A 134550-nucleotide genomic window follows, 5' to 3' on the forward strand; every position below is an offset into this window, starting at 1 on the left:
AGTTTTGAACAGTGGTATACTACTGTTGTCTTTATCTGGTACATAACAGAAAACCCTGGCCGTTTTTGGCACAACTTTTTTGAACTTTTGGTCCTCGATGCTGTTCAACTTTGTACTTGTTTCGGCTTTCAAACTTTTGTATCTGGGTGTCACTAGTAAGTCTTGTGTGGACAAAATGCACTTCTGGCGTATTAAAATTTTAAACTTGTTGCCTTTTGTTAGCTATTATTCGTGTATTTCTTTGTCAATTGTGTTCTCCTATTTATTTATATTGTAGTCCTGTAATGTTGTGTTGTCATTTTAATGTTATATTTCACATGGCCATAAAAGAGGGAGGTTTGGCATGCCACAAAACCAGGTTCAACCCACCATTTTTTCCTTTAAAAATGTCCTGTACCAAGTCAGGAATATGGCCATTGTTATATTATTATATAGTTCGTTTCTCTGTGTGTTACATTTTAACGTTGTGTTTCCGTTGTGTCGTTTGTTTTCTCTTATTTTGAGTGTGAATTCACATTACTATAAGACGTGTCACGGTACTTATCTATCCCAAATTCATGTATTTGGTTTTGATGTTATATTTGTTATTCTCATAGGATTTTGTCTAATGCTTAGTCCGTTTCTGTGTGTGTTACATTTTAATGTTGTGTCGTTGTTCTCCTCTTGTGTTTAATGCGTTTCCCTCTGTTTTAGTTTGTTACCCCGATTTTGTTTTTTGTCCATGGATTTATGAGTTTTGAACAGCGGTATACTATTGTTGCCTTTATTCATACTTAAGACATATTATACAATTATATTGCCAGGACAGGTGCACTTACACTTATAACATACAAAAACAAAACTACCCATGCAAACAAAATACAACAAACACAACTGAAAACAAAAGCTTGTTTAAATTGATCATATCTGAAGGGTTTTCATATATTTCTTACAGACTGTTATAATTAGTTTATAATGCCAAGTCGTTGTTGACAATAAAAGCCATGTCGTCCACTAGACAAGAGTTTTTGTATTTTCATAATCAGACTGATAGTGGATGCTTTACTGCTATATATGTGATGTCTTTTTCATTATCTAACCGTAACGCACCGTTTTCAAACTAGTATTCATTATTATCAATGGGTATCATCTTGTATTCTTGTATAAACGTTTTAAAAATGTGTTTTTCTGTGATTTTCATTGGCATTTATACACTTACAAATTAAGTGTTGAGAATATATATATTTGTTTCTAATTCCATAGTTTGAATCGAAGATAGGACTCTTGTTAAATATTAAAAAACATATTTTCATTTGATATTCTTACTTCTGTATCATGGTTAAGTTGTCAGTAGAAACAAAATATTATAAAAAAAAGGTTTCCAGGATAGATCGTATGTCATTTATAGATCTAAGTTTTCCAGGATAGAAGGTATGTCATTTATAGATCTATAAGGTTTCCAGGATAGATAGTATGTCATTTATAGATCTAAGGTTTCCAGGATAGATAGTATGTCATTTATGGATCTAAGGTTTCCAGGATAGATAGTATGTCATTTATAGATCTAAGGTTTCCAGGATAGATAGTATGTCATTTACAGGTTTCCAGGATAGATCGTATGTCATTTATAGATCTAAGGTTTCCAGGATAGATCATATGTCATTTATAGATCTAAGGTTTCCAGGATAGATCGTATGTCATTTATAGATCTAAGGTTTCCAGGATAGATCGTATGTCATTTATAGGTTTCAAGGATAGATCGTATGTCATTTATAGATCTAAGGTTTCCAGGATAGATCGTATGTCATTTATAGATCTAAGGTTTCCAGGATAGATCGTATGTCATTTATAGATCTAAGGTTTCCAGGATAGATCGTATGTCAATTATAGATCTAAGGTTTCCAGGATAGATCGTATGTCATTTATAGATCTATTTTATAAATTCTTAATCGGTTGTATCTCTGGATAACAATGCTGTCTGTACCTATACTGTCTTAATTCTCTCTCTAAATCGGTTGTCAAATTTGGTGAAACTAAGATTGCAACTACCTGACATAAAATTGACATTATCTGTTCTATTTAGACCTTTTTGGTTTTATGCTCTGAAATGTTTTGTGTATTTTGATTATGCCAACATATATATATAAAGACACGTGCTTACTTGATGAAGCTTATTCCTCGAATACGTGTTATATATTTCCCCTGTATGATATATTACTGGGTCACTGTTCCGATACTCGTCTATATTTTGTCTTTATAAAATAAAAATAAGAAGATGTGGTATGATTGCCAATGAGACCAAATGACATAGAAATTTATAAATACAGGTGTAGTACTAGTTATTCTATATCATCATTTATTAGAACTATATCTTACGATGCCTTATTCTAAAATAGATATACCATATATTGTTGACAGATTACCACAGATTAAAACATTCATTTATATCATAATTTCATTCTCTCTGCAGAACAATGGAATTCTTGAACCACAAATGGAAGCTCTGGTATAAATCTCTGGATGTGAATCATGATGGCAAAATCTCATTTGCAGATGTTGAGGAATCCCGCAGTAAATTTGCCGAACTACACAAACTTCTTGGCGACAAAGCAAGTGGGGTAAAGATTGACATGGAAGGATGGTGGATCAAATACATCTTGCAGTCTAAGGACGGAGAAATATCTTTGGAACAATTCTTGGAGCGATGTGGGTCAGAATACCAAGCAGATAAAGCAAAATACACTGCAAAGATGACCGAATGTTTCAATGTTCTGTTTGACGTCATTGACACAAATAAAGATAGATCGATTGAACTAAGTGAATATATTATTGCTTTCCAAGCATTTGGCCATGAAAATGAGAACTTGGTAAGAAAAAGCTTTGAATTGCTGAATCCCAAAGATGGACTGATACCTCTGAAAGACATAGTCAATTCCTGGATCCAGTTCACAACATCTGATGATCCACATAAGAAAGATGTCGTCAAGGAGTCATTTGAGGAAGGAGTGTAAGATTGTTGGGCGTATAATATGGTGACCCAATACCCAGGTTTTCCTACCTAGAACAACTTAAGTGACCATGTAGAGAAAGAATACGTTCGAGTTAGATGTAAGACCAAGGATGCCTATATGACAGAAGTACCGGTACTTTCTAAAGTTTGTTTCAGACAAAGATCGAAAAAAGAAAGAAAACGAAATTGTGACGTCACAGACATCAGGATTTTATCCCCTGTCATTGAGTTGTCCTTTGAAAATCCAATAAATCCATTGTCAATCACGGTCTTGTTTTGTACATATATATTTAATATGAGGCAGGAATTACCTGTGAATGGGGACGAAGTCTTTGTTTTTTTTAAAATCAACAATGTTAAAAAGAGAAACGGAAATACCGTAACGTTTCCGATTTTGGTTCTGTTGTTAGGGATTTTAGTTGTGACGTTATTCAAGTTATGACGTCACATGCAATGTAAACAAAGAAACGCTATCATCAGGTAACGTTTTTTCATTTCAAGGAATTATTAAAAATGAAATTGGTATTGCGTTCCATCCTATTTATAGTAGACTGATAAATATATATATTTTACTCAAAGATTCATAACAACGAGACCGGAAAAGGGAAGAACATTGTAGATTTCTGCGCAGGTCCGGGATTTCAAAAAGGCGACAAAAAAAGATTTGAACGATTTTCAGTTCATTAGTACAATGAAAAATTCGGGAAATTTTCCCGTATTTTTTTTTTATTGAATTTTCTACTGTTATTGGGGACTTCGTCCCCATATAAAAAAAAGCTTTTAGCCATATATTTCTTCAACTATTTCGGTTCTTATGTGTCATTGTTTTTTAAATATTCGACTTTGGGCGTTCATGGTGTAGGTTAATCCAGAAAAGCAGCGTTCCTAGTGTAGGTTAATCCAGAAAAGCAGCGTTCCTAGTGTAGGTTAATCCAGAAAAGCAGCGTTCCTAGTGTAGATTAATCCAGAAAAGCAGCGTTCCTAGTGTAGGTTAATCCAGAAAAGCAGCGTTCCTAGTGTAGGTTAATCCAGAAAAGCAGCGTTCCTAGTGTAGGTTAATCCAGAAAAGCAGCGTTCCTAGTGTAGATTAATCCAGAAAAGCAGCGTTCCTAGTGTAGGTTAATCCAGAAAAGCAGCGTTCCTAGTGTAGGTTAATCCAGAAAAGCAGCGTTCCTAGTGTAGATTAATCCAGAAAAGCAGCGTTCCTAGTGTAGGTTAATCCAGAAAAGCAGCGTTCCTAGTGTAGGTTAATCCAGAAAAGCACATGGAATTTATAACGTGTTGTTTTCATTATTTTCAGCACTTAGTTGATACCTCTGCCGGTGGTCTTTCAGTCCCCGAGGGTGTTATCAGCATGGTAAACAGAACTTTGTTACAGACATGATTTAAAAAAAAAACTTTCTAAAAAACTCCGTTCAAAAATTTCAAAGTTAGGATGAAAATAAGGTTTCAACTCTCTCAGGCAAATCTGGTCTTAGATAGATGACATATGTTTTAGATCCTTTTTGGTCATTTTCAACTGTTTCGGTCCTTATTTATTCTTGGCTTTCACATATTCTACTTTGAGCCTTCGTGGGGATAAATCCTTGTTTTCATCTGTAAACTTGAAACTGGTTTGTTTAACTTTGAAGTATGTGAATATAGTTAAATACTGAATACACACAATTTTTAAAATGTGATGTAGTAAGAGTAAAGAAAGACGGAGAGTTCAACCAATTCTTTGCGTGACACCTGGAGCCAATTTCACAAAACATCGTAAGTTTAATTCTTAAGTGTTATACTTAAGACTTTCCTAAGTACAGTCCTAAGACAATTTCACAAAACATGTCGTAAGTTTTAATCCTACACTTAGGACCGCTCTTACGATTAAATCTTAAGTATTATCTTACGACCACTCTTAAGATATAAATACCGTAGCAACGTACTTTCGTTTCATCGAAGCATGCGCAGCGGTAACTTCCTATGTAAACAAAAACATTGACATCTGCTCGCGACTGACTAGCAGACGAAAACACAAGACAAAAAATATGGAAGTAACAAAAAGAAAGCCTAACTGGTCAGAGAGTGAGCTGTTTGCACTCTCTGCCACAGTGAACACCAACATAGATATAATCAGAGGACAGTTCGGGCCTAGCCTGACTAGCCACGATAAAACCAGGACATGGACACAGGTTGCGGAAAGGTAAAACAGTTTAAACTGTAAGACTGGATTTGTTTTATTTAGATATTTTTTTTTTATAAAATTGTGAACTCAAAGTATTTAAATATTATAAAAAATACAAATATGAAAGTTCCAAACACAAAATATCCGTAAAGTGTTTGCCGATACCGTCATCGCATCCCAAAATACAATATTGTCTTCAATTATGACCCTCACTCAAACATGTCAAAAAGATGAATCATATTACAGACAACAGGCACTAAAGTTCTTTAAAAAGATAATAGAAATGTGGGCATTGGGAAGGAAATTCTGCTAATGTGTATTTACAATAATAATTTAAATATATTCACTCTCTTTGATTCTCATTGCCCACATTTATCCGTTACATAACTGATAGAACATCAAGAATTGGTATCTTCAACGTTCAAATACAGATACATCATCTACATCATACGACGATCCATCAGCACATTGATGACTATACGTCAGGTTTGAATGGTGACTGTGATCTTGTCACAGTGAAAGAGTTGCATTTTTCTGGATGAAATTGCATACCCCAAGTTTGTTCCCAATTGGCTAGGCAGTTTAGATCATTTTGTAGTATGGAACAATCTTGTTGATTTGTTATGTTTCTGTATAAGATACAATCACCTGCAAACAAGCGTTTTTTTTGTGCTACTGCTGCAAAAACACTATAGTATAATGAAGTAAAGTTCTGTATACAGACAATAGTAAGTTTCAATATATGTTACATTTAATTAAACAAACAGGAACCTCTAAATTAAAGGTCAATGTCTTGGGACAAGCACAAACATACAAAATGTGGCGGGTTTAAACATGTTAACAGGATCCCTAACCAGAGACAATAGTGTAACAGTACAATATAAGTACCAACTATAAAAGTCAGTTGAAAAAAGCTGAATTAATCAGATGGATACATATTTTTCTACAAATTGGCATGACCCAGTATTTATACATCCCAATGTATGATTAGAAAGTAATAAATTTTACACAGAATATACAAGGCATTAAACTTGGTAAAATTAGTTATGGTCGATTCAATTAGAAATTGTGTTTGAGTAATTTGGTAAGGTAGATTTAAAAAATGCATAGTTAGGTACAAAATGTAAGAACTACATGCTTCCTGTACCTGCCTGTTATTTAATAAAGTTTTGTTTACATGACTTGTTATTCAATTTAAAAGTTTGATTACATTTATTATTTGTATAATGTACAGTGTTAATGCAGTCAATGCCAGCAGTGTCATAAGAAGTGTTGCAGACTGCAAAAAAAAAAAATGGCAGGACGTAAAGAGTGTCACCAAGAAAAAGGAGGCTACCAGAGTAACTGAAACACGAGTTACTGGAGGGGGTCCACCTCCAGTTTGCTCTTTCAAACTTTCTGATTATTTGGATTCAATGTATTCAAAAACTATCGAGATGCATATTGGTAGAAGACGTATACGTCAAGGAGACATAAACCCGGCTAACGAACAAATAAGACATCATATCAACAAAGTGTCTTCAATAATATATTGGTTTCTATTCAAGATGTCAAGCTCAAAAACGCTGTAAAAAATCATCATAGACTATCAAATATCTGTCATTTAAACACAATATTCACCAACATAAAAAAAAACGAACGATATAACATAAGACAACCACTGTCCTCTACCGACTTGTTGATGTGAGGTGATCTTTTTAGTAAGGCACGTGCTCATATTTAGTTTTTTTTTTATTTATAAAAATAATGAAATTAAAAACACAAAAAAAAAATACAAAAAAAAAACAACATTGTATTGTTCGTCTGTTCAGTGAATTCTTCACAATGAAGTTACCTTGTAAATGCACTGATATTAGACTGAACACTAATGGAATCCAAAACCAATAGATTAAAAGTAGATTATGGATCAATATATGTGCGAAGACAGAAAATTTAGTGCAATGTTTTGAACAGAGGTAATTCAACTTTTGCTAGAATACCATCATAAAGTGACCCCATTTACAGTATCTTTCGTTTCATAAATTATAATAATTTAAAACTTTGTATCTAGAATTGAGTGGTTTGGCAATTTTTAGGCTTTTGTTAACTTGTAGATATCTTTTTAATATTACCTGAACAACACAGTCAAAAGAACGAACGTTGATGTAAGCAACACTATGTCACCGTTAGGTCTTTGGCACGACGATCAAACCCACTACAGTTTGATAAGATGTCAGTTATAACAGGCGCCAACATGGCAAAAAATTAATTAAAAAACATAAAAAATAAAAACACAACAAAATTTAAATTGATAAAAAAAAAAATGATTATGGCAAAACAAAAAATCCCAAACTAATATGACAAACAGCTCCCAACTACAACCATACAGATTACAGACTCCTGACTTTGGACGAGCATAGATAGAATGTTGCAGGATTTAACATATTTGTGAGCGTTCTACACTCCCCTTCTTAGATCAGTGGTGTAACAGCGCAACATAAGAACATACTATAAAATATTCAGAAATGGTTTGTCATATACGATTGACACGGAGCACAAAAACAACTACTAGTATGATAAAGACAACGGACACAAAGAACCGACCTAAGAGTACTCAAAGTTCCTGGAAGATAGGTATAGAACCACTAATTCGTACCTACTAGGAAAGACATATTAAGAAAGTTGTACTTATGTCACACAAAATACGCATCGCTGTAACTTTCAACGTATTTTAAACATATGGGTATGTTTAGTATGAAATTAGGGAAGCTTTTTAATAGACCTGGAATCATTGTTACAGCTTGGTGAATTTGTATTTAGCATATTAAAAAAGTTGAGTTCAATTGAAAAAGAATCTCAGATCATACTTCCTGACTCCCGGGGGACACGTGAGCTGCTATATGCAGTTAAAGGTGTGTGTGTTTAATTCATTAGCACAACTCATCGAAAGGTATTGTCAGTTTATTTTAGATCTATGAGTTTGAATGTCCCTCTGGTATCCTTCACCCCTTTTTTGTATGACATTCGCATCCAACTCCTTTATATTAACAACAACAGCGTGTGAGCAAAACAAACAGACATACCAAGTAAAATTGTCCAAAATTGGGGTTCTGTAGTCAACATAGTGTTATAATCTTAATTATAAATATAAAACAAATAACTATTTCAACAAAGAAAACCAAATGGCAGATAGACACTTTATAGAAAGTACAAATGCAAAAATGAAAATCAAGATTATAAATATTGACCATAGCACAATAACATAACAGCTGAATGTTTAAATACCGAGCCACGTCAAAGTATATTGCCCAAAAAAAACTAGAGGCTCTAAAGAGTCTGTGTCGCTCACCTTGGTCTATGTGAATATTAAACAAAGGACACAGATGGATTCAAGACAAAATTGTGGTTTGGTGATGGTGATGTGTTTGTAGATCTTACTTTACTGAACATTCTTGCTGCTTACATTATATCTCTATCTATAATGAACTTGGCCCAGTAGTTACAGTGGAAAATGTTAGTAAAATTTTACAAATTTTGTGAAAATTGTTAAAAATGACTATATAAAGGGCAATAACTCCTTAGGGGGTCAATTGACCATTTTAGTCATGTTGACTTCTTTGTAGGTCTTACTTTGCTGTACATTATTGCTGTTTACAGTTTATCTCTATCTATAATAATATTCAAGATAATAACCAAAAACAGCAAAATTTCCTTAAAATAACCAATTCAGGGGCAGCCACCCAACAAAAGGTTGTCCGATTGGTCTGTAAATTTCAGGGCAGATAGATCTTGACCTGATAAACAATTTTACCCCCTGTCAGATTTGCTCTAAATGCTTTGGTTTTTGAGTTATAAGCCAAAAACTGCATTTTACACCTATGTTCTATTTTTAGACGTGGCGGCCATCTTGGTTAGTTGGCCGGGTCACCGGACACATTTTTTAAACTAGATACCCAAATGATGATTGTGGCCAAGATTAGTTTAATTTGGCCCTCTAGTTTCAGAGGAGAAGATTTTTGTAAAAGTTAACGACGCAGGACGACGACGGACGCAAGACGACGACGAACGCCGGACGCAAAATGATGGGAAAAGCTCACTTGGCCCTTCGGGCCAGGTGAGATAAAAAATACTAAACAGTAAAGGTTGGAAATATAGAAAGACAAATGAAAAGAACACTATAACACAACAATGTGTAACTTGTGACCTTTTTAAGAATAAGCTTCGACTCAAATGATGAATGAGTTTTATTTAATCTTATCTGAATACTACTGTCTTTATAAACAACATTATCGTACATATCGTGCTGTGGAATCTTGTTTGTATGATATGTACGATAATGTTGTTTATAAAGACTAAACGTCAACCTTTACAACATAATTACACTCTTCACAATCTGTTACATCTGCTAAGTACTTAGGCGTCCCATTACAATCAAACCTAAAATGGGATAAACACATAGATGACAATATCTCGAAAGCCAACTAACACTCGGCTTCCTTCGAAGAAACCTGAAAACATAAAATTAAAACATTAAGAGCCAGGCATACCAATCACTTGTCCGTCCCAAACTCGAGTACTCTTGCTCGGTTTGTGACCCCGACACTTCAAAATCTATCTCGAAGATAGAGATGGTCCGAAGGAGAGCTGCTCGGTATGCCTGCAACAGGTTTCATAACACCTGTAGTGTATCAAACATGCTGAACACACTCAACTGGCCTCAATTAACACAACGCAGACTGCGTACACGCCTGGTTATGATGTACAAGATCACACATCATGTTGTTGCTATACCATCTAGCACAATTCCATCAGACTCAAGAACCAGAAAACATCATTCTAACACCTTCAGACACATTTATACATCCAAAGACTCGTACAGATTTTCACTTTCCCCATACACAATAACGCAATGGAATCTTTTACCAACTACAGTAGTAAATACACAGACGGCCGACTCTTTCAGAGAGCAGCTTACATATGCTGTTCTCTCCACTTTCATTTAACTTAAATATTAACTAGTCTTAGATAAATAGGCCACGTATGCACCAGTTAATGATCATCTTTATTCAGATGGAAAACTGGAAAACTTAAGGAGAAGAATTAATGTATATTTTCCGATAGAATATCGCTTTTGGTAAAGAATAGCCTTATATTTTGTTAGTTTATGTAAATGTCAATGTACACACTTCAGGGACGCTTAAGTGCAATAAAGTGAATCAAGTTACATAAAAGGAAAATAAAATATTACAAACTTGTGCGTACGATGCGCTTTTCTAGATTTCCAAAATTTAGCTTCATCAGGATGTATTTAAATGAATAAATACGCAAAAAACGTAAAGAGCTATTTGATTTGTCGCCCGTTAACCAGAAAATAAAATAAGAACACACACAATTTGTATTGTCTTATCACAAATTGGTGAGACTCATTTCCCAATAAGTAGTTTAATATGTTAAAAAATAAGGAAATATGCGAATGTCAGTTGTTTCTATGTGTCTCCATTTGATCAGTTAAGCCTTTTTCAACTGATTTTTATAGTTTGTTCTATATTGTACTGTTACACCACTATCCCAGGTAAGAGTAGGGTTGGGTCCCTAACATGTTTAACCCCGCCACATTTTGTACGTGCCTGTCCCATTGATAATTGCTGTGTCTTTCGGTCTCTTTTGGAGATTTGTCTCATTGGCAATCATACCACATTTTCTTTTTCATATGATTTTTTTTTCGAAATGAAACAGCGATAATCCGTCAAATATATCAATTTTCAGTAAGTGTTCTGATAAAGTAATCTTTCAGTCGCTGACATCTATTTAATATAATTTATATAAAATTCTCTGATAAATCATATGCAAATAAAGTGTAAAAAAAATCTTGGATTAATAACGTGCTATTGATATTCAATTCAATGTCGTTGACGTTTATGACTAACATCCAAGGCATAATTTATAAAAATAAACCATTATGCGGGATGCATAAGTACATGTAGATCTAGCCACGTTCGGTCAGAATTGGACGTGTACCGTGACGGTATCCAAATTGCACCTATATTGACAGTTATATTAACCAACGTTTATTTATGATCCAGACAGAAGTTTCCATTCTATGTTTATTATGTAGATATCCTTTTATCTATGTATTTTCACCAATTTAATTTTGAAACCACATTGACTCATAGAGAAAATGGGTTTGATCCGACCTCCAAACGATCCATAACTTTAAAATGAGGAACACCCAAATTGGATCCATGCTTAAAGTCATACCCTGAAAAAATCGAATTACAGACGATTTATTTCATTCATTCAAATATTTAGAACAATTTGACATTAATTCACGCTTTGCATTATTTTTTTAACAAATGGATGCTTGTAAAAAGTAAAATCACAAAAATACTGAACTCCGAGGAAAATTCAAAATGGAAAGTCCATACCGGCGTCACACATCAGCGTATAGCTCCGACGTGCGCCGGGCGTGTTAAAAAATCATGTACGCTGCCAATACACTAGTAATTTTGGATGCATTCAACCTGTCAATCATATCTGTAACGTGTGCACAACGAGTCTTTAACGAGTATTTGGCGTACGAGAAGCGTACCTAAGCGTTTATCGGGCGTTCAAGAAACGTATGTTGGCGTATGCGTGGCGTTGGTCTAACGTAAATGAAATGCACGCTACGAAGGAAAAAGGTTTCTTGAACGTATTTGAGACGCGTCCCGGTCGTATCTTGGACGTTCTATTATGGCGTGGTTGTTACAAACACACCCGCATACGTTTTCGTCAAAGTCGAACGACCTCGAAGCGTATGCAACGTGCCCTTAACGTGTCTCAAACTTATTTGTAGCGCGTTAAACGCGCTTGTAGCGTATTTATAACGTGCTTGTAGCATACAGGTATACGCTAGACACACGCTTGAGCTGGATGAAAATTTTTATGCTGCATGAAAATTTCCTCGATTTGTAGCGTTCACCAAACGTATACCTTTGTATTTCGACGTACTTCAAACTTATGCAACGCGCGTTAAACGATTGCTTGTAGCGTTCCTCTGGCGTCCAACTAACGTATACCGGCTTTGTCAATTTTCTCTGTACGTTTTGTGCACGCCGGTCTATACGCCAATGTGTGACGCCGGCATAACGCATACGTTTTAGTTAAAGTCGAACGATCTTGAAACGTATCCAACGTGCCCTAAACGTGTCTCAAACTTATCTGTAGCGTTTTCAACGCGCTTGTAGCGTATGTATTACGTCCGTGTAGCGTACAGGTATACGCCAGTCACACATTTTGTTAACTTTTACTCGAATTTTAGTAAACATGTGCTGTCTATCAAAAACACGCTTTAAATATTTAAAAAAAAACTTTGATTAATGACTTTCATTCTCTCTGCTTAAAGTTTAAATTGTTTGCAAATGTGAATTTAGTATATAAAAGTCATATTATGCAATCAAGCTGAAATCTTAGAAAATATGCACTTATTCGTCCTTGGCCTCTGATCTTGATTTGACGGAAATTGCACCGTTTTTTACGACCGGACAAAACAGATAGTACAGATGTGTAGCTTTCAAATGATATAAAATTTAGCCGTGTGTTAGGTGGGTGCATTAAAAATTTAATTTTATGGTTAAAGTCACTCGCCTATAATGTTGGCTTTAAAAAAAGCTTCATTTGAATTTTTATGGATAGTTGTCATACTAACAATCATACCAAATCTCCATATCGTTAGTAGATTTTTGCCTAAGACTTCAATGACAAACCAAGACATACCATGCAGGTAGCCCTTTCACTAAAAATCTTAAGTGTAAAATTTATCGTAAGTCTAAAATATTACTTAACAATTCAACTGAATAATGTTATCGTAAGATTAATTTTACACTTAAGATTTTTGTGAAAAGGGCTACAGATGTCCAAATGTCGAAGGCAAGGGTAACAGTCGCTTTTATAAACACTGATATGTCGAATGTTACAATGGACATTGCGAAAGACTTTACAGAAAACTTAACTTATTTGGAGTAAAACCTGAGGAGTATAGGGACGCTAAGGAAATTATGGAAACTATTGTGTCCCCATCAAAGAAAAATAAATCAGTTTAAATTGATAGTTTAGAGTGGTAGAGATCTAATAACAAGCATTACCATTTGTACATTGAATTTGAATCACTATACTATATTCAAAAATATATATGAATACAAAATGATGCGTTTAAAATTACATCTCATTTTCCTTCTACTGATTGGTTCGTGTGAAACTGCTTTAAATAAATGATTATCGTTATTAGTGATGGTCAACTCAATAGGTATGTAACATGAGTCAAGATTAAACTGGAACCTTGGTTTTCTGACCGATTGTTTCCAATTAATTTGTGTTTTCCCCACAATAAAACAAAGAAATAAACAAATCTAATACAGCATGCCAGGGACATGACTAGCAATAATCGACAAAATAATAACTCTAAACAACAATTCATATATGGAAATAGCTGATCTTGTACCCCTGTTATCATTTATTTGATTTAACAGTTCAAGGAATAATCAATTGGGAAGACGCTTTTGATATAACAGTTGCAAGGGCTCAAGAAAAGGCAATTGTTTGATTATTTGTGATGATTTATTTCATAGTCGTGTACATTGGATTTTCTGTGCTTTTATTCATAAATCATTTTATTAAAACTATGATAGTATATATACCTGACAATAAATTAAAGAAAAAAAAAGAAAAAAATTAAGAGGTACTTATTTCGTGACCTCTGTTTAACAAGATTCCAACTTATTACTTTTTTGTTGATGACTATATAATTACCTTTCGTATCTAGTGCCTATTTTACCACATGGTTTCATTTTATCATCTGATTCGATTATGTTCAAGAAACAGAACATTTTGTAGACAAATTTCTTGTGAAGTAAATAGTATAGTGGTCAGAAATGTCTTTCTGTTTCGGTACGTCTAAACACCACCTAGGCCGCCTTGGTGCACTAAGCTCCAGGAAGTGCACTAAGCCCATGATGGACCATTCAAATAAGCACCAAGGTCATTCAGTACGATACAGATTTGAATAAAGAGCATATATTTAAATTCTGGGGTAAATATATTCAGAAATAAAAGAGTTATTAACATTTTATATGGCACGCGCCGATTTTGTGTAATGTGTCCAGTTGTCACATTGTTGATTGAATCCAATGAAACTTGACGAATTTGTAAATACTGCACTAAGGATATGAAGCAAAGGTTAAATATGCACCAAGATCATAATTTAAGATAAATCATTATTTTAAATAAAATATGTTAAAAGTTGGTTCGATGATTTAAAGAGATTTAAAAGTTATTAACATTTTTAACGTGACACGCATTCTACTTGTGTAATGTCTGATCACCTTGTTAATTGATCCAATCAATTCTGATGGATTATCTTTTAACCAGTAAATTATATTCTTTGTTCTTAATTAGTAATGATAAAAGGGCTGTTTATCTTTTCTTTGATGCTTTGTTGGAAAAAAAATATTTGGAAAAAGTGTTTATTTGCGCTTTTGGAAATAAAAGATTTGCGGAAATAAAATAGTAAAAACAATAGAAATTGGCTCATTTCCTGTTTCAATATTTACACGAATAGACACAAATCATAATACAGACTTACTTCAAATATATAAGAGTTAAAATGTGGCGTCCTTGGGTTCAATGCAACCCATTTTCAACAAGTATGACAGACCGCTTGAAATTCTGCAAGAGGTAATTATTATTAAATTTATATTTCATATAAATAGATCGTTCGTGTATGATTGCAAATGAGACAAATATCCACCACTATCCAGAGATCATAGTGGAACGGCGAAGATAAAAGCAAATAAAGGTCGGGCAATACAAACCTTAAAAGATGAGAAAACGCATACCGTTTAGTCAACTTAATTTTTCAGATTTAGCCAAAAAGTTTAAATCAAAATTAAATAGTAGAAGAATTTTTTTTTATATGCTGTTATGTTTTTACAGAACTGAAATAATTTAGGTTATGTAGTTATATGGTTTTACAGAACGGAAATGTGTCGTACAAAACCAAGATATTAAATCTTTGATGTGTATCTATATAGACAAACCATGACTTATATTTGCTTGTGACTCTTTATTATATTTATTTATTTATTTATTGATAATGTCATCCATACTTACTTACTTACTTACTTACATATGTTTATAAACTATATATTTTATATCTGTTGATAGTTATAAAAATGAAATATTAATAAATGAATTTATGATAATAGTCGTTTATTGTGCACTTTCGAATTACAACGAACAAAATAACGTATTAAAAAATACACACACAAAAAAAGAAAGAAATACAAAGTTTTGTTTTAAATCCTACAAAAACAAAATACACGCAATAACACGACAAACAAAAAGGTGTAATTATATATAAGCCGTGTAATTGTTGTTTCTTTATTTCTTCATGGATCAGTGATTTTATTACCTGGTAAATTACTGGCACGTGCCGTCGGACAAAACCTTTGATGGTAGAAAAAATCAAATAACGGCTTAACTACAATTTTTAATGACTAAAAAAATCAGATACATTATCTTCATGAAAAACTACGTCCGATGGTATGTTTTTTTCATTCATAGCACCACCCCATCATGGGCTTAGTGCACTTCCTGGAGCTTAGTGCACCAAGGCGGCCTAGGTGGTGTTTAGACGCTCCCTTTCTGTTTCTCTATTCACTTCAAAACGTCTGTTACTCGATTTTAAAGTAAGTCATGTTGCATGATAATATCTGAAAAATTAAATTTTTTTATATTGCGCAACTATTACCAGAAATATTTTGTCGCGTTTTGTTTATAAATTTTATATATCCATTGCATATAGAATACTATAAGCTCTTTCTGTATATTTATACATTACGTAAATACGGCATGATCTTGATCAATCATTCGTTGCAGAAATACATCAGTTATCGAATAATCGCAGATATAAAGCTACCTCGTTGTATAATTAAGGTGTTTGTTGTAAACCAAATGTATCTTCGACACAAAGGAAAATATCATCAGAATATTTGGATAATTACTTTTGAGTATGTGTGAGAATACTGAAGACTATCAATTACATGAGCCAATTTACACAAACATCAAATTATGTCAATAAATGAAACCGATCGGAATTGTTACGCCACTTACTTCCAATATACTCTTGGGTCAAAAGTTTAGTAGACAATACATTTTGTAAGCATTAAAGAGCATGGAACTGTGGAGAGGGAAAGCAAAACATAACCGAACAATTCAGTCCCTCCTTGTAATCTGTCCGACCCCTTACCTGAGAAGATCAGTGTAACATAACGACTGCATTCTTTGAGCTTTATCAATATGTGCTTTAGTTACTGTCAACTTCTACACCACATCTGATAGTTGATCGTGACACCGAACCTATGGAATAGGGATATTACTACAAAACAAAATATTAACTTTAAACTAAATGGCGAAAAAGTAAGCAGACTTTTAAACTTTTGACAATAAAATTGGGAAAGGAAATAGGGAATGTGTCAAAGCGACAACAGCCCGACCATAGAGCAGACAACAAACCGAATACATACTTAACTATTATTTTCCATAGTCAAATCGAAGCAAAGTATAGTTTGATCAAGCATTTATGATTTAGGGTCTGATGATACCAGACAACATCACGACTAAAGGAAAAACAGCTTATCATCCTCCCCAAAAACAACCTCTATAAAAAAAAATTGAAAAAAGAGCAAAAAAAAACACATATTTTATAGAAACTTAAGATTAAAAAATATGAACCCTACAAAATAATTGTACATTCCGATGTTACATGTAGGTCGTGATGGCATTAACATATATTAAAAAGGATGGAAGTATTCTGCTCCACTGTCGGCACTCGTTGTGCAATCCGTTGTAACATGTAGGTAATTATCAGCGTTGTCATTAGGGAGGAAAGGATGATGGAATTATGTTAATTTCAAAGTAGTTGTTATTGTTGTTTTTCCTCTTTTACATCTTTTTTATCTAACATAAAAAATAATTTAGGATGTGCATTGATTGTACCGGTATAGTTTCGACCTTTCTATAATATTTTACAAGTTATATTTCTATTTTTACTTATCTATGTGATATTAACCTTCAGAGTAAACCAAAAAATCTGGATGATAGTCAATAAAAATATATTGAACTTGGATATTCGTGTAAAAAGTATATTTTTTTATACTGACTATTAGAGCATTTGCATTAATCAAGTATTTGCTGACGTATCCGTATCGACGTATCGTATAACACGTATATGAGGAAAGGATAAATTAAGTCAAGTTGGTCCCGATGAAAATATTGTATAATGCATTTTATTTTAATTGAGATCGTGGTAAAATCATTATTGTAAACAAATCTGGTCGATACGTATACGTCGATCCATGCACGTATCCTGATACGTGAATAATGCAAATGCTCTATTAGTATGATAATGTTTAAGATTAAACGTAAACTTGCACGCATTCCTGTCTGAAAATTTGCTTATTTCATTGAAAACCTGAAAACATTGCTTTCGGCTATTTTACGGTCCAAGATTGGGGAAATTCTCGTATTACCTTTATAAAACTCAATGGTACCGGAGACATGTAAACTATATACAATTCAGAATTTTTTGCAGAAATTTAAATCACCGAAATGGATTTAAATACTATAATCTGATTTATAAATTTATCGTTTTCTTAATATTGATACATCTGTTTACCAAATAAAACTAAAATATATTTAAATTTACAAAAAAAACCATCCGTATTAGATGATGGTCTCCGTGTACCTTCTCTGTGTATATATATTTAATGTGTAAATTTTGTGGATGTTTTGTAGAAAGTAAAGATAATTAATCACCAAGTTCATTTATAAGATTTTAGTTTAAAGCAACTATATGTAAACGATTTATTTGTTTAACAGTTTGGTATAGAAGACATACTGACAAAGCTAGATAATACAATTAATTATCTGATTACTAAAACAATTCTATATTATTATTCTTGTAATTTTTATAAATACATCAAATAATATAATTACAAACCTGATCTGGATTTATATCCAACTTTTAGAATTTTACATGTGACGTCACTTTTGTGGCGTTGATCCAGCCGTGTGATTGACAGTTCGTGGTTCTGGTGTGCAATCTTAGTTTGTTTTACGTGTTCGTTTTAATTCTGTAGTTAGCATGTCGAAATGTACTATTTTACTGTGCATGTTCATTTAATGCTACTGTTTCCCGTCATGTAATTTTGTCATTTTAGTGTTATTTTTAACATTCCCATAAAAGCGCGAGGTTTGGCTAGCCACAAATCAAAGTCCAACACACCATTTTTTTTCTTAAAATGTCCTGTACTAAGTCAGGAAATGGCAATGGTTATCAGTGTCTTATAGCTTGTTGTTGTTGTGTGTGTTGCATTTTCGTTTGTGTTTTGTTGAACTTCAGTGTTTCTGTTTTTTCGTTGTTTACCTCTTATAGTTGAAGTGTTTCCCTCGGTTTTAGATTGTAACACGGATTTGTTTTCTCTTAATCGATTTATGAATTTCGAACAGCGGTATACTACTGTTGCCTTTATTTATCCCTGATTTGACCAGTGACTTTACAAAATCACTAAAATTATTAAAAAAAGTCATTGATAAAAATGGAAAAAAAACTTCAGCAGTAACCCTCAACATAATCAATTTTATTTGCAAACAACCTCCCCTTTAAAAAAAAAAATGAGAAACAGACCAAAAACACCAAACAAACAAACAACAACAGTCTACAACATATTTAAGGAAAATAATTTTATTTTAGTTTACTCTATCTTTTTTGTACGATAGTAGAGGGGCATTATGTTTCTGGTCTGTGCGTTCGTCCGTCCGTTCATTCGTCCGTTTGTTCGTTTGTTCGTCTGTTCGTCCGTTCGACACTTCAGGTTAAAGTTTTTGGTCAAGGTAGTTTTTGATGAAGTTGAAGTATAATCAACTTTAAACTTAGTACACATGTTCCCCATGATATGAGCCTTCTAATGTTAATGCCAAATTAAAGTTTTGATCCCAATTTCACGGTTCACTGAACATGGAAAATGATAGTACGAGTGGGGCATCCGTGTACTATGGACACATTCTTGTTATTAATACTGTGAACAGTTTTTACTAAATAACTGGCATACATAACTGAGAAATGGCTCTGACACAGATGTCGTTAAATCAAGGACAAACCTACACAATAAAGTGACTTCAAATGACCGAAAGAAATTAAAATGTTATATATGGAACCGTCGAAATTATGAGGAAATTGTGAAACTTATTACATAATTACCACAGAAAGAAGACAAATCAAGCTCATATTACTACCTTCTTTGACAGTGAGTTAATGTTTATTGTCGTGAATCTATTATCAGAGAAGAATAACACTAGTTGTATCATATTTTAGAATCAAATTTAAAGGGAGTACATTAAAGTGATTGTCGTCATAAGAGGGAGTGAAAAAAACAACATGTAAAGATATAGAAATTGATTGGTTTAGGCCATATGATCCTCTGGCAAATTAAGAATAGATTTTCTGTTTTTGTCGGATCTCTATGACACATTCCCTGTTTTCGTTCTTAGTTTTATATCGGGACAAAACATTGACATACACAATGATATATAATGGTTTACTTTTACAAATTGTAACTTGAACTTGGACGGAGAGTTGTCTTATTGGCACTCACACCACATCTTCTTATGTCTATGTAATAATTAAATAAGACTAGAGTGTTGTATTATTAGTATTTAGACATTTATATCCACAAAATAATAGTTATAAAAATCCCCAATAGATTATCTGGGTAAGCAATACTTTGTACCTGTATTTCTGAAGATAAGTAACCAACCAGTCAAAAGTTGGTCACCTTGACCCTTTTGTTAAGTTTGAATGATTGATATGTCAACAGACAGTCGGCATGTCAATGGTTACTAATAGTGCACCCCTTCTGGCCGAATTGTTTTTTGTACTCGTATGAAGCAGAATTCATTCAGAACTTTCTAAAAGACAAAAAGAAAAAGCACCTAGCAAAATTCTTTAATTTTACTTTCAGATATAGTGATGATGTCCTATCACTGAATAACCCATATTTCAGTTAGTACGTTCAGCTCATAAATCCCAGTGAACTTGAAATTAAGGATATTGCTGATATTAGAAGGATTACTTGTGGGGTTCGTGTTGCTTATTCTTTAGTTTTCTATGTTGTGTCATGTGTACTATTGTTTGTCTGTTTGTCTGTTTTCATTTTTAGCCATGGCGTTGTCAGTTTATTTTCGATTTATGAGTTTGACTGTCCCTCTAGTATCTTTCGTCCCTCTTTTCACACCTTGATCTTATCATCGGTATTGATACAGACGGACGACTTCACATTTAAAATTTATGACAAACGGGATGATTTCAACGTCCCAATTATAATTTCCCATTTCTCACCAGTAACATACCCTCCCCTCGTATGGTGTTTACTTATCACAATTAATGCGCTATACTCGTGTATGATCACACTATACGGACTTCATAAACATGAGTATGTTCCTTACGCAGAAACTGCTCCAAGTTCTGAAGAAAGATAAAAAAGCACTCCGTAAATTTTTAATGGACAACATCACGAATTGGTTATCTTTACGATGTGTCTGTGTCTAAACTAACAATGACATTTTCACATCGTCTTAGATTGTGGTTTAACATCTATGTCTACCGAAGTACCGAACGTGACCTATTCTCGACTGTAACTGTTTTGCCGAGTGTGAATTTGCATTGCTATACGACGTGTCTCGGTATTAGTGCATCCAACGTTCATGTGTTTATCCATGATGTGTCTGTTTTGGTTTCGATTTGATATTGTGTCATGACTTATCGTTTGTGGTTTGAATTCTACATTTTCGGTACATTTCACATTATAAAACTGAGAATCGAAATGATAATATTTCAAAGAGACAACAACCCTAACAAAGAGCAGAAAACACAAGTCTTATTTTTCAGTGTAGTCGAGTTAATTTCCATTTTCTATTGATAAAGTATTGTATTAGTTCAAATGATGATGACGTCCTTACAAAATTTATTTAAAAAGCCTTTCAATACTGCCATAAATTAATCATGAGTATTGTTAAAATAATTGTATGATTTTCAAGATTATATATTCCTTAAAAAATACGTCACTGTTTGTGATGTCTGTGATGTGCTGTCGTTAAAGGAAGATGTTCGTTGTTATTCTGTGGTTTACAATTAACGACATTTATATTATTTATTTGTGCGTTTCTCTACGTTGAACGTTCTTGCGTTTATTTTGTGCTCTACACAGGCAAATTTCACTCACATCAATTTCACGTGAATTTAAATTCATGTGAATCTCACGTGAAATTCACATCAATTTCACCTCAAACGAGCTTATACGTGAAACTCATGTGAAATCAGTTTTTGTGAGTTTCACGTGAATCTCATGTGAAACTCATGTGAAAATCACGTAAAAAAATTTCGTGTGAAATTCACATGAATTTTCAAAAAAGAGTATTTCAAATAACTTTTAAATTTTCAAATTTAATTAAATTCATGAAAAATATCATTTTTTGTTGTTGTAAATTTCACGTGAAATTCATGTGAAAAATTTCACATCAAATTCATGTGAATCTCAATTCACGTGAAATTCACATGAACATTTTCACGTGAGTTTCATGTATAAGCTCGATTGAGGTGAATCTCACGTGAAATTTTTCATGTGAATTTCATGTGAGATTCATGTGAAATTCATGTGAGAAAATTTTGCCTGTGTATCACGTAGTATTGTCGCGATAATTTTTTTGTAACATTTCCGAATAAGTGGGAGATTTGGCTAGCCATACAACCAGATTCAATTCATCATTTTCCCCTTAATATATCCTGTACTAGTATTTGTTGTACTTCAGTGTTTCTGTTTTCCTCTCATATGTTTTTCCTCGGTTTTAGTTTGTAATCTGGATTTGTTTTCTCTCAATCAGTTTTTAACTTTTGAACAGCGGTATACTACTGTTGCCTTTATTTAGAGGTATGTCCAACATAGTGCAAATGATTAGTTTTTTTATTAGGTCATGGTGGTAGGGATAAATAGACAGTTTGCAAATGTTTCATCAGAATCTTAAGAACGTCATATTAAGGACTTTGCCAAGAAATGTCAACTCAAAAGTGTTAGTAAAGGCAATTGCCATTGAGCCTATAATCGGCAAATTGTTTATATTCCCGAGGACAGGTTGATTCATTTTTTAAAACACATTTCTATTATAAAGTTTTAAACTTGTAATAAGTTATTTTACAAGTTTAAAAAGTTAATTTTATTACTCCCAAAAGTTTAAAGTTCTCTAGCAATATTTTCAGTGATTTTACAATTTCAGAGATTTTACAATTATTTTCTCATAAAACGTTTTTTTTTATATTTAATATTTTAGAACTATTCAATGTTCAATCCGGACAAACAACTGATTTTGTACTTTGATATTAATAGATAGTTGTTTTATTGGCGAGTACAATTATCTCCATATTTTTTTCTTTTATCAATGTCAAGAAGAAATATACATTAACTAATCATACCTGGTTTTTTTCTTGCTAATTCAGTTTACTGATTGCTTTCACGGATTTGGCTATACTTTTTGGACCTTTTGGATTATAGCTCTTCATCTTTTATATAAGCTTTGGATTTCAAATATTTTGGCCACGAGCATCACTGAAGAGACATGTATTGTCGAAATGCTCATCTGGTGCAAGAAAATTGGTACCGTTAATTTTATTACTCCCAAGTTTCAACTGCTGTCCTAGGATAGAAGAATGTTGTGCGCTTGCATAAATATTTAACAACGCTACAATATTTCAATGATGTGCTTGTTCAAAATCAGGAAACTGTTGTCGATCGTTGCTATCTACTATAATTGTTTTTCGTTTATGTTTTTAGCATTCACAAGGTAATTATCTTCCCTTTGAATTTTATTAGTTTTTCCATACCGTAACCTTTTAAAGTTTACTGACGATATAAGTGTTGCTAATTGTTGAATGCCGTACGGTAATCTATAGTTATTTTCATTCTCGTCCTTTGGTAACTTGTGGATAGTATTCTAATTGGCAATTACACTACACCTTCATTTTAATAAACACATACATCAAATGATATTCACCTGTAGCTAGGTGAATCCATAACATAGTAATTCTTACTCTATCAAAACAAAACCGGATGTTTTACCGATACCCCGTACAAGCTAAAAATCAAGAGCAGCTGCATTGAAGAATTGAATGACTATATACAAAATTAATCACATACATTTCATAATTCTGTATGATGTTCGCATATATTACACTTATACACGGAAAAACTCTGTTTCACCTCTTGGTTGAATGTTTACCACCGGAAGATTAATTTCCATCTGTAAATCATTATGCATGTGTAAGAAGAGTTCGAACTTTGATTTAACATAATTGAAGTTGCCTTATACACCACATTTGTACAATTAACTTCAAATATCAATTGTTAAAGTTAAAAAATGTAATCGCAGCGACTTTTTGTTTCATCAAGAAAGATTTACAAAGGATAAATTAATCTGAGCTCGTGAACTATCATACTTTGAACTATCATTTATGTTTTTAGATAGAACTGACTGCTCGATACTTCATTGGGATAAGAATGATTGATCACTAACGATATCCAAGTGTTCTGCGCAAATTGGTATTATACTAAATAGTATATAGAGATTACGTTGTCAAAAGTACTTCATTTAATCTGTATCTAAATAATAACTGTCAAATGACTTTTACTTGGGACATTGTTTAATAATTGTTTTATTAAAAAAATACAAAGCTGGGAATGAAATAATACGACAATTGACATGCCAAATAATTAGATTACTGTGATATGGAACATCAGTGGATACTTTCTACGCCTGCATCTCATCGTGATGTTAATGTTAACTTAAGAAAGTGAACTGTAGTTTTCTGGGAGTATTATTGGAGTTAAAACTCAGAATTTTGTTCGGAATGGCAGCTAGAAATAGTCTGTCAAGTGAAAATCTATCATTTGATCAAATAATGCAGAAGGAAATTTTCATCAATTTTATACAATGCAATGAAACTGTTTTGCAGAAACCATATCCTATTGACGGTACGTATAGCAAGTGAAAAAGTTTTGTATCTTTAATTATTTTCTTATGTTGAGTAACAAAGCACACACGATTTTTTTTTCATTTGTTTATTATTTAGTACTTTTTTAGGGTTAAATATATACTAAACTTGAAATAACAGCTTTATTGGGTACATTTGAACCATATCATACCTAAAACGAAATCAGCTCAGTTATTTCATTTTTTTACAATCAAAATTGCATTTTCGCATAATATATTTTTTTTAGAAAAATATAAAAGATAAGGATATTTGGCATAATATCTAATGGAATAACTGTCCAACGATAAAAAAGAAAGTTATAATAAGTTCAGTTATTCTGTAATGCTAATTAATATCTTAAAATATTAAGACAGACTGAAAAATAAATATCATTTATCACATTGATTCTTTCTAATTAAGGACAAAGTTTCATATATCTCTGTTCTTAAGTCGAAATTTCCTTGGCAAATGAGTAATACGTTTGGGTTATATTTGCATTCTAACGATTTACAAATTATTATTATCAATTTAAAGAACATACAATTAAATTCAAAGACATAATGCAAAACGCTTGTTAAAAAGTTGCTTAAAGTGGAGACTAAAGTAATCTAATGGTCGTCTGGTAAGAATGAAAAAAATCATACACAATATCATGGAATAGTATGTAGCACTCATGCTAATAAAAAAGGCAAACCTTATGTCATATTCAATTAGATGTATATAAAGGTTCGATTTAGTTTAGTTAGAGGTTTAGCTAGCTTCAAAACCAGGTTTAATCCATCATTTTCTAAATAAAAAAATTCCTGTACCAAGTCAGGAATATGACAGTTGTTATCCATTCGTTTGATGAGTTTGAACTTTAAATTTTGCCATTTGATTAGGGACTTTCCGTTTTGAATTTTCCTCGGAGTTCAGTATTTTTGTGATTTTACTTTTTTCTTAGTTAAGCAGATATCGTTTTTATGTGTTTCATGTCTTATTAAGTTTAAAAAGAAAAATCTATATACAATAAGACGAGCACTCATGGACATGGCATCACGCATTTTTTGTGAACCGTGCACTGTACAGTGTATACGCTCTCTAACTCATTGTCTTGCGGGAGGGGATTAAACAATACAACATTGACCATTTTGTTGTGAGTATCTCTATTTTCCTGCAACAGTATGCAAAATCAGGTTTTGAATGTAACTTCGTGTTTTTTTGTGATTCCTACCATTTCATAGCTATTGAGGTAAGCCATTCAACTGGCGTTTACAGTTTGTTCTTATACTTTGTTGTTACACTACTGTCCCACTTTTGGGAAAGGTTAAGATAAAAAATAGAATACCGCCACATTTTTCATGCATATGTCCAAAGTCTCATTTGAAATTATATCACTTCTAACTTAATAATATTTTTTATTACAAAGGAGTAGGTTCAGTAAGACCCCTTTTTGGCCCCAAAATATAGCAGTTTTAGAACATTGTGAAAATGTAATCTTTAGGCTATATTTTGGAAAGTAAAATGCTTCTGCTACATAAATATGAGCTGTTTTTGACAATACAATGCACAAATATCGCGTTCTAGCATCATTAAGTCATGCTAAATTATTGAAATCTTAAAAATTTTAGCATTTTGGTTAAATTTTAGACAGTTTCCGTCTAAAATGAAAGTGGCCGCATTCGTGTTCATTCATAATATTGAAGTGCAAGTTGTATTTTATGATAATATAAAACATATATAAAGGTTAAGGATGAACACGGATGCGGCCACTTTCATTTTTGACAAAATCATCTGAAAAGTGACATTTTTTGGCATATTTGATAGATTCTTCATATTTATGCTTGAATCAGAGCGTTTTTAATGACCAAATCCGTTAAAATCTTTCACATAAACTAATCGAATCCATTGAAGTAGACACTTAAGTGTTTAAAAAGTGTCCAAAAACTTTCGTTAGATGAACCTGAAACTTGAGGCCAAAATCGGCCCTTACCGGACCTACTCCTTTATAATTTGGATTGTACAAATGTCCTCACAAAATACAGGATAGAGGATCCAACAATTCTAATTAAACAGATTTAGGTAGTCTTACATGATCAGGATATCATTTTTTTTATTATGTCGCTGATTCTTAAAGGGGCATGAGCTACGAGACATATAAAAAAAGTATATATTTGTATTGTTCAATTATTAATGAAAGTTATATAGTGAAATAACAATTCGTTTTAAGCTGCCGTTTGATTCAGTTTTGTCAAAATAACCTAAGAAACGTTGACGATGAATTATTCACTTGCAAGTGAATAATTCAAACTCACTGAATCCGTATTCATGTGAACATCAATTTAACCTCTAACCTAGAGATATAAAACACAGGAATTAAGCGTGTTCAGTTATTTAAAGGAAAAGAATGTCAACATTGAAAAAAACGTAAATCATTTGATTACTGATTCGATCCACATTTACTTTATTTTATACAGGTTAAAACGAAGATAAACATATATTTTTAATATGTAGTATGAAATTAAACAGTACACAAAAAATGAAACATATGATATGTTGTTAACATCGCTTATATGACCATCGGATGTCAACTCGATAGTTTATTAGACGGCGTCTAGACTTTAATATACACGTAAAGAAACTACATATTTTCGAGCCCATGCCCTGTAAATTGTTTATTTAAACCTTGTTAAAATTTGAATAAATGTTTTCCATTGTTATCAATTGGAGAATTTGGGTCAAATCGGTTAACTTAAATTAGATAGCTAGTGCCCCAAATAAATTATGTTTATACTTTAACTTAATATGATTTATCAAGCATGAGATACCGATTATAGATTGAAAATATTATTTTTCTTCAAAATGCAAAGGAGGATGAAACACAGATTAAATATTATTCCGTCTAATTGATTTATATATTATGACTCGCTGTCAGTTTTGCTCTTGCTAACAAATAATTTCATTCTCATGACTCATTATAATGCTTACTAAACAGTACATAAAAGTTGTATTTCTACTATCTATTAAACATCAATTACCGTCTTTTTAGGTATTTTGTCAACTTTGAAATATTGTCTGATTGGAATGTCAGGGGGGATTTTCGAAATATCAATCAAACAAATCCGTTCAATTATTCAGTGGAAGGGACTACTAGAAATTTGTAGACTAGATAACACAACCCATGTTTTTTATTGGTGTAATGCATTATTAAGATCCATAAGTAAAAGTCTGTCGTTAAGGGCTTTAGGTTAAAGTTTAAGTGGGTGTGAAGGTACGATGTATCCGCCTTTTCTTTCTTCATACATTCCACAAAAAGATTAATTAATTAACCTAATTTTTTATTGAAAAAAGAAGTAAACAAAAATTTGAAAAGTAATAATTAAAACTACGCATAGTAAAACGAAGCTTCTTTTTGTGTGTTCATATACTCACTTGTAACTTGTAATGGCTAATATAAAAGGTATTACACTTAACCAATATATTTCATTTTCGGTACTGTGATTTTTTAATGTTATTATATCAACATGAAGCCTTAGTATACAAACATAATGGAATCTGAAGCGAGACGATCATTTCTATTTTTTAAAAAAATCAAGACAAAACTGTCATCAAATCCCACCAGAGCGTAAATCGACTTTCTTTTGGCGATAAGATTAATGCCAATTTTTCGCCATCCCCCTTCATTGTCTTTAACTTGAACAGAGTCAATGTCTTGCAATATAACATAACACAATTGTTAATTCGGAATTCAACTAGCTATATACAGTTTATACAAACATCTATCAGAAAGGTTTGTCGATGACCTTTGTAACGTCCATTTGTCAAATTAATACAGTTCCGTTATACGTGTGATTTTTCTCCTAAAAAAAGCACCACGTAAAGTTGTATGCATGCTTTTACATAAAAAAGTGATGCGATGAGACAAAAAAAAATCACATGGACTGGGTAAGTCCCATATAATTAATAATGGTACAATTAATTATAATGTAATGTTTATATTGAACACACCTAAGCCAGTCTTACTGTATACGTTACATACTGATGAATTAATTTCAGTAAATAGCAATATTATAGTATGTTGCCAGGAGATTATTCTCAGAGGGAAGATACATTACTGCAGATTATACATGTTTTCGTTAAATGTATATGTATCGGCGATATATTGGGAAAATCAAATGGTTCAGACTTATATTATAATTATCAAATGTACCAGGCTTATAATTTGATATGCCAGACGCGGGTTTCGTCTACATAAGACTCGGATCAAAATAGTTAGAAAGCCAAACATGTACAAAGTTGATGAGCAATAAAATGTTGTTAATTCATATTATTTCTAATGAGTAATTTTATAAAATTTCACACTAACAAAGCAAAAAACTATGAGAAGACCCTAAACAAACCACATCTTTCATCAGTATGATTTGAAATGATTCTAATGAATTTATTCTGATTGTAATAAAACAATCTGGAACGTAATACAAATAAAAAACAGAACCACGCTTATGAATTTCGAAAATTTCAATATTTATAATAGAACTGCGTGTCTATGCATCCTAAATGAAACTAACACTGCAGTGGTTAACATATCACGATTTGAACTACATCTTTTTGTTACTCCCTTTTTGTGCTAACTGTTACTTATAAAAAATCTTTCGAAATTAATTCTCTCCTCCGCTGTGTTGTAGTATATGATAGTAAGATATTTTAGATTTTTAATACCCTCGGGGACGAAACGTCTACCAGCAGTGGCATCGACCCAGTGGTGTAAATAGTTATCAAAAGTACCAGGATTATAATTTTATACGCCAGACGCGCGTTTCGTCTACATAAGACTCATCAGTGACGCTCAGATCAAAATAGTTAAAAAGCCAAATAAATACAAAGTTGAAGAGCATTGAGGATCCAAAATTCCAAAACGTTATGCCAAATACGGCTAAGGTAATCTACTCCTGGGGTAAGAAAATCCTTAGTATTTCGAAAAATTCAAAGTTTTGTAAACAGAAAATTTATAAAAATGACCATATAATTGATATTCATGTCAACACCGAAGTGCTGACTACTGGGCTGGTGATACCCTCGGGGACGAAACGTCCACCAGCAGTGGCATCGACCCAGTGGTGTAAATAGTTATCAAAAGTACCAGGATTATAATTTTATACGCCAGACGCGCGTTTCGTCTACATAAGACTCATCAGTGACGCTCAGATCAAAATAGTTAAAAAGCCAAATAAATACAAAGTTGAAGAGCATTGAGGATCCAAAATTCCAAAACGTTATGCCAAATACGGCTAAGGTAATCTACTCCTGGGGTAAGAAAATCCTTAGTATTTCGAAAAATTCAAAGTTTTGTAAACAGAAAATTTATAAAAATGACCATATAATTGATATTCATGTCAACACCGAAGTGCTGACTACTGGGCTGGTGAAACCCTCGGGGACGAAACGTCCACCAGCAGTGGCATCGACCCAGTGGTGTAAATAGTTATCAAAAGTACCAGGATTATAATTTTATACGCCAGACGCGCGTTTTGTCTACATAAGACTCATCAGTGACGCTCAGATCAAAATAGTTAAAAAGCCAAATAAATACAAAGTTGAAGAGCATTGATGATCCAAAATTCCAAAACGTTGTGCCAAATACGGCTAAGGTAATCTACTCTTGGGGTAAGAAAATCCTTAGTATTTCGAAAAATTCAAAGTTTTGTAAACATAAAACCTTGTTTATAAATATTCAGTACCAACTTCACAAATAATACAGAATGGTCATGAAGTCTAGATTATGTGCAATAACGTTGTGTATCATCTTAATAACGTATTTTAGTATTCTTTTATTTATTTGTCTTTTATGAATATTACTTTAACTGTTTAGTCTGTTGTTGGTGATAACCATTTGACGTGGCTCTTTACTTATACATCCCTTCATTACATACTATTGTTCTTTGATTTTTTTAGTATTCTTGTCTCCCAATTTTGCTTATATTCTGTGTCTATATGTCTTTATGTGTTTTTTTGGGTGTTACATATGACGTGGCTCTGTACTTGTACATCCCGTCATCATGTTATTGTACCATGGTAAATTTTGTATTCTTGCCTTTCATTTTTGATAATGTGCTTTGTCCATATGCCTGTTTTTGCTTTTTTGTTACATATTGGTTTGTTTTTATAGTTATTTAGGTTATAAAACAATGTTGACTGCTTAACCCCCCTTTTTTTTAAACATTTTTATCTATTATTTCTGTTTGTATTGTTCAATATAATTGAATTTTATGCGACTGGCGTACAAGTCAGCGGGTTAACTAGCTATAAAACCAGATAGAAATCCTTAATATTTTCGTTAATTTATGATTATAACCATATCAAGTTGGTTGACCGTTATGGAATATCTGTTTCACAGGCGACGACGGTTATGTTTCAACTGTCTTAACCACAATCCCTTCCTTCTTTCTTCGAATGTGACCTTCCAAATAAAACATATCACCGGATTTGTTATACATGAACAACATTAGTGCCTGTTGTGGAGAAGGATATCCTTACTCTTACGAAGTACACGAGAGCACTCACGTTTTTTGTAGAGGTTTGTGTTTTTCAGTCTTTCTTTGTTGAGTTTTGTATACAACTGTTATTTATCAGTTTATGTTATTTATCAGTTTGTTTTCAACTTATGATTTTAACCTTGAACATTCAGACGTGCTTTTTTAATAGGCTCATCCTTTAAAAAAATAACTACGAATTAGGAAATTGTTGGATAGTGTATTGCTTTATGCTTGAGTGATTGAATACCGTTATATTGCCATCACTAGATGAGATGTGACAATAAACACAACACCGGACGCCTTCAAAGACATAACCCAAAGCAATAAGTCATGAAAATTTAATTATGTCTTTCGAAGTTTTCTTGAATTTCAATTAACTGAAAATGTATGTCGTGTAATAGTGATTTGTACGAAGCATATTATCCATACGAACCAAGATTTATATTTTAACACAAGCCTTATAACAAGTAATGTTTTTGTTGTCATCAATTCATTATCAAGGTTTCCACTACCAATACTTACTTGCTACAGAACATATAAACCTATATATTATAACATAAAGTATAATTGCCGAATAATTTTTGAATTAAATAAACCGGTCCAGTTTGAACGACAAAACGACTTGATTAAAGCAATTGATTACCAATTTATACAGCTGATGTCACAGTCGGCTATAACTGAAGTAGTTTGTATTGACAAATGTTGGTTTTTTTACCCATTAATGTGTTTATGTTCATGTCCATTTACATGATTACAGATTCATTTCCTTTTTTCATTTGCAGTAACTAGGGTATGAGTCTCCGTTTAAGAAAGTCTGAGTCTAACTTGTTAAAAATGGATGTTAACTATTATTGGCATTTCTTTTTGTAAAACATAAAGAAGTATCATTAATAAGAATATGCATGTGCTTTACATGGAAGAAGCACCCATCAATCATAATGAAAGAAAAATAAAACTCAATATTCCAATTCCGGTAATCACCCAGTTAGGTTATAAGATTTTATTTTGGGGCAACTTAAGAAATACCGACATAGCTACATAATACAATTCATTATCTTATTACTAACACAATTCTATATCAATAAAGTTGTAATTGTTATATTTTACATCAAATACCATAATTACAAACCTGAATTTGAACAATATCAAAATTTTATTGAAATTACTTTTGACGTCACTTTTGTAGCGTTATCATCGTGTGTCGTGTAACAATGCAGTGTTTTTTCTAGCTGTTTTATGTACCGTCCTAGGTTTTTTTTTTACATGTTCGTTTTTATTCTGTGCTCTTCAACTTTGTATTTTTTTGGCTTTCCTTACTATTTCGATCTGGGCATCGCTGGTGGGTCTTATGTAGGAGAAGCGAGCATATGATGTATTAAAATGTAGGACTGGTACCTTTGATAAAAATTAGTACAGCCCGTAACAGAGAAGTGATCGAATTGATGTTTCTTTACCGTCAAAATTAGCTACATTATCGACAAACTTAATTGAGTAGTGACCGAACTATTGATACTTTAACGTTGAAAAATTGACAATGCTGACAAACTTTCATGTGTCGATAATCAAGTTTACTGATAATATTGAAAATAATTCTAATAATATGAAACAAAATATGTCCATGCACCATTTCGATTGGGCGAAAAGTAGTAATTTCTTCAAAGTCAGAACAGAAAAAAAAGATTTATGGCAGGACGTCTTGATAGTATTATTTCCTTTACAATTTTACCCAAAACTAAAAGAAATATACTGGTAAACAATTAAAAAGGTGTTTGATAGAATTGAAGTGTTTTATTTTTTTATGGGGGAGACCAAACTTTACATTCGTATAATCAAAGCTATATTGTTAGAACGAAACATTTTTATTGCTTAAAAAACAGGTGTCAGGGGATCGCACTCCCATGTCTTTGATCTAGGAAGTTTTGGCTACAAACAAAAACATGTATTTCATTAAACAAGTGCAGTCCTCTCAATAATAGTATACAGTTTGGTATTTTCATGCACAGAAATTTTGAAGATATGAATACTTGTTAAATGTTTGGAATAATTCATTGCATTGTATATCGAGTACTATTAATTCATTTTAGACGCTGTATTTCTAAAGAAAAATGTACTCTATAGCAGACAAAGAAGTGTGAACATTTTGCATTTATACTTCCACGGCCAACCGTTCTTGTGTAAATGAAACAACTAATTAAATAGGAACCAAATTTTGATAGAATCTTGATCGTTTCCAGTGAGTTCTTGAAATTGTTTGGTCGCCACGCTGAAATAAAATTTTGCTAAAGTCCTTTTTTAAGCTACTTGCCAAATCTCGACATATCTGCTGAAATTACTCTTAATTAGTCTCCTTCAAACGTTGAATCCGGCGACTTCGATCTTCAACCAAGACGATTGCCATTAGGCAGCTTAGTTTAACATCTGACCTTCTTTTCTGAACATAGGCACTATCCAAGGCCAAATATGTTGTAAAAAAATTCTTACTTTTGAAATCCAGAATGTACACGTATGTTTTTCTTAAAACCTGAGTTAATTCCGATTTCGTATAATTATTACCAGAGACCCTTTATCAAGAAATAAAGCTGGGATTATCTTTTTGTTGGTAAAGAGGAATTTAAATGTCCCGGATTGTCAGGTCTCGAAATTTAGGACGTGAGAAAGCCCGCCGGAACTTTGGTTTTTAAATATTTTTTTCATGTAGAACGGTGTGAATTATTCAGCTTGAAGCAAGAAAACTCTTCGATCAAACGAAGAAGTCTCTGGTGTTAATTTACCAATTTTTGTCGAAATACACATACATTTCTGCTTAACCGCGTTAATTGAACAACTTAGTGCTAACACACATCTGCTAAGGCACGAAACATTTGATTTTCAGGAGAGGAAAAAAGGGGGGGGGAATAATTATATATCTCAGAATATTTTAATAAACGCTTCGCTGGTCAGATTTTTATGCCCCCGCATTTAGGCGACGGGACATTAAGATTCACCCTTGTCTGTACGTCCGGTATATAAAATTTGTGTCAAATATATATCGGCTTGTGTATGTCGGATTGGTTTGATATTTGGTGTGAAGCTTTATCAAGGTGAATTGTACCGTGTCTCTTCTTTTCAGGTTTGTCATTCGTCTACTTCCTGTTTGGCGGGGGCATCTGTGTCTCATATACACATTTTCTCTGTTTTCTATTACAGTTCATACAGGAAAATTTTGTTGACAATTTTTTTGTCATATGACAAAATATTGGGGCAGCAGATTTTTAAGTCAAATCAGGGTCAGAATATTAATTCTAAAAACTACCAGACCCCTTCCTCCATGAAAATTAAATGGTCCGTGGCAAAAATTCCCACATGTTCAACTTCAAAATTTGACCAGATTCTATTCTTAACTGTCGGATAATATACTAGGATAACATAGAAAATGTCCTGTATGGGACGATTCTGTACTCATACTTCACGCGTAGTTGAGTACAAGTATCCTCGTAGTGAACACACCCGACTACGCGTGCAGTAAAAAGTGTACTCTTACGTCGGATACCGGGCAGTTTCTTTGTTATATCTGTACTTTATCAAATACATGTACATGTTAATATTTACTTAATATTAAATAGGTAAAAATTATTGCTGAAAGCCTGTTCAGGGTTTCTTTCTTGTGTATGATTATATCATTTTTCACATGCCTGAACTCATTGACGATAATGTAAGGTGCTCTATTAGAAAAAAATGGATTTCTAGTTCGGGTTTGAAAAAGAAATTTCGCCTTTTCTTGAGCCTGTTTTGTACATTTAGTTTAACAGATATATATATGATCCAATGGAAATGTTCACATGGAACCTTCGGTAAATAGGAAAATGAAAAGATATGGGGTAATTTACAGAGAGACCACACTCCATCCATGAGAAAAACGGAGGGAATTTAAAAATCTAGAGGTCTCCACAAACCTTTCAACAAGGGTGGAATCTCACTCCTTCTGAAAAGCTCTAAATCGCCCCAACGGGTACATACGTTTGGTCATCAAGAGATTCTGGTTTCTCTTTTTGTGTGTCATAAACATTCAATTCGGATTTGAATTTAATTTACCGAAACATTTCCGTACATTAAATCTTAGGACGCTCAGAACATTTTAAGGTCGCAACAGATCGAAGTTCTATATTTTGAATGTTGATTTCTTTAAAAAATCACCATTTTTTTACAATAAAAAATCTCAAAATGGCCGTTAACAATGAAAAAGTTTGACCATGAAAAATCACATATCTAAGAAAAGCAGTCGTTTAATTGATTATAAGAAAGTTTCAGTATATCATGTCAAATTTCTTTAATTTGAGAGTTTTCCTTTAGTTACAAATGTAGCTCCATGTCTGATGGTGAAATAAAAATGAATGTCTCAGAAAGTGGTGAATTAGTTTCCATAAATGACAGATGAATCGGGCCAAGCTTAGTAACTTACAGTAAACAGACTACTGGAACATTGACGCACTCGTCGAACTGTTTAAATGATTTGTGTTTATGACCAAAAATTTATATACAACTTCATTTATAAATTAATCTGAATTTCATAGCGCGTCGTCACAATAATGAAAGTTATAAAAAAAAATAATCTATAACCAGCAGATCTATACTTCTATAAAGAAAGTATTCTTGTACAAAAGGGTATTTATTATAAAATGGTCCTAACTATAGAATAGATAGTTTACCACAGAAATCTTAAACGGAAGTTTCGACAATTTTAAACAGAAGAGATTTGAAAATAAATTTAACTTTAAATAAACACTGAAATAATTTTAATACCTCGAAGGTGTAAAGAATAAACCAACAATCTCAATCTTTAAAAGTGTCTTCATTGCACCAACCGACGAGTTCATGTTTACAGTAGAAACAGTGGATGTGACTCCAATACAGTCAGGAGTCTACTTCGTTAAAATTATCTCCCCATTACGCCAGTTCATTTTCACAATCGTAGAAATGGAAGCCATTGTATGGATGACGCGCTACCAATATTGCTCTTGGAAACCGATAAATTTATCCACATTGCACCATTACGATCCTTATATGTCAGTTGTATTTTAAAAGACAAATGTATCAACTAGCTAATTAGCATCAGTTAATAATCTTGTCTGCATTGATTCAACTTAAAACTATTGTCTGATCGGTTGTCAGGTGGAATTTTCGAAAATTCATAAACATTTAAAAAAATTCTAATTAAATATTTCGTGGAAGGGCAGACTAGATTTTTTTAGCGTATGAAGACTATAAACCCTAGTAATCACACACAAAAAATTAGAATTTTTCGAAGATATGCATTTTCATCATCCAACTTGAAAGACTGTCGTCAAGTACTTTCAGTAAAAAAATAGCTATTCGAACACACCTTTTCTGTTTTTGTGACTCATTTGATAGGTATTTCACTTGACCCATATATTTCATCTTTTAGTATTGTGATTTTTGTGTTATAAAGTCAACCTATAGCTTTAATATATAAAAATGAGAGAATCTGAAGCGAGACGATGTATGAAATATTCTTATTTTGTACGATATCAAGATAAAATACTAAACTCAAACACGCCCTAACATAAAAAGGTGCACTCGATTTTCTCTTTTCGATACAATTGTTACCCATTTTTTGGAATTTTTTCTTCAGTCACATAATGGAAGGGCAGACACGAAAATTACTGAACTAATAGATTGATATGTTTTCCGTCCGTGGTAATTTTTTCATAAAAATCGGAGGTTATGCATTTTCTTCATCCAACTTGAAAGATACCCATGTCGTCGACTTGATATCTAATTGTTCTGCTTAACTATGTACTAGATAAAATGAAAACTTATGCAAATGGTGTTTTTAAAATAAAACACCTCGTAATTGAGAAGAAAATTGCAATTTTGTTTGTTTCTATTAACTTTTTAAAATTTTGTCACTATAGTAAACAATACAGTAAACATTTATCGCCTTCTCTAACAAAGAGCTTCGATTCTTTTGTTCAATTTCAACCTGGTTTCCGACTGCAATAAATTCATTATCATTGTAGTCATGAATATTTATCGATTATATTAAATTGATAAAGATTTTATCGAGGTCAAGCAAACTGTTTCTACAGCTAAGATCGGTTACATGTAACATGATCTCGTCGATTCGCACGACGAAGCCATTGTTTATGACAGAACACACTTTCTAGATTATGTATTTTTGTTTCCGTCAGTTCGAAAGTATTTGATCATTTCAACTCCTTTGTATTCCATAATATGTGTCATGAACAAAGACATATGTTCGATTGAATAATGATTTCCTCGTAACAAATGATAGAAATTTCGGAGATCCCGTATTTGATCCTTTACCGTTAAAATGAAAATGCCAATGTAAAAACTTCGACTTAAACAATGAAAACTTACACGTTGGACATGAAATATTTTGTGATGAAGAAAATTAAATTATGTCACTTCTGAAATAAGTTTGTTGATAACGTAACTTATTCTGACGGTAAAGAAACGCGAATTCGATCACTACTCTGTTACGGGCTGTATGTCGAAATGTCCTGTTGTAATGTTTATTTTTGTATTTCTCTGTCCGTAATGTTCTTGCATTCATTTGTACTGTAGTCCTATTATATAATGTTATCATTTTAAGTGTTATATTTAGCAATGCCATCAAATAAACTCATCATAGATACCAGGATCAAATTTTGTATATACGCCAGACGCGCGTTTCGTCTACAAAAGACTCATCAGTGACGCTCGAATCCAAAAAAGTTAAAAAGGCCAAATAAAGTACGAAGTTGAAGAGCATTGAGAAATACAGCTAAGGTCATCTATGCCTGAGGTAGAAAAGCCTTAGTATTTCAAAAAATTAAAAAATTGTAAACAGTAAAAGCGGGAGGTTTGGAAAGCCGCAAAACCAGGTTCAACCAATCATTTTTTTTTTAATTTAAATGTCCTATATACCAAGTCAGGAAAATGGCAGTATTTATCTTATAGTTCGTTTCTGTGTTTGTTGCATTGTCGTTTTGGTTTTTTGTTGCACTTCAGTGTTTCTGTTGTTTCGTGTGTTTACCTCAGTTTTAGTTTGTATCCTAGATTTGTTTTCTCTCAATCGATTTATGACTTTCGAACAGCGGTATACTACTGTTAACCTTTATTTATGATTGACTCATGAATAGTTAATAAGTTAAGAAAAAAAGTTACTTTTGTATTGAACATCAATTTTAGAAGAACTAACACTGAGGCAACCGAAAAGACGATATAAATTACAACACTTCATTGTCATCAAGATAATTATCATATACAATTATAAAATCAGGTAAAAACAGTGTATTAGTCTTCAAAATGTATACGGTAACAGTGAAGGTTATCTCACCCTTTCAAATGGGGCCATGTTTTGGGATAAGAGAATTTTCATGTGCATTCTAACTTTTGGTTTATGTAATTTGTGGTGTCTGACGAGAACCATTATTATAACAACCCGTACAGCTGTGATGCCTTTACACCGACTATTACTAGTCGAAGTCTTATATTTTAGAACGCAACGGGTGTCGGTTACCAGTAAAAACTGTCCCCAGAGCACCTGAGTTTTAGTTGAAGTTCAAGTTGTTTATTTTTCTTTGTCTTTTGGTTTTTGATTGCCATTAATATCATACGAGTTTGTAAAAGTTGTTTTTATAAATGTCATATATAAAAACGTAAGTACATGTGATGCAGACATAAACAACAATGGAGCTATACATGAAAAACATATGAAATCTATGGAAAAGAAAAATATTCAAAAGCATAACTGAATTAAAAGTTAAGGTTCAAATTTTACCATTTGTATGCCAAAATACAATGTAGGTACTAGGCCTCTAGATACTGATGTCTGTAGTTGCCGAATAAGATCTTTAATTTCTCTCATTTTCAGGACAATTGTACTGCAATGCTACATTTGATGGATACACTTGTTGGAACCATACCAAAGCAGGGACAAAGACCTATGGAAACTGTCCAGTGTTTATGGTGGAGAAATTTGGCCAACAACCAGGTAATTTGAAACAACAGCAATTGGTATGGACTCGTTTTGTGGGAGATCCTGCCAAGTCTATATAATCAACCAGGAAGACAAAATTCGTGCAAAATGACAGATATATATAAAACACGAATGATATATGATAAACGAATTCAAATTTACCATAACTCATATAATACGTCGTGATTGGTCTTATAATAGTAGTTGTAAATCTCATATGACTGAAAAGTACTCATATGATGTTGCAATTCCCAAGCGTAAATCAAAGTGCAATTGTCAATGTATTATAAGTGTCTAGGTACACTGTTAGTTGACAAACAATTTGTTTTTTATTGTGAAATCCATAGGTATAACATAAGTGGGAAGTTTTTTTCGCATATGGTTTGATTTCTGTATCTGGTTCGCTAAAATGATTTTTTACATTCGGGTTTTATTTCACTGTAATGAATTATTTGCAATCTGTTTATTCGAATGATGTTTTAAGCGCTACGAAATTGTTTTAGTTTGACCTCAACATGCAGTTAGCAAACACAATTGATTTTAATACTGATTGAAACACATTTAACATGCCTATAAGAAGGGCAAAGTAAATATTAAATAAATCTTTTTTGAAAGATTACACCACACGGTAAACAATTATGCTATTCTAGTCTATCGTTGTAAAGTGCAAGTGTTATTAAACCAGATATAGCAATACTTAATTCGATTTTATGATGAATACACAAAAATCAAGTAATGAAATTTCACATTTATGTGAAGATTGGTTTCTCTAGTGATTAAAATGAAACCAAACCCATAGAATTCATATTGATTAGATACATTTGTTATTTTCTATGATTTCATGAAAACCGTTCTCAAAAGAGGACCAAACCAACATCATTAGACTGATTAAGTTTTCAATTTACTTATGACCATTTCTTCAAAAAGAAAATACAATCTTGTAAATATTTCACAAAAGTCAAAAAATATACTACTCAATGTAACAGTTGATATGTAACACCATCTCTAAACGAAATATATCTAAATGAGAATGCCGAAAAAATAGATTATATCAAGTTAAAAACACTATGATACTAGCAAATTTATTTTTATGTGAAAACAGAAAATTCCAAATCGATTTTTTTTATATTGAGTACAGAGTTCTACAAATATTTTAGGTATTTTAATGTCAGATGCGTATTTTTATACTAATCCCTGTACTCTTATTATTACGGACAAAAAGAAATGTGTAGTAGATGTATTTTTTCTTCTTTTGATTTTTCTTCATAGTATTAAATGTTTAACAAATAAACAAAAATATACAGTCATGTAAAAGTAATGGTCCATGATTCACAAGTCCATATGGTTCGAAATGTGTTTTTCTTCCTTAAATCGCGTATAAAATAAGATTTGGCCTCTACCCTTTCCTCTTTTTTTCACATTTGACCACTTCTCTCTCTCTTCATAACTTCCAGGGTCCGCTACTGATTAGGCATACGAATAGAAATTATTATTTGTATACCTCCCCCATCAGAACAAATTCAACTGGGCCACTATTTTATATACTATATTATTTCAATAGACATCGTATGAAAATCACAAATCATCACGTTAAGAAAAGAATGAGGTTTTGTTTTCAACTTGATGTATAACTACTGAAAAAATCGTAAAATATAGTGTTGAAAATAAGAAAATAATAAAACGCATATCGATTACATTTTTGAGGAAAAAAGTAATAATAAAGGCAATCAATGGTCTTTCAACTACTTTCTCATACTACATACACAATAAAAGGTTACGTGAATATAGAATACCGGTTACTCGGAATAGTAGGGAAACCAATTAGAGATATAACATGAAAATAAGGAGATGAGATATGATTGCAAATATATTGCTTGTATTATTGTTTTAAACACCGTCTTGTCCGAACGACTTTAAACAATTCTTTATCCTGCGTTTGCAGAGTGCCTATTACCTTTTTTTTTTATTTGGTTGCCACTTTCGAACCAAAGACCTACCGAGTCGTCAGACCCTTTAAACATGGTTAATGTTAAAAATGCTATCAATGTGAATGTGGCTGAAATATTTGACACTGGACATTAGAAAAACGACTTCATGTTACTTACAGTAGTCTATCGGGAGATTAAAATCTGTGTCCTTAATTCGCTAGCCATAATATCTTGGGAATATTCGAGTCATTATTATCATTAAGATGTCTGAGTTTAATCGCGTATGAATGTAAGAGTCGGAATATAATTAATTGTCTCCCAAGAGCATTTGTCATTGGTAATATTTTGTTTCCTATCTCATATCATATCAATATCAATTGTTTTAAATGAATTCCCAAATGCACAATCAAATACCGATTTGCAATAAAAAGGCAAATAAAATCCCAAATGGAAGTGAAAAATAAATAAAACTGTTGCATCTTATACAAGAAATGATGGATTAATAGTTTTGAAATAGCATGTACTGTCAAATGATTGCAGTATCTAATATCTAATCGGAACATAATAATTAAACTCTGTTCATTTATGTTAGATGTAATAATTTACTCCAAGTATCACTAATACCAGTAGAAATGTATGTCCTAAAATGAATACAAGTCAAGAACACTATAAAAATTTCTTGCGGCTGTAGCGATTTTCTGTATTTACCAGCAAATGTAACGCTCAACATATTTGTAACCGAATATTGAACGTCAAGAATGTATTAGATCCAAAATATATTTTTAGGATTTTTGAAAACAAAGAGTTTTTTATATTTTTTTCATACTTTTTGATATTTTCATTTTTGGTTTAAGTTTCATTAATATTAATTTGACATGATACACAATGCAATCTAACATAAATATGCTCCGTTCTGATCGTCATTAATAAGAGATAGTGAAACAAAAATATGACATAAAAATAGTTAACTATTTAGAATTGTCAAATCATTCATTAGGCGAAGGAGTTTATATTGAATCCCTTTGATAAGACTGACACACGATAACATTTTACTCTCTTTGATGAATAAGATTATTTCACACCAATTAAGATCTATGATACGCTACTATGCTTATGTTTGTACTGTTTTACAATTTTAAAGAAATTACACTTCAAAGGTTTGGTTTTCGAGAGTTTTCAGCAATCATTTAACATCGTTGTTTTATAACAAACAAAGAAAACATGATTACGTGTTTACAAAATATTTGTTATTAGCAAGGACCATAATTAGGTTAAAAGAAAGCCAACGTATCAACAATATTTTTGACTTTCTTCTTACGTTGTGTTGTTACATGAATCTTCTAGGATAAGAAACCGTTACGGTTGACAATCAACAAATTTGGGGCCTTGGTGGTCAAGTAGTCCAAGAGGTTTATTTACAGATATCGCTAGCCGGTCAACACTGAGAATTTGAGTTTGAATCATGGCAGGTACGTTCGGCTCCAATCTTATATGACTAGGATTGTCACTTTTCCTGTCAAATGTCGGTTGTTCTCTCCGGAGATCAGGACTCATCCATCAACAAAGGATGATATACGCATTGTTGGTAAAAAAAGTTGTAAACAAGTCTCAAGACAATGTTTTATTGCAAAATAAAAATTATGATTACCCCCTTAAAATTAAATACAACGAAAACAAACAAACAAACAAACAAAAATAAATAAATTAACAAAATTAATAATATCTTATCTTGCAATATGTCAATCCGATTTGTGCAGTTTATTTTAAAAAAATGCATACATGTTACATGTTTTCGGTTTAAAGGACAACCGTTCAAAGAATGTAATACTGATGGGACATGGTATCAACATCCTCATACACAAAGGTCATGGACAAACTACGCTCCATGCTCTGATACTATTAAAGTACAGGTAAGAATTATAGATATACAAGACGCACCAACATTTCAACAAACAAGAATGAATAATTTGAATAAAGCTCTCTTTTTATTTCCATCCTTACCAAAGTATAAAGTAAAAACTGTTAGCAAGCTACAATTTCGGTTTATTCTGTTAGTTACGAAGTATACTAAAGAACATACTATCGTTGTTTTTATGCTGAAGACTACAAGTATTTTGCTGATACCCTCATTACAACAGATAATCCGCATCTAACCCTTTATTGATTTTGTTTTAGATATATAACAGATAATTTCAATCTGCAATGATAAAATCGCATAACATGCTTTGACTATAATTATCAATCGTCTCTCTGTCTGTATTACTTTTTCTCAGCTCTTAATAAAATTGCATATCACAGATTTCTGACATCAAATATGTTGACCCGTACATATCATTGACGTCATAATAAATAAACTGTTGTTGATCTGTTAGACCCGACTTTGTATCTTCCGGTGTACTGGTGCAATCGTAACTACTCGGCCATTCTCGCTACGCAGTACAATAGTTATTTCTTCGTGCAACCAGAAAGGCCGAGTTGTTCCGATTGTGTACTGTTGGTGTCATACCACCAATTACTCCCTCAAATTTAGAACGTATGTGAAAGTAGGCCTACTCGGACAAAAAAAAGTGCATTTGATGTCATTGTTCACCAAAACTAACTAACAAATTTGCAGAAATGAAAGTTTTGTTGAAAGAGAAATATATTAAGACCATTTTGAGCCAAAATTTACCTGTCTATGAGATTGCATTAAAAATTGAGGATTAATGCGCTCCATAGTATACTAATTTAAGATTTCCAGAAAACCAGGGGTTATTTTTAGTGGTACCTCCTTTCGGAAGCTCTCTGCTTTCTTATATGATTTTGAATGTATGTTGAAAATTGGCATGCAGAAAGGTGACACCTGTACAATTCAGGATATACCTAGTTTCCATGAAGTTAAACTTAAGGTAAAATATTTAGAAAGCTGTGAAAATTGCAATATTTGGTTGAACAGATAGGGACTTTTAATTGGTGGTATGACACCTGGTGAACCAGTATCATTGAGATACGCAAATATCGTCTATTTGCCTGCATAATATTTGTAAATAATCAGCTGCTCGTTCACTCGACAAAATCCTCATACTATGACTCGCACCTGGTATTTTATAACATTAACATGCAGACAACCTGATAATCGGTACTAATAGATTTCAGAACTCTGATATGGATAAATAAAGGCAACAGTAGTCAGTGGCGGATCCATCCCGCTGACTGACCTAAGGGGGGGGGGGCACTCTTGTCATGCTTCAGTTATTTCCTATATAATCAACCAAATTTTTCCGACGAAAGGGGGGGGGGGGGCGGGCCCCCCAGGGCCCCCTGGATCCGTCTATGGTAGTATACCGATGTTCAAAACTCATAAATCGATAGAAAAAAACAAATCCGGGTCACAAACCAAAACCGAGGGAAACGCATTAAATATAAGAGCAGAAGAACGACACAACACTAAAATGTAACAAACACAGAAACGAACTAAGCATCAGACAAAATCCGATGAGAATAACAAATATAACATCAAAACTAAATACATGAATTTGGGATAGAAAAGTACCGTGACACGTCTTATAATAATGTGAATTCACAATCAAATATAAGAGGAAACAAACGACACAAAAGAAACAAAACGTTAAAATGTAACACACACAGAAACGAGCTATAATATAACAATGACCATATTCCTGACTTGGTACAGGACATTTTTTAAAGAAATAAATGGTGGGTTGAAACTGGTTTTGTGGCATGCCAAATCTCCCGCTTTAATGCCCATATTAAATATAACATTAAAATGACAACACAACATGACAGGACTACAATACAAATAAATAGGAGAACATATTTGACAAAAAACACGAATAATAGCTAACAAAAAGCACCAGGTTTAAAATTTAATACACCAAAAGTGCGTTTCGTCCACACAAGACCCACTAGTGACGCCAAGATTCAAAAGTTTGAGAGCCAAAACAAGTTGAACAGCATCGAGGACAAAAAGTTCAAAAAAGTTGTGCCAAAAACGGCCAGGGTTTTCTGTTTGGGACAAGAACATCCCTATTATTTAGAATAATTTATACTTTTGCAAACAGTAAATTTGATAAAATGACTATATAAAAGATATACATGATAAAAATGAAGTATTAACTAATTACAGAAAACAACCGTATACATTACATAAAACCGACAAAATCCAACACAAAAAATAGACACATCCAAATTAGTCAAGGCCTCAACGCAAGGTGACTTCACATTTGAAATTGTAAAAAAGGACACACAAAAAATGACGTCACATTTGAATTTGTAAAACAGCACACAAAAAAATGACGTCACATTTGAATGAATAAAACTATCTAATTAAATGTTTTAATGTGAATAGATATTCAACTGCTCTCTGAACTTTTAAACTGACGTTTTTTTCTAACCAAATTCCACTGCTCATGAACTTGCTGCTATATTTATTGACTAATCTTTAACTAAATATATATTATATTGTTAATAGATTTGCTGTCTTCTCTAGTTTTGTTAATGTGACAAATGTTTAACTAAATAGAAAGTTCATTGTTACCAGATTTTTTCATCGATGTCGGAAAACTTCCATAACTTTCTTGAGTCAATTGATTTATTTTTTTATTTTTTTTTTCTCTCAGAGAGCCAATAATGTGTTGTATGCTTACTTCAGTGGATATAGTCTCTCCATTGTAGTTTTGACTGTAGCCTTATTAATTTTGGCTTATTTCAGGTAAGTCACAAATACCACTGAATTTTTTTTTCTTACTAGTATAATGGATTATCAGGTGCCACATATGGAGCAAGATCTGCTTACTCTTCCGGAGCACATGAGATCACCCCAAGTTTTAGTTGGGTTCGTGTTGCCTAGTCTTTAGTTTTCTATGTTGTGTACTATAATTTTTTGTCTGTTTGTCCTTTTCCTTTTTTAGCCATGGAGTTGTCAGTTTATTTTCGATCTATGAATTTGACTGTCCCTCTGGTATCTTTCGCCTCTCTTTTACAGCTCGTTGTACCTTACAAAATATTTCAATCATCTCAAATCATCAAATTCATGTTTTTGCTCTCTCATGGATAGTTGAATCATGGACAATCGTACCACATCTTCTTATTATTTCTAAATTGAATTAAATAACAATTTGCATTTAAAGGGCAAAATAATGACCCCTACCACACCTACTCCTCCTTTTTAATATGATTAACTAGAATATTTTACGATCATATGTCAGATAAACCACCATATAATACATAAAATGTTTCGAAGCTCAGAAGGTTTATAAATCACTATTTACAATTTCGATCTCAAAATTGAAAATGATCAAGGTATTTCATTTTTATCATTACGAACTTAACAAATGGTCCAATCTTTCTGAAGTGTGACCTCGATAGTATATCAATTCAGTATTTCGTTTAATATCGGCTGAGTTACACAAATGAAAATCGAAAAAAAAATATAATACATTATTTATATTATAATTTATCATACAATATTAACACAAATATCACTAGATTACTCAGAAATTTAACACATGAAAGTCCGTAATGAAAATGGGGAATTTTATTAACAATAAGTATTTCTAGAAATTCGATTAAATGGCAAAATCAAATTATAAAACACACAAACGAATGATCAACAACTGTCTTATTCTTGACTTGGTACAGGCATTTTCAAATGTAGAAAATGGTGGATTGAACCGTGTTTTATAGCGCTAAACCTCTCACTTGTATGACAGTCGCATCAAATTCCATTATATTTACAACGATGCATGAACAAAACGGACATAAAAGGTACACTTGTGAAAATAGGGGTACAGCAGTCATCACTGTGTCACAATCTCAAATAGAACAAAAACAAACAAATGTTTAACAAAGAAGCACAAAAAGCATCTATCAAATTTAACAACTAAATTAATCAACCCATAAAGGATTAGAATATTTCAGTCCTGTAACTGCATTTACATCTGATTGAATGGTCAATATCAGGAACACTAGTTTAATTTATAAAATAAAATTTCTCTTGAATACGAAAACTCCTTTCATAAAAGTTTACTAGTTAACTTTTTAGTTCTTAGTATTGCAAGACATTTTGTCAGTTTTGCAAATTTAACTATTTTAAATTTGTTACATGTGTACCGCGGGAATTTCTCGCTACATTGAAGACCTGTTGGTGACCCTCTGCTGTTGTTTTTTATTTGGTCGGGTTGTTGTCTCTTTGACACATTCCCCATTTCCATTCTCAATTTTATTCGATAGTCTAAATATGATCATTTTTCTTGTAGGGTATTTTATCAACTTAAACCACAAAACAGTTTTCAATTTATCTTATTTCAGACAGTTGAAATGCACACGGGTGACTATACACAAACACCTGTTTGTATCGTATATATTAACAGCTGTATTTTGGATAACATACTACGCTACTACTTCATTTGACCCCCATGTCGTCGCAGATAACCCGGTGAGTGTTCTTTCTATTTCTGTATGTGTTGTGGGATATTTTTTTAAATTAAAATATAGAGCAATTGGAAATGCGTTGCCTCATACAACCTCCTTAATGTTGCTAAATGTTTTATTTTGTGTTGATGGTATATGGACTGTTGTTTGACTTTTTTTATTTTTGTTATGCTGGGATCTGTTCTCTTTGATGAGATTAATGTATATATTCTGTCATTCATTATTGTTGAATTTAGAAACTTTTTAAAAGAGACTAAAGTTACAACTCCATAAGGCAAAGTTGAAGTTTGCTTTGTATTTTAGTTCCATTTTACTCATATACCAGTAGCTCATCGAATATTCAGTTTTAATACATGTGCTTGGGGAGCGTTCCTGGTGAAGGCAAAGGAAGAAAACCGCTTCGAAATTACGTAGTTTTTACATTTTATCTTGATTTGTAAGAGCACTTATAATATGTATAAAAATTATTGATGTAGTGTTTACGTCAGAGAGACTAATACTGTATGATGATGGATTCTTTTAGAGAATATGTACTCTTAGTACGGTGACCAGACCCAATATTTTTTATATTTAATCGTCAAACATACTATATGGCTATATTATATATCATTGGATTCGGAAAAAATGAGTACTTTTATAATATCGATGTCGTCAAAAAGAAATGTGGTAACAGTTTTGAATGAAATAAGGTCAAAGATCAAATTCTGTGTTTCCTTTTTTTTCTTCCATACTTTTAAAATTTGAAGATATATACACCAGTTAAGGTTAAATTTCTGATACGGACATGTTTTCAAATCAATTAACAATGAATTATCTCGAAAATATAAAAAAACAAATTAGGAAATCGATTTATTCTTGTAATTAGCGTTTTTCAAACACTTGATCTATTCTACACAATTTCTGTTAAAGTTACAGTAGTTACCTTGCCCGCTGACATTCAACCTCAGCAATAAAAGATAAATATCATTATTTTAAATGAAGAAACCTTCTATAATGAAGGCGTATTTTGCCTAAGCTCATTCATATAATTCATTAAAATCAAAAAGCATTGAATACCTCGAAAACAGTTACAATTAGAAAATCTAATCAAAGAGATCCACACAACAGAATTATACCAGGAGTATCTTCTGGGTCATCTACCAATTCGCGAGGAACATGATTTCAAATTTCTACATAATGCTGACCCTTTACAGTAGCAAAGCTCCGGACATGTATGGTTTTGTTGTGAACAAACACCTAACTTTTTGACATGGAGATTTTCCCTTCAAAGAAAACACAAGATCCTGCAGGAAATCTGCTGACATATGCCCTTTAAAATACACGGGGTGTAATGAATTATATAACTTTCACCAACCGTATTGTAAAATTGACGGAATAAAGTTTTAGCAAATGTAACGGGTCCAAATTTTTAGTTTGAAACGAAGTACGTGTCACATGCTGTTTCACTGCCGCCTCATAGGGAGGTGACCCGAATAAACTTATATCTCTACTGGTGGCAAGTTTTAAAGAGAGTTTTCTGATCATAAAACTTTGAAATAAACGTTCATGCCAAAGCAGGGGGTTTATCTTTGTCAATATTACCGAAACTCTAAAAACCACTGAAATAGTCGAGCGTGTCCTTCAAAATCTTGTAAACAGTGTGTTTACCTACTCCAAACAGAGACAAAGTTGTGTCTCATCCGTTAACTGCATGTACAGCAGTTAATAGTGGGAAAACAGACATATAGTTGGTGAATAGGTGAAAATCTCCGCCCATCCTTTACACTGCTAATGTTCCCCATCTGCAATCACAACTCACTTGAATGTGTCATATATCTAAAGTAGTGAACACACAGACCAATCACATTTGTATTAGAGGTCCGTATGATTGTTATTCCGCTCTTTCCCATTTCTCTAAACTTCGTGTCAAAGTTTAAGGCAGTGAGTATCTACCTTCTCACATTGAGTGCTAAACAAGTTACGACAGCCATTAACAGTGTTAGTTTAAATGCCTTTGACAATTTCACATCAGTTGGAATCATAGGGGATATTTCAAAGTTTTGCAGTCAGGAATACTTCTCCCCTCAATAATCTGATACACTTTTGTGGAAGCTTAATATCAATACATTGAACCAATGTCATACCATCTCTAATGTAAGTTGAGAGAGATGGTACAAAGGAAGGTAAGGAAAGTGCACAAGAGACTTCAGATTCTTATTGCTTCACCAAATCAGACGTGCATGATTTTCTTATAGTGCCGTCATCTTGAAAAAAGGAAATTCGAATGGGACCTACAGGGTGCGACAGAACATGTTCTACGGTAACATTATCTCTACATTAGGCCAAAATATCAGTGCACGTCCAAATACAAGTTTTTATGTGACCTAAAAGTATTTCCCCCGATCTATATTTAAGGTATGTTTTTGTGGTCATGTGTTCAAACGTTTTTAGTTTTGACTTTGATATTGGACTACGAAAACTCCTTGTCTGGATCTAAAGAAAGAGCACTAGTGATACAATGTTTAGACATGTTCAAGCCTTCATCTACAGCTGTGAGCAAAGAAATCGAATATCTCTCGTAGCATGCATTCTAGAAGAATTAGTAATAAGACATGGAGAAGATGTCAAACTGATCAGTCATGGATCATTCAACTAGTTCACAATGGCAATAACATGTTCTTCATCTCTTTTCATTGCTGTTGGTTTTGTAGCAATTCAAGCTCTTTTTAGCGTTACACGACTAAGGGATTCCTAGAAATGTCTAGTAGGGGTCAATCTAACAAGCGCGGACTTTTGATTTGTTATGCCTACAGTGCCACCTGACCTCCTTGGGCTTGTATAACGGTCTTTTATGTTGCCATGTCGCCCATGCACCGTTAAAATGTTCAGGAGTCTGTCTTACAGCAAAGTAGACATCTATAAATTTCTCAGAAAGTTGAAGCATATCGAGTATGTAAACTTGCATCCACCTTCAGTAATTGGTACGTTTGGTAACACAAATTATAAGGATACATTTGGGATGACGATCTCAAGGAATTGATCATTTCCCTCTCGTTCTGCACTAATATTTGAAAGCAAAATGTCTACTGCTTCAAGGAAAACATCCAAGTATTTGAATGTAAGTGATACAGCACACCTCAATTGCTTATATGTATCTATAAGATGCTGTGTATGAGCTTCAAATAGCTCCGTCATATGAGCATTATGACTTGTGTCTGGCTTGAATTGCCGAAATATGCGTCTGAGATAAATGAATTTAATATTATTGATTAATAAAGGTATGAAATATCATATAAATGTTGATTATTTTACATTTTGCATTAGAAAATAAAGAAGAAATTAAATTGAAACACTCTATTAAATGCAAAATATTCGTAGTCGTAATCTTTTACAAAAACTCTTTAATAACGGTTTAATTTTGCTTAACTTATTTTAAATTGTTGAAATAAGGTGTAACAACAATGTATATAACAACAGAAATCATAACAAGGATGTTCTTTTACAATGTAGACCTCAAAACTTTTCTAAATTGATTTTTCGTTCAAGTAAACTAACGTACTTCATAGTCCATTTTACGAAAATTGCACCGTACGATTGTTTGACGACAAGTCAAAATGTTAACTTTAACCTTTGAACTACCAATACTGTGATTTATAGCCATATAGTCCGAATGACAATTAAACTCCTTAAATAAGCGACTTTTCCTTACTCGGTCACCGTACTATCTCTTTGAAAAACTATTGTGAAATGAGAAATCAGTGTGATATGATAAGTTAGTTGTATTGATCTAGACACATTAACTAGAAATGTACTATGATCTATAATAAAACTCTTGCTGATGCAATGTAACCTGTACTGGGATCTTGTTATGTATTTTGTATTTAAAGTCTAATCTTTGCATTGGTAACGTTGTCAATTATGCAATTAACATTAAGAAATTTTTAATTCTTTGTTTTTATTATTATCCATATTTTCTACAAGGTATGGTGCCGGATACTGCATGTTCTTTCACAGTATGTCACAGTTTGTAACTATGCCTGGATGTTTTGTGAAGGATTTTATCTTCATACTGTACTTGTAATGACTTTTACAAACGAAAAGACATTGCTAAAAATATGTTACTTTGTTGGATGGGGTTAGTACTTTATCGATGTTTTATATGTTACTTTGTTGGATGGGGTAGGTACTTTATCGATGTTTTATATGTTACTTTGTTGGATGGGGTAAGTACTTTATCGATGTTTTTACTTTGTTGGATGGGGTAGGTACTTTATCGATGTTTTATATGTTACTTTGTTGGATGGGGTAAGTACTTTATCGATGTTTTTACTTTGTTGGATGGGGTAGGTACTTTATCGATGTTTTATATGTTACTTTGTTGGATGGGGTAAGTACTTTATCGATGTTTTTATGTTACTTTGTTGGATGGGGTAGGTACTTTATCGATGTTTTATATGTTACTTTGTTGGATGGGGTTAGTACTTTATCGATGTTACTTTGTTGGATGGGGTTAGTACTTTATCGATGTTACTTTGTTGGATGGGGTAAGTACTTTATCGATGTTTTTATGTTATGTTACTTTGTTGGATGGGGTAAGTAATTTATCGATGTTTTTATGTTATGTTACTTTGTTGGATGGGGTAAGTACTTTATCGATGTTTTTATGTTCAAATCTCATAAATACATTTAGAACATACAAATCAAAGTAATACATAAAACCTGAGAGAATCGCATGAACTCAAAAGGAGCTTGAACTAGTGCGTCAACAAGTTAGTTTCTTATGCTATGCATTCAACACCCGCTATGCAATCCACACTCAGTCAAAATGTCGCAACAGGATATAGGACATATTTGGTAAACACGGTTTATCAACTTATTGCATCTAAAATATATAACTAATTTCAAGTATTTTCTTAATATTTATATAAGAGAGGGACGAAAGATACCAGAGGGACAGTCTAACTCATAAATCGAAAATAAACTGACAACGCCATGGCTAAAAATGAAAAAGACAAACAGAAAAACAATAGTACACATGACACAACATAGAAAACTTAAGAATAAGCAACACGAACCCAATATATCTTTATCATTTGACACTTCTACAACAAAATTAGCTGTATAATTTTCTCTTCCATTGTCATTCGAAAGGTCCGACATTAACAGTAATGATTGAATATTTTGACAGTGTATTGAAGGTTGGTCTGACATACAGTAAAGGAACCACATTGACTTACTAGTATATAAACTAATTTATATAAGCTTATCACCAATCACTATTATAGGACTTTCGTTCTGTGGATATCAGTCAATATATTTTTCTTCTTTTATTTTTGTGGTGTAGATCTTCTCTTTTATAATAAAAAAAAAGGACCGAATGTTTCCAGTTTGTGTGCGTGAGATACATCCTCATTGTTAAACTACTTACTCATCATATTTCCATTGAGGAATAGTTTGTTAAACAAATCCTACAGAGATCCCATTAACATTGGCCAGGGTAACCTAAGATTTACTTCGATTCTAGAGTTGAAGGTCGTTGACGTGTTAAAGAACAATGTGAATGGAATGTTAGAGGTTTAAAAGACAAGGAAGAGCTATGAAGTTTGGTTAATGACTACACTCTCTTGTTGTAAGGGTCTTTTGTGTCAGGTTTACCAATCCCTTATTTTTTTCTTAATGTTTAATAATTGCAAAAACTTCGAATCACTGTCTTATGGTCAAATTGCTTGGTCAAAAATCTGTAATCTTTTCTTATTCCGTCTGTTTAATCGATGGCGAAACATTTGACAAATTCACCCTGAATTGCACAATTATCGATTAGGTTAAACTTGAAACACATATTGAAAGAACTTTGCATCATTAATAAGAAATGCACGATATCTTTGAAAAACGCACTAATATAGATAAAAAGTTCTCTGAAATTTACATCGAGCTGCTTCTAATTTTGATGACAAAACGGGGTTTTTTTTAACATGAAAGTCGGTAAATCTATGGAAATCAAAAGAAAAAGGCTACCATAATCCTGCAAATGAAAATATGCAGATTGCATTGTAATAAAATTGGTAACTGTATTGATATATTCTTCTCAACTGATCTTTAAACAGAAAAAAACATTACATTTACTGTCAGACAGTTTTGCCCGCTTCATATTTTGAATCAAGAAATTGACAGTGAAAACCTATTAAGAACTCAACTTTACGACTTACAAGATCATCTCAATGTTTCCGGCAATCGCGACCTTTTCCATTTGATATAATCATTCCAGTATCACTTGCACATAGTAGTAATGACAAGTCTTGGGTTTCCTACAGTGTTATTTCTTACAAGAAAATTACTGAAACAAGGTTTTATTAGCGGTAGATTTGCAGTCATCTCTTCGAAGTTGTTTTTCTTTCGGTAATGATTTTGTATCTGTCCTCCTTCAATTAAGAAGTCAGACACGACTTCAATTAAAGTTAGATATTAAAGGGCGAACGATATTGAATTGCACATGACTGAACCGATTTATTGAAATAAGACTACTGTGTTATATTTATAATTTGACATGTATGACAATCAGATGTATCTGGTATATTATGCATAAAAGGAGGTTTTTAAACTTGTATTTTGCTAGAACTGTAACAAAAACTTTATAGATCGTGTGCAGTTTATGGGGAATACAACACCATGATACCCCCCGTTTAGCGGGTTATTTTCGCGGGGTTCAAATGTTAGCTTAATTTCGCGGACAGAATCCGCCAAAATATTTCGTATACTTTATTCAATGAAAATCGCGAAATTTTACACCGCGAAAATAACCCGCTATAGGGTAATTGAAGACCACCGTTAACTTGTTAAAGACGCGATTTCATCATTTCTGACAGCTCTTTCCGTTTCTACAAAGTGATCTTGGATAATTATTTCTTAAAGATGACGTATCTTCTTACTTCATGTCAATTATGTAAACATGTTTGTAAACTATAAACATTAACCTTCAGTGTAATTACAATACTGTAACATCACAATAAACCAATTTATTTTCAAACAATGGCTTGCCAAGTTATTGCATTTCTATCATGAATAAGTGAAAACATAAAATATCAGTTTTATTTAATGCGACAGGATGTCAATTACTGTATAAGGTTTTATTACAAGAGCACTCAAATTAAAATGCCAAAGTGGTAAGAGAACATTGTTGAATGCAATTAAATGACAATCCAGGAACACGTCATAGATCTGCATTTCTGGAATTATAGGTTTTTTTTAACAGTAAGTAATAAAAAATGCTATATAATTTTATTTCTTTATTTCTACAGTGAGATTTGTTAGGATAGTTCGTATTTATTTACGAATTTGAACATGTAAGAAGAAAAGCTTCTAGTCGACCAAAACAACAGAAACTACAACTATTTTGGCACAAATGTTGGACAACCATGCTATCCTGAACTCCATGTTTTATTTTGGGGGAGGGGGTCCTTATGTTGATTGCTAGATATTATTAGATGCTGTCTAATAAACGTATACTATATACATATATATATATATCTTTTGCTGTTGGAGTTTTTATTCCACGAAAGTATCACCAGCCCAGTAGTCAGCACTTCTGGGTTGACATGAGTAATTATTATGGTCATAATTATAAATTAACAGTTGATAAAACTTTGAGGTTTTTGAAATACTTCGGCTTTTCTTTCTCAAAACAAAATAGCATGTACGGCGGGCAGTAGGGCGGTCGGGCGGGCGGCAACCAAATGTTGTCCGTGCATTTACTCATGAACCGTTCAACCAAAGCTTTTAAAATTTTAATATGTTGTTACTGATGACAAAATGGAGGTCAAGTTCAATAATGTCGATTTTGATATTTACTGTTCATCATTTATGGTTCTTGAAAGATCGAAAAATGGCGTTTCCATTCATGTTGTTGCATTTACTCATGAACCATTCAACCTAAGCTTTTCAAAGGAGTAGGTCCGGTAAGGACCGATTTTGGCCTCAAATTTCAGGTTCATCTGACGAAAGATTTTGACCACTTTTTAAACACTTAAGTGTCTATTTTATTTGAATTAATTAGTTTATGTGAAAGATTTTAACAGATTTAGTCATTAAAAACTATCCGATTCAAGCTTAAATATGAAAAATGTACCTAATATGCCGAAAATTGTCACTTTTCAGATGGTTTTTGGTAAAAATGAAAGTGGCCGCATCCGTGTTCATCCTCAACCTTTATATATGTTATGTATTATCATAAAATACAACTTACATTTCAGTATTAAGGATGAACACGAATGCGGCCACTTTCGTTTTACACGGAAACCGTCTAAAATTTAACTAAAATGCTAGAATTATGAGGATTTCAGTAATTTAGCATGACTTAATGGTGCTACTACCGGATATATGTGCATTGTATTGTCAAAAACAACCCATATTTATGTAGCAGAAGCATTCTACTGTCCAATAAATAACTAAAGTTTACATTTTAACAATTTTGTAAAACTGCTAAAAAAAGGGGTCTTACTGAACCTACTCCTTTTAATATGTAGATACTGATGACAAAATGGATGTCAAATTTGATATTGACGATTTTCACTTTCACCTTTCATCAGTTATAGTTCTTGTGATATTGGCAGGACACGAATAAATGTCAATAAATCCGGTTTGCTGTCGTTGTGACAGCCTCTTGTTAACTTTTGTTATTTGAGCGTCACTGGTGAGTTTTTGTAGACGAAACGCGCTTCTGGTGCAAATACAAATGTTCAATCCTGGTATATATGATGAGTTTATTGTACATCCCATATTCCATATCCATGTATAGAATACTGATATCGAATGATTAAATTACCACACTCATATTTTTCTATAAAGGAACGGGTTATTGCTAAGAAATTAAACTTAATCACATTTCTGTATTTCACAGGGATTCCAGTGATACCTTCTGTTATATATACAGCGTTACGTTCAACAAACGAAGATATTGATAATAGGTATGTTTTGATATAGTATGCTTATAAATTAAATTCAAACTAATCATGTAATACTCCGTTTGCACTATCATTCTTTTTATTATTATCATTTTTAATTTGTTTGAAAATAATGATTGTAATTATTCTGATCATTTTGGATGCTGTGATTGGCAAACACATTCATGTGTTAACTTGTTTGTCTGTCGTGTACATGTATGATGGCTTCTGCATTTACAATTGTATGAACTAGAGTCTGAGAATTTCTGAATATGAAAGGCTGTTCAAAACAACACCAACTACTTCCACTGTATAACCCAATGTTGAATAGGAATAAGAGCAATGCATGAGGACGATATATCCCTTAATCAAAATAACTTAAAAATCTTATAACAGCGGATTTGATAAAAAAAAATATCAATATAATAACATTAACCATCGTGATTATATTTCAAATTGGAAAATGGAAATAGGGAATGTTAATAAAGGTCACTATAGTTTACTGGTATTCAAAAGTCATAAATCGATCGAGAAAAAAACAAAAATCCAGGTTACAAACTAAAATCGAGGGAAACACATCATCTATCAGGGGAAAACAACAGAAACACTGAAGTGCTAAAAAAACCAAACGCCAGCATACATAGAAACGGACTATTTGATAACAACTGATAAAAACTACACTTACACATAAGTTGTCATGTGTCTATGTAGTTCCCATAAGTTTTGGTTTTCATTTTTTAATTCATTTACTGTTTGATACTTAAACAACAGTCATGACCTGAGGTCACTAAACAACGTGAAGAAACGTATTCGCTATACAAATTCAATACATTTGATTTCTATATTACATAATGTTTATGTATATGCTTTATTTATCTGATATCCATAGCTGTTGGCATGATGATACAGTCTTAATATGGACATTTGTGGGACCTATTGCTCTGTCACTTTTAGTAAGTAACTATGACCTTGTATAAAATTACATAAAATTGCAATGTTGTATTAAAAATCGACACAAAATTAAAAATAAATATACATAACCTCAATGTTAAATTCATATTATGGTATAGTCTGAGTACAAAAATATAAAAATGGAACTGATGTGCTTTAGTTTTCCTTTGGATGAAACCAATTGTTTTGGTGTTAGAACTTTGCACATATATCTTATGGCGAGAATATTTTATCTTGCGGTGAGAATATTTTTACGAATATCGAGAGGGCATTAAATATAATTTTAACTGATTTCAAACTAACCCGCTAGTATTGAAAAAGAGGGCGAAAGATACCAAAGGGACATTTAAACTCATAATTAGATTAACTGACAACGCCATAGCCAAAAAAAGAAGACCAACATACAAGCAATAGTACACAAATCATAACAAAGAAAACTCACGACTGAGCAACACGAAAACCACCATAAATCGCAGGATGGTTAGCAGATCCTGCTTCTAGTTATTGATCAGTTAGGTAAAAAAAAGGCAAGGTTCACTCAATTCGTCATTTTGACATGTATTTTTACTCATTTCTCCGTTAATATAGAACGGTTGTAGAAAATATTACACCTCACAATAGAAAATAGTTATAGATGTGTACACATTCCTCGATATTATAAAAATAACAAATAAATAAACAGAAATCAATCTTTTCTCTGTCCAATAATTTTCCGTCACCGTGCTGGATATAAGATACCATCGAGTCCAAACATTTTTGCCGGTGTGGTTTAAACACAGTGGAAGTGTAGTGAATTGTATGTTTGTATTGTTTAATCTACTAGTGTTTAAGTTCTGTATTCAAGATAATAATTTTTATATTGTAGATAAATGTTATTTTCCTAATGAATATAATACGCATTCTTTGTTCGAAAGTAAATGCTAATAGACCACAATCATTACAATCTTTAAGGTATGTTGTTTAGATTATAGGTTTATGAAATAAACAAAAAAATGTAATGGACATAGATATTTCATAATCGAAGAATGTAAATAAGCAGATAAAGATATGTCTTCATACATCTAACTTTTTTTCCGTTAACGTTAACTTTGTGTTCTTATACAGAGCTGTGACTAAATTGTAAATGTGAATATAACATAACTCATTAATCTGGCCTGTATCTCTTTAGAACTATTTCCTCTTTTTATTCTTGTCGGGTCCTTCCGTAGCTCATACGGTGACTTATAATTAACCCAGTCTTTTATTCAATGGTAAATAATTGTCTTATATAAAATAATTTTTCAAATTTTGTCTGTGGATTGTGTTCAGAATAGTTGACAATTTCTTCTTGTTATCAGAACAATTTCATTCGGTTCTGATTTCTTTTATCTCTTGGTTTCTTGTATTGTCAAAGGTTTTTGGTAATTCATGTATCTTTTTTTTTGTACTACAATTTGTAATATAGTATCATATTTGGAAATAAAGAAAAATAACAACCATCATTATTTGCGCCTTGAAATTGCAAAACCTCAACTCTTTCAATATATAAATGAACAGGTCATATATAATCTGAACACTTTGTTTGGTAATTATTTCATTTCAGCTGTTTCGGTTTCTAAACATTCGGGTTTGGGTGGTCCTAATGTAGGCAAATGCAGAAAGAGTTTTGGACGCATGAAATGTACAAAGTGTTGTTTTTATATTATACGTGCAGAAATGTAACTGGTGTTGTCACTACGATGCCCTGGATAGTATACCGTTATAATAAGATCTTAGAATGAAGCTTCTTTTACAAATATGTAAGAGATATAAATACTGTTGTCGGACAGACTAATATCTTTTAAAATGGGAAGTATCTATCTGTTTAAAATACTTTTTCATTATCGAAAAAGGTAGGCAAAAATAGACGCTTTTTTATACTGGGTACTTTGTTTGATATAAGAACTGTTTTTTTTCAGGCAATCATTAAAAGCAACCTGTATTTTAATACCTTTGTTGGGCATTCAGTATATAGCTCTACCATTCCGTCCAAACGATGGAAACGAACATGGACAATATGTGTATGATATGGTGTCAGCCTGTCTTTCTTCATTTCAGGTACATGTGGTTTAACTATAATGAAAAGATACAATGGGAAAAGTATATTTTTAATATTTTTGTTTACATGAGTTCAATCTTCGAAAGTAAAAACGAAAACGAACTAACATTTTCATTGACAATATGGCTAGAGCTTGCTTTATTTGTGAGTTATGTATGCAATCTTTATGCTTTTTAAAAATCTATTCATTACATTGAATCTTTTACCAAGCTAAAAACTTTGTATATTGAAAGTTGCTTTTATACACACACAGTTCATGTTCATAGTTTCTTAATCAATAGTGCTTGCAAAGATCACAAACCTGTTTAAAAGTATCTGAATTGTGCTAAAATAGGAGTTTTTGCATTTATACTATTACATAGTTGACTGTATTTTCTAAAAAACACAAATGGGTGATAGTTATTTGGGTTGAGTCAGATATTTATAACTAAATGCTCCTTTCGTAGGTTTCTACTCGCCCACCAAACAGAATATCAATTGAGGAAAAATTTAACTCAGCTGTATTTGCATACAAATATAAAATAAATGCATGCTTTTTATGCCAAAAGTTCATAACCTTCTAATAAAATATAGAAAAAAAAACCGATTAAATTAATGTCACAAATATGTTGCCGTACACTCGTAAGGTTTTATCCAAGATACCAAATTAATTCCTTCTATATAGTTAATATTTTAACATTTGAAGAAAAAAAGTATCGATTATTTTCAGGGTTTTCTTGTATCTCTTCTTTTCTGTTTCTTGAATGGAGAAGTGAGTATCTTAAACTGTGTATGATTTTATTGCATCTGATATATAATATGAACATGATATTTGAGGTTAAAGTCATAAGAAACCTAAAATTAAAAAAAAATTATGCATATGTTATTTATAACAAAATGGAAAGTTTTCATTATACAACTTATGCACATATACTTTTTTCTGAGGAAAATTATTTAATTTGTCCACATTTAGAAGAAGTTTACTTGTTTTTAATTGCTTGCTTTCAGGAGGCAATTCGCCGACAAATTTTGCGTATGCATAGTGACCTGAGCGTAACCCTCCTCGTAAAAATCCGGTGATCGCAATACGCATGGATCTGTCATTAAAATAAACAATTATCTGATTGTAAATGTTAAACACGTGCTCAATACACATGCTTTTTGTTATTTGTTTACTATACGGTGACAATCGGTAAACTTCGGAGGGAAAAAAATTGACGATTATACGATATATTTGCGTAAAAAATGATAAAATCGTGCACAGAGAACTAAGTTTATGATATATAGATTCATTGGTTCAAGAATTGGATAAACATTATTTTTCACCACTAACTCGTTTCATATGACTTTAATAAAATACCGATATTATACTAGCTGACCAGGAAAATTTTGTTCATGTTCGTGCTCTTTTGAAATAGTCTTAAATAAATGAAAACTTCATGAAAAAAACAGCTACAAAATACCGAAAAGTTTCAACACATTACCAATAAAAGCATTCAGAGAAACTAGATATTATTAAGAAATCAATGATAACGGTTCAATTACGTGTACACAAATATTTAATAATTGGCCAATGGGCCAATGTGTGAATAGAAATTGTTTGGTTTAACAGTGCCAAACTTCACAGCAATGAATGTAAAATTATAATGATTATAAAGTTTTGGGATGTTACAGGTTTTTAGTTTGCTTAAAGCACAGATTAGAATGATGCAACGATGTATAAGTTATGAAGAGAGTTTAGCGAGTTACATGTATGCATCGGTTCAACAATCTGAAGGTGCAAAAGACGTAGCTAACGCTGAGCTCAAGGTAAACAGTTATGATGACCGTATTGAGGATAAAACGCTGGAAACACAAATGACTTACGTTTAACCTTTTAAATCATGACGTCCATCAAATGGTCCATCCATTGACCACGTGTGTTGGTTTTGGTTATAATGCTCTGTCAACTGACTGCACGACCTTAGGGGACGACCATTTGATATTCGGGGGGGGGGGGGGGGGGGAGGGGGGAGGACAGAAGGATTTGTTTTTGATCGGTTATTTATTTTTGTAAACTAAGAGGACATATTATTCATTTTCTGCACTATTGAAGCAATACTTTTCATTTTTTATTAAAGCAAGGGACTGATTATTCATTTTCACAACTATATTTATGATATTCAAAAACATATGATTTTTAAATGATTTGTTTATTATAAATAATACATGAATAGTTAAGTCATTATGTACCATTTAATCAGAATTAATCCTCCTCCTCTGCAGAAATAAATCTTTTATATTCCCAACTGATATACATGTATTGCATACATACATATAATAAAGTTTGGTTGTTACAAGCCTCTTTTAAAAGTAATGTCAAACATATTTTGCCGAGCAGAGTGAAGCAAAATTTTGTTTGGAGGGTTTTGGAGCCACTAAAGGCCCAAGAATCTATAGAACAAATGATGCAAAATCATGCTTTCTGGGTGTTCCGAAGACCCTTTCATAATCTGAAAATGTAAGTTTTGTTTTAATAATTTTTTGACAATATTTTGGTCTCAAAGCAAAATGTATAAATTCAGTGTAAAACTTAAGTTTCTAGGGACAACATCAAAAGCCCAATGTGCATGATAAAGTAAAAATTGAATTCACGTACTAGTAGTTAATTCTGTGGCTGCTGTTTTTTTTTAAACTAATGATCAAGTTCATAACAAAATTACTAGAATACAAAAGGAATGTAACATTAACAGAATACAAAAGGGCAATCATTGAACAATTGACAAATAAATAAGAAACATTTTTCCCGAAAAATCAGGCCAACGTCTGAGGGAAACCAGAACTTGCTCTTGCAAGTCACTCGCCATGAACACAATTTGATATGGAGACAAGCGTTTGGTTTTGAAATTTACTACATGAGGCATTTGCCTCAATGTAGTTAAGGCCCTGCTAAATAAAAGTGAGGTAAGGTTTCCTGAGACAATACACCTCAAGTTAATTAAAAGTGAGTTAAGGTTTCCTGAGACAACACACCTCAAGTTAATTAAAAGTGAGGTAAGGTTTCCTGAGACAATACACCTCAAGTTAATTAAAAGTGAGGTAAGGTTTCCTGAGACAATACACCTCAAGTTAATTAAAAGTGAGGTAAGGTTTCCTGAGACAATACACCTCAAGTTAAATGATACCAGTTTTCAGACATTTCAAGTATATTTAAATAATATTTATACTTTTATTATTAAAAAAAATTAGAAAAAATTAGAAAGTGTTTCCCGATTTTTTTTGGGAAAAAAGATGAATTTATGAAGAATCTAGTGCCATCTCATACTTTCGATTAGACCTGCTGAGTGATTTATTTTCAATACATTGCAAGTCAGGTAATTTATTTTCAATCTACCATAGAAAAAAACATATATTTTTGTGATTATCAAGGCTGAGTTATTTATTTTCAAAATCCTCCTGCCCAAGATGGTCGTCCCCTTATGATTTATTCATATAACATTTAGCGCGAACAGTTTTATGAGTTCTTAAGATAGAGTACAAGATAATTTGCTGATAAAACTGATGAGGAAATCGAGTAAAAACGTTTAAAATTAGTGTTGATAAAACAATAAAGCAAAATACAGAAGTTGCTTCTATCAGAATTCCTCTACATTTAACCATCATCACGCCTTAGATTGGTGTCATTGTCATGCATGTAGATATCAACACCGTTGGAATTTCCACACGAGAATAAGGTTCAAGGTCTGTTGTTCGATATTTGCGTGCGCTCTGAACTAGACCAATACACTGATGTGTGTCTTGATTTTGTATATAACACAAGTACAAGATCAACAGGTTATAATGCGACTGACCGTTGGCTACATACGTTTGTTATGATAGGAGTATCTGTTTTTGAGCAATTTGAGTCGGTTTTGTACGGCGAACATGGTTATTTATAAGATACTAGCCTAATAGAAACCAAGGTTACAACTGACTAACCGCATAGATCGACTTTAACAATAGACAAGGTTATACAACACATGGTACATTAAAACTTTACTCTTACTCTAGATAAGTTGTGAATTAGTATTTAAGACAGACAGCTAGATACCATAAACATACTATGTATACACATGCCAGAGTCTGAGCTTGATTTGCTATATGATATAAAAACTAAACTGACGAAAAAGGTCATTTATTCAAAATCATAAAATGCAAAAAATACATTTTGCAAATAAAACATTTGACATAAAAGTTCATATTTAATATGAAATAATAATACATAATTAATACGAAATTACATCAACTAATATCATGTCAATTGAATAAATGACAAAGAATAGCAAAGGTGGGGAGAAAAATCTGCCCCATAAATAAACATATATACATATCTACTTCAAAAGATAACAATAAGGGCGGTATGTGGGTGGGAATTTTGAACAAATTGTTTGATAAGAATCACAAGTTAACACATCAAATGCTGATGATAAAAGGAAGTGACCACAATACACTTACACGTGAACTCGTACTGACCTGCAAGATCATTGACCAATAAGAAAGATGATATCAAATCATGCATTGGTCATAAGTGAAATTTCTCTGCACGTGAAAACATGTTATCTAATTTCAACAATTTATCGTTTAATTTAGTAGAACACTCTGACCCTTTGACCAGACTAGAGACATCATACATTTACAGTATTAAAAGCTGACTCTTTTATTTAAGTCGGTTAGAAATAACCAATTAAAACAGAATTATCTTCTCTGCTGTCTTAAATTATTTTATTCCGCTTAATTTTCAATTAGCAAATAAAATTGGTTATATGTCGTGTACTTTTTATTATTTTGTACAGGTTATTACTTGTACAAAACTTTTGTAAGAGTAATTACTTGTATGATGTCATCATACAAGTTATTACTTGTACAAATATAATTGTACCAGTAATTACTTGTACCATTTTTGTTGAGAAAAAGATAAGAACTTATACAACACATTATCGTTGAGTTATATTTGTTTCTTCTTTAGCCTTAACTGTTTTATTCAAAAGCTCCTTTCTTTGTGTTTGTAAATCTGGAATTTTTTTGTCAATTGTTGGGTATTTTTTTTCTTTTACTTATTTATTTGTTTGTTTATTTTTTCTTATCATTCAGCGTGTGTTTTTTTATAAATTTATAATGTGGGGTTTTTTTTCTCATTTTTATTATAATTTTTTAAATGTTGGAAGATTACAAACCAACGATGGACGCAAAGTAACACCATAAGCTAATATGCCACATACGGACTAATGGTCGAAAGTGACAAAGTCGTTAAAAGCAAAAATAAAATAAAATAAAACCCTTCTACCATTTATTTTCATACATAAATCATGATAAAAAGTAGCATATTATGTAATATCATATTGGAAACAAAAGTTTAGCATAATCTTAAATCAAATAGCCTATTTGTTTGCACAAGAAAAGAAGCATGACATCTAGAATTGCACAATAAGCCAGCTCAATCTTTTGCCATTACATTTACTGTCTTACAGCCACCCCGAAAGCTGTTTAAAACATGGCCTTGGTCACCACTTAAAGAAAGCAAGTGTACTTTTTTCATGTGATTAACCTCAGTGTTCTCTGGTATGTCTAACATTGTCTCTGAATCTTTTCGATTTGATTTCGACTCATTAAACCAATCATGATTACATTTATTCAGCACAACTCCTTTGATATTTCTACAGTCCATCTTTGCACTGGTATTATAATATTGTCTCAAATTTCTAAATCTTTTAATCATCTTTTGGAATTTGCTGTTCTAATCAAAGGGTAAAGTTAATCATCTGTACATTAATGAATAATTTCGTCTTTCGTCGTTGAAGTGCTGTCTTTTTGTAACGTAATTTGACCTCCTTTACATTACATATATTCTCTCATGTATCTACCCATGTGAATACTGAATAATTAGAAAAGTTTCGTCAAGTTAATTTAGTCATCATGTTATTTTTTTCTCTACACTGTTTTCAATCTTTACACTTTAGTTTTGACTTTTTTGCATATATATTTGTTATACAAAAAGTACAAACATGTTGAAAGTTCATACATTTAGGTTTAAGTCATAAATTAAATTATTTGTTTAAAGGAAAACGATTTGATCAGAACATCAAACAGGCCAAGGTAGAATTATGATTTGTACAAGTTATTATCTTTTTCTCAGTAAAAATTGTGCTAGTAATTACTTGTACAATTATATTTTTACAGGTAATAACTTGTATGATGGCTTCATACAAGTAATTACTTGTATAAAATGTTTGTACAAGTAATAACCTGTACAAAATAATAACATGTACACGACATATATAATAGATTACAATAACTTAGAATAACATCAATTTAAATCTTTGAGGAACAACTCGAAATTTCCTCGTGTAAAGATGTCTCATTTACAATTACCCAATCATACACTATTTATTTTATATTGATACACAAGTTATGGTTCGACTGTCAAAATTGTGTTTGATTTATTATTAGTATTATTTACGGTTATTGTATTCTTTTTTTTCCAGGAAGATACAAGACGAGATAAACAGATGAAAGTTGACTTTTCTTTAGTTTAATTATATCTATTACTTTACACAGTTGAGCGTCGTCGTCGTGTTTTAACTTTATTTAGCTGTTTATAAAATGTTGTTACATAAGACCATGGATAAAGACACTTGCACACATATTTGTTTATATTAAACAGTGTGGTTGTTTTTGTAAGATACGGATTAAATAAAGAAAAAAACATAGTATGCATCTAAATGTGTTTGAAAAAAAATCTGGATTAAAGCCAAATAGCCGATATATAATAGCTGGATGTACAAAGACAGCGCCATGTAATGTCATGCAAACAAATCGACCAAAAGGAAAATAGTCTAATAATGACAAAACTATAAAATAATTAAAAAGATACAAAACTTTAAGACCTAACATCTATAAGGTAAAGCCACCTTCTATTAAATAGATACTGAATATTTATCTGTTAAGTCTTGGTACCTTTTGATGAACCTTTTGAAAAAAAGGTCTTTTCTAAATTATCAAGTGTGATGAAGTTTGCGTAACATGGTCAATCCTCAAGTGTGTTTGACTATGAGGGTCGGTTGAAAACAAAACTTTACGACAAAAGAGATGATTTCAGCTTCCAAATTGTGTGTATTTTCATTTGTAAACCAAGAGTTCCAAATGGTGAAGTTGAAATCATCACTTTGTAAATTTTACGGACGCCATTACGAGTTGGTTGACCGTTATGGAATATCCGTTTCACAGATGATATCGGATATGTTCCTTATGTCGTAACTGCAATCCCGTTCCCTTTTCACGAATGTGACCTACCGAATTAGACTATTTACCCCCTTTTTGTGACATTTTTACCTGTTGTTTTTGTTTGTTTTGTTCACACATCGTTGTCAATATAATGGAATTTGACGCGACTGTCATAGAAGTGAGAGGTTTAACTAGCATTAAAACCAGGTTCAATCCATCATTTTCTACATAAGAAAATGCCTGTTCCAAGTCAGTTGTTATCCATTCGTTTGATGTGTTTGAAATTTTGATTTTGCCATTTGAGTGGGGACTTTTCTTTTTGAATTTTCCTAGGAGTTCAGAATTTTTGTGATTTTACTTTTTACAAGTATAATATTCAAAATAGAATGTATGCTTATATCATAAACTCCTCGGGCTAAACTTGTACATGTTCTATGAAGTCTATATAATATATGACCATTTAATTCTCGTGCTTGTTTAATTTTTCATATTTTAGATAATTTTTATTAGAAAAATGATAAGAATTTAACCGTGTGTAAGTAATTCTAAAAAAAAAGAATTACCAAAAATATAAATCTTTTAATGTATTGGATAAACTAAAATATTAAAGAAAATGTCTGATTTCATACTTGTATGTCCTTTCATTCGAAAACATGAATCATCTGTCGGAAATTTGTCAAAAAATAGTACCATGATCTTTAAAAGTCTTAAAACATTTTGGAGTGTTAGTAATAGCATAAGTACTTCCTTTGGAATTGTTTCAGTGATGTGTAAAGTAAAATATTAGGTACGCGTAATATTTCTGAATATGTAGCACTAACAACACGTCAGGGCAGTATATTTACAATGTACAGAAGAAAATCAAAGCTGTTTGTCAATCAATGTTGATATACTTTTTGCGTTAAAACTGGATTGATGTGTAAAATTTAATTTAAATCTTAACTATTGCCGAAATTGTATAAATTGTCAATAGGGGTAAATGAAGCATAAGATGTACAATAGCAGATGAAAGAGTCTAGGGTTATATTAAAAATATATCATCTCGGTGAGAAGGTATTATTATTCTGACAGTTCAGGTGAAATATATCGTCAAATAATGCAAAATGTAAAATAAAATCTTCAATTTCAGTTCACTACAACGTCTGTGTTTATGTAAACGGTAAGTTTTCAATATACGTTAACAGTAGGCTCGTCATCCGAAGATTTTAGTCTTTTGTATCATTTAAGTAATGTTCCAAAAGATGAATTATTATTTTTTAGAATAACTCTCCGATTTTATTACAGAAAATTAGACGTTAGTTGAACCGTTTTAATTTAAAAACAAAAATAAACAACAAAAAACAAACAAAAAACAACAAAATTTGAATTATAAAGCGGAAATGTATGAAAAAAATGTTAACATGCAATACTTCCTCACATTCAGAGCATAATGTAACTTTGTTGTCGGAAATACAGATCTTTAAAAAATGCCTTTAAATTAACTAGAATATAAAAAGTGCAAATTTAACAAGGACGAATAGGGACAAATCAATGGTGGTATTACACCTAATATGGGAAGCTGTGCATGCACCTTTGACCTTGTGAGTACTCTCATATGTTAAAATTTCTTGCTATTTAAGTGAAATATTAAAAACAATAAAATATTCTGAGTGGATTGAGTCTTCAAAACACATTTTATGAGGAAATTTCCTTGAAATAGGACTCTACCATGAATATTCAGTTCACAGAACAAACCATACTTAGTGTTTTAGGGAGCTTTTTCTTCTTATTTCTTTTATTCTATGATAGAACATTTTCCTAGAAAATACTTTAGTGAATATATAGTTATAAGTAAATGAAATTATTTTAATGCTGTTACAACAAATTATTAGTCCCTCTCTGGAACGCTGCGTAAATTTAATTTTTACGTAAGGACTTATTGAAACCTCCTTGGAGACAGTAAACTTTTATATGAATTGTTCATTCTGCTTGAATACTTCAATTACTCATGTTTTATAACATTTCTATGATAAATGAGTGAAAGTTACCCCATCATTTTTATTTATTGGCCTGAAAAGTTGCAATTTTGAGGAAATGAGAGGTATAAATTGACCAAAAGAGACCTTATAAAAAGAAGACAAAGATGTCCATTAGTGGTATTTATCTTCCTAAAATCATATTGTGTATTATATTCAACTGTTTGTAGGCATATGAGATAGATATTTGATCATTTATTGGTCCACACTATATTCTATCTTGATGCGGCTTGGTTTGGATTTGTCGAAGACATTTTGCTCCAATCGCTGTAGATGTCGTCTTTTATTATACTAGAGTTTACTCAAACTATTGCACTGATTATGACAAAACTTGACAGGAATGCTTGAAATAACCAGTATTACAACAAAAAAGTCACATGCAGTTTATAAAACAATAATGTCTTGTTTATAAATAGTTATTATGTATATTCTACACAATTGTTGACTAAAAGAAACAAATAAAAACCACCCATATATAAAAATGGGAAAATATGTTATGACTGTTATGCAACAACTCAACAACTCTTCAACAGAGAATAAAGAATTATTAATTAACAACAATGGGTTTGTACGAACTTCAACAATGAACAACACCCATACCGCATAGTAAGATATTTTCACCGTGACCGGCAACTTAACTTAAAACACATAAAATCAATATTTTATAAACTACATGTACTTCGATTGTTCTTTAAAAGCAGTGATTTAGATTTATTGGCTCGCAAACACTTTTATAGTCTATTCTTCCCCTGTTATAGCGTAAAATATTTGAAAATTATAAGGTTAGGTCCTTAAATTATGATGTCGCTTCATTCTGTATCATATCTTGACTACCATCTAAAAGTTGACAATGAGGACGATACTCCGGGGCTTGTATTTCCTATTATGATTTCCTTGATAGAGGGTTGCTGCTCACAATAGGCTATATAACCAAGAGTTACAAATGGTTAAGATGAAGTCATCCCTTCGTAAATTTTACGGAAGCCACCACGAGTTGGTTGACCGTTAAGGAACATCCGTTTCACAGATAATATCAGATATATTTCTTATGTCGTAACTACAATCCCTTTCCCTTTTCACGAATGTGACCAACCGAAATTAGATTAGGTACTGGGTTTGTAATTACAATAGCAACACGACGTGTGCTGCATGTGGAGCAGGATCTGTTTACCTTTCCGGAGCATATGAGATCATCCCCAGTTTTTGGTGGGGTTCGTGTTGCTTAGTATTTAGTTTTCTATGTTGTGTCTTGTGTACTATTATTTGTCTGTTTAGATATAGGAAGATATGGTGTGAGTGCCAATGAGACAACTCTCCATCCAAATAACAATTTAAAAAAAAGTAAACCATAATAGGTCAATCTACGGCCTTCAACACGGAGCCTTTGCTCACACCGAACAACAAGCTATAAAGGGCCCCAAAATTAGTGTAAAACCATTCAAACGGGAAAACCAACGGTCTAATCTATATATATAAAAAAAAAACAAAACAAAAAAAAAAAAAAAACGAGAAACACGTATAAATTATATAAACAAACGACAACTACTGTACATCAGATTCCTGACTTAGGACAGATACAAACATTTGCAGCGGGATTAAACGATTTAATGGATCCAAACCTTCTCCCTTTTTCTGAAACAATGTTTGTCTGTTTCTTTTTTAGTCATGGCGTTGTCAGTTTATTTTCGATCTATCGAGTGTGAATGTCCCTCTGGTATATTTTCCCACCCTCTTAATAAGACCTGTTTTGGATTGGTTGAGGATGACCGTTTCCGTATCAATATGTTAACATTAAAAATGATCAATCCGGAAAACAATCAAGATAATATTGTTGTTTTTTCAAAGTCAAATAAGTTCATTCCTTTAACGTACGTAGTTTTCATCACTCCAGAAAAGAAATTCTGCATGATTATGAATAATTTACTGACAATGAGAAAATTAGGAAACAGCTTATTTTAAAAGCGATCTAGTCGAGTTCGTCTTTTTAAGCCAAGTTAAGATAAAAAAAAAATCGTCACCACCTAACTCATTTCTTTCGTTTTAGTTACAGAATCATGGGTTCCAGGTTCAAGCAAGCGTTTTGTTTACTACTCAGCGGATTTTCTATGTCAGTTGTCACAGTTTATATAATGAACGTTTATTTCTATAAAAATGTTTTGAAATCTAATCGATTTGATAAAACGTTTCAAGTTCTTGGGAATAATGCAATTCAATCAACCTATAAGAATCCTGAACATGAAGATATAGAATTGAAAGAACTATTGAAAGACCAAATAACGATATCAGAAAAAGCTAATTCTTGTAAATGGCCTCCCGTTGGATTGTGTAAGTCATTATGTGGTAAAACAAATTATAAAATGTTTAAAGCTTGCAGAAATTCAGTTATTGCTTTCTTTCAATGATCAGTCTGATTTATTCTATAGATTCCAAAATCAAATGTTGTGAAAATATAAAGTTCTAAGCGCATTAGCAATAATCAAACACGTTTAATACTTAGTAATATAGACCAATGGACAACAAGTTATCAAAGGTACTAGGATTATGATTTTACACGTTAGGTGCGCGTTTCGTCAGTGACGCTCAGATCAAAATAGTTATAAAGCCAAACAGCGTAGTTTACCTTTTGCAAGGCAAAATGTGTCACCCGTCCACATCATACCATCTTCCTACAGTGGATTTCAAATATCTGGTAGGGTGAGTTTCATAATTTATTGAAAGACACTTGGCAAAAAAGTAATAAATTGTCCCAAAAATAAACTTTCCGTACTTTATTTTTGAGATATACGGTATTAAAAATTTGACTGGAAATAATTGTTTTCATTATTATAGAGTGATGTTTTCGGTCTATCACCAGCCCAGTAGTCAGCACATCTGTGCTGACAAGAAGTATCCTTGATATTGATATGGTCATATTTATAAATTAACTGTTTACAAAACTTTTGAATTTTTGAAATACTAAGTTTTTTTTTTACCTCAGGAATAGATTACCTTAGCTGTATTTTGGCAAAATTTTTGGAATTTCTGAAATAATAAGTCTTTTTTTTACCTCAGGAATAGGTGATTTAGCTGTATTTGGCAAAATGGTTAGGAATTTTGGTCCTCAATGCTCATCAACTTTTTACGTTTTTATTTGGCCTTTTTTTTTTTTTTTTTTTGGACTCGAGCGTCACTGATGAGTCTTTCGTAAATTTAATCCTGGTATTTATGATGAGTTTATTTATTCATTTTCAAACTCTTGGAAGTACTAGCAATTAGGGTTTAACCACATTGTTCTGGAATGTAGTTTGAGATAACGCAATCTGAAATTCATAAGTGCTACTATAAACATTTTTTCGTAAATATTGCAGTATGGATGTATACGTAGGCAGTACCACGATTTAGATGGAGTTTAATATGTTGTTTTACAGTCAAAATTACGGATAAAGGTTCCATATTTTTAGTGTATATGAGCACTACAGATTATTGGATATTTAAAAAAAGATTGTGCCGGTTAACAACCAAAAGAACAGAAGATGGCCGCAATATCGTCAATACTACACAACCTGGTGCCTATGACATTTGTTGGGTGGTTGAGTCTGTAATCTCTTATCTGCATCTATTTTCATTTATAAATGTTGTACCATATTTCGATGTATTCTGTTCATTAAATTAAATGTGATTAATGTAATTGGGTATTTGATTGTATCAATTGATGTTAATTTTATATTTCAGACGGAAGAGAGGTTTTGAATAAAACTGTTATTCCATATGATGATCTAGCTCGTATTTATTCCTTTATGAAAAAAGGTCATCATATACCAAGTTGTCGACCGTATCAAAAAGTAGCAATAATTGTACCATACAGAAATAGAGAACAACAGCTTAAAATTTTCTTTAATAATGTTCTGCCCCGAATATATCGTCAAAAACAAGAATTTGGAATATATCTTGTAGAACAGGTAAACGTTTGTTTATTATTATATATCTGTGTTTTTTAAAATGATTAAGACAATAACACAACGTTGAAAGCTGTACCCCTATATTTGACATTTTTACGTATTATATCTTGTTTTTTTCACACATCGTTGTCAAAGAATGGAATGAAACGCGACTGTCGTACTAATGAGAGGTTTAGCTAGCGATAAAATCAGTTTTAATCCATCATTTTCTACATAAGAAAATGCCTTTACCAAGTCAGGAATATGACAGTTGTTATCCGTTCGTTTGAAGTGTTTGAGCTTTTTGTTTTACCATTTGATTAAGGACTTTGAATTTTCCTCGGAGTTCAGTATTTTTGTGATTTTATATTTTTTTGTTCAGTTAATTTTAAAAGTGTATCCGGTTCAAGGTATGCACAATATTACAGACAATAGTAATTTACCGATGTTCAAGTCTCATGAATCAGAAACTAAAAAAAAAAAGGGAGTCACACGAATTCCAAAAGGAACGAAACCGATTGTCTGTTGATATACACGCATTATCCGCCATGCAAATTCTCACTTAGTCAAAATGTCACAAATGTCACAAATGGGAATAGGACACAATAGGAAAATTTTGTGATCAGACAAATATCTTTATTTCTACAGATTTGAGATTGTGAAATACATTTCACTAATGATTAAAGGAGCATTCATCTCGTATCTGTCAACTAATTTTTCCGTAAACTTACGAAGTGTCCATTTCAGTAGTGTTTCCTCTTCAATAGCTCATTAAATTAGTTACAGGTATTATTATTGACATGGTCATGATTGAAGATTAACTCTTAAAAAAAATGATTTTTTTTTAAATACTAAGGATTTTCTACCACAAGGATAGATTACCTTGGCTGTATTTGGCAAAATATTTAGAAACTTTGGGTCCTCAGAGCTCTTCAACTTAGAACTTTATTTGGCCTTTTCAACTGTTCATTCAAGCATCACTGATGACTCTTTTATAGACAAAACGCGCGTCTGTCGTACACAATTTCAATCCTGGTATCTATGATGAGTTTATGCACCTTCGAAAAACAATTGACGCTTGTTTTAATAGACTTTGATGCAATATTGTTAATGGTGATAAGTTCACTAGTAATTAGGACAGAACATTTAGTAGTAGTATAGGCTGATAGAAAGCGGGGATGTTAAGGTGTTTTGTGTACTGAAAGTAACCAGTGCATTGTACTAGGTTCAGTTTAGATGCTTTTTATAAATCGATTTTCTGATCAATTGTTATATAGGTTAAATTGAGCAGATGATTAAAGATGCATGTAGTCGAGGTAAAAAAAAAATACAGACAAAACATGGGATATTTAGTTGTATGTGATAATGCTGAACTAATAATCAAAATTTATTTAAGACAATAAAAGTATTCTTATATCATTTGCATAACAATAAAACTCATTGGCCATTTATTCTTTTGTGATATTAGGCAGATGACCACCCATTTAACAGAGGAATGTTATCAAACATTGGATATGAGCATGCAATGCAGGAGGATATGTATTCGTATGATTGCATTGTAATCCATGACGTTGATATGCTACCGGAAGACGACAGAAATTTGTATTTCTGTAACGATACAGTAGCTTACCATTTAGCTGGTAAAATGGAGAGGAAAAATTACAGGTAATTGTATTAATTGAAGTGAACGATTGGTTTGAGTTCAGGTTAACAACATCATGCAGTTTCCGTGGGGTTTGTGTTGTACACTTTTTAGTTGTCTATGTTGTGATGTAATGTGTTCTGTTGTTCGTCCTTTCGTCGTTTATCGGTTTTTAAAATGGAATTGTCAGTTTGTTTTCGACTGATGCATTTAAACATTGATTCACTATCTTTCTTCTCTGCTGATTTGAATAAAGGTATGATGGAACCAAATACGATGTTTTTATTTTAGTTGTATTGTATATCTAATTAGTTATCAAAGGTACCAGTATTATAATTTAGCACGCCAGACGCACGTTTCGTCTACATAAGACTCATCAGTGACGCTCATATCAAAATATTTATAAAGCCAAAAAAGGACCAAAGTTGAAGAGCATTGAGGATCCAAAATTCCAAAAAGTTGTGCCAAATACGGCTAAGGTAATCTATGCCTGGGATAAGAAAATCCTTAGTTTTTTGTAAAATTCAATGTTTTGTAAACAGGAAATTTATAAAAATGACCACATTATTGATATTCATGTCAACACCGAAATGTTGACTACTGGGCTGGTGATACCCTCGGGGACGAAACGTCCACCAGCAGTGGTATCGACCCAGTGGTGTTAATAGTTATCAAAGGTACTAGGATTATAATTTAGCACGCCAGACGCACGTTTCGTCTACATAAGACTCATCAGTGACGCTCATATCAAAATATTTATAAAGCCAAAAAAGTACAAAGTTGAAGAGCATTGAAGATCCAAAATTCCAAAAAGTTGTGCCAAATACGGCTAAGGTAATCTATGCCTGGGATAAGAAAATCCATAGTTTTTTGTAAAATTCAATGTTTTGTAAACAGGAAATTTATAAAAATGACCACATTATTGATATTCATGTCAACACCGAAATGTTGACTACTGGGCTGGTGATACCATCGGGGACGAAACGTCCACCAGCAGTGGTATCGACCCAGTGGTGTTAATAGTTATCAAAGGTACTATGATTATAATTTAGCACGCCAGACGCACGTGTAAGTTATACTCAGTGCCGACAATTATGAATTTCTATGAAAAGAGATTGCAAATAATCGAAAAGGGTAAAAGATACGCTTTACTTATGAAGACAATGCATTGATGAAATAAATGCAAGATGTGTAAAATCAATTTTATATTCACAATACAAAAAGTTCAATGTATTTAAATATACATGCTACTAAAGGGCCTGGAATAGTGTAATTTCTAATCTTCACCATTGTCCTGTAATATCTATATATAAAGGTAGCACGGTAGTATTTACACTCTGGAATTTTGGTTGCTCTTTAGTGTACCTTTCTTAGGACAATGTACCTAACCAGTATGATTGGACAAAAAAACAGCATATACTGAACATACTTTCAAAAACTGATGGATAAATTAGGTGTAGAAAAGTATAAAAATTGACGTTTTCTATTGAAAAAAAGATTGTTTCCAAGTCAAATTTAGTAAGTATGAAACACTACATTTATACGTCATATCACAAACAGTTCATACTTATATTGTTTCAGAGGAATTGCGGCTCAAAGTAATCGGTATCTTCCTTTAGTAGTATAGATACTTCATATAATGTTGTTGGAAAATATCTCTTTCTTATATTCTTTAGCATGATCTATCCCGGATTTTTTGGTGGTATATCTTCGGTATCAACGGAGCAGTATAAAAAGTGTAATGGTTTTTCGAATGCTTTCTTTGGATGGGGAGCAGAGGATGACGATTTCAAAAGAAGGTACAATTTTCAGAAAGTACACGAGAATGTAAATGTAAATAAAATGGTGCCATAAAAACAAATTACGAGTCAAAGACGTGTTCAATGTGTTTTTTTCCTCAACAAATTGAAATGATTAGTTTTACTTTTTCAGAGATAGTTAGCGATAAAGGCTTGCTTTGGTTAATTATTTCTTACTTATACAGACTTACATTTTGTCAAAAGTTGTTATTTTTGTATTTGTTTTTACGGACTTACATCATGAAGATACACATACTTATGTCTCGTTCACACGTACATTTAATTCAAATTGAATTCGAATCGAATGCGAATCGAATTCGCAAATCGCGTTCACACACTCGTCTTTTATTTTAATGCGAATTGATTCAAATTGGCTATTTCGAATTATCATTATTCGCATTAGAAATACGCTTTTGTGAATACGAATTAAAAGTTAACGTCGTTTGGACAGTAAAGCGAATTTGACGCTCATTGTAATTCGAATTAGAATTGACGTTAGGACGTAAAACATTTCGAATGCGAATTAAACTAATTCGAATTAGTTAATGCGAATAGAATTCGAATTACGTGTGAACTCAGCATTATATTCAATTACCATGCACTACAAAGATGCATTAACAGATTCAATACACACTGTGGACGATAAGTATAAAGAAAATAAGAAGATCCGAAATGATTGCCAATAGTGAGACAACCCTCCGCCAAAGACCAAATAACAGAAGTTTACAGATCAATTTATACATAGTGCTACTGTCTGTTTTTAAGTTTGTGCAGGTTTTTTTTTATCTAGAACTTTGATATTGATATCGAAAGAGTGTACGTCTATAGGCAATCTAGAAGTCCGATGTTCGAGAACGCATTTTAATCCAGATATGTTGTACTATTTTTTTGTGGTATACCAACTTTAAAGCAAGTTTATTGTTTACTGTTTGACATTAGATTAATAATTAAGATCTATGTTGTTACATTTGGGGATCCAATGATAGTCAGAAGGGTTTAAGAACACCCGTTGGTCGACCTGCTAGTCAAATGCGTTTTGTTAAATATATACTTTTTTTTCACTTTGTACTTTTTTTCGCTTTCGATCTTTTATATCTGGGCGTCACTGGTGAGTCTTGTGTGGACGAGGCGCGTTTTTGGCGTATTAAATTTTAAACCTAATGCTTTTTGTTATTCATTAATCATGTGTTTCTTTGTCTCATACGTTTTCCTATTTATTTGTATTGTAGTCCTGTAATATTATGTTGTCATTTCTATGTTATATTTAACATTGCCATTAAAGTGCGAGGTTTGGCATGCCACAAAACCAGGTTCAACCCACCATTTTTTCTTTTAAAAATGTCCTGTACCAAGTCAGTCAGGAATATGGCCATTGTTATATTATAGTTCGTTTCTGTGTGTGGTACAATTTAACGTTGCGTCGTTTGTTTTCTCTTATTTTTGAGTGTAAATTGACATTGCGATAAGACGTGTCACGGTACTTGTCAATCCCAAATTCATGTATTTGGTTTTGATGTTATATTTGTTATTCTCGTGCGATTTTGTCTGATGCTTGGTCCGTTTCTGTGTGTGTTAGTTACATTGTAGTGTTGTGTCGTTGTTCTCCTCTTATATTTAGCGTTTCCCTCAGTTTTAGTTTTTCACCCCGATTTTGTTTTTTGTCCATGGATTTATGAGTTTGAACAGCGGTATACTACTGTTGCCTTAATTTTTCACTTTTTTGTTTGTTCTGTATTTAGACCCCTTTATATATTTATTTATATAATCATATTTAAAAAAATATATCTATGTCAGATATCGCTAAAAAAAAACAACACATGATTAACATTTTTCTTGATACAAACAACCGTATTGATTGCTTATTCTATACTAAGTCCATATATTTCACCTCATATTTTGCCTTTACCCGAATTTCTATATTCTGTTATTGCACGCATATTTATAGACATTTCACTCCCATACTGTTGCTTCAAAGCAATGGTAATCATTTCTTTGAACTTAACATCGTCCTACTTTTGTAAAAGAGTAATCCGTCCATTTTTATATTTTATAAAAAGCATCTTTCTCAGATATTGCTAAAAATCAAGAACACAAAAATAATCTTTTTTTATCAACACTCTGATATTGATTGCTTATTCCCATAAAAAGTCTATGTTTCCCCAATATTTTCTCTAAGTCGGATCTTTTTATTCTGTTGAAGATATCACTTTTGCATGTTTTAAAACCTTTTACCTTTAATAAAACTGTTGACACAGGGCAATGCTAGTGAGTATTTTTTTTATAAAGATCGTCGTAATCTGGTTTTATATTCAGATTAAACAATGCTGGATTTCATATCAGCAGACCATTAGAAAAGTTTTCTCACTGTGGTGATGTTGAACATATAAAAGCAGAACCAGCAAAGCAGAGGTACATATATCTATATATTTATACATATTTTGTGACAAAATTAAAAAAAATTAATAGATGACAAAAGAAAAAAAAAACCAACAAAAATCTCACCATATGGTGCAAAGTTTGGACAGGAGAGTTAAATTAATCAGCGATTAAACATGATTGTGAGCAATCAATCTGCCTCTCTCCCTATCCTGAAAAATAAAATAAAAACAATGTTCCATAAAGAAAGGTAAGATCACATTGGACTGCTAAATAAATTAGATTATTCTGCTTAAATGAAATATCACAAACAAGAGATGACCTTCTGGCATGCTCAATTAAAATATGATTTTAATATCAAAACAGTAATGGTACCTATGTGTATAAGTTCTGGTTCACATATTCAATATTGAACATTATTAAGTCCAAAAATTAGTTTTAAATATATAACAAAAATAGATAAAAAAACCGATTTTAAGATAAATTAAGATTTTCGTTGATTTCTGGCTTATGGATTATCATATATTATAAACATGATTGCATGCGTATCACGTTTTCACTGCAGGTTTAAAGTGTATCGAAAAGTAGGACGAACATGGAAGTATGAAGGATTAAATAGCTTGCAATATCAACTAATACAAAAAGAAAGGAAGCAGTTGTATGTCTGGATTTATGTCAGGACTAAATATGTAATAGTATAAATGGTCTATTACAGCACATCTCAATAGAATGATGTCGATGAAAACAAATCAAAATATTTACTTTAAAAAGATCTACACATAATGATTGTTTATCAGTTATCAATGGTGGCTGGCGCTTAAAAACTAATAACGGACTTTTCTGCCATAGCAGGATCTTCTTACTCTTACGTAGCACCTGCGTTCATCTCCGGTTTTTTGGTGGGATTCGTGTTCTTCGGTCCTTAGTCTTTTATGTTGTGTATTGTGTACTATTGTGTGCCTGTTTGTTTATTTCTATTTTTGCCATGGCGTTGTCAATAGATATAGGAAGATGTGGTATGAGTGCCAATGAGACAACTCTCCATCAAAGTAACAATTTATAAAAGTAAACCAGTATAGGTCAAGGTACGGCCGTCAACATCGAGTCCCAAAATTACTAGTGTAAAACCATTCAAACGGGAAAACCAACAGTCAAATCTATATAAAAAAAGTTTTATTTTCGACTTTTGAGTTTGGTTGTCCCTTTGTTATCTTTCGACTTTATCTACGATATGAATGATTCTGGTGTCGTCACGTGAGCAATATCATTAACATTACAATGAAAATATTTTTTCAGACAGAGAGACAGACAACATAATATAAACACAGGACATAGTTGTACTGTATAATACAAAATAAAACTGACGTAAAAAGGCCATTTGTTCAAAATCATAAAATGCAAAAAAATACATTTGGCAAATAGAACATTTGACACAAAACTTTATAATTAATATGAAATTATATTACATAAATAATAAGATAATATATGGAAAAAAAAATAATGAGTGACAAAGAATAGCAAAGGTGGGGATAAAATCTGCCACAAATCCACTCTTGATTTGAAAGAGAGAATCCCCATCCGGCGACTCTGGCGAAGTGAATACAATGTATATATAAGTTGTCAAATTATTCTGCATGACATTAACATACACAAAACGTTTTTCACAATGAAATGAAATATGAAGGTTGATATATATACACCAGCTGAGGCCCACCTCCGCTGCGTTGAAGACCCATTGGTGGCCTTCGGCTGCTGTCTACTCTTCAGTCGGTTTGTTGTATCTTTGGCATATCCCCATTCTCAATATTACCCATCATCCTGATAGTGGTTGCAACGCTTTGAATTAGGATGATATAATCGAAATTACGTAGTAGTTCTTTGTGTTGTTTATACAATATTGTCATTTGTTGTGTTCTGCAGTCATCTCAGTAACAGAATCTATGACAAATGAGACGATTTTAATTTTGAAATTATCAATTTGCCCCACCTTAGAAGCAATATACCAACTTTACCTGCATATCGGATATAAATTTCCCAACTTATTCGATATTCAAGACTTGCAGCTCATACTTAGACTCTGTTAAACGTCACCAGTGTCTGAACAGAAAGTTGATGAACCAGGGGTATGTCAAAGAACGTCTCGTCTTTTTCTAAAAAAAAGTTCATCGGAAAGTATCAAGACTTCAATATCAACTTCACAAATAATACACGATGGTCTTGAAGTATAGATTCTGCGTACAGACGTTGTTTATCATCTTAATAACGTGTTTAGTATTCTTATATTTGTCTTTATCTATATTACTTCATATTTTTAAGTGTTTTTGTGATATCAATTTGTCGTGACTCTGTACTTATCCATCTTGTCATACATGAACTATAAAATTATTGTATTTCTACCTGTGTGACGTCAAACGCACGATTCTACGTCTAAGTTAATTTTAATGTAACCATGTGTCTTTCAGGGTAAGAATTCGGCCCCAGTACTTAATATATTTCAATCCTGTAGGGATTGATTATACATATATAAATAAAATCGTATAATAAGAAAGCAAAATGATGTTGTTAAATTTGATGGATGCTTTTTTGTGCTTTGATACATTTGTTTGTTTTTAAAGTGATTAAGATGATAACACAATGTTGACTGCTGTATCCCTATTTTGACATTTTAACCTAATGAGTCTGTTTGTATTGGTCACGCATCGTTGTCAATAAATTGGATTTGTTGCCACTGTCATGCAAGTGAAAAGTTTAGCTAGGTATAAAACCAGGTTCAATCCATTATTTTCTACATTTGAAAATGCCTGTTCCAAGTCAGGAATATAAATGACAGTTGTTATCCATTCGTTTGATGTGTTTGAGCTTTCCATTTTGCCATTTGATAAGAGACTTTCCTTTTTAAATTTTCCTCGGAGTGCAGTATTTTTGTGACTTTACTTTTGAGCATCACCGCAATTTTGGCATCGGGTATAAAAATTCAAAATCACAAAAATACTGAACTCAAAGGAAAATCCAATCGGAAAGTCCATAATCACATGGCAAAATCAAATGACAAAACACATCAAAAACGAATGGACAAGAACTGTCATATTCCTGACTTGGTACAGGCATTTTCAAATGTCGAAAATGTTGGATTAAACCTGGTTTTATAGCGCTAAACCTCTGATTTTGTTGACAGTCTCATTTCATAAGGTTTTGTTTTGTTTTGTTTTGTTTTGTTTTGTTTTGATCTGTCCAGTTCTTGTTATTGCAAACTCCCCTAGAACCACATACATACATAAACAACCCCCCTAACCTGGGAAAGTGGTATAACCGTACAATATAAGAACGAACTATAAAAATCAGTTGAAAAGGCCTTAACTCATCAAATGGACAAACATTCAAGTGGATATGGCCGGGTATTTGTACATCACAACAACAAAAAGACACTAGGAACAGATCTGAAAGTACTCGCAGTTAACTGGCAGCTATTTCAAAGCCAGTAAGAACTATTTAAAATAATCATGCATCTAAGATTAAATTATCAATCCGTACACATCCAACATCCAATGGATTTAGTATAAGCCTCATTAACAGTCAGAGAAAAACATGACCTTATGCAATGCCAAGATACAGGTATCGACAGATTGTAGATCCATGAATGTGTATATGTATATGACATACTAGTAATATTTATTTTTCTTTTAATTTCCTGATAACAAAATCAATATTTATACAAATAAAAACAATATTCAATGAACTTTTTACAGTGTTGAATTGGTAACCTTTTAGAATTAGTTTATTTAAAGGAGCGATAAGTTTACCAGGATAATTTCTTAATTTCCGTGCACGGTTAACACATTTCCATAAAAATGAGGATATGCTATCCAGTTTGAAATAAGTTTTCTACAGGTACAACCAAACTTCAAAACCAAATCTTTATATCTATGGAAAAATTAAGTAAAGGTTTTAAGTAATTTATGGTAACGATATCCCTGGTTTAATAATTTACAAGTAATACATAGATTACGTTCGTTAAAATCAAAAACGTCACAACAGACATGGGCATAGCGAACGAGCTGTGAAATATAAACACCGTAAGATGGTGCCAAAGGAACATCACCATCTTAAAATGGAAAATTAACAATCGGGAACGAAAAATCGTCCCTTTTGTCGTAAATTTTAGTGTGGAGTATCCCATTTAGAACGGAAATGTCTAAATCTAGGAAAGGACAGTTAATACTGTTTAAATTTGATTTATTTAAAGTAAGTTCCTGGGGGTAAATTTCAGCAGTATATTGATAAAAATCTTGACTATTTAACGAAAAAATATCATCAAGATAACGGTAAGTATTGTTGAATTTATCAATTAAATGCAATTTAGACGTTTCTTTACTAAGTTTAGTCATAAACTGTGATTTGTAACAGTACAAAAACAAATCTGCTATTAACGGGGCGCAATGAGTGCCCATAGGGATACCTACAACCTGTCGATAAACTGTGTTGCCGAAACATACATAAATATTATCAAGGAGAAAATTAATAGCTTCAATCATCTCATCACACCTCCAGTAAGTATATCTAGCATATTTATCTTTTTCGACTGATTTTTATAGTTCGTTCTCATTTTGTATTGTTACACCACTGTCCCTGGTTAGGGGGATTGGGATCCCGCTAACATGTTTCACCCCGCCACATTCTGTGTGAATGATATGTTTTTCGTTCATTTTTTGTACATAAATGTTAGTTAGTTTTCTCGTTTGAAGTGTTTAACACTGTCATTTCGTGGCCTTTTATAGCTGACTACGATATTGGATTTGCTCGTGGTTAATATGGACATACGATTACCTATAGTTGTTAATGTTTGTGTCATTTGGTCTCTTGTGGAGAGTTGTATCATTGGCAATCATACCACATCTTCTTTTTTATATTTATAGTGTAAAACGGCACATTCTTTTTTTGTAACGTACTGTTGGACCAAAATAACAAAAATGACATATTGTAGAAAAACAATCGATACTTTAGTAATGGGTATTATTTTCCATCTTTTACAAGATGTGTGTCCACCTATCCTTTTTATTACCTTAAAAATAAGTAAAAATATGTTCGATTGGGCAATTGCTTAATAGAGAGCTGGTCCGTATTATTCAATTGTAAACTTATCTTAAACGCTTGATGAGTTTATTGTCAGAATATTGTTATATTTATTCAAAACAAAAACAATAGATATATACTAAAATAGTTTACTTAAATGTCCCTACTGAAAGAGAAATTAGTGACACATATAGAAAGTTTGTCGTAGTCGAAAGGCTATCAAGCTGAAAATTGGTAGGTATTTACTTTTACTTTGTCGTTTTAATATTTTAGTAAAATGATTTACAAAATGCATGTATATACATATATTTAGGTTACCTGTATCGTTTTTGCACCAGTGATAAATAATTTACATACCTGGTACGGACTATAAATTGAATGCTACTTTTAGTTTTAGATAAAAGAAAAATGAAAGCGTGTTAAGGTATGGAAGCCATACACGTGATATTTACAAATGAATACTTTTTATTCGAGGGTCAGGTAAGAAAAATAATCTTCCTTAGTATTCTATTAAATTTGTAACAAAATAACTCTATTATGTAAACAAGACTTAGAGCATTTATAACATAAAAAGGTGCTCCCTTAAAATATTGTCGATCGGACAAAATTCGATATAAAATATTGTCCGCGGACACTTTTCCATACTAAGCTACTGTCACCGACAAAAATTTAATTCTGGTATTTATGATGAGTTTATTCACCATGAAATATAATATTTTATATAAAATTATGTCTGATGGAGGACAATAATTATGTTCACTATGAAAAACATTTCTGAATCAAATTATTTCAAAATTAGAAACATTCCACAGCATGCACATTTTTTTTTAAATTCAAAGATTACAAAAAAAAAACCTCGAGGCTCTAAAGTGCCTGTGTCGCTCACCTGACCTGGGTTACTTGGGTTTTTGAAATCATATAAAAAAAGATAAAAATCATTACAGATACTTTAAATAATGATTGAGGCCAAATTTGGTTTAATATTGCATTCCATTCAGTGGTTCTCTAAAAGAAAACATTTGTATGTATTTCCTGTAAGGTCCTATGTTAAACTAAGTCCACCGCTGGTGGCCATCTTGAATGATGGATCGGCTACAAAGTAACAACACTTGGTCAGCAGCTTATATGGAACATACATACTATGTTTGGTTTTATTACATACAGTGTTCTCTAAAAGAAAACATTTGTATGTATTTCCTGTAAGGGCTATGTTAAACTAAGTGCCCCGCTTGCGACCATCTTGGATGATGGATCGGCTACAAAGTTACAACACATGGTCAGCATAAGAAACATTCATCCCATGTTTGGTTCCATTCCATTCAGTGGTTCTCTAGAAGAATTTCCAAATGTAAAAAGTTAACGACGACGACGACGACTTCGGGCCAGGTGAGCTAAAAACTGAAATTATTTACAAATACAAAAAAATGATATTCGGCATATAGCTTATAAACTAATTATGATAAAATATTTGACCAGTTGTTTTATTTTGGCATGGAGGGGACATGATGAATTGGTGTTTTGAAGTGGCATTCGGCTGTTGTATTATGTTGTTTAATTGATATTATATTGATATCCCTCCAATTATATTTTTAAAGAATCTCATAAAAACAATTTGTCTTTTTAGAGTTATGGAACTTGTAACGTTTAACTCTTTGATAAGAGTTTTTGATATTTTTGCCAAAGTCTATAAATTCATACTCTTTTTTTTTTCAATTTTGATAATTTTCCGAATACTCTCTAATTGATGAGATTTTTAACCTTATAATAATAAAATAATAGAAAACAGAAGATAAGGGGTATCCATCCATGACACAAAAATCAGTACATACACATCAAAACACACACACAAATATAGATTCCACAACTGCAACAAGTGAATAACGATAGTTCTACACTAAAGACAGTTAAATTTTAATATTTAAAGCGCGAGGCTTGCCGAGCTTCTTGTATAATTAAAATTTAACTGTTGAGAGTGGAGAAATATCGTAATACACGAGTTACGTGGTGGCATCTGTTCCTTTAATGATTTTATCCTTCCTTTTCACAGATTTGAGGAAAGTTGTGTACTTTTGATGTGACGTCATCATGAATGGTCGCCTTTTGTCATGACGGCACAATAAGAAAATTCAGGAGAAAACAAGAAAACAAGCACAACAATTAGAGAAAGTAATGCCTCGTTCACACGGACATTTAATTCGAATTGAATTCGAATCGAATGCGAATCGAATTCGCTAATTGCGTTCACACACTCTTCTTTTTTAATTCGAATTGATTCGAATTGGCTAATTCGAATTATCCAATTCGCATTAGAAATACGTTTTTGTCAATACGAATAAAAAGTTAACGTCGTTTGGACAGTAAAGCGAATTTGACGCGCATTGTAATTCGAATTAGAATTAACGTCAAACGTTTTGAATGCGAATTAAACTAATTCGAATTAGTTAATGCGAATCGAATTCGAATTACGTGTGAACTCAGCATAAGGGAACAGCGCTTATATTGCTGTTCTTCATCTCAAAGTCACCAGGAACCCCGAATTTACGCTATTGTCCAAGGTTAGTAGGGAGGGTGGATATCCCATCCAACATGTTTAACCCCGCTATTTCTCTATCTATGTGCCTGTCCCAAGTCGGGAGCCTGTTATTCATTGGTTGTCGTTTGTTTATGTGTTAAATATTTGTTTTTCGTTCATTTTTTGTGCATAAATTAGGCTGTGAGTTTTCTCGTTTGAATTGTTTTCCATTGTCATTTCGGGGCCTTTTATAGCTGACTATGAGGTATCGGCTATGCTCATTGTTAAAGGCCGTCCGGTGACATATAGTTGTTAATTTCTGTGTCATTTTGGTCTCTTGTAGAGAGTTGTCTAATTGACAATCATACCACATCTTATTTTTTAAAGGCAAAACACGAGAAATCTAACGACCTGATTAAAGAAAACAATAAACGAACAGCAAATACTAGTACCAGAATGACATACTATACAGCAGCAAACGACAACGACTGAATTATTTGATCCTGATTTGTGACAGACACAAACAGCATGTGACAGTGTTATAAGACTTTATAAGGTAGTTGATTAAAAGGAAAACCGTAGACATGTATTCAAAGAACTTCAAAACATAGGTATTCCAGCATAGAGCATTACTGTAGTGATCTATCAAAACAATTTATGGATTTTTTAACAACCAGTTATTTCGTGCATATATATTACAATCACTTGAAAACGTCTGTTTGAATATTGATGAAAAGGTCCTCCTTCGTTCTCCCAATACCACCAAAGGCACCGAAGAGTTACAGTAAAATCTGAAAGCTTGCAACACTAACATATTTTCAAATATTCTTTAAATGTTTAAAAAATATCTTTAAGGGCGTTTTATCATTTTCTTTGTTGCATTTTTAAAAACATATACAGACACACCAAGTATGAAACGACGCAAAGTACACTGCTTTGCTCGTTCAAGTATACAATACTTTGTTCAGTGACTATTTAAAAAATCTCAAAATTCGAATGAACTGGAAAATATGAATACTAAAGTTACAAAAAGGTCTGTTTCTTCACGATATACGTTGTACGCAACCAACTGCGTTTACGTAAATCAGATGATCAGACACATATACTCATTGCAGCAATTTCACTTACTCCTTGTTTCCGTCCAGAATACTTTCTAAGAAACAAATTAGAAAATCGTCATTATGAAACAAGCACTAGTTTATGTGTATCTCATAGGCTGAGAATGCAAAAATATAAGTTAAGGTTAGAAAATGTATATACTACTTTTACAATTGTTATCTGCCATGTGTAAATCTATTATTTCTATTTTAGACGTAGACTAAATTTCTGTATATTTAGTTTATGAAAGGAAATACTCATGCTCAGAAAAAAGAAAACAGGTGTCTTTATACTAACTGTAATCCTGTTTTACACCCTATTCACGGTTATTGGCTTTGCTGGGATTAATCTGAGCTCAGCAAAAGAAAAGACGCAATACAGGGAAAAAATATTCTTCGGTAAGATGCGTCATACACTAAAAATCTCAAATTTAACTCAGAACAATGCACGTTTGTCACAAAACAATGAAGATCCACTATTTGTTTATAGTTTCACAGGAGGTGGATGGCAGTTTTCAAATGTGTGTAACATATCCAAGAAATATTTGAATGATCAAGATTTCTATTTGACTCAAGCTCATTCAGAGGCCGGTTCAGTTAATCTCTTTGTTCACAATCCTGAGTATGATGCAATATCCGGTACAATTAAACAACGGCGTTCTTTTGAATCAGAGAATGTAGATGCTGTTATGTCAATGTTACGGAAGGATCAACAGCTGTCTTTGATTGACATTGGAGCCAATGTTGGTATATATGCGTTATCTGCTGCGTTGTTTGGTAGGCAGGTCATAGCAATAGATGCCGCAATGGAAAATATACAACACATCTGTGCATCCGTTGAATATGGACATTTTTCTAATAGAGTTGCAATTATTTATAATGCATTGTCTGATTCACATGGAAAAGTTGATTTCAAACATGGAGTAAAAGGTGATTTCGGCTTAGGTCATGTAAATGCAGACGGTATTTCCTCAAAAATGGAAACAAAATTCAAGAATTATTTTGACAATGGGCGTACAGATGCAGTAGAAACAGTAAAACTAGACGATTTGCTTAGTCTACCTCACTTAGCCTTTATGAAAAACATCTTCATCAAAATTGATGTAGAGGGGCATGAACATCGAGTATTGTTAGGTGCTAAACAGTTCATGAAACAAAAAATAAAGTCAGTGAGAGGAATTGTTATGGAATGGCAGTGGTTTTCTGACGAAGCTGAAAGTACAATAAGAAATTTGATGGCTGGATGGAACTTTGCTCCTTACAAATTGAGTGGAATGACAGAACCATTGAAACTAAACCAAACAATGCACTGGCCAAATGATGTATTGTGGCTTCCAAAATATTCAGCGAAAAATAAGGTCGTTAAATATCAAAGGTAATGGAATCATATGAAATGTGTTTGCTGTCTTTTATTATCCAAAAATCAATGCTCTATTATTCATTGTAATTTATAACTTACGGGTACATGTCCTGATGTTTCCTTGTCCATAGTTTATTGCTATATATAAAAAAGAAGATGTGGTATGATTGCCAATGTGACAACTCTCCACAAGAGACCAAATGACACTGAAATTAACAACTATTGATATTCGGACGGCATTCAACAATGAGCAAAGCCCATACCGCATAGTCAACTATAAAAGGCCTCGAAATGAAAACGTAAAACAATTCAAACGAGGTAACTAACGGCCTAATTTATGACAAAAAAATGAACGAAACACATTAGATATTTAATACTTATATGAGAACAACCACTGAAATACAGGCTCCTGAATTGGGACAGGCAAATACATACAGAATGCGGGGGATGTGAGGGGTGTTAAACATGTAAGCGGGATCCCAACCCTCCCCTTACCTGGGACAGTGGTGTAATTTGAATTTACAGACTAACGATTAGGTCGTGCGTTTATTCAATCATTATTTCCCCAACTCAAGATGCATAGATTTAGATTTCTATGTTGTGCCTTTTGTAGTATTATTTGTCTGTTTGTCTTTTTATTTATTTTAATTATGGCTTTGTCAGTTTATTTTCAATCTATGAGTTCGGCTATCCCTCTGGTATCGTTCGTCCCCCTCTTATAATGTTATATGGTATATTTATAATATTTTTTATCTTCAAATTTATAAAAAATAAATAAAAAATGCTGCACTTACAATTGTTTGGGGAAATCATAGTAGCTTCAAACAGACAACATGTTCGCACGTTTGGAAAACGTGTATTACAGCAAACAATCCCATGGGAATCAATTGTGCTCTCTCCTTGCCGACTTGTTTCTTTATTTATACGAGACTGAAGTTTCTTATAAATAAGGAAAAGAGCTTAACATTATCCTTATAATTTTACGTTTCGCTATACAAGTGATGTCCTCTTACTAAATAATTTAAAGTTTGGTGACTATTTTAAAGACATCTATCCCTTCGAACTTGGGAAACAAAAATTAAGAATATCTAATATATTAACTTATATCTAGAATGAGGGTCGGTTTAAAACAAAAACTTTACGACAAAAGATATGACTTCAGCGTCCAAATGAGAAACACTCCAGTATCATCAGCATATAGAGTATATATATATCCCAGTTCATATGACATTCCAGGGATTATGCATGTTGAGCAGAATCTTTGTTTCTGATCAACAATGTTACGTTAACTGGAAAAAAGAACATACAGAGGAATAAAAGTGCCATAGAAGAAACACTATTTTATTTTCAATAAAATAACCTATCTTATAGACAACATTGATAGAGAATTAGAAAACTAAGGCAATTAACAAAAATAATAGTAGCTTGTTTTTCTTTAGATGACCATATACCAAAGAAGACAGTTAGTGTTTGTACTTTTCCCATGTTTAACACTATAAATGTCGTTACATGAACATACTATATTTAGAAATCAACTTTATGTGTCTATTTCAGGTCAGCTTTAAAGACTTCAAGGCAACAACGCAAAATTAGTTTGATCAAATAAAGAGGTGATGGGTTGAATCTGAGAAGCTACCAGAAAGAACTAGGAACGATTTAAGTCGTATACTAACTTTAATAATCAATTAGAATATAATGAAGATGGTAGTGTTTCTATTATGTTTTCTTGTTCCGTGTTATACCATAAAGCCAAACTTGTATCTAATTTAAAATTAGATACCTCAGTATACCAAACACAACATAGAAAACTAAAGACTGAGCAACATAAACCTGAACAAAACCAGAGGTGATATTAGGTGAACAGGAAGGGTCAGCAGATCACCTAAGATCACCCCAAGTTTTTGGTGGGGTTCGTGTTGTTTATTCTTTTATTTTTCTATGTTGTGTCATGTGTACTATTGTTTGTCTGTTTGCCCTTTTCATTTTTAGCCATGGCGTTGTCAGTTTATTTTCGATTTATGAGTTTGACTGTCCCTCTGGTATCTTTCGTCCCTCTTTTAGAAAACTCATAACTGTTTTTTTTTACTCATTTTTGTGCATAATTCTTAAATGAAAGAGGATCCTCATTGACCTAAGTCAATTCGATATTTAAAAGAAGAAAAAACATTATATGATATACTATCAGACATATATATCACATTGAGGATCTTTATTTTCATAGGCCTACAACATCAAAACTAAATTCCTATGATGCTATTCCGTTTTTCATTTTAATGACTAGATACCTAGCTAATCGCAAAAGTCATTACAGCAAGATTGCAATTTGTTCGCCTTAATTGTGTGCGCTATTGTCAGAAATTGCGATATGACTGTAAAATTTTCAGATGGCAATGGATAAAAAGAAGATTAAAGACCAATAAAAGACAAACATCAGTATACCAAACACAACATAGAAAACTAAAGACTGAGCAACATAAACCTCAACAAAACCAGAGGTGATCTTAGGTGCACAGGAAGGGTCAGCAGATCATGCTCAACATGTGGCATTCTTCGTGTTGGTCATAAAAGTATAAACCCGGTAATAAGTCTTATTCGGTATGTCACATTCGGATTCGGGGGGGGGGGGGACATTTGCATTATAAGTATTCGAAGATATTTTTGTAGTTTGTTTTACTTTTATCCTATTTGGTTTTGAAATGGCTTCATCGCGTAGACACCGGCTGTGTTTTTCCTTTCAGTTGTATTATAGAGTTAATGCTACTTAAAATGGATACTTCGTTATAGAAAAACGTTTACAAATAGAGGTAAATTACTGCCTTCATAATTATTATTTTACGTATGTGCATGTCAGCAGTATTATTGGTTTAATGTCAACCAGACAAGTCTGCCTAGTTTTCGATTTGTGATTTTATTGTTTGATGACAGCAATATAAATTCTGTATAAGCCTATTCTGTTCTACTTTGAAATATGTTATTTCATTCTTAGGGATAAATAACAGATGGTAATTTTTTTTACATGTACATTTTGGAAAATAAAAACGTTAAAGCAAAATACTAAACTCATATGTAAATTCTATAAGGGTATGTCAAGAAAAACTGATAAAATCAAACGTTATCAAAATACGGAACAAGTGTGTGACTTAAACCTGTTTTATAGCTAGCTAAACCTCCCATTTATATGCCAGTTGACGGGTGTGCAGCTACGGAATTTACATTCATGAAATTTTCATTTCAGCAGATTTGTTATTTCAAAATGCCTTCAGCAACTTCAAGATGTATTATTTTTTTCGATGTTGCAAGTGAAGTAATAAAAGCTGCATATTAAGGATAATGTCTTCAACCAATTCAGTTCATTATATGTACCACTTATAAAAACCGGAACATCTATACAATCTGCATTACTCAAAAGAGGACCAAAAGGTGGAATGTAATCATTGAATTTTTCAACATAGCAAAGATGAGTAATCATGGATATTTAAATTTTGTCAAAAGGTGGAACGATTAAAATCAGATATATTACAACTGTGCGTACGTCTCCGTCAATGTGTTTGGCCAACGCTATTGTTTAATATGTTGTTAGAATATTGACAAAATACTGATGAATTATGTTAAGCCGAAAGAGATTTTATATAAAACTTCACCTGCATGCATATGGGATTTTTATTTCCCAAATTATTCGGTGTTCATGAGCTTGCAGCTACTATTTAGACTTTGTAAAAATGTCATCAGTGTCTGAGCAAAAGTTGATGAACCAGGGTAAGTCAAAGATCGCCTTGTCCTTTAAAAAAAAAAGTTCATCGGTAGGTACCAAGACCTTGTAAGAGTATTCTTTTATTTGTGTTCATGCATATTACTTCTACTGTTTAGTCTGTTTTGGTGATATCCATTTGACGTGACTCTGTACTTATATATCCCGTCATATGTTATTGTTCTATGATACTTTTTGTATTTTTGTTTTTCATTTTTTGCTTATGAGCTTTGTCTATGTGCCTTTTTATTTCTTTGATACATATGACGGGGCTCAGTACTAATATACATCGCGTCATTGTGTTACTGTGCTATTATAAATTTGTGTATTCGTGTTTCATTTATGCTGATCTGCTTTTTCTATATGCCGTTTTGTGCTTCTATGTTACATATTTAATTGTTTTTGTAGTTATTGTGATTATACTGTGGATTCATTATTATTCGTCGGATACCAATTTTCGTGGGTACAGGTGAACCATGAGTTCAAATTTTGAACGAATTACACATTTTTTATAGGCTATCTATACAGAGATTGACAAAATCACGAAATCAAATACCCACGAAAATGCAAGTTTTCCATAGTGCACAAAAATTGATACCCACGAAAATAAATGAATCCATAGTAACACAATGTTGACGGATGTACCCATATTTTTTTTACATTTTTACTTATTATGTCTGTATGTTTTGTTTATATCTCGTTGGCAATATAATGGAATTAGATGCGACTGTCGTATAAGTAAAACGTTTAAAAATACGAAATGCCTGTAGGAATATGACAGTGGTTATCCATTCGTTTGATGTGTTTGAACTTTTAATTAAACCATTTAGTTAGGGACTTTCCGTTTTGAATTTTCCCCAGAGTTCAGTTAATTTGTGATTTAACTTTTTTATTTCATTGTGATGTGATTAGGCTGATAATAATTGCCATAATGTCAGGACTGTAGACCTTATTAAAATTGTACTAAGACTTCAATATCATCCGGCCGAAATATAAAAAAAGATGTGGTATGATAGCAAATGATACAACTCTCCACAAGAGAACACATTTCTCAGAAATAAACAACTATATTAATATATGTACGACCTTCAACATTGTAAAACCTATACCGCATAGTCAGCCTTGAATGCCTAAAAATGACAAATAAAAACAATTCAAAACTAATGGTCTGAATAATGCATCGTTCGTATTTTTCGGTCTGGATTCAAAATAATGACTTTTATTTCGAATTCCTCGATTTAAAATAAGAAGATGTGGTATGATTGACAATGAGACAACTCTCCACTAGAGACAAAGTTATTAACTATAGGTTACTGTACGGCTTTTAACAATAAGTAAAACGCATACCGCATAGCAAGCTTTAACAAAAATTCGACATGACAAATGTTCAACAATTCAGACTAGAAAACTAACGGCTCGTTTCATGTCAAAACAATGAACGAAAAACAAAAATGATATACAGCAACACACGACAACCAAGTAATTACATACTTTTAACTTGGGACAAGACATACAGACTGTGGCGGAGTTAAACGTGTTTGCTGGCGCTTAATATAAAAAAGAAGATGTGGTATGATTGTCAATGAGACAACTATCCACAAAAGACCAAAATGACACAGACATTAACAACTATAGATCACCGTACGGCCTTCAACAATGAGCAAAGCCCATACCGCATAGTCAGCTATAATAGGCCCCGATAAGACAATGTAAAACAATTCAAATATGTAACACATAAACAAACGACAACCACTGAATTACAGGCTCCTGACTCTATCCATATTCCTGATTTGGGTCAGCGGGGTTACAGTACAACATAAGAGCAAACTATAAATCATCAATTGAAAATGGATTAACTTATTGGATCGACACTAAGAACCAATAAAAACATACAAACACACAAGAGACACATATAGAACTGACAGTTACTGAAAGCTGGTTCAAAACCAACAACAACTTATAAAAATATCATGTATTATAATAATATAAGATAATTTTAATACATTTTTGGAACAAGACTACAGTTTAGCTTTCAAAGTAATTTATTCAACATAAATTGATTCAATATGACATGTACATCTGAGTAAATTGTAGTGTCTATATTCTAATCATGGTGAAAATGTTATTTGATATAGTAACATATAACTATTAGTAATCATAATTCATAGAGAAAATTGAGTGTCGTGCCTTTCATGACATCCTTGTAATTTCTGTCAAAAATTTCATTTTGAGCAACTGTGAACCAGTTCTTCCAATCACCAACTTGACCTGTAATATAAGTATAAACATTATCATGAGTGGTGATCACATGATGATGTGTTTTTTTTCCCCAGTTTAGACTGTGCGAATATCTGAAATATTGATAACGATAATATTCTGTTATACATTATGAATGCGATTTATTTTGCTCTGAAGTTCACACTGTGTACATCAATCGGTGGCCCAAAAACATTTACGGAATGCACCCTGTGTGTTTTGAAATTTTTTCGGGAAAGAGTTGTCTGCCCAAAACCATAAAACCTTTTTGGTGGATGAACACAGTAATCGTTATTGGAAAAAAACCGAAGGAGGAATTTTTTTTTCAATAACTCACATTGGAACCTTGCAAGGAGATAATTTCAGAAACCGTTGTTTATTGAAATCGTAAATAATGGGATTTCATTTTTCATGTCATTAAGGCGCAACGTTGTTTTTTTTAGCGATGAGATTTGACCTTTCTGTAAATGGCATAAACCCCATCATCAGTTTCTAAAAGACAAGACCAGCTTAAACTCTATAACAAAGGTCCTAGACCCATCGAGTCTCTTGCAATGACATCGGACACCAATGAACGTGAAAAGGGTTGCATGATCAAAAGCCAAGGTAATGTCTTAATAGCAAATTTTGTGTTTTTGATCCTATTTTGGGTATTTTGTGTTTGTTTTAACGCTTTTCGAATCGTTATTCGACTAATTTAACATACACTTTACATTATGAGAGGAAAGCTCTCTTAATTGTTCACGAACAATAAATTATTGAATTCTAACTTAATTGTAAAATGATTTTGCCTCTGACTAAGGTATGTAAATAATTACCCTTTCTAAAAAGTGTTGATTTGCCACCGTCTGTAAGGAATGATGTTGGGTCTATTCTGTTGGCCTTCAAATTGTCAAAACTACATTTATCAGCTATGGTTTCTGCTAGTTCTTTGGAACATGATGTTTCAATGAAATCTGCTATTTTTAAAATGTTTCCAGTTAAATCCTAATTATAATGAAAATGATTAGATCCAATTAATAGTAAACATAAAATAGAAAAGGGTTATTAGCTACGATATAAAAAGACCCCAAAAAATTGAATATGATGTTTTGTTTGTTTATAACATTAAATTTTAAAAATGCGGATATATGCTGTAAGTTTGGTTAAATTTGATCAAAATATGCCAAAAAAAAAACCCAATCGCTGATGTATTATTTGATTACAAGTCAATAATTCAGCCTTATTTGAATTCGTATTGACGTAATCTTTAACTTAATCCTAAGATCTCTGAGATGATTTATGTATGAGCTGAGCATGTTCAGTAATTAATAGAAGAATCGAAATTACTTCATAAGTAAAACAGGGAAGCATATAAGAAGAATCATTTCTGTGAAGGATACGGTCCACGAAAGAAAAAAAATCCTTCTTATGCAGGTAAAATGATGATTTTTTTTATATATATGAGATGAAATCATACAGACCTAGACAAATTATCATTTGCCTGTCTAATTATATTCATATTTGTATTTATATGTGCTTTTTCTATATGCAGTTTTGTGCTTCTATGTTATATATTTGATTGTTTTTGTAGTGATTGTGATTATACTGTGGATTCATTATTATTCGTCGAATACCAATTTTCGTGTGTACAGGTGAACCATGAATTCAAATTTTGAACGAATTACACATTTTATATAGGCTTTCTATACAGAGATTGACAAAACCACGAAATCAAATACCCACGAAAATGCAAGTTTTCCATAGTGCACAAAAATTGATACCCACGAAAAAAAGAATCCATAGTAACACAATGTTGACGGATATACCCATATTTTTTTTTACATTTATTATGTCTGTATGTTTTGTTTATATCTCGTTGGCAATATAATGGAATTAGATGCGACTGTCGTAAAAGTAAAAGGTTTAGCTAGCTATAAAATCAGGTTTAACCCACCATTTTCAAAATACGAAATGCCTGTAGGAATATGACAGTGGTTATCCATTCGTTTGATGTGTTTGAACTTTTAATTAAACCATTTAGTTAGGGACTTTCCGTTTTGAATTTTCCCCAGAGTTCAGTTAATTTGTGATTTGACTTTTTTATTTCATTGTGATGTGATTAGGCTGATAAGAATTGCCATAATGTCAGGACTGTAGATCTTATTAAAATTGTACTAAGACTTCAATATCATCCGGCCGAAATATAAAAAAAGATGTGGTATGATTGCAAATGATACAACTCTCCACAAGAGAACAAATTTCTCAGAAATAAAAAATTGAATATGATGTTTTGTTTGTTTATAACATTAAATTTTAAAAATGCGGATATATGCTGTAAGTTTGGTTAAATTTGGTCAAAATATGCCAAAAAAAAAACCCCAATCGCTGATGTATTATTTGATTACAAGTCAATAATTCAGCCTTATTTGAATTCGTATTGACGTAATCTTTAAGTTAATCCTAAGATCTCTGAGATGATTTATGTATGAGCTGAGCATGTTCAGTAATTAATAGAAGAATCGAAATTACTTCATAAGTAAAACAGGGAAGCATATAAGAAGAATCATTTCTGTGAAGGATACGGTCCACGAAAGAAAAAAATCCTTCTTATGCAGGTAAAATGATGATTTTTTTTATATATATATGAGATGAAATCATACAGACCTAGACAAATTATCATTTGCCTGTCTAATTATATTCATATTTGTATTTATATCAGGTGACAAAGCCATCGATAAACGATAATTTCGAGGGGACACCTCAAGGTTTAATTTGATACGCACAACATAATGATAAACTATAACGACTCCAGGCATTGTTAATTGCTTTTTTTTTTAAATATTTACAGCAAATGCTACTTTAAGACAGATTATTGATGACAGTAAGAACAGTCACTAAACATTTGTTAAACATTGATAAAATAAGAATTGTTGTATTGTTGTTTCTTTTAGTATGAAACGAGAAAGGAAATATGCTATAACATTGGGACGTATACACTTCTATTTTTATACATAAAATAATATTTTTGATCGATCTAGAGGATCGTGTATTTGTTTAAACGACAGGACAGCGGTGTGTATATTTTTTTTCTTCATATGAAATCAAATCTTTGCACATAGTTATAGTGATATACAAAGGGACAATGTCTAAAAATATTGTTTAAAACTATATCATTATAGCATTCCAGCGAAAATATGTTGCACTATGATAAATATAATAAAGCATAATAGATCAATGCTAATTCCTACCTTTTTCATGTCTTCGTAATACAACTGTAAGATGTTATCATGACCTAGTTGCTTTTCCCATTCTTTCGTATACTCATACCATCCGCCGTAAAGAGCACCTTTACAGAAATAAACATGATGATTTTAATAGTTTTTACCATTTTATATCCTGTACTAAACTAAAAGAATTTGATTTAAAAAAAGGTATGATTGCAAATTAGTCCTATAATATAATACTTCAAATAGGCTACTATATTATATATCGTTTACTTTTAAGCGTATTTTCGGAGTTTTTTTACCATTCAATGCTGAATCACGTTATTCGGCATTGATAGTATAAAAATATCGGTGGTTGAGCATTGGTTGTAAAAATAAACCAAATATCCGTATCTTTGCCTTGAAAGTAATAAAAAAATCCGATAAACAACATTGAAAGCAAACGATATGGACCTACGAAGGCTTATATTATACAACTAAATTGCAAATAGGAAAAACTATCAATAGAACTGGATAATTCCAGGTCACTGTACAGTCTTCAACCATGCGCAAACTAATAGCCTATAGAAAACTATTGATAGATTTTAATAATTCCAGGTCACTATACAGTCTTCAACTATGTCCAAACTAATAGCCCATAGAAAGCTATCAAAGGCCTTGGTATGACCAAAAGTGCAAAAGAGGTTTACAAAAAAAATTTACGATCTCATATATAAAAAAGTTAACGAAAATCAAATTTGACAGACAGCAACCAACGACGCCTACTCTAGACAATCATATAAAGAGCCTGGTCGGGTTAAACTTTTTTGTGTTGCTCGACCCTCCCACTTCCTGGGTCAATCAGTGGTGCAAACACATACAGAAAAAAACTTTAAAAATCAATTTATTGTGTATCCAATTTCATTATATATATATGGAAAATACATTGCCCTGTATCGTTTCTTTAGTTTTGTTATGTAAGTCATGTGTACAAACCTTCGTCTTTAATAACTGTCTTTTCAAAAAATTCCTCCCATGACAAATGTTTCCCAATAGCTGATTTCCCCTTTTCAAAATTATACAAGGAAACGAAGAGATCTTTAGGATTTCTCTGAACATACACTATCTTCCCTTTTCCATTTTGAAGCTGACTAGGGAGGTATCTATATGGCATATGTGTCATGAGAAGTCTTGGTGATGGCCTCTTCGTTACACTATCTATAGGGTCGCACAATTCTAAAAGGCTCTTTTGTTTGACCCATAAGTTGTAGCTTGTCGATTGAGATATTAACATGGATAAAACTTCGTGTGTCCAGTTTGTTCCTACAAAAAAAGCTCAAAATATTTAATATGCCTCTTTTTTTTTAATAAGATAAAGCTGTTAAAATCATCGAAGTATCCAAAACGATCTGTGCCAGTACTCTGTTTGTTTTGCAGACACATTGTTGTTAGTATAATGGAATTTGATGCGACTGTCATACAAGTGAGAGGGCTAGATATAAAATCGGGTTTTATTCAAAGTGTTCTCCATAAGAAAATGCCTGCACCAAGTCAGGAATATGACAATTGTTATCCATTCGTTTGATCTGTTTGAGCTTTTAATTTTGCCATTTGATCAGGGACCTTCCCGTTTGAATTATACTCGTGAGTTTTTTGGTGATTGAAGAATGCAGTTTTAACAGGAAAACGGCAATTATTCATTGAGATTACAACAGTTTGTTACTGAGAAAAAAATGCAACATTTTTCTATAGCTGTACGTTGTCATACTGATGTTTCCGACTGTTTTAAGGGATAGATTGTGCTAGTAATCGTATTGCAGTGGGAATGTGTCATGAAAATCCTAAATGTTTAGAAGACATATACATGTATTTACATATATTACCTGCTTTTGGAAAGGAGCAAAGATAAACATCAGTATCACGGCATTCCATATCTTGTTTTTCTTTGAATTTTTTTTCCGAATCAGGGTACAAACCCGGAAAAGGTGGCCACATCACATTATCATACACAAATGGCCCTCCCATTTTCATTATTTTTTCTCCAAGACTTTTCATCTCTCTGAAATGAAATTTGATATACAGTGTACGTTTATCAAGGGGTACAATCAAAATCACGTGATGGATATACACACACCGGAAGTAACAGTCGAGCAGACCGCTTGAAAGGTAAGTAGTCGTATTTACTTGTTTATATCAATAAAATTTAATAGATAAGGTAGTGCACCGAATGTAGGATACTATCTAGTTTTGAAATACACAATTATCCTTGCTGGAAAGCGTGCAGTTAATGCGAACACTTCGACACAGTTCCAACATTTCACCGTCGAAGTGTTTGCAATAACTGCACGCTTTCTAGCAAAAACAATTGTGTATTTTAAAACTACATACTATCCGACATTCGGTGTGCCAACTTATTAATCAAAATTTAATTGATATAAACAAGAAAATGCAACTACTAACCTTTCAAGCGGCGAGTTCGACTGTAACTTCCGGTGTGTGTATATCCATCACGTGATTTTGATTGTACCCCTTGTTTATGCATGTAGCTGAGCTCTTTTTATAATGCTAGCAAGACAAAGGTTTGTTTGTTTGTTTGACTTGATTCATCTGCAAACAATATAAGTAAGCGGAGTTCAATCCTGTGTACTATAGGTAAATTTGATAATGTCCAATCAAATTTAAATAAAATGTATACGATATAAAAAAGAAGATGTGGCATGATTGCCAATTAGACAACTATCCAAAAAAAGACCAAAATGACACAGTTTAAAAACGCCTTTTTATGTAGTTTTCATGTGTCAATCTTTATTACAGTCCTTGAGAAAACATTTATAGAAACTAAGCAAGCAAGTCAAACAAATCTTTGTCTTGCTAGCATTATGAAAAGAACTTTAACAAATTTTTGCTAAATAATCACATGGAAACCTGTCTACATTATGATCGAAGTGCATGCTACAATGAACAACAATAATGTATCAACAAAAGTATTGTATATACAACTTATCTTAACAGTTTGGTATAAAACTTTTACTTCACCAGATTAATAGGAACTTAAAATATGCACTTTAGTAAGACTTACGTTTTATATTGTTCCATCTTAGTAAATGAATCAATAATATTATAGCAAATTGTCGTTCAACCTTATGAACCATGGTTATCCAATGAGGCAAACGTTGTACGATCACATTTGTGTTGTCTGCAGGTAGTTTATTTATTTAAGGATTTTAAGAAGACATTTCAGTATTAATCATTCTAAATTCAAGTTCAAAATAAAAGCACCCTACACAGATATAAAGTGTGTTTGATAATAATCGATTAAAATACTAGTGACACTTCGTAAAATGCGTCCCAGGTTTTTTTCTCAATTTACATTCTTCTGGAACGGTTAAACATAAACTTTGAAAACGAGGAGGGTTAATAAGGAGAAAGATTAACAGCTAAAAAGGGGCTGTGAATAAAAACATGAATAGCTTAATTCAATTAAGATCAACTGTGCCTGAGGGAGTCAAAACCTTAACAAGAGTTTTATTTTTCAATGGCGTCTAACTGTTTGTTGCATTTAGTTTATTATTTGATGTATCCTTCCTGTCTGCTTTTTATTTTTGGAATATACCCATATACAGATTGATTGATTGATTGTTGGTTGCTTACCGTCCAGTGGCAAATATTTCATGCATGTTTAGGACGAGAACAAGTTAACCCCAAATACAATAAGTAGGTCTTGTAAAAATAGAGGCCATCATGGATGATGGTCTGGGAAATTTGGACTGCCACAGGAAAACGAGGGTAGATTGGATAGGGACAGAAATTTTGCCTTTGCTTGCAACAGGCCACCTACGGACCCCTCATACAGTTGTTGCAAGGGTTTTTAATGTGCAAAGAGCGTGGCATTCTCTTAACCCGAGGCATAGGATTTAACGTCCCTATTCTGACCGGACATCGCTGCAAACTTGACACATCCCGCACAGCCAAACGGACGCCCCACTTTGGCAAGCGTTTTACTGCTGGTCGATAACAGATAAGGTGACCATATTTCGTGTTTCCAGTCACCCTTGGGGGTCCCATGTAAAGAGACATGGACATTATTTTCAAAAAAAGTTAAAAAAACAATTAATTAAGATGAATTTGTTGCACTTGTGTCTAGACCAATTGACAACATGTCGTGGAGTGAAAACCACATACCCCTGCTAATCTCATTAATTTTTCGTATATTTTCCTGTCTTGATTTATGTTACATGTACATGTACTAGCTGCTTATACAAAATAAAATAGAGCATAGAAAAAACGGGGGAAAAACTTATAATTAACCATTTGTTTCAGTCATTAGATCAATTTTGCAAATTGGACTTTACAAGTAGTCAAAATGATAATCAAACTAAATGCTCAGAGACTAAGTGTTACTACTAAAAAAATGATATCAAATAAATCACACTGTCAAACATAATCGATTGCTGACGTTTACTTTGAGTACTTTATGGTCGCATATATAAGAAAATGAAAACCTAGGGTACTATGTAGTTGTTCTAATTATGTCTGATTTATTATAGAACTCGTCTTATACTAAGTAATACACAATTGAAACTATAAGAAAAGAGAAAAATCATGTATAAGTAGAACATATAAAAAACTTACTTGTTTGTACTTTCCATCTCTAAACATTTATGGTATTCAATAGAACATGTTAGTTTATTTATATTCTACATAAAATACATATCAAGGTTACACATGACGTGTACACTTTAAAAGTTTAGAAGGTGGAATGATAAATAACCGAGTAATAACAAACGATGCTAACCTGATTGTATGATTAATAGTCGACTGACTGGGTAACATATTTTATTTCGTAATGAAATAATCGATTTATAATATACAAATAGGATGATTCTTTGTGCGAATCTGTTATTATTTACATAGCATAGACATATGTCGTCCAAACTAAATTCATTATTAGTACATGAATGACGAATTAAAATATGTTACCCTATCATACCTACTCTTCACATTCTATTCCACCTTCTGAACTTTTAAAGTGTACGCGTCATTTAGGTATTTCTATGTAGAATATAAATACTTTAACATGTTCTGTTAAATACCATACATGTGTAGAGATGGAAAGTGCAAACAAGTAAGTTTTTTCTATGATTCATTTATTCGGGGATTTTCTTTTTTCTTATAATTGCGCTTTTTTATTTACTTAGTATAATATGTATGTCATGTAAATCAGACATAAAATACAATAGTAGAAAAAATAGATAGTGTCTGAAAATTTCTTTTGTCTAAATGCGTGACCACAAAGTACATGGGCAATCGATTATCGTTAACAGTGTGATCTATTTGGTACAATATAGCATTAACTCTTCGTTTTATTAATTTGACTACTTGCAAAGACTAATTTCACAGAAAAAATAATTTAATGAGTGAAACAAATAGTTAATGTATTAGCAGTAAGTAGATGTTAATTTTGTTTTAAAGAATTGACCCCAACAAGAAAATGGAGCTTAGTGGAGGTCCATTTATGTATGATGGTATAATATGGATCCCTTTCCCAGGGCTTTACCCAGAACCCGAGAAAAAATTTAAACAGATACGAGATATGGAGTGTCGTGATTCAGACGTATTCTTGTGTTCCTTTCCAAAAGCTGGTGAGTGTTCCTTAGCATGTATAGAATAACGAGATAAAAAAGATAACAACTTTAGCTCAAACCTTTGCAAGTCAGGAATATGACAGTTCTTGTCCATTCGTTTTTGATGCGTTTTGTTATTTGATTTTGCCATGTGATTATGGACTTTCCCAATTGATCTTCCTCTAAGTTCAGTATTTTTGTGATTTTACTTTTTGCTATATGAACAATTAAAACCTTTGTTTCTGTTCATAGCAAAGGATATTATAAATCTATATTTTAAAGAGTTTTCTTACTTTCTAACATTCAAATAATTATTCATTTTGCCTTCACTTCACCAAATGAAAAGTCATCTGTACTTTTTGCAGGCACACACTGGACCCACGAAATACTGTCTATGCTGCTCTCTGGTTCAACACAATACAACCAATACAATACAATTGAAAATATGATTGAAGCAGCTAGCACACTAGACAAAATTAATAGTGCACCTTCTAGAAGGCTACTAGTAACACACTTACCGTACAAATACCTCCCTGAACAGTTGCGAAACGGAACTGGAAAGATAGTATACGTCCAAAGAAATCCGAAGGATCTTCACGTGTCAATGTATAATCATTTAAAAGGAAAGGGAATCATGAAAGAGGGTACTACATGGAATGAGTTTATTGAACAAATATTTACCGGTCAATGTAAGTGACGTTATTAACTGTAGAAATATTACATAATTTCAACAGGGGGCAGTAGTTACTGCCCAACTGACCATCTAATAGTTGATTGATAACTTGGGAACAACACATGAGTAGTAACTTCCCATTTTGATGATTTTACTCACATGTTAAAAAATACATTTATACATTTAAAAATCATCCTTACATTCATTTGAAGAATATATGTTTGATTTGCCTTGAAACAGACAAACTATTAAGTGCAGTTAGTGTGCCACTCTCCATACATGAGGTTTCCAACCAAACGTGAAAGTATACCCCAAAAGAGGATTCCTATATGAAAACTCTCTCGAGTATGTCTCCTAATACAGTATGGCGTATGATCAACTTTATATATCCTTTTTTTTTTAATTCAGTTGTTTAAATACGGAATGCGTCGAATGTGCTGATAAATTTGATTTAAACATTACACATACAACTAGCAGCAATCACATTTCTATTGTTCAATGGTTTCTATTCCAATATTAGTGTTTCATAAAAATAATGGTTTTTCTTTCCGTCGGTCTGTCTGAAAAAACTAGGTAAAAGCAAATTCTGCCGTTTGAGTGCTTTATTATCCTCGAATCTTAGGGTTTTGCCTCTACAAATAAAAAAAATGTTATAAACGGTGTTTGCTTTAACGTTTATGTGTTCCATTTATAGTGAAAATGTTTGGTGGATGGTTTCAGTTCAGTAAAGATTGGGAAAAAGAAATCAATATAAAGAAGAACATATTGCCATTATATTATGAAGAGATGAAACAGGTAAAACAGTCTAACATAATCTAGGCTAAGTGTTGTCATGTTCAAAGTTGATGTTACTAGTTGTTTTTTTAAATAACTACGCGGAAACTATTTTGCCATATAACGCCTTAAATTTATAAAGTAAATAATTATCCTAGTCAGATATCATAGAATTGCCCGGTTACCCTTCAGACTAAATCGAAATTTTAATTTCAAAATACCTATGTTTTGAAATAAAATATCTTCTTCTATTGTCAGGTTTTTTCTTTAAAAAGAATAGAACAATTGAAATCACACGAAACCTGCTAACACTATAGATAAAATAATTTACTACAAGTCCAAATTTTCTACAAACAAAGAAATTAATAATAATATTTCAAAATATCGGCCGAGAATACCTATATCAGAGATAGTAATTATTAAACTTTTTTTTTTCTTTTCAGGACACAACTGGAAACATATTGAAAACGGCTGAATATTTGAACGTGCCATGTAAAAACGAATTTGCCATGGAAGTTGGAGATAAATGCAGTTTTGATAAGCTAAAGAACAACAAATTAGATTATACAGCCTTAGTGGATAAGAACAGAAAGTCAACCCTATTCCGAAAAGGTATTTATTTACTATATAATAATACTAGAACACACCCGCGAAATCGCGGGCATTCAGAGCGTAGTTTAAAGTATGTAAAGTGTTGTTGGAAGAATTTTGTGAAATATTGAATGACCGGAGAATTTCAGCAAAATTATCATAAATCATAGGTTATTGGGGACAGGAATTTTTTTTTAATCCCTCCTCCTTTATTTCCAAAATTCCCAATGTGTGGTTTTCTATCAATTTCAATATGAAAATACATTTAGTATGTTATGAACATTTAAGTAAGGAGCCTGTACTTCAGTGGTTGTCGTTTGTTTATGCGTTACATATTTGTTTTTCGTTCATTGTTTGTACATAAATAAGGCCGCTAGTTTTCTCGTTTGGATTGTTTTACATTTTCATTTCGGTGCCTTTTAAAGCTGGGTATGCGGTATGGTCTTTGCTCGTTGTTGAAGGCCGTACGATGACCTATAGTTGTTAATTTCTGTGTCATTTTGGTCTCTTGTGGAGAGTTGTCAACATGGCAATCATACCACATCTTCTTTTTTTTGTAATCAATGAATTTTGTAAAAGATTTAATGACTGGAGAATTTCAGAAAAGGTATCAAAAGTGCACATGAATAATTTTAGCGCTTATCTGTATATTATATGAACATTCACTATATAAACAAAGTGTATTTACTTTCAATTCTAAGTTTTCTAATCGATCCATGGTGGTCATTGATATAGTATACAGACCCTCTCTATTTAATAAACTCGGTGACCACCGTGGATAGTAAACTTGAAAATGATAGCAGATAGAATTCTGAAAATACGCTTTATTCGTAGTATATGTATGTTCAAAGTATACAGAAAAAAATGATAAAATTTGGTTTAATTCAAACCTCCGTAAAGAAATAAGAAAACGAGACAGGTTTCGTAAAATATTTATAAAAAATAAAAGCATGACAAACGAAAAGAAATTTAAAAACCAAAGAAATCGAGTGAATAATTTAAAGAAACAAATTAAACAAAACTTTTATGATAATATTAATGAAAACTTAAATGAACTAAAGCAAACGAATAGTAGAGTATATTGGAAAATAATAAACTCCTTATTAAAAGAAGACAGATCTTCAAATGATATTCCACCGATGCAAAACCCTAGTAATAATTATGAATTTTCTTATGATGCAAAAGAAAAAGTTGATATTCTTAATAAATATTTCTGTTCAATAGCTAGTCTAGATCAAGAAAACAAAAATTTGCCCGACTTCGATGATAGAGGTATTAACATTTTGTCTGAAATTACAGTAACTTTAGAAGACGTTAAAGATATTATTTCTACTTTAGATCCAAATAAAGCTGTTGGTCCAGACAAAATTAGTAATAGAATGCTTATAGCAGTAAAAAATGAGATTGCACTTCCCTTATGTATTCTTTTTAACAAATCGCTCTCTCAAAATATATTTCCTAAAGATTGGAAATTGGCATATGTTATTCCTTTATTTAAAAATGGAGATAAGTCAATGCCGTGTAATTATAGACCAGTATCACTTCTTTCTTGCGTGAGCAAGGTACTAGAAAAAATAATATATAAACATATATTCAATCATTTAGTTTCTAATAAACTTTTGTATAAATTTCAGTCTGGTTTCCTACCCGGCTGCTCTACTTTTCATCAACTAATTGAGATGTATCATTCTATCGTATATGCTTTAGACAATAAATTCTATACAAGTTTAACTTTTGCCGATGTAAGCAAGGCATTCGATCGAGTATGGATAAGGGGTCTACTTCTTAAGTTAGAAAGATATGGTATAAAAGGCAATCTGTTATTATGGATTGAAAGTTACTTAACAAATAGAACTCAGAGGGTAGTATTAAAAGATGCGACTTCAGAATTAGGTAATCTTAAAGCTGGTGTTCCACAGGGTTCGGTACTGGGTCCTCTTTTATTTCTAATATTTATTAATGACATTGCAGATGATATGATTGGATTAAGTAGAATGTTTGCAGACGATACATCTATTGGACATACTGCTCCAGATGTAACTACTCTCCAATCTATGATAAATATCGATCTACAAAATATTAATTCCTGGGCAAATGATTGGCTAGTTAAATTCAATCCAAATAAAACTAATATCATGTTATTTAGTAACAAAAATTCAAAAAATAACCTGATTTTTAATTTTGGTGGAGTTCAGGTAGATACAGTTACTAGTCATAAACATTTAGGCATATTTTTTAGCAGTGATTGTAAGTGGACCAAGCATGTCGATTCTTTAATAGAAAAGGTATCAAAACAATTAAATGTTCTTAGACGTTTGAAATTCCGACTAAAAAGGGAATATTTAGAAAAAATATATTTAACTTTTATAAGGCCTGTTCTAGAATATTCTTCTGAAGTTTGGGATAATTGCGGACAGTTGAATTCTGAAAGATTAGAAAAATTACAACTGGAAGCAGCACGTATTGTCACTGGTCTAACAAGCTATGCTAGCACTCAATCACTTTATTTAGAGACGGGATGGGAAAAATTAAAGATTAGACGGGAAGTTAAGAAATTAACTTTATTTTACAAAATTATGAAAGAGGATGCCCCAGAATACTTATTAGATTTAATACCCCCTACAGTTGCAGAAACAAACAATTACAATCTACGAGGCAGTCAAAATATATACCAAACCTCTAGCAGACTGTCTCTTTATCAGGAATCATTTATTCCATCTAGTATCAAACTGTGGAATTCGCTTGATTTAAGTGTTAGAAATGAACTTTCTTTAAATATGTTTAAATTAAAAATTAAACAGAAATATTATAAAAACAAATCACCCCCTACATATTTCAATATTGGCGATAGATATTTAAATGTTTTACACGCAAGAATAAGAAACAAATGCAGTGCCCTGAACATGGATCTGTATCACGCTAATATTAAAACTAACGCAATGTGTCAATGTGGTTATTTATACGAAAATGCCCAACATTATTTCCTCTCGTGTAAAAATTATACAGTGCAAAGGAATACCTTATTTTTTGAACTTAGAAAAGAAAATATACCTACCGACTTTGAAAATTTAATGTACGGCAATGCTTTGTTTACTATTAACATAAACAGGCTAATTTTTATAAAAGTGCAGAATTATATTAAAGAGACCAATCGCTTTTCATAGTTTATAGACATTATGGTTAAATATATACCAATAACAATGTTATTACTTTTTGTTGACTTCGAATGAAATTGTTCATTTTTTCCCAAGACATGGATCATCAATTTGATTTTAGTACATAATTCATCAGTTGACAACAACAATTTAACTTATTTGTTTAAAATACAGTAAAAACTTACCTTTTGAGGGAATATTTATTCCAAGATAATACAACCTACCAGGTAGGTCTATCATAAATTTACGGTCAACTCGACTTTTAGAAATAGATGAGCCATGTCGTTTAAATTCTCGTTAATTTCATGTCTTCATATTAATATTGTTTATGATGTTATTATAATGTATTTCATTTTTGTTCGGTTATTTATTATTTGTATGTAATGGAGAAGACGTTCTAAGTTGCAAAACTTGTGTCTAATCCTATTGTCAATGTTTTTTGGACAATAAAATATGTTTAAACTAAACTAAACAGAAAAACGCAAACCGGAAGTATAATCTGACTTAAAATTTTGTCCAATGACGGGACAATATCCGGATGCCCTTTTTCTCGATTTTTTCCCAAAATAACTCAATCTGAATAATCATATGAATGGATGACAAATGCGACTATGCACTGTACCTATAGGACACAGAGGCGTGTTGATTAATTTATTGTGGAAAGAAGAGAAGCGACACCCAAAATGAGGTCTTCTCGTTTAATAGTATAGATAATGGAGAAAAAAATGTATCGTATATGATTGAGTACATGCAGATACTATTTAACATTTTAATTATTCTATTTTGACACATACATACACACCCTATCGAAAATATATTGCTTCATGTAAAAAGATAAAAATAAGAGGGTATTTCTCAGTATACCTTTTATCATTATGTTGTTCTTAGAATTAAAATGTAGGCATTATCTGAACTTCTTGTCGTTCGTAGTTGTTTGCCTCTATGAAAATAAGTAGATATTGCGGTGTTGCCAATATGACAACTATCCTACAAACATAAACAATTATAAGCAAAACCAATACAGTTTAGTAAGCTACAAAGACGCTAACATGACAACATAGGAATAATAAAGAAAACCAAACGAAAAACAAATATGGTAGACAGTAAGAAATACAAAGAAAAACAAAACGATATGGGATATACATTCATGACACTAAATCAGTACATGCACAACATATACAAAACAAAGGAACAGCGCTTTCGTTGTTGTTTGACATTTCAAAGACACAGTGAGTCCTTCAACAAGTATGACAGCGCTCACTTTTTTATTCAAGAATCGCGAATTAGTATTTTGCAGAAGAAAGGCACGTCTGCTGTTCAAAATGATAAGCCTAGTTAGTATCTTTGATGAGTTGTTTCTCTCCCTTAACATAGGATAATAGTGTAACAGTACAGTATAAGGTGGCAGAAACCAGTTATTTTACAATAAATCTTTAGAATTTCATGGATTTATGATTTTATTTTCTTGAAATTTCATTCAAGCTTATATACAAATAAAATGTATGGTTTCAAGGAACTAAGATGTGTGCATGCTTATGTAAATATATAGAAAACCTTTAAATGTGGGTGTCTGTCCAGCACGGAGATTTTAAAATTTATAAATGCATTGCAAATAAGGCAAAAAAAGTGATGCTCTGATACAAATCTAATGCTCACCTGCTGAATCCTGCTAAAAGTCGACAATAATTTTAGGCAAAAATCAAGAGACAAAGGATATTTTGTGAATTAGAGCCTTGTCCGAACCTATCCTTACCATCAAAATCTCAAGATATTTTTGTTTACAAAAAAATGAATATTTCCCCACTTTGATTGGATGCCGTCAGTGAGGATACCACAATTTTGACATCTGATTGGACCATGTGTGAAAGAAATCCCCAACCTGCGTATGCAACTACTTACTTGTGTAGTATACTAGCCTAGAATTTACATTCATTTATTTTTTTAGTCCACATGATGCAATTATATACCTCAATGCATAACTATAACAAAATTTCTGCGTGGGACACATTTTCTGGTACACCAAAACTGGTACCTGCCACCTAAGAACAAACTGTAAAATACAGTTGGGAAGAGCTTGATTACCTCAAAGTTGTTGTAGTGTTTGCGTTGCTTAGTCTTTAATAATTGTCCTATGTAATTTTTTGTGGACTTGTTTCTCTTTTGGCGTTTTGAGTTTCTCTTCGACTATCTCCATGGTATCTTTCACAGTTTATTTGGCTCATCAGATTTCCATGTAATGTAGAAAACTTGTCAAAAAGAAAAACAAAAGAAAAGTACTAACATGATCGCAGTAACTAAACCTAGTAGCTCAAATCCATTCTCAACAAAAATATACCATGCTTTCCTACACTAGAATATCAATCAGTATACATCCAGCAGATTTAGTAAAAGACATCATGAACATTTTAATAAAAGTATGAAATGTGCACTACCACAATATCAGTATCAAATAAATGTACAAATAGAGAGTAAAGATATTAAGATAAGAAGATGTGGTATGATTGCCAATGAGGCAGCATTCCACAAGAGACAAAATTACACAGACATCAACAACTATAGGTAAACGTACAGACTTCAATAATGGCTAATACCAACACTGCATATTGCAGCAACTATAACTGAAGTTTTAAGTAACACTTTGGACTGTCAATAAGTCATGTAATCGGTGTGTAGAAAACAACAGAGTTTCAAGGATGTTCAGATTTTGGTAAATCTTGGAGTCAATGTATAAATGAATATATTTCAAAATTGCTTGCAGGTCAGGTAGGAGACTGGAAGAACTGGTTTACGGTTGCAGAAAATGAGTGTTTTGGTGCATTGTATGATGATGAAATGAAAAGTTCCAATCTTAAGTTTACGTACGAGCAATGATAATAACTAGTTTTCCATTATACATCAATACATTATACATTTCAATTAAATATGTTACCAATCTCAATACTTCAGGGAAAATAAATTGAAGCTACATGTACTTTATCAGTCCATACTGGTGTGTGCTTCGTTATGTATATTATTTATAAATGCATGTATGTGTGTTAAGTTATGTATATATTTTTTTAATGAATAAAAAAACTATGATATTTTTTTCTGTTTACAAGCTTTTTTTTAATTTTTTAATTTTATTCGATATAGTTTATCACGAAATTTACCTGGCAACATATTTATGGTTATTTCATACATGGTATTAATCAATGTCTATTTTGTTTGTTAGTGCAAAGCCACTTAAATTAAGTTAACCAAGTATTTATATGATTTATTTGTCCAACTTATTTACTTGGGAGACATTGATTTAAGTACATGGTTGTGGTTTGTGATTTATTAAGACCCTAAAGAGCGAGGTATTTATATTGGACAATTTTCTAGACTAAGAGTGATTAAGAACATGCTTTTATGTATAGATGGGTTTTTTTTAAAGTCTGTGAGTTTATTATAGAATGATTTTGCCTTTTCACAGTATCGGTTTTGCTCAATGTTGAAGACCGTACAATAAGTTTTTTTCCTTCTACACTTTGTAGGATTAAGTGCATGCTAAGGTGTTACCGCTTCAGACTATAAGTCATTCAGACTGAGAGGAAGATTTATGTTATGGTTTTTTTTCTAGATATAGAGTGAAATAATTGTCACTAGACGTTAAGCAGGCAACAATCAATCACGAGTAGTATAATTGTTTCTTGTAAATAGTTTCTATATGTTATTTGATGTTTTAATCTGCAGGAAGATATGTCATTCTAACTGTTCAATGTTTTTTTTTAACTCTGAGCCGACCAGTCGTCGTTCACTATAACTAAAATCATAGTGAAGCCAAAAGAACGTGCAGCAACATGTACTGGATCGAATATCAACTCATTTGCCTTTTAACTTTAAAGTCGCTGAAAAAACATAACAAATAGGAGTTGTGGTATAGTTCCTTGTGTTAAAATAACCGTCAAAAGACTGCATGAAAGACTTGAACAATTCAAATACAGATAACCACACACCCTTCAACTACAATTGCCAAAACATGGCTGCTATACCATAAAGTAGGCTATAGATAATGCTTGCATTGTGTATATCGTTGTATTCTTAGGCTTCAATCCCTTTGGATTTAAATGTGTATTTAGGAGATAACTGTATTGTATTTTAAGCTCCGACGGCATCAATTGGGGATTTGATCGACGCAAATTAAGTTTACTGGCAACGCGTTAGCGGAGACAGTAAACGGGTATTTGCGACCTAAGAAAAATAGTGTGTTGAACCTGGTTTTGCGGGCTTGCCAAACCTCGCGCTGTAATGGCAATGTTAAATATAACTCTAAAATGACAACATTACGTGACAGGACTACAGTACAACTAAATGCAAAAACTTTCCGGACAAAGAAATACACAAATAAACATTACAATAGACATTTCGACATGCTAATAGTTATCAAAGGTATCAGACTTATAATTTAATACACCATACGTGTGTTTCGTCTACATAAGACTCATCAGTGACGCTCAGATTAAATTAGTAAAGAAAGTCAAACCAGTACAAAGTTGAAAAGCATTGATGACCCAAAATTCCAAAAAATTGTGCCATATACGGATAAGGTTATCTATGCATTGGATAAGGAACCCTTAGTATTTAGAATAATTCGTACTTTTGCAAATAGTACATTTATAAAAAACAAAATTCATGTTAACACCGAAGTGGTGATTAACCACAGAATAAAAAAAAAGAACACTTTAAAGAACATAGGACCACACATAGAAGCAACAGTAGTATACCGCTGTTCGAAACTAATAAATCGATAGAGAAAAAAAAAATCCAGGTTACAAACTAAATTTGAGGGCAACGCATCAAATACAAGAGGAGAACTACGACACAACAGAAACACAGCATTAAAATGCATCACACACAGAAACGAACTATAATATAACAATGACCATTGCTTAAAACAGCACAAAAAACCATGCACTGTCTCTCACACGACTGAAAAACGCTACAAAAGTGACTTCACGGGTAAATTTATCTAGAGGTAACAAACAGCAACAGATCAAATCAAATCATGTCAACGTTAACTTTATACAAGTTTATACAGGTTACTATCATTAGTTTTATCTTCAATCTGTACACGTTTGTTCATTTTCGTGATCTTTAAATGCTTTATCTGTATTCTATTAAGAATATTTAGGAAGCACGGATAATTCATTATATTCCTGATTTATCATGTACGTACTAATATTTGGAAACTGTTAATGTTTAATGCGTTTCCCTCAGTTTTAGTTTGTTACCCCGATTTGTTTTTTGTCCATGGATTTATGAGTATGAACAGCGGTATACTACTGTTGCCTTTATTTACAAAAATAAGAATTGAGAGTCGGATTTTTATTCATATAATAATCTAAAGACTTAGACAAGTTACTTCGTAAATTGAAAAAAAATACATTTTAGAAGCATTTAAAAAAAAAGAAAAGATTAAAACTATAGATTAAATTTATAACAAAAAAGGATTCATGCAACGTGTTATTTAATAATATCTATGTTTAAGGATTTTCATATCTGTGATCGTTACTTGTTTCTTCGCTAATGATGCATACGCAGCCCAGTGCGGCTGTGCAACAGACCCTTTGCATGTTCGATCTGGAGCAGGAACAACGCATCGAATTTTAGGAACAGTCCCTGCTGGCGAATGTCACACAGATAAAGGAGGCAGACAAACAGCTAATGGATATACATGGGCTAATATTGACTATAATGGACAAGTAAGTTCGATGTATTGCAGAAATTTGAAGGAATAAACAATACTTGATAGAATGTGTTGTGTGCTAAATTATGCTTTTGTATTTTCCAAAAGTTTTCTTGTTTGCATGTAACTGTTGTGTTAGTTTGTAAGAATTATACTAAGCAAGATAATATACTAGCAGATAACACTGATTAATTAGCCAAAAAGGAGAAATGGAAACAAACTTAACCACGTCACTCTGTGTTCTGGTTAGATGTATTTCTATTTGTATCCATCTGATGAGTTAAGATTTTATCAACTAATCTTTACAGTTCGTTCTTATTTGGAACTGTTAAACACTGTCCCAGGTTAAGGGGAAGGTTGGTATCCCGCTAGCATGTTAAACTCCTCCACATTCTGTATGTATGTGCTTTTCCCAAGTCAGGAGTCTGTAATTCAGTGGTTGTCGTTTGTTGACCCTCTGGTATCTTTCGTCCCTCTTTTGTTGATGTGTTACATATTTTATTTTCGTTTATTTTTTATTTTTTTGTACACAAATTAGAACAGAATTGTTCTCGTTTGAATTGTTTTACATTTGTCATTTTTTAGTTGACTATGCGGTATGAGCTGCTCTTTGTCGAAATTTCTGAGTCATTTGGTCTCTTGTGGAGAGTTATTTCATTGCAATCATACCACATCTTCTTTTTTAAATTCATAAATAATTACCACAGATAGGTATTGTGTAGCGGCTTATCGCTTCAAGTATAATTTGGGTTTTCACGTTTACTATGATAGGCATACATTTAAAAAAAAAAGCACAAGTATCCAATGATTTAAAAAACACGATAAATCAAATTTTTATTCAATATTTTAGGATGCTTGGGCTGCAATCAATTGGCTGAATTTCAAAACTTGTCAGAGTAAGTCATACTTTAGGATAAGATAAAGAACAAACATGGTTGTTCATACCTTATGTTGTCCCTTCTAACGATTGGTTATAATTAATCATTCAGGAACGGCAAAGAGACATATATACTGGCCTTATTGAAATGTATTCAAGTGCGAAATTTAGTCAGCCATAAAATCAAGTTAAATCTGCCTTTTTTTCATAAGGAAATGCCGGTTCCATGTCAAGAATTTGACAGCTGTTTTCCATTCGTAGTGGGAGATATTATGGACATAATTGTGCAAATCGTGATACAAGCATGAAATTTGGTATAAAGGTTAACTAAATGATACTTATAAAAAATCCGCTGCTGGCCAGAAAAAATAATCATTTTTTCAAGATGGCCACCACACATTTTGAAAATGGCGTCATAACAAATTAGCCAATATTTGTTAATCCTTTGAAAGGTGTGTTATATGTAAAATCCATAGTTAGATTTGATAAAAAGAAAATGACAGTTCATAAATAACGACTAGACAATACATTAATGTAACTTAAGGTGACTTCCGGTTTCAAAATGTCGGCTAACGAGTCAAAAATTTCGATTTTTTTTACTTTCAAGCAATTTTACAAGGGATTTTAATCCTTGAAAGATGTGTTATGTATAATTCAATGTAAGATATGATAAAACGTTAAAAACAGCTCCTTAGTACGACAAAACAACACATAACTGAAGAAAAATAGTAGTTTCCGGTTCCAAATTAGATGCAAATACGTAAAAAATATTTTAATAATTTTCATCAACTTAACAAGTAATAACACAAGCATGAAATACAAGCATGAAATTTGGTATACAGGTGGACTAAACGATAATTAAAAGAAATCAGGTGCTGGCCATAAAAAATTTCCATTTTTTCAAGATGGCCACCGATCATTTTGCAAATGGCGTCATATCCAGTTGTAAATCTTTGAAAGTTGTGTTATAGGTATAATCCAATGTAAGGTTTTATTAAGCGTAAATTACAGTTCCTAAAGTACGGAAAAACAACACATAAATGACAAAAAAGAGTGATTTCCGGTTTCAAAATGGCGGCAAAATTTTTGAAAATGTATTTTTTTATAATTTTCATCAACTTAACAAGTGATATCACTTTCTTTGTTAAGATGAAAAGCCTAGTTTTGTTAGAAAGACAGGTTCGTTATCTTAAAATTATCGGAAAGTAGCCAATAACAAAACTGGTACAAGGAATTACAGAACGGTAGCATTTACAGTCACCAACACAACTGGATTTTTCGCCTCCTCATTTCAAAAGTTCCCGACAGGAGGATGCAACTTTAACGGTAGCCGAAGAAGTCCTCGATTTTTTTCTTTCATCCAACCCCAGTGTTCATGAATTGGTACATAAATCAGGCAGAGCCCAAACTTATCCTCCTTGATACGCTGCTCTTTGGATGTGCTCCGAAAAAAAACCTCTTGTAGGCGGAACTACATCACAATGCCGCTGCTTCCTTGGTAAAAATTTACATCGTGCCTCGTTAACAGCAAATAGTGATGTTGTTCTGTCATACATGATGCAAACAAATGCTTCTTTTATATCCTTGTATGTGTCTTTATACTTCGGATCAGCAAAGAAATAAGTACGTCCCTTACATGTTGAAATACTTCCTATGTCATCCAAACTGACCTATTCCCTTAGTGTCACATGCACTGAATGTATGAATGAAAAGAAGAGTAGCTACACGAGGACCAAACGCATTTGATATATCACGTACAGGAAGCCATCAAAAGTCTTCATTCCTGCCAAAACCTATTCACAGTTTGTTCCACCATATTTTTGGAGTGCTGCAATTCTTAATACTACTACATCTGTGTCGGTGCTACCTTAAATTACCGTCCTACAACAATTTTCATAATCAGGCCGAACATGGACAAACATTCGTATATCTGCTTCTCCATGCTTACAAGGGGTAGCTGGAAAGTATCCTTATACAGTCTCTACAGAAGCATTTCTGTCGGCAAGACACTTGAAAAATTTCGTTTCGTTGTCATCTTCATAGAGAAAACAACTCCAGAACCCAACTTTTGTCTTCTCACATCTAGCCTTTCAATGATTCATTTAGTAAATCTAACCCAATATCTACTCTTGAATACTTATCGATGCAAGATTTTATTTAAGGCAATTGCAAAATCATCCAATATTGATTCCCTATAAGGTGGCCTGGAATTAACCATTGCTGCTCTATCAACGATAAATGCGTCAGAATTTGGATCTGCAAATTACAAAATGTTTCAAGTTTATCCATTTGCACCGATTTAATACCACTGTTTAAAATGACATCCGAAGAAAAAAACGGAGGAGCAGTTTGTCTTTATGGATTAAGAAATATTCCAAATCAATTTGTCCACTGCGACAAAAAATAAAAGTCTAGAAAAGATATCTAAGAGCTCTAGCTTTGTTTTTTACAAAAACGTTTACAGTTTTATTTTACCGACATAATAGGAGTTGTTCTTTTTAATCTGGTTATAAGAAACCGGTTCTCCTTCGTTTTGTATTTGCTTCAAACGATCTTCAAATTATTTGCCTTTGATCTTTTTAAAGAAACCCTTGTGTGTTCTTTAAGTCGTTCATCTATTTTAGAATGCCTCAAACCACTAGATCTTGCAAATTTATCTGTGTCCATCTACCTTCACGTAATATATCACCCAGAATTTTATAACAAGTCATTTCAATGTGAAATCCACCTTACATGACGATAAACTTATCTTCTCTGTACAAATCAGGCAATTCCCACTGAATATCCAGTACCAAAAGTGGCTGATCTGCCGTTACTATTCAGTATTGATGTTTTTCTCGTTTTAACCACATTTTCCGTCTTATCCATGAAATATCTGATCATTGCAACTGAATTGGCTTGTTTTTAAACAGTGGCATCATAGATTTTACACTTACTTGCTTTTTAGAGTAATGAGATGAACTACGATTTATACAAGTTTGCCCTGGTAGTGCATACAAATCACTCATTATGTCTATAAATAGTTTGCGCATGCGCAAAATTGTTAAATCATGTGTGTCATAACCTTGAAAAATGTTATCAAACCAAATCATAATATCATTGAAAATCCCAAATCACTTATTTTATAGTAAATAGTTAAAATATTTTTTAATGAATTTTGTTACATTTTCGCGCATGCGTAAACCCTGTATGTGTCAAATACTCATGTCTAGTGAATTATTCACATGTAAAGAAGGTAGCTACCAAACCTGACAGCTGTTTTTCACTAAAAGAAGGTAAACGAAAAGTTTTCCAGAAAAAATCAGTATTTTCAAACTGAAAAAAACAGCCATTTTAGAAAACGGCGGTGGCCATCTTGAAAAAATGATTTTTTTTAATGGCCAGCAGTTGTTTCTTTAAAAGTATATAATAATGATGCTTTGTGGTTATTTTCATGCTTGTATCATCATTTGCACAATTCCCTCGATTTTGCCTGCTAATATCTTCCACTATCGTTACTGTTTCAGCTTTTGATTCGACCATTTTGTAAAAGACTTGCCGTTTTGAATTTTCCTTTGAGTTCGGTATGTTTGTTATTTTATCTTTCAAACCTTCTTCCAAGAAAAAATGTTGATAAAATTATGTCACTGTTAACTATATTTATATGCTTTAAATTAAACGGCAGACGTATTTCCATGTTTGTTTTGTATAAGATATAAAAGATATTTTTGTTGCAGCCAATCAAGCATCTACGTCTATTGGCTGTCCAAACATTGTATCACGTGCTGGATGGGGTGCTCGTAGTCCAACAATTCCACACTCTCTTTTAACGCATACCCCAAATCACGTGTACATCCATCATGGCGCCTCAGGAGGATGTCATACGAAGACAGCATGTATTTCTAAAGTCAAGGCGTACCAAAATTACCACATGGATGGCCATCGTGAGTATCTGTAATTTGAATATTTGTTTTTTGTATAAAGTTACCAATTGACAGCTCTTATAGCTCTCTTACTTCGTTCTTTAGATTTTAATGAGTACGACTCTCTCCAATATTATTTCTTGTCGTGAGCAATGTGATGAGTATATTTTGGAAAAGAAACTATTTCAACTTTTGAGCGCAGCATTGGTTTTCAGGTTCATTTCGAGTTACATAAATAATCTTTACATTTTGGTGTAATGGTATTATGCCATCGGTTGTGTGATCAAGTGATTTTTAAAGCAAATTACAATGAGGGCATTCCGATGTATTGTTGCCGCATGCATTTCTACCCACGAGAGTTGCGTTTTTGACTGATTTCGGATATTATCGAGTGCACTAAACATTCCTTATCGCTTGTTATATGTATATTAATTTCTTCAAAACATATTCATGCAAATAATTTTTAAGAACATAGATAAACGATATGAAAATGTTTTGTCGCGAGAAATAAATATATATATCTATACCAACAGGGACAAGGTATAATTAACAGTTGTCACTACACATAGGCAGACATAAAATTGAGAATGGAAATGGGGAATGTGTGAAAGAGACAACAACCCGACCAAATGAAAAACAACAGCAGAGGGTCACCAACAGGTCTTCAATGTAGCGAGAAATTCCCGCACCCGGAGGCGTCCTTCAGCTGGCCCCTAAACAAATATATACTAGTCCAGTGATAATGAACGCCATATTAATTTCCAAATTGTACACAAGAAACTAAAATTAAAATAATACAAGACTAACAAAGGCCAGAGGCTCCTGACTTGGGACAGGCGCAAAAATGCGGCGGGGTTAAACATGTTTGTAAGATCTCAACCCTCCCCTATACCTCTAACCAATGTAGAAAAGTAAACGCATAACAATACGCACATTAAAATTCAGTTCAAGAGAAGTCCGAGTCTGATGTCAGAAGATGTAACCAAAGAAAATAAACAAAATGACAATAATACATAAATAACAACAGACTACTAGCAGTTAACTGACAGGCCAGCTCCAGACTTCAATTAAACTGACTGAAAGATTATGATTTCATCATATAAACATCAGGCACAATCCTTCCCGTTAGGGGTTTAGTATCATACCATCATAACATATAGGAAAAGAACATAACCCGTGTCATGCCAACAACTGTTTTTAGAATAAATGTGTTTAGTTCCGATGCAAAGACCTTATCAGTGACTCAATATTAACCCCAAAATATGCAATCTTTAATGACTTGAAAACAGTATCGTAATTATATCCCTTCTTAATAAGTCTATTCAAAGGTTTTGTAAGTTTCTGAGGTGAATACTGACACTTTTGTGCTTTATAAAGAATATTTCCATAAAAAATTGGATGTGAAATACCTGAACGTATTAGAAGTCTGCATGTTGAGCTATATTTACGAATGATGTCTCTATACTGATGATAAAATTTAGTAAATGTTTTGACTAGTTTGTGATATCGAAAACCCTGGTGTAATAATTTTTCAGTAATACATAAATTTCTCTCGTTAAAATCTAAAACATTGTTACATACACGAGCGAATCGTACAAGTTGAGATATATAAACACCGTAAGATGGTGACAAGGGAACGTCACATCTAAAAACGGATAATTAACGATAGAAAATGAAAAATCATCCCTTTTATCATAAATTTTAGTATTCAGCTTTCCATTAGTGATATAGATATCAAGATCGAGAAAAGGGCAGTGGTCATTGTTAGTATTAGCTTTATATACTTATATATAGATTTACAGTGATTGTATGCTTCTAAAATAGAACAGCATCTTGTAATTATACTGAAGAGATGAGTAGATGTTCATTTCTGTACACTTAAAAAATACTTTGTGTATTGCTTCTAATGATGTCCTTGTTTAAATCTACGAGAAGGTAAAACCTCCCGAAACGAAAGCTGATTTTTATCAGCTATTGTTAAAGAAGGTACTGCAAAGCTAGGCGGTGTCGTCGTAGAACCGTTCGGGGAGGAGAATCAGATCTACTATAACATCGTTAGGTAAAGAATCAGATCTACTATAACATCGTTAGGTTGATTTTCTAGGCACTCTATCAACAGAGGTATCTGATATTAATTATAATTCAAGAATAACTAACATTTGTGTAAACGCATGCGGAAGAAAATGTTAAGAACGTTTTGTGGGAAAACATGAATGCCTACTCAAACTCAATCATCATTTATGCACGAACTTGTATCAGAAAAAATATATCTATGTACCTGTAACTCACTTTTAGATATAGAGATGTGCATTTTTTCTGAGACAAGTGCCTTTGAACATCCACAAGAATTTGAGGACATCCGATATTCAGTACAGCATTTAGTTTTCATGGAACCCTTGTCATAATAGGTGTCGATAGTGGCATAGTACCAAGAGGTTGTATGGTATTGAAGAGTTTTGTCATCCTGTTCGACAACAGTGCTTTACTTGTTATAAGCTGAAGTATTGATGTAGATAATGACAATGTTTCAATACCTTTCAGTTCATGATTGAATAGCAAGATTGGAATAACATTGGACATTTCAGGTTTATATGACGGACGATACTAATGTGTAAGCTTAATGTTTTTACAGACTGGAGTGATATTGGTTACAGTTTTGTGGTCGGCGAAGATGGTAATGTTTATGAAGCCAGGGGATGGGACGCAGTAGGAGCTCACACTTTGCATCATAACTATGATGGTCTAGGTAAATGTGTTTCATTAATTAAGCTAATCGGTATATTCCATATATTTAGTACGAGACAGTATATACATCTTCCGATGAACAAAAAAATAACAACAGAGCAGCCACCATGGTGTTCATTACGATTAGTAGATCCTGTGGCTTAAACCCTCACAAAAGCAATATAATCAATCGTAGAATTGATCAAAGGTATGACTATAGAAAAATTATTTATATGTGAGGTCAGACCTATATAAATTTGGATTTACTGAAATATGACTGCCCCTATCATAGGACTATGAAATTGCATAGAAAAGAAGAAAAACACAAAGATTTCTTTTGGTAAAGATATGAATATTAAGAGTTCTGTTATTGCAAAGTTGTATAAGTACAATGTAGGTAGAAGCCATATATCAATTTCTTTATAGGACCTATTCTTTTTACATCATTTACTTTTGACAAGAAGGCTTTGAAATATCGTGGTTTATTGACAGAACTTAATTGAACTGGTTTTTTTTTCTGACTTTGGGAATCTTCTACAAGAATAGATTCATTAGCCTGAGACGCATTTACAATATTTTACTTTTGATTGAAACAAATATAAATTACGCGATGACATATTTAACATAAATCACGACTACGTTTTTGCTACAGGTATCTGTGTCATTGGTAATTTCATGGAACATGTTCCAAATGACGCTGCTCTTAATGCAATAAAGAGTCTTATACAGTGCGGAGTCAACAAAGGAAAAATCACAGCCAACTATATCCTTAAAGGTCACAGAGATGTCGGACAAACAGCTTGTCCCGGTCAGAAGCTGTATGATTTAATTCAAACATGGCCTCATTATCACCACTGATGAAGAAAGAAATTCAGTAATTAAATATAAAGAGGCTTTTTAATTACTTAATCGAATGTAAAACAAGGTGTATGCCTGTCTAATCCTTGCCTGTATCTCGGTACACAGTTCTTAAATTGCACATCACGGCTTTGTAAAAATGAGGAGATATGGTATGATTGCCAATGAGAATGAGAAAAGTATCCTCAGAGGGATTCAGAGGGAGGTTTGATCGCGCTATAAAACCAGGTTCAATCCACTTTTTATCAACATACGGAAATGTCTGTACCAAGTCAGGAATATGAGAGTTAATATGAGGCAGGCATTACCTGTAAATGGGGACGAAGTCTGTATGAATTATTGTTTTGTAACTTAATTATTTGTCCAAAAAAAAGACACGGAAATACTGTAACGTTTACGATTTTGGTTCTGTTGTTAGGGATTTTAGTTGTGACGTTATTTAAATTAAGACGTCATATGCAATGTAAACAAAGAAAAGCTATCATTAGGTAACGTTTTTTCATATCAAGGAATTATTAAAAATGAAATTGGTATTGCGCGTTCCTTCCTATTTTATACTAGACTGATAAATATATATATTTACTCAAAGTTTCATACAAACGAGATCGGAAAAAGGAAGTATATTGTACATTTCTGCGCCGGTCCGGGATTTCAAAATACGACAAAAAAAATTTGAACGATTTTGAGTTCATTAGTACAATGAAAAATTCGGGAAATTTTCCCGTATTTTTTTTTTTATTGAATTTTCTACTGTTATTGGGGACTCCGTCCCCATATTATCCATTCGTTTGACGTGTTTTAGCTTTTGATTTTGTCCTTTGCTTATGATCTTTCCATATGGAATTTCCTCGGAGTTCAACTATTCAGTTAAGTCAGTTAAGTGTTGTTTGTTGTTTTTTTTTCTAGCAAGAAAAATATATGAAATATTCAATTTTATATGACTGAAGATATGGAATAATATGTTAAGGATAGAAGACACTATCGTTTACCTAATTATATAATTCGGATGTTACTCACCATTAATGTGGTAGGGATTGAGCTTCTGAAAAATTAACTTTAACTTTCTTTCCTTATGTTTCAATATTTTTATATCATAACCAAATAAGGATTGAATTGAAGAATTCATTGATGACGACTGTCCATGCATCCTTCTTTGAAAGATTTACTAACATTTGCCAAGCACTTTCAAAGAATGAAGGTTTCATATAGAATTAAAAACATTTTTTACCGTAAAGATTCCACCTAGATACGATTAAAACACGTTCATTTATTGAGGGTTCAAAACATCCCTCTAACAACGTTTAATTATTGCTGGTCCAGTAGATTCAGAAGAGACTAAAGTCTGATTTTCAATAAGGTTGCAACGATAAATATGGACAACTTATACCGGTATTGTGTTGCAATGTTTGCCACTAAATCAACATTACAATTTGATCGTGTGTAGAGGTCCCACCAAAAGATAGTTTAAAAAGTAAAAATGACGACGGATCGTGAAATGATGATAATATCTCATATGACCATTTAAGTCAGGCGAGCTACATGTAAAAACCGAAGCTTATGTTAACATTAATATCTTTCCATCTTACTTTTGCTTAAATGATATAAGGTTTTTAGGTCAGAACACAGTATCGTCTATTCCATTCGTATGGAACGGCAATGCTGTCTTATGTGGAACTCTGATATTACTTTATGTTGTTTTATTATTACTTAATGATATTTTGTCTTTACTTAATATGTTTTTGACACTACGTAATGATGTTTTAATATAAAAGTCAATATGGAATGGTCATTACTTTATGATATTTCGATATTACACGATATGGTTTCGTATTGACTTGATATAGTTATATATATGTCATTACTTAATAGGTTTTTGTCATTTTCGATGTGGTTTCACCATTATTTAATATGGTTGTGACATTAGTCAATGTGGTTTGAACATTACTTGATGTGTATGTGACTTAGCGTAATGTAGTTGTTTCATTACATGATGTGGTTTTGTCATTTCGTAATTTCATAACTATATCAAGTCAATACGAAACCATATCGTGTAATATCGAAATATCATTAAGTAATGACTATTCCATATTAAGTTATATTAAAACATCATTACGTAATGTCAAAACCATATCAAGTAAAGACAAAATATCATTAAGTAATAATAAACAACATAAAGTAATATCAGAGTTCCACATAAGACAGCTGTGGCGTTCCATACATTCAGAGTAGACTCACCACTTTAATACCAGGGATCCGCACATTCTTTTGAACCCCGTATCAAATCCCCTATTATTCAATAAATTTTAAGAGAAAACTTTATAAAAGTGACCAATCAGAATCAAATATTGACTCTGATTGCAAAGTGGTTTTAATTGATCAGAAAAAGTACATAAATCTATATTAAACGATTTTCTTCATAAAATTGGTTACATCTACATTAGAAGAGCTACATGTAGAAACTGTTGCTTCTTATCCTTCTTTCTTACTATTGCTACACAGTTTTAATTGATAGCAACACCATAAAGGAGGGACGAAAGATAACAGAGGGACAGCCTAACTCGTAGATCGAAGACAAACTGACAACGCCATGGCTAAAAAAGGAAACGACAAACAGACAAATAATAAAACCCAATACACAACATAGATAACTAAATAAGGCAACAGTAGTATACCGCTGTTTAAAACTCATAAATCCATGGACAAAAAACAAAATCGGGATAACAAACTAAAACCGAGGGAAACGCATTAAATATAAGAGGAGAACAACGACGTAACACTAAAATGTAACACACATAGACAAAATCCCACGAGAATAATATATATAACATCAAAACCAAATACATGAATTTGGGATAGACAAGTACCGTGACACGTCTTATCGCAATGTGAATTTACACTCAAAAATAAGAGAAAACAAACGACACAACGTTATAATGTAATACACACAGAAACGAACTATAATATAACAATGACCATATTCCTGACTTGGTACAGGGCATTTTTAAAGGAAAAAATGGTGGGTTGAACCTGGTTTTGTGGCATGCCAAACCTCGCACTTTTATGGCCATGTGAAATATAAGATCAAAATAACAACACAGGACTACAATATAAATAAATTGGAGAACACAATTGACAAAGAATCACACGAACAACAGCCAACAAAAGGCAACAAGTTCAAAATTTTAATACTAAAAACTAAGCAACAGGAACCCCACCAAAAACTGCAGTTGATCTCATGTACTCCGGAAGGATGAGCAGATCCTGCTCCACATGCAGCACCCGTCATGTTAATTGAAAGCCGGTAAATAGTATAATTCGGTAGATCACATTCGTGACAAGGGAACGGAATTGTAGTTACGACATAAGGAACATATCCGATGTCGCCTGTGAAACGGATATTCAATAACGGTCAACCAACTCGTGATGCCGTATGTAAAAGTTACGGAGTATGATTTCAAATTCACTATTTTGAACTCTTGGTTAAAAATGGAAAGGTTACTATTGAGAGATGAAATCTCTTTTGTCGCAAAGTTTTGTTTTCAAGCGACCCTCATTGTCCATTTCTAGATGTAAGCCAAGATATGAGGCAGACTTAACTGTTCAAATCAAGTCCTTAATCAAATGGAAAAATCAAAAGCTCAAACACATCAAACAATTGGATAAGAATTGTTATATTCCTGACTTGGTACAGGTTTTTTTTATGTAGAAAATGGTGGAATGAACCTGGTTTTTAAGCGCTTAACGTCTCACTTGTATGCCAGTAGCATCAAATACTATTATTTTGACAACGATGTGTAAACAATACAAACACAAAAAGTAAAAATGTCAAACATAGGGGTACAACAGTAACACGGTCCCAACCAAAACTGGGGATAATAATGCCATAAGAGGAAATTTAAATAAGAAAATCAAAGATTATTTCAACATATCACATAAAACAAGACTGCACATGCTGAAATATCTCGCCTTCTTAACTTACCATTGATATAATTTTGATAGTCCTAAATATACATATACAACTATCACATAAACTTTGCATGATCCAAGAAAATGAGGTGAGGGTCATATAAACCAAACGAGGAATACATGTACACCTTACAATCATTCAATTCACTAAATATAGTTGACCTATTGCTTATAGTTTCTCTAATAAACACCCTTAACAAACAAAACTAAATATTGACCAATGAAATATGAAAATGAGGTCCAGGTCATATTAACCTTGCCAGGCAGACATGTAAAGCTTACAATCCTTCCATACACCAAACTGAGCGATGAACCTAGAAAATGAGATCAAGGTCAAATTAAACCTGCGAGACTGATATGTATATCATTAAATATTTCCATACACCAAATATAGTTGACATATTGCATAAAGTACTAGAAAAAGACCAAATCTCAAAAACTTAAACCACTGAATCACTGAATTATGAAAATGAGGCCAAGGTCAGAAGACAGCTTCCAGCTAGACACGTACACCTAACAAGCATTCAATACCATAAAAAAGTAGACCTATTGCATACAGTATAAGAAAAACAGACCGAAGCACAAAAACGTAACTATAACCACTGCACCATGAAAATGAGATCAAGGTCAGATGACACCTGCCAGTTAGACATGTACACTTTACAATTCTTCCATACACAAAATATACTAGACCTATTGCTATAAATATTTAAAATGTTGACTTGACCACCAAAGGCTAACCTTATTTACTGATCCATGAAATGAGGTCGAGTGAAAACTGTGGGGAATGAGGACCTGGAAATATTGTTATCTTTTGACAAATATTAAGAGAGAAGTTAACATTACAAAATATTTGAATTTTATTTTCAAGTAGTGACTGAACCATGAAAATGAGGTCAAGGACATGGGACTTGTGAAAAAAACAAAAACCAACAACCACTGAATTACAGGTTCCCGACTTTGGACAGGCAAATATATACGGAATGTGTCTGGGTTACACATGTTAGTGGGATACAAATCCTCCCTTTAACCTGGTACGATGGAACATGATAACGAACTATAATAATCAGTTGAAAGAGGCATAACTCATCAGATGGATACAAATAGAGATATATTTAACAAATACACAGAGTGAACGTGGCCGGGTACTTGTTCTAAACAACAACAGAAAGACACTTCGTACAGATCTGATAGTACTCGCAGTCACTGACAGCTAGTGCAAAGCCACTAACAACTAATATAGAAATCATGCATTTCAGACTAAATATAAGCCGACTGCAACTAATGAATAAATCCTGTTTTCCCAGACTAAAGTATTAATATGTAAACATCCATCGTATTTCGTGGAAACACGTCATATCTGAAAATAGTCTGATCAAGAGAAACGCATAATCTTGTGGAATGCCAAAATAACAGTTGAAATAATCGAATTGAACAGTTATTTTATTTACAATGTACGCGAGTGCCCAATACAAAAACAATTTTACTTTTGTTTGCTAGACCCAATACATGATGGATATTCTTCAGACGTTGAAAAACTTTATTTAAAGAAAAAAATTAGAATTAACTAATTTATTGTTGCAGCGTTATAATGTTATTATAATAGGCGATGAAACTCCAAACTCTTATACTGCCCCCCCCCTTTTTTTTTTTTATCAAAACTCATTCTAGCCCATTTAAACTTCGAGTCAATCATAATCACGTCGGTAATACATACGAGTATAGTTTAAATGACGTCACAAAGCCTTGATGTGCAGTGTTATAGAACAACTGATTTCATAGATACAGACATTTTGAAAATAATTAATAAGTCTCTATATTTTGTATTCTTTATTTATCAGTGGTGATAATGAGGCCATGTTTGAATTAAATCATACAATTTCTGACCAGGACAAGCTGTTTGTCCGACATCTCTGTGACCTTTAAGGATATAGTTGGCTGTGATTTTCCCTTTATTGACTCCGCACTTTATAAGATTCTTTATTGCATTAAGAGCAGCGGCATTTGGAACATGTTCCATGAAGTTACCAATGACACAGATACCTGTAGCAAAAATGTAGTCGTAAATTATGTCTAATATGTCATCGCTCCAAACAATTCGTTGCAAGTAAAATGAACGCATTGGTCTTTATAATTTGAGTTTTTATATATTGTTTATTTCAAAAGTAAGATATTGTGAATGGTTAATGAATCTATTTTTGTAGAAGATTCCAAAAGTTTGAAGAAAAGTTTTAAAAACAGTCCAGTTAAGTTCTTTCAACGAATCACAAAATTGCAAAAATTTCATGTAAAAGGCAAACGATGTAAAATAAATAGGTCCTGCGTAGAAATTAATTATTTATAGCTTCTACTTACTTCAACAACTGTCAAATAACAAATTACTTAATGTTCACATATTTACCAAACAACTCTTCGTATTTTTCCCTTATTGTATGAAATTTCATAGTCCTATAATAGTGGCAGTCATATTTGAGTAAATCCAAATTATATAGGTCAAACTTTACAGATGAATCATTTTTCTACAGTCACACTTTTGATCCATTGTACGATTGTTTATATTGATTTTTGTAAGTGCTGTAGTCGTATGATCTACTATGCTGATGGCTACACTGCTGTCACATGTTTGTTCATTAGAAGATGTATACTAGTATATATTGCTCATACAACATATATGGAATAAACGGATTAGCTAATTAATAAAATACTTTTACCTAGACCATCATGGTTATGATGCAAAGTGTGAGCTCCCACAGCGTCCCATCCCCTGGCTTCATAAACATTACCATCTTCCCCGACCACAAAACTGTATTCAATATCACTATAGTCTGTAAAATACATATAGCCTAATCAATCTTATCGTCCGTCATATAAACTTGAATTCCCAATCTTGCTATTCAAATTTGTACAGAGAAGGGGTTGAAACATTGTCATCATCTACATCAATATTTCTTGGATTATTACTTCAGCTTAAGAAAAAGAGTAAAGCACTATTGTCGTATAGCACGACAAAAACTCTCCAATACCATACAGTATCTTGATATTTTGTCACTAAAAACACCTGGATATTTGCGATAGAGGGGCGAAAATACCAAACTCATAAATCGAAAATAAACTTACAACGCCATGTCAAAAAGGGAAAAGACAAACGGACAAATGATAGAACACAAGATACAACATAGAAAATTAAAGACGAAGCAACACGAACCAAACCAGAAACTGGGGGTGATCTCATGTGCCTGGTAAAGGTAAGCAGATCGTGATCCACATGTGGCATCCGTCGTGTTGCTCATGTTATTTCAAACCCGGTCAATAGTCTAATTCGGTAGATCACATTCGTGAAAACTGCATGTTGTCCTCTGGAAGTCAATTGATTATGTTTGTTGTTTGTTACTTTTTCGTTGACTGATAATTACCAACAAGTATTTACTACATTGCCTTTTTTTCTTAAAAATTATCTTAAAATTAGAGGTTACTAGGTTACCAATTAAGCTATCAAACATATAATATTTGGGTAAAAATACTAAAATATAGCATGATAAGACAACTCTCTTACAGACAAAAACAATCTTTACCTATTTTTAGTTCACCTGGCCCAAAAGCCTCTAGTTAATAAGTGACAATATATTGAAATTTAAGAGAGTATACATGTCTACACACCCGACTGCCTAACTACCGTACATCACCAAATTAATAACCGATATTTTCCTTTGGAAATCAGGTTTAAAAATCAGTTGAGTTGGGCTTACTTTACTCATAAGATTTTCTACATAGCACAAACAAATTATAAAACAGCAAAAAATCAAAATTTTGTTCTAAGAGTTCTAGTTGTGTGTCTATCTGTAAGTTTTGAAACTAATTGTTTACAATATTTTTTCTTTTACTCATGAAGTGTAAGAAGTGTAGGTGTGAGTTCTTTTGGTTCTGGTTATTCAATTACGATTTCTCCTTCGATTGTTTCAACGAACACAGTTTGGGTCTGTTATGGATATTGTAGAACAAGCTCTTCAATTTGCAATATACCATTACCCCAACATGAAAAGATTACGTTAATCGAAATGAACCATAAAACCAGTGCTGCACTCAAAAGTTAAAGAAGGTAGAAAGTTATTTTTCCAAAATGTACTCATCACATTGCTCATGACAGGAAATACTCTTGGAGAGAGTCGTACTCATTAAAACCTTTAATAAAACCGAAGTAAGAGATCAATTACTACTTTATACACGAAAAAGAATTCAAATTACTGATACTCACGATGGCCGTCCATGTGCCAATTTTGGTACCCCTTGACTTTAGCAATACATGCTGTCTTCGTGTGACATGCTCCTGAGGCGCCATGATGGATATACACGTGATTTGGGGTATGCGTTAATAGGTAGTGTGGGTGTGTTGGACTACGAGCACCCCATCCAGCACGTGATACAATGTTCGGACAGCCTGCAGACGATGATGATTGATGGGCTGCAACACAAATTCATCTTCTACATCTCATACAAAACAAACATGGAAATAAGTCTGCCGTTTATTTTTAAGCATATAATTATAGTTAACAATGACATATCTTTTTATTAACATTTAATTCTTGAAAGAAGGTGTGAAAGGTAAAATAACAAGCATATAGAACTCCAAGTCTTTTATGTTGTGGCAAAATCAAAAGCTCAAACACATCTAACGAACCTGACTTAGAACAAACATTTACTTGTGTCGAAAATTGTGGATTTAACCAGGTTTTAAGGCTAACTAAATCTCTACAGAGTTTATTAACAACCACCGGGTCGATGCCACTGCTGATGGCGATGTATTTCCCCGAGGGTATCACCAGCCCAGTAGTCAGCACTTCTGTGTTGACTTGAGTTATCATTGATATGTTCATAATAATAAATTAACTGTTAACAAAACTTTGAATTTGTGAAATACTAAGGCTTGTTTACCTCAGGAATAGATTACCTTAGCTGTATTTGGCACAACTTTTAGGAATGTTTGGTCCTCAATGCTCTTCAACTTCGTACGTTACTTCGCTTTTTAAACAGTTTTTGATTCGAGCGTCACTAATGAGTCTTTTGTAGACGAAACGCGCGTCTGGCATAAATATAAAATTTTAATCATGGTATCTATGATGAGTTTATTTTGAATACATTGCAATAATGCCAGTATATTTGTCCCTTAACTGGTCATGAATAAATAATTATTATAACCAATCGTTCGAAGGGACAACATAAGGTATGAACAACCATATTTGTTCTTTAGCAATCGTTAGAAGGGACAACATATGGTATGAACAACCATGTTTGTTCTTTAGCAATCGTTAGAAGGGACAACATATGGTATGAACAACCATGTTTGTTCTTTAGTAATCGTTAGAAGGGACAACATATGGTATGAACAACCATGTTTGTTCATTAGCAATCGTTAGAAGGGACAACATATGGTATGAACAACCATGTTTGTTCTTTAGTAATCGTTAGAAGGGACAACATATGGTATGAACAACCATGTTTGTTCATTAGCAATCGTTAGAAGGGACAACATATGGTATGAACAACCATGTTTGTTCTTTAGTAATCGTTAGAAGGGACAACATATGGTATGAACAACCATGTTTGTTCATTAGCAATCGTTAGAAGGGACAACATATGGTATGAACAACCATGTTTGTTCTTTAGCAATCGTTAGAAGGGACAACATATGGTATGAACAACCATGTTTGTTCATTAGCAATCGTTAGAAGGGACAACATATGGTATGAACAACCGTGTTTGTTCTTTATCAATCGTTAGAAGGGACAACATATGGTATGCACAACCATGTTTGTTCTTTAGCAATCGTTAGAAGGGACAACATATGGTATGAACAACCATGTTTGTTCTTTAGCAATCGTTAGAAGGGACAACATATGGTATGCACAACCATGTTTGTTCTTTAGCAATCGTTAGAAGGGACAACATATGGTATGAACAACCGTGTTTGTTCTTTATCAATCGTTAGAAGAGACAACATATGGTATGAACAACCATGTTTGTTCTTTAGCAATCGTTAGAAGGGACAACATATGGTATGAACAACCGTGTTTGTTCTTTATCAATCGTCAGTAGGGAAAACATATGGTATGCACAACCATGTTTGTTCTTTAACAATCGTTAGAAGGGACAACATATGGTATGAACAACCATGTTTGTTCTTTAGCTTATTCTAAAGTATGACTTACTCTGACAAGTTTTGAAATTCAGCCAATTGATTGCAGCCCAAGCATCCTAAAATATTGAATAAAATTAAGGTCTAAAGGTGTTTTAAATTCATTGGCTACTTTTGCATTTTTTACGTAAGCTATGAAGGTAAAAGTGAAAACACAATTTTTTTCTTATTTGATGTGTTTTGCATTACTATAAATTTTCACATCTTCGTACTATGAACAACAAAATTATTTATTTGTTTAAATATATTTCCATTCTTTAATAAGGGACAAAGACCTAGAATAAAAGAATAACTCTTAAAATCGTTACTACGTTTGTGTCAGCCATTTTCATAAATATATTCTAAGCTTCTAGAATACATAGATTATTTCCAATCTGTTTTAGGTAAATGCATAAAATACATTGATGAAACTTGACTTTTTCAAACGCATAACAGATTTAAAGAGTAATCACTCTGAACCAAGGTCTGCAACCTTAAACTGTATACCTTACCACACAATAATTTTCATTTACCTGTTTATATTATGGTATATGATTTTGATGATTTTGTATTAACATTGTTTCATAGATCAAATTTATTCGTTCTGTGATACTAGTGTTAATATGTCTTTTGATTGGGGTAATCCATTTCAATTAATATTATATAGTGTATATTTTTATATTGTGATGTTACACTATTGCTTCAGATAAGGATGAAGGTTGGTACATATTTAAACGTTTAAACCCGCTGCATTTGTTTGCACCTGTCCTAAGTCAGGAATCTGATGTTCAGTAGTTGTCGTTTGTTGGTGTGGTTCATAAGTGTTTTCTCGTTTCTCCTCTTTTTTATATAGATGAGACCGTTGGTTTTTCCGTTTGAATGGTTCTACACTAGTAATTTTTGAGGCCCATTATAGCTTGCTGTTCGTTGTGAACCAAGGCTACGTGTTGAAGACCGTTCTTTTACCTATAGTAGTTTACATTTTAAAAATTGTGACTTTGATTGAGAGTTGTCTCATTGGCACTCTCACCATATCTTCTTATATCTATTGTAGGGATATGCTGCTACACAATACCTACCATGTCTTAATTTTTTTTAGTAAGTTTGTTTCCATTTCTATTTTTTTTAATATAACGTCATTAATCAGAGTTATCGACTAGTAAATTATCAAAGTGTAGTGCAATGCTCACAAAAAACACAAAATTTACACGAAACAAGACGAAACAAAATATGTGACGTTCATTTCCCTATAGTTTCACTTTGGAAAATACAAAATGATTAATCTGCGTTTTAAGCGTTTAGCACACAACATATTCTATCAATTGTTGTTTATTCCTTCAATTTACGGCAATGCATCGAACTTACATGTCCATTATAGTCAATATTAGCCCATGTATATCCATTAGCTGTTTGTCTGCCTCCTTTATCCGTGTGACATTCGCCAGGAGGGACTGTTCCCAAAAGTCGATGCGTTGTTCCTGCTCCAGACCTAACATGCAAAGCTTCTGTTGCACACCCGCACTGGGCTGCATACGCATCATTTGTGAGGAAACACGTAACGATCACGGCTATGAGAATCCTTTAAAATAATTATTGTTAAATAAGAGTAGACATTGAATTCTCAACAAATGTTGAATGATCCTATTTTTTGGTAATGTATTACGTTTTTAGTGTTTATCTCTTTTATCAAAATTGTGTCAGAAATATTGTTTTTTCAACCTACAAAGTAACATGTCTGAACTTAAGATTACTGTATGAATAAAAATTCGACTCTCAATTCTTATTTTGTAACAATTTCTGTGTATTAGTACGTACATGACAAATGAGGAATATAATGTATTGTCCGTGCTTGTCAAATATTCTTAATAGATTACAGATAAATCGTTTATAGATCACGAAAATGACAAACGTGTAAAGATTGAAGATAAAACTTATACTAGACTAAGTGGCCTGTTAAACTTGTATTAAGTTAACATTGACCTGATTTTGACTTGTTCTTTGTTGCTGTGTGTTGCTGGTTGTTGCTGTTTGTTACTTCTTTAGAACTTGCATATATTTTTCTTTGTGACTGTAGAAATGTTAGATAACAAGCACTAGATCGCTTCTTATATTTTATTAGATCGCTTAAGGTAACATATATCTAAAACAATAAAGCTTCAGGATTTTCTCTTTTGATCTGTTTTATATTTTGTTATATTGGGTCTCCTTAATTATATTCATTTATTAAGAAATGCACATTTAAACCCATAGGGATTGAAGGCCAAGAATATAACGATATACACAATTCAGCTTA

At 32.4% G+C, this 134550-nt stretch overlaps 8 protein-coding genes across 9 annotated transcripts in view; 6 read left to right on the forward strand and 2 right to left on the reverse strand.

Annotated features, from left to right (window-relative positions):
- Nucleotides 1-3256, forward strand: part of LOC139513431 (sarcoplasmic calcium-binding protein-like) — a 12576-nt gene extending 9320 nt beyond the window's left edge. Inside the window, exon 2 of the mRNA XM_071301903.1 lies at nucleotides 2450-3256. Coding sequence (XP_071158004.1) covers nucleotides 2454-2990 — 537 coding nt within the window. The 5' untranslated portion in view covers nucleotides 2450-2453 and the 3' untranslated portion in view covers nucleotides 2991-3256. The remainder of the gene's footprint in view (nucleotides 1-2449) is intronic.
- A 20653-nt stretch (nucleotides 3257-23909) lies between these two features.
- LOC139511084 (calcitonin gene-related peptide type 1 receptor-like) lies at nucleotides 23910-65719 on the forward strand. Its single transcript, XM_071297656.1, has 13 exons — nucleotides 23910-24247; nucleotides 38635-38754; nucleotides 42471-42679; nucleotides 45287-45378; nucleotides 46977-47103; nucleotides 51060-51213; nucleotides 55972-56038; nucleotides 56904-56967; nucleotides 57831-57916; nucleotides 58903-59041; nucleotides 59752-59793; nucleotides 60696-60830; nucleotides 65522-65719. Exons 1-13 carry the CDS (start codon nucleotides 24124-24126, stop codon nucleotides 65570-65572), a joined length of 1410 nt encoding a protein of 469 aa, XP_071153757.1. The 5' UTR covers nucleotides 23910-24123; the 3' UTR covers nucleotides 65573-65719.
- A 4606-nt stretch (nucleotides 65720-70325) lies between these two features.
- Nucleotides 70326-80563, forward strand: LOC139513454 (beta-1,4-galactosyltransferase 5-like). Its single transcript, XM_071301942.1, has 6 exons — nucleotides 70326-70600; nucleotides 71987-72213; nucleotides 73661-73857; nucleotides 75511-75633; nucleotides 77947-78042; nucleotides 78575-80563. The coding sequence occupies exons 1-6, from the start codon at nucleotides 70330-70332 to the stop codon at nucleotides 78708-78710; spliced, it is 1050 nt and encodes a 349-aa protein (XP_071158043.1). The 5' UTR covers nucleotides 70326-70329; the 3' UTR covers nucleotides 78711-80563.
- Nucleotides 80564-83334: 2771 nt separating this feature from the next.
- Nucleotides 83335-89770, forward strand: LOC139513455 (uncharacterized). Its single transcript, XM_071301943.1, has 3 exons — nucleotides 83335-83559; nucleotides 86903-88063; nucleotides 89603-89770. Exons 2-3 carry the CDS (start codon nucleotides 86949-86951, stop codon nucleotides 89652-89654), a joined length of 1167 nt encoding a protein of 388 aa, XP_071158044.1. The 5' UTR covers nucleotides 83335-83559; nucleotides 86903-86948; the 3' UTR covers nucleotides 89655-89770.
- A 4050-nt stretch (nucleotides 89771-93820) lies between these two features.
- LOC139513456 (amine sulfotransferase-like) lies at nucleotides 93821-102004 on the reverse strand. Of its 2 annotated transcripts, none has more exons than XM_071301944.1 (6): nucleotides 101870-102004; nucleotides 99121-99296; nucleotides 98234-98560; nucleotides 97283-97380; nucleotides 94871-95039; nucleotides 93821-94064 (listed from the first exon to the last, which is right to left on the reverse strand). In XM_071301944.1, the coding sequence occupies exons 1-6, from the start codon at nucleotides 101884-101886 to the stop codon at nucleotides 93952-93954; spliced, it is 900 nt and encodes a 299-aa protein (XP_071158045.1). In that variant the 5' UTR covers nucleotides 101887-102004; the 3' UTR covers nucleotides 93821-93951. The 2 variants fall into 2 exon arrangements, with proteins under 2 accessions (XP_071158045.1, XP_071158046.1); XM_071301945.1 differs by lacking the exon at nucleotides 101870-102004 and adding an exon at nucleotides 99698-99732.
- Nucleotides 102005-102214: 210 nt separating this feature from the next.
- LOC139513457 (sulfotransferase 1C2-like) lies at nucleotides 102215-111143 on the forward strand. The gene is made up of 6 exons (XM_071301946.1): nucleotides 102215-102362; nucleotides 102710-102879; nucleotides 103227-103550; nucleotides 104229-104329; nucleotides 104752-104920; nucleotides 110813-111143. The coding sequence occupies exons 1-6, from the start codon at nucleotides 102346-102348 to the stop codon at nucleotides 110923-110925; spliced, it is 894 nt and encodes a 297-aa protein (XP_071158047.1). The 5' UTR covers nucleotides 102215-102345; the 3' UTR covers nucleotides 110926-111143.
- Nucleotides 111144-113145: 2002 nt separating this feature from the next.
- Nucleotides 113146-122160, forward strand: LOC139513432 (peptidoglycan-recognition protein SC2-like). Its single transcript, XM_071301905.1, has 6 exons — nucleotides 113146-113243; nucleotides 113564-113777; nucleotides 114612-114657; nucleotides 118355-118561; nucleotides 121173-121286; nucleotides 121917-122160. Coding segments are annotated over exons 1-6 (789 nt in total). The 5' UTR covers nucleotides 113146-113241; the 3' UTR covers nucleotides 122123-122160.
- Nucleotides 122161-127903: 5743 nt separating this feature from the next.
- On the reverse strand, nucleotides 127904-134159 carry LOC139513433 (peptidoglycan-recognition protein SC2-like). Its single transcript, XM_071301906.1, has 6 exons — nucleotides 134073-134159; nucleotides 133623-133836; nucleotides 132292-132337; nucleotides 130341-130547; nucleotides 128800-128913; nucleotides 127904-128131 (listed from the first exon to the last, which is right to left on the reverse strand). Coding segments are annotated over exons 1-6 (789 nt in total). The 5' UTR covers nucleotides 134075-134159; the 3' UTR covers nucleotides 127904-127925.
- Nucleotides 134160-134550: the final 391 nt, after the last annotated feature.

Source organism: Mytilus edulis, chromosome 2, assembly GCF_963676685.1.
Source record: "Mytilus edulis chromosome 2, xbMytEdul2.2, whole genome shotgun sequence".
Classification (NCBI taxonomy): domain Eukaryota; kingdom Metazoa; phylum Mollusca; class Bivalvia; order Mytilida; family Mytilidae; genus Mytilus; species Mytilus edulis.

Excerpts from the sequence above, each read along its gene's own strand:
- LOC139511084 (XM_071297656.1), top strand. The coding sequence starts at position 24,124 with ATGGCAGCTAGAAATAGTCTGTCAAGTGAAAATCTATCATTTGATCAA. Across the intron at positions 51,214-55,971 it reads ATGTTACTTTGTTGGATGGG|GGATTCCAGTGATACCTTCT; the intron begins GTTAGTACTTTA and ends TGTATTTCACAG. Across the intron at positions 57,917-58,902 it reads CAATCATTACAATCTTTAAG|GCAATCATTAAAAGCAACCT; the intron begins GTATGTTGTTTA and ends GTTTTTTTTCAG.
- LOC139513454 (XM_071301942.1), top strand. The coding sequence starts at position 70,330 with ATGGGTTCCAGGTTCAAGCAAGCGTTTTGTTTACTACTCAGCGGATTT. Across the intron at positions 70,601-71,986 it reads ATGGCCTCCCGTTGGATTGT|ACGGAAGAGAGGTTTTGAAT; the intron begins GTAAGTCATTAT and ends TTTATATTTCAG. Across the intron at positions 72,214-73,660 it reads GAATATATCTTGTAGAACAG|GCAGATGACCACCCATTTAA; the intron begins GTAAACGTTTGT and ends TTGTGATATTAG.
- LOC139513455 (XM_071301943.1), top strand. The coding sequence starts at position 86,949 with ATGCTCAGAAAAAAGAAAACAGGTGTCTTTATACTAACTGTAATCCTG. Across the intron at positions 88,064-89,602 it reads AAGGTCGTTAAATATCAAAG|GTCAGCTTTAAAGACTTCAA; the intron begins GTAATGGAATCA and ends TGTCTATTTCAG.
- LOC139513456 (XM_071301944.1), bottom strand. Across the intron at positions 95,040-97,282 it reads ATTACGAAGACATGAAAAAG|GATTTAACTGGAAACATTTT; the intron begins GTAGGAATTAGC and ends CATTATAATTAG. Across the intron at positions 94,065-94,870 it reads ATCAACACTTTTTAGAAAGG|GTCAAGTTGGTGATTGGAAG; the intron begins GTAATTATTTAC and ends CTTATATTACAG.
- LOC139513457 (XM_071301946.1), top strand. Across the intron at positions 102,880-103,226 it reads GTGTTCCTTTCCAAAAGCTG|GCACACACTGGACCCACGAA; the intron begins GTGAGTGTTCCT and ends TACTTTTTGCAG. Across the intron at positions 103,551-104,228 it reads ACAAATATTTACCGGTCAAT|TGAAAATGTTTGGTGGATGG; the intron begins GTAAGTGACGTT and ends TTCCATTTATAG.
- LOC139513432 (XM_071301905.1), top strand. Across the intron at positions 113,778-114,611 it reads ATATTGACTATAATGGACAA|GATGCTTGGGCTGCAATCAA; the intron begins GTAAGTTCGATG and ends TCAATATTTTAG. Across the intron at positions 118,562-121,172 it reads TTACCACATGGATGGCCATC|ACTGGAGTGATATTGGTTAC; the intron begins GTGAGTATCTGT and ends ATGTTTTTACAG.
- LOC139513433 (XM_071301906.1), bottom strand. Across the intron at positions 132,338-133,622 it reads ATATTGACTATAATGGACAT|GATGCTTGGGCTGCAATCAA; the intron begins GTAAGTTCGATG and ends TCAATATTTTAG. Across the intron at positions 128,914-130,340 it reads TTGGCACATGGACGGCCATC|ACTATAGTGATATTGAATAC; the intron begins GTGAGTATCAGT and ends TGTATTTTACAG.